Consider the following 125,684-nt stretch of genomic DNA (forward strand, 5'->3'; position numbering starts at 1 on the left):
CATTGAAACTGATTAGAAATTGATTAGCTAACTAAAAACACTGATTTGTCTTAATGTTTACAGGTTTTACTGCTGTTCATGAAGTTAGCATGTCTCTTATTTCTTTCTCATTTGAAACCACTTATAGATAAGATGCCCCTCCTGTCTGTCTCTCTGTCTGTTCCTGACGATATGATGTAATTCAAAAACAAAAGAGCGTTAGCTGCTAACAGCTGAGAGCTCACAAGGTGCACACACACACACAGAGACACACACACACACACATATGATAGCCCCTGTTAAAATAACAGAGCAGCAGCTGCTCAGGAGACTGGTCTCATTTAGCACCAATGAACACCTTCGACCCAGACCAATGAGTATTTGTGTGTGTGTGTGTGTGTGTGTGTGTGTGTGTGTGTGTGTGTGTGTGTGTGTGTGTTCGTAACTTCACGCTGTATCAGAAGACTGAGGCTGTCTGGAGTGAACAAGGTCCAGTCTGTCTCTCACTCACACACACACACACACACACACACACACGCACACACACACACACACACCTTAACAACCGTCCACCAGTTGTGGCAGTTGACAGTTTGGCATTGGACGTGTGTGTGTGTGTGTGTGTGTGTGTGTGTGTGTGTGTGTGTGTGTGTGTGTGTGTGTGTGTGTGTGTGTGTGTGTGTGCGTGTGTGTCGGGACCGATGGCATTTGTCCTCGCAGACATTTGCAGTGAACATTTGAGTCTCTGCACAGCATCCTCAGCATGTTCTGCACAGCGTCACACATTTGTACGCACATGTGTTGATACACTTAAAGCTACAGCAGCTTTTGGTCAGGTGACGAATGGTGACGAATGGTAGAGATGTTTTTCATACTGACTGTCACACTGATGCTGTGATGCTGGATGAACCTGTATTTGTATTGTACTGGTACATCAAGCCTCCAAAAATAAAAAAACAATACCAAACTCCTGTCTGTCACTTATGTAGAAGCATTACAGTGTTTTAAACTCAGTTTGTGTCTCAAAGTTTAGCTTCCTTTTAAGTTGTAACACTGAAAGATATATCTAGCTGTCGAAGGTAGCCCAAAAATATATAGGTATATTACTGTATTAATATCAGACAGTGCTGCTGTTAGTTATGCAGCTAAGTGGCCATATTTGCTGAGTCTGGCTGGACCTCAGGTCATCGGGGAGCAACGGAGCTCAGCTCAACTAGGCTCGGCTTCTTTGCTATCTTTATTCATCTTTTGGATGTTTTAAACTAAAATTCTGACCATAACTCACAAAAAGCCTCTTTAATCAGAGTGTGAACTTCAGGGCCTACCGTACGTGTATGTGTTCGCTTTCTGAGACCGTTCAATCACACAAACCTGTCCACTCGTTTCAACCTGATTCATCCCAGCTGCTGCTGATACCAGCTCCTGTGCACACTTGCTGTCATCTGCACATCTACTTGCAGAATTCAGCCCAGTCACTGAATTCACGTTGGCATTGTTTGTTTTACAAACTGAGGATATGTTGACACTTCATGTTTCTACACATTTACATTTTTTTTTTAGTTTTATGTTGTGACAGTGCTGTGATTATTAGAACACCACAAAGGCTGCTGGCCCAGAACCCAGTCCAGTCATTGCTGAATGTTCTCCAGGTGTAAGTGGCTGTGTGTCACTGGGCCAGAGCGCCTTCATACTAAAGATACTAAAATATGTTTCTTTACTAACACTTGATCGCGACATATCCTGCTGGTTTGAGGCCTTAAAGGTATATGACCGATTAAAAACTCAAACTTAAGATACTCTTGGTCCAGACCTAGCAACATAACACTTGAACCGCCTGGAACTATTCAACATTTTATTTTATCATATGTACAGGTGTAGAGTAACTGTCAGTGTCAAAAATAATCGTGAACTGTTTTATTGTAAATTCAAGTTTCTATTGTCACTCGGTTTTATTCCTAATAATGCTGACTTTGGAAATAATGAACCACGTGTTGGACTAAGCATCAAAAACACTGACAGTCAGCTTCAATGTGGAAAATAATCTTTTTATTATTGTCACAGGATGAATAGGATTCTGCAGATTCTCTGTCCTCCTGTTTTTCAATGCGATTTCCAAGCAGTGCGATAAAATAATGTATGGATTATGTTCCCAGGGATTTGATGAAAGGAAGTCTTTATTAACCAGATGCCCCAAAGGCTTGCTGGTCACTCTGCTGTTGCATCATGGTGAGCAGCTGGCACCAAATGGTGTGTGTGTGTGTGTGTGTGTGTGTGTGTGTGTGTGTGTGTGTGAGTGTGTGTGAGAGTGTGACACGTTGCCAGATTCCAGGAAACAGGAAACTGACTGGCGGGAAAATTACAGCAGCAGGGGGTCCAGTCTTTTGTCAAAACATAATCCAGTGGACGCTCTTAACACTCTGTTCACCCACCGGGCTTCCCCCTCCCTCCTCCTCCCCCAAACACACACACACACACACGCATGCACACACACACACACACACGCTTTTCCTTTGAACACAGTGTTTCTCCAGGAAGCATGGCCGGCTGCTGCTTCCCTCCTCAAGAATAAGCTGAGGGGAGAAATTCAGGGATTCCTTGGTAGTGCAATAAAGAATGAGTGGGATGAAACAGTGCTGTTCTGCATTACGTGTGTGTGTGTGTGTGTGTGTGTGTGTGTGTGTGTGTGTGTGTGTGTGTGTGCCACCCAGCCTGATTGAGATCAGGGTACGAGAGAAAAGGACCCGATGACCATGACTGTAAGGAGAAAGAGAACATGGTTGATGAGAGCGTTCATGTGTTTGTACTGCAGCAGTGGGTTTACAGCGGGGGTGTCAAGCTTACGGCCGCGAGGTTTAATAAAACTGCTATTTCAAATGTGTTCACTGGGAGTCACTGTTCATTCTGTTCAAAGGCACGTGTTTATTCATACGTGCTCGTTTGGTCCCTCTGTGGCACCCTCATTACCCAAAATGGCTTTGTCAAAAAAGAGAAATGTAGACACAGAGTGCAGAGTTTTCCACGCAATATGGACCTTTTCCTATTTATCTATGGAGGTCAGTGGGAAACCTGTGTGTTTGTTGTGTGAAAGAATATAATATTCGACGCTACTATGAGACTCATCATGCCAAAAAATATAACAGCTTGCAAGAACAACTGAGAAGAGACAGCAGTCTGTTTTTACCCGTAGGCCAGCTACCTTACTGCTCGTGAAATAGCAACATCATGAAAGCTGTACTGTGAGGGTGAGTTGCTGAAGGCAGCAGAGGTCGTGTACCCTGAGAAGCAACAGGTTTTTGCAAACATTAGTCTGGCAGATATGATTTTACATCTTTCGGCAGATTTGGACAGCCAACTTGAGATTAAATTTAGCTGTATGTGGCCCCTGACCTAAAATGAGTTTCAGTTTTCAGGTTTGTTAAAGGAGCACTCCACTGAATATCTGTCTTTTGAGTGTCAGACACTGAGGTCTTTGTCACATTACCAAGTTAAGTGTTCCCCTTTTATTTTGTCAGTTTCTGTGCTGTGCTTCCTGTATTTTATTTTGGTTCTCACAGTGCTGTCTCTGTTCCAGGTCCATCACCTCCCATCCCTGTGTCCTTCCCTCCTGTGTGATTACCTGCCTCGCCCTGATGTGTTTCACCTGTGTCTCATTGTCTCACCTCCTGTGTAAATAGTCTGTCTCCCCCACCTTCTGTGCCAGTTTGTCTTAGATTGTCTAGTGTTCCAGCTTGTTTTTTTCCCTGAGCTCCTAGTGTATCTTTCTGCTTTTTGACTTTTTGCCTGTTTTTCTCTGCCTCTGCCTGACCCTCTTGGATATTATTGCCTGTCTGGATTGATCACCTGTGTACCAAACTCCTTTTCTTTGATTAAACCCCTTCTCCTGCATTTTGGGTCCTCCCTCTGTACGTCCGTTACAGTCTTGATTTTTATCAGTATCAGTGCATTTCAACAATGAACATATTTTACATATTTTAAAGTGGGCTTACAACACAAACTGCTGTTATAGTGTAATCCCCTTTATCCATATGTATGTCCCAAACACACATTTTCATCAAACTGTGCAGACATGACATATACTTGTTGCTCTTCATGTCTCTAGCTGGCAACAACGTGGTCAGTTTTTCCTCTTAAAGTGACTAACAGATATTTAGTCATACCTACCAAGTGTGACTCAGACTCTGTGGTCCAACCTGGTTAGATGATTCAGACAAGTTTTTTCAACCTCCACGCTTTTCTTCTCTTCTCTCTTCTCAGACCCAAAAAAAAGATTGGTGATGATCTCAGTAGGCCAGCCCCCAGACAGCTCCCAAAAGGACAGGAAGTGAGAAAAGTGATTAACAGATAGCAGCATTACCTGAAGATTGAGAGTTCATTGAGGATCTTCCATTACTTAAAATAAGTGTTTGCTCTTCAGGCGAATCCTTTTTGTGCTTTTATACTGATGTGCTCCTAATTTCTGGTTTCTGTCTTTGATCCAAAAGAAGCAAAAAAGTAGAACAAAACTAGAACAAACAGCACTTAGTAGAGCAAATAACTCTGCCGAGGCTCAACAGTCCTTTTTAATTCACTAAAGCCTCATCCAGTATCAACCTGGATAGTCCTGTATCACTCCAAACTTTAAACCACCCGTAACTCATTGACCTTAATTTACATTCACCACATGTACTGTAGCATTCACATCAAATATAGTCATTCATAGATACCAGCCAACTAAACAAGCCTCATTCCCTCCATCAAGAGACAGGAAGCTGAGTTCAGACAGCTGAGACAGCCACACACATACTCAGAGAATATGAGATATGGTACGTAACTAATGTTTAATTTTGTATTGACTTCACACTCTAAAGCAATCCCCAGTGAAATAAGTGCAAAGCAGGATACAGTCCATGACCAACTGTGTCCGTCCAGTAACCAGAAACACAATCACACAGCACACACAGGAAATCTAGAGCCAATCCAGAGGACTGTCCAGTCAAGTGTTAGGTTTCGACCTCATCTTGATGCAGACAGTTACAGAAAGGCCAGAGTGTGGGTTCCCGCACGGGAGAGTGGGTTTTAATCTTTGGGAAATAGAACTGATAACATTTTTTTAAGTCTAAAGGTACAATAAGTTGAGAGGAAGCTGGCTTGATAGAGGGAACAAGGCCCGAGGCAAAGTGAAATATCCTCGTTGGGCAGCTTGCCGTGGCATGGTTGTTTGTGCAGAGTCAGGCTGCATAGTGATTTATCCACCTGTGTGTAACAGTCGCCAACTGCCTGGGGTCACCATTCATCTCTCAGCTTCAACGACATGTTCATTTCTCAACCGTAGTCACCATTAATCTCTATATCGTTTCACTTTAATCAGCCGTTTAAAACTGTTTCACTCCTATCAGGGCTGGAAATATTTTCTGGCAGCTCAGAAAAGGAGCCATAAATCACCTGTTTAAGAGCAGAGCGGGTCGCTGTGGTCCTGTGGGCTTTATTGGCACTAACAGAGTACTCAGAGTGTTGAAGTTTTTATTTCCTGGGTACAATAAGAGCAAAAACACTCACTGTCTTCAGCACAGGATGAACATAATTCATCAGCATTAAAAGGTTGTTACCAAACACTCTGCACTGTTTCTGATATCCACCAAAACACCAGAATAAATGTGACAAAGTGTGTTTGTGCAAACCATGTTTGTGTTGAATCTCTACAATTGTTAATGCTGAAACTTGTGGTCGGGTTAGGTTTAGGCATGAAACCAATTTATTAAAATCAGGAAAAGATTGTGTCTTGGCTAAAAATACCAGCTTCTGTTGCTACAAACATCAGATATTTTTCTCCATAGTTTTGTGCTTTTCAAACATTCATCACCTCTTACAGTGTAAGAATGCATCCACCTAAGTGTCTATAACCCAAAAAACAAGCTGGAGGGGAAAAGCTGGTGAACATTTGATGGCAACGGTCCTCATTCTCATCAATGGAGTTAGGAAAATAGGAGCGAAGTACCAGCATGACAAACAAATACAGCAGGTTACAACAATAGACCGCTGCTTTGTTAACAGGGTGCTTGGCGACTCATTCAGATCCACCCTGAAATGGAAATTACCTCTGAGAGCCAACGTCCATGACAAAAGGCAGGCCAGGAGGAGACGACGATGAATATTAAAAGCATGAATTGTTTTTATATAGGAAGTAAACAACTCATCGGCCCCATGTGGAACTACAGCGCTGCATGTAAGAGGAGCCATTCAGAGCAATTAGAGGTTATTTGAAGAACAATGTCCTTATGTACTCGTTGATGGAACTCAGTCGAGAACTTAAGACTGCAGATTGTTCTTTAGAATATAAATTTAAAAAAATGTTTCTGTTGAGTTCACATCATCCAAACTATAACTATCTGCACCAGTCGCAGATTATCAGAGACTAACTGAACATGTTGAATCAGCAGTGGAAGCTATTTGGTGAGTAAGAAATCACTCCGGCTATTCATCCAAGCAAGTCAGCGCTCACCAGTTTTTATAAGACATGTTCTTGGCTAGAAGGTTTCCTCTCTCACGGGCACAGAACGTAGAAGCTAGCTGACGATCGGTTTTAGTCTTTCTGTTGTGTTCACGTGCAGTTTCATGGCCGAAACACAGAAACAAAGCAACATATAGCCTCCGTCCATCGGCCTCCAGTTCCTTAATATCAGTTTGCGTTTAATTTCAAAATAACAACAGAAAATTAAAAGTTGAAGCCTCAGACACAAAGTTGAATATATTTTTTAACTCACTGCCACAACATAAGTTACCAAGAATCGTGCAATTATTAAATTAAGTAAGCGATGTACTTCCTGAATTCTGTTTTCAGTGATACTTTTACCAACAGTTCACTGCAGTGCAGCCATGTGAGCCTCCAGATGAGTTCTCATCCCTTATTAAGCCACAGAGGACAGTTAGATCAGATCCTGTGTGCTGGTATTGTCCATAATGCTTCTCTGTGGTCTATATGGGAACATATGGAGGAGCCTCTGGACAATGGAGCTCTTGTCATGCTGGCCTCAACAAAGAGGCCAAGACAGGCTCAGACAGGGGGCCGACAACCATGCTGGTGTGTGTGTGTGTGTGTGTGTGTGTGTGTGTGTGTGTGTGTGTGTGTGTGTGTGTGTGTGTGTGTGACAGAGAGAGAGAAAAGAGAGACGTGTGTTTTTGTGTATGCTGTGGTTTTGAGACTGTCCATGCATGTGACAGAGCAGACAGAAGCACACACTGTTTTTATACATCAAATTACTTCTCAGAATTACTTGATTAACTTTCCTGCACAAATGAGTTCAGCTTTATACTTAGAATGTACATCTTGTCATGTCGTTATTCTAAATTTGTTTTAATGTTGTTTGCGGATAATTTTCTCTTCCGTTTCTTTTCCGTCTGAAGGATGAATGGGGTGAAGTTAAACTGTAATATTTTGTGTCATAGATTATTTATCTCTGTTGTCAACATCCTGCAAACCACAAAACTTAACAACGTACTCGGCTCTGCTACTGTGTTGGACTGGCCTCCTCCCTCGTCTCCACCCAAACCACTGCCAACTGACAGAGCAAGTGGCATTTCCCAGCCAGAGGTCAAATAAACTACCAGATATCACATCTTTATGCAAATAGCGTCCTATAACAGTTGTGTTATGAGCTGAAGTGTGACAGGAGATGTTGTAACATGTTGGGTTTTGTTCTTCTCTGTAACTCATACAAGGGTTTCTCTCCATGCTGTGTTCCATGAAGATAAAGCATGTCTCTGCTTTATTTAGTGGAGCCTTTTAATGCAAAACATAAATGTAACATGACTTGTAAATTACTGTATGCATGGCTGTTCATGGAAAACCCTTTAGCACTGCTATATCTAACATTTGTGAGTTATTATGTGAATGAGACCATGAAGTTTAACGAGTGTATGAAAATATGATTGTAAATATCTTTCTTTTCTTTTGGAAAAAATACTAATGTTGCACAATATGGTCAAAAGATGATATTGCATCCCTTTGGACGGAGACATTTCAATTTCATTATGATTCACTCATTTTTGCATCACAGTTTTAATAGTCACCAAAACAAACCTATTAAAATCATGATGATGAGACATTTGCTGGGGACTGTACCAAACAAACGTGTTTTCTCTTTATCTGGAGGACAGGATGTCTCTGCCGCGCTACTTCACCATAATGCTGCTCACATGTTGACCTTTGTCAAAAAAGATGTTGCTTTTTCCTCTTGGATAATAATATAATGCACTTAGCCATGTTGCAATTAATCGGACAGCCCTAATAAAACACTCATCAAATGAGTGTCATAATAGCACTCAGTGGGTTCAATCCCCAGATATTAAGACATTTATTTGTATGATCACGTTGTGGGTTATTAGTGAAACCACTCAGGGAAACTGCAAATCACCAAAAGAAGAAGAAGAAGAAACAACAGAACAGGCACACAAACACACAAACACACATTCAGTTTATGTGTCACCACACCAGACCACAACAATAGAGGTGAGGGAGAGGAGGAGGCGACTCATCAATTTGCCAATCGATCAGGGAAAATAGCTACAAGATAATACAGGAAAAGGTTTGATGGACGAGCCGTACCATACCCTGCCGTTCATAAATAACTTGGTGAAAATGTAAAGCAGAAAGACAGAGAAACGAAAAAGAAAGATGGAGTGGCCTGTGGTGCAGGGTGGAACAAAAGCAAAAAGAGAGAAGGAAAGGAAAGACAGAGACATAACGACAGTCAGACTGTTACCAAACCAACCGACCACAGGGAGGAAACCACACTGGGGTACAGTTATTTAACCCTGAACACACACACACACACACACACACACACACACACCACAGTAACGTATCAATGAGGCACTCCGATAAGAAACATTTAACAGTTTGTCTTTGAGGCTGTAAGAACTGAGAGACAGTTCATCCTAAAAAGGCTGCAAACAGTCCAGAGTAACCTGTCTGAAAAAGTCTACATATTGTAGTTCTATGTGTTGCCTGTGATGTGTTATCGACTGCTTTTATATTTAAAATGATTGATTACAGTCAGTCTTCTGTCTTCGTTCTTCCTCATTTTACTGACACAAGCGCCCGAGGGCCTCACTGGAGGGAGGAAGGTCTGTTTTCAAATGTAGTCAAGTCGGCGTTAACGCAGTCCCGCCGCTCATCTTACTTGTTCTCCTTCTTTCACACACAAACACACTAAGACAAACATTACTTGTCATTGTACCATTTATATTGTTTCAGTTGTGCCAGCTGATCCCCACTGACAGCAAACAGTGCCGTGTTTACATTTCCTCTGTGGAGCCCCTGAACTCCTTGATGGGCTCAACACCCCAGATCACCCGACCACAACATTACCACTGTCTGAAACGTTCCCCCAGTGTCCATACAGAGACACAACGCGCAACACAAACAGCACATCAACAGTAGTGTTTGGGATGCATCATTGCTCCCACTGTACATGCTGTCAAATGGTACAATACACAACAACAAGTTCAAACAACACGTGGACTCTGAGATTCAGTGAGCGGTGCAACAAACAAGCAGAAGCGTCTGGACAGAGCAGTCCATCTGAAGGAAATACACCTGGTCTCATTTGAATTCCTCACTACTTCACTGTGTACCTGTGTGTCAGTTACTTTACATACAACTACAAAATGATGTACTTGTCTTCATTATCATGAAAATCTATCGACCTGCCTCAGGCTGAAGTGTTACCAGACTCAAAAAAGAGAAAAACTGAAGTGGACCCATTCAAACAGAGAGCAACATCTGACACTTGTCCGTCCTGCATGCTTTGATCCACCCTCACTCACCTGTATTTGCATGTCAACACAACAACAAGCTGTGAGAGGACATAACCTTGATGATGAAACATCACTGCTGAGGGAGTGGCTCACCCAATAGGCATGACTTGTTCTTATCTCTTGTAAATGTGAGGCCAAGAATATACAATATAAACTGAGATATAAGTGAATATTTTTATTCATTCAGAATCTTGAAAGGCAGAAATTGAAGTAAACAAACAGCAGGTAGTAACAAGAGACTCGGTTATCTTGTGCCGGCTGATCGAAACAACTTGTGTGTGCTTACATTTTGTTAATAATGACAACAGCAAGCCTGAAAACATCGTTCATAAGTAGTTCCTTGTCTTGGTTCCATTTTCCAAAGGAGAATTTCATGGAATAAACTATAACTGGTAAACAGTCAACCTATGAAAACATCTCTGACTCTGACAAGCAATCAAGAACTAAAGCTGAATTAACACTGGGTGGGGTCGACCCTGGACAGATCTTCAGGCTCACACTCTATTTACACCTGTAGGCATTTTGTAGTTTCCAGCAGGCAAGAGTTTGGAAATCCATTTAAAGCATTCCTCCTTCTTTTCAGCTCATGTGGATTAAAGTTTATTGCAGAAACTTTTATTGTTTTTGATAAGAACACATTTTATGATGAGTTGTTATTAGTTGAGCTGATGTTACTCGGAGCCATAATGAATCCTGTTAAAGTCCACATGACAAAACATTATTTTAATGAACAGTCAGTGGAGAGTTGAGAAAAAAACATCTGCAACGGAGACATTTCATAGTTAAAATTATATGGAAACATTTATGACACCTGTATTGTGAAGTTTCAAAGGAAGTCATTGTTGAAAAGTAAAACTCAGGTTGCAGTTTTTCTTCAGTGACTTAGAATCATTAATGCTGTCTCCATCAACAAGCCGAACAAATCTTCAGAATGAGTTCACAAGTTTGTGTTTTGTGACACGTCGACGTTGTTACCACATTTTATCTGGTGAAAAGAGGATGGACAGACATCTTCAACAACCGAGTATCACCTGATGAATCTTTACTCCTCGGATGGAGAGAATCTATAGTTAAACAGATATCGGATCTCGTTCCTGTAAACTTCAGCTGAGAACATTTGGAGGGAAATGAGCTGTGTGCATTGTCTCCGTATGTCAAATACACTTTTACACACTTACAACAACTTTGCTGCATTTGAACTGCACTAATGACAGTGAATGTATTTGGTATTAGCAGCACTTGTCATTATCTCCTTAGCTGTATCCATCCTACACAAAGTAAGAGGACTGGCTGCTGGAGGAAGAAGAATGCACCCAGAAGGATTTGGTGATGAATGGGTTGAAAAGTAGCTTCATTCAGCTCCCTCCCCGTCTTTCTGTGCCCACCCTGCCCCCCAGCACACCATTACAATGCAGGACCCCCTCCCCCAGCCCAACCCCCCAACACACACACACATTAGCACACATTAACACACACACTCCTTGCCCTGCCCCCTGGAGAACACAGGCAGGGGGGTGTGAATGGGTGGGTTTCCCCAACTATTTAAACAGATTCCAACAGATGGTCGAGGAACTTTCCTCCTGGGGTCACGTTGCTCTTTCTTCCCAAATCCTCGTCTGCTCTGCAACGGACCTGACCGCCTCCACATTTCTCTCCCTTCCCTCCCCAAAAACCTCTCTCAACTGCTGGAACAAGCAAAGGGATCTCCCCAGACAGACCGTTAACTCTTTCTCTGTCACCCCAAAGACGAGACGTTGTCTGGCCCTCCATCTTCCCTTCACTTCAGCAGTTTGTCCTCCCCAGCAGTCCTCCACTGTGGGATCAGACATCCAGCGTCTTAACCCAGCGGGGACGGTGAATCATGCCCTCCGACTTTCTGACGCCTTTCCTGGAACTGGATGAGGAGTTCTGCAAGGTGAGAGCAACAACTAACTTTTTAACTCTTATCTGTCACATCTACCTCTTTTGTGATCATCTTAAGCTCCTGTCTAAGATGCCTGTGCAGCGCTAAAAACTAAGAATGAGGTGGTGAAAAGTTATTTAAAAAACACATTGCCAAATTAACTTAGAGAAGTGTTTTTGTGCGGGTGCATCCTAAACTTATTTCAGGAAATGGATGTATTAATGATGTATTCATTTCAGTGTTTGGGGGAAAAAGAAGTTTGTAAGTTTCATATTCTTACAGCTCAGATCAGAGTTCAAACTTTAGTTTCCCAAAAATCAAATAATGTAGAGGCTCTGATGTAGAGGGGTTGTTTTAATAAGATTTCCTAAAGCATAGGGGTAAAAAAAATAACTTTTTAGAGTAGAAATGTATGTATTGTATGAGATTTGTCATTTGGTAAACTGTAATGTTTGTGTACATATATATATATATATATATATATATATATATATATATATATATATATATATATATATATATATATATATATATATATATATATATATATATCAACTCTGATGAAATACTAAATGTAATTGTATTTTTAGTGTTTTCACTTACTGTTTATGCAATCCAGCTTAAACACAAATGTTTTTTCTCTTTAATATGTATTTTTTATTTGATGTAACTAAGATAAAGCATAGTCCAACTTTTACAATGAATTTTTCCAGTTTGTTTTATCAGCCGTGTTGCTTCAGCTGCAGCTTTAAAATCTCCTTTCAGCTTGACTTGGCCCTGCCAGTCTCGCTCCAGTGCTCCAGGAATGCAGAGAGCTCACATCTATTCTTCTCCTCTCTCCTTTTGTGTGACAGAATTTCCGTGGCCTCGAGGCGACAGATGGCTCGCCTGCCGGCTCACAGCAGCAACGGCAGCAGCACCGTCTGAGAGTCCTGGGCTTCCAGCGTCGTCACTCTCTCTGCCCCGTCACCCTCCCCAACTCCAAGTTCAACAGCAGCAGCAGCAGCAGCTCTGAGGTGACCGACTCGGCCTGCTGGGGGCTCAACATGGCCTCCACCCCGCAGTGGAACAGGGATGCTCAACTTCCCCGCTCCACGCTCAGCCACATCCCCTTCAGAGTCGACCGCTCTGTCAGCATGATCGAGGGCAACATCAGCAGCCCTCAGGACAAAATGCCGAATGTATCCCCACCCGTGCTGCTCCCTCCACCGGGCCTCTGCATCAGCAACACCTCTCTCTCCTCAGCTGCTTCCCCCTCTGCTGCAAGACCCCCGGCCCCAGCCGCTCACATCTCCACCCGCTACAAGACCGAACTGTGTCGCACCTATGAGGAGAGTGGCACCTGCAAGTACGGCACCAAGTGCCAGTTTGCCCATGGCTATGATGAGCTCAGAGGTCTCAGCAGGCACCCGAAGTACAAGACGGAGCCATGCCGCACCTTCCACACGATAGGCTTCTGCCCGTACGGCGCCCGCTGCCACTTCATCCACAACGCCGATGAGGTCGACACTGGCAGCGCTCCCCAGAAACAGAAGATGAGGCCTCCCCTGCTGCGTCACAGCCTCAGCTTTGCAGGCTTCTCCTCCTCTCCACAGACTTTCCAACCAGTTGAGGAGCTGCAGCCTTCTTCCCTCCTCTTCACCCGGGCCTCCTCTGTCTCCCCTTCCCCACCTTCCACAGGGAGCCCAGAGCTCCTGTCTCCTCTCTTCCCTGAGCCGGGGCCCCTGAAGCATTGCCCCTATCCCTTTTCTGGCATAACCGACCTGACAGGAGACAGCAGTGATTCAGCCCTGCGTTTCTACGCTGTGACCGACTCTGTCAGCGCCAGGTGTCCCACCTCCAAAAGCCCAAACCTACCATACCAACTCCCCCAGCAGCTGCCCGTCGGCCTCAAAGCCCCTCCTGGGCTTCAGCGCTGCTCCTCAGCTGACTCCCTGTCTGAGGAAGGCTACACCTCCTCCTGCTCCCTCAGCTCTTCCTCCAGTGGCACAGAGTCACCAAGCTTTGAAGGCCGGCGCCTGCCCATCTTCAGCCGCCTGTCTGTTTCAGACGAGTAGGGAAGGGTTTTACCACAGGGCTGAATTTAATTAGGGATAGATGCTCTAATTGTTGAAGTCTATGTGACCGGGATCTGATGTTGGGTTTTTCTGTCCAGTCCAAAAACACGCAGTGTTGAGGCTCGTCTTCTCCTCACAGTATTGGGTCTAAATAAAGTAGAAACTCGATTACCAAAACTACACAGTTCAGATGAAGTCACAAAGGATTTAAACATTAGGTTTTCGGTTCCTCCCTGAATGCAGCTGGGTAAACGTACCTAACTTTGTGCATATTGCATTTCTCATCCAAGCAGTTGTAGCGCTGCTCAGTGTTCGTCCAGTTTTAGCTGACTTGTCCTTTTGATTTATTGTTATTTTTGTAAGGTTGTTATTTTATGCCATTGTTACTGCTGTATACTGTTGTATACCCATTTTTTAGAGAATACCTGGAGGGTGCGTCACTAAGCTGTTCCAGCTCAGTGGGAAGTTCTGTGTGAGAACTTCTTGTACCCTGATTTAAGATTAGAGCTGTTTGCCCTGTGTATGACTGGTGTGCTATCCACTTTTTTAACATAGCAGTGTTGTTTTTTTTACAGATTTGATTTCCTAATTTTTTTTCCTCCTTACAAACTGTTTCAGTGACGCCAGCCTGCAGCACTTCTCCAGTCATGTTCAGGGCTCTCTGTATGAATCCAGCCTCTTGTCCATGCGTAAGAGGGTTAACTGACTGTATGTCGTCACTGTATGATTGACTGATTGATTGATTGATTGGCTGTGTAGCTGTGGCGACTTGATTGTATTTGTCAGCCAATTTAACTGCCTGGCAAGGGTTCAGCTAAACTGCCTTAGCAACAAAAGATAGCACAAGTGTAGGCGACCCACTGACTCTCTAGTTACCAAAGTTGATGTTAGATTTCCCCTAACCTCCTAGTACTGATAACAAGTAGCCTAGCCTTTAGCAGCGACAGTTAATATACAATGTTATGATTATTGTTATCATAGCTTAACAACTTTCTAGACTTATTTATTGCTTTTCATATAATTTGGTTTTTTTTTGGTTGTTGTTTTTGTCGGTTTCATGTGATTGTTTTTATGCTTTTTTGAGAAATTATGCTTTACTTATGCATCCGTGATGTCCATCTGCTTTTCATGCTATCCAGTAGCTTTAAGAAGGCCCATGGAGAGGAGAGGGAAGGAGTAAGAAAAAACATTTTGGCATTCCACATGTATGTTGCCTTATTGGCTAAAAGGCCTGGCAGAAATCAAGACTTGCTGAATCTTCACATCACAGGCAGCTCAACAAGTCAGTCGGTACAAATGATGGCGAGACATCTTTTAAAATCACCACTTTCTGTTGCTGGTGTGAGTTTACAGTGAGTCTACTCTCCTCTCCGTTCAGCCTCGCACCTCTGACTGTAATAACCTTCCTCCAATGTTTAGTGCTGATATCTACGCAAAGCAAAGTGGTGGAGAAGGAGACGTTCACCTGACATTCATGGTGTCAGTGTGAGTTAGCAGTATGTGTACAACCATCAACCATCAGAAGATTATTTTGATGAAGAAGAGTGTTAATATGTGTGATTAATCTGAGTGTATGTCAGGACTGCTGTATTACTGCAATGTTGACTTTGTGCGTGAAAATTCCTACCTGTGTGTTATCTCCTTCTCCTGCGATGTAAACAAACAGGTAAAAAGGTGGCCGCTGTTTATAGTTTGATTTTTATCTATCAGAGTTGCCTTGATGACAATGTGTTTGTAGGTCCACCTCTGTTGCACGCTAGCTAGCTAGCTTGTTAAATCTCTGGGCGGCAGGAGAAATCAAACGAGTTCAAAAGAAAATCAGGCAAGTTTGTAATTGTTTGTTTTTTTGTCGTGAAATCGACCCAACCTGCCCCGACGAGTCCGGAGACGCTCGTCGCTTGTTGCTGCAGCTTATTGTTAGCTCGACTCGACAGCAAGCCGGTTTTGTTACTCTTGTTAACTTAAAGTCTTATTTATTTTGTTTTTCAAAGCAAAACCTATATTGTGTTGTTTGATATCGTGTTTCTGTTTTACATAATTTAAGTGCATTTATTGTTTACATTCCATTGGTTATGGTTGATATCCTAGCTCTTTATCTTAATATATTTGTCCATCTTTATTTCAAAATAAAAGTCTTTGAAAAATCAGAACTCTGCCATCTCGTACTTTACTACATTTTTGTTGCACTACATAATTTTGTTATATAGTGCAAAGGAGCTCTGCTGTTATTGGATTTAATAAAGAAGTTTTGAAGATTGAAGATGTTTTCCTGTAACTTAGATGATTTTTTACTCACGTATATTATGAAACAAAGACTAAAATAGCAACACGAATACACATAAGAAAGACCTCCAACACCTCACTTTAACATAATATTCAGCTCTTTCACTCTTCTCCCACATGTACAGCTCTACACTGAGATTTGCAGTATGTTTTCATAACCTAAAGATTAGTCTTCCTCACATCTTCCCTCTCTGCTCCCTAACATCTTTACAATAATGTTTTCTTAAGTCGTACATCATTATTCTGCAAGTTCACATATAAATGATCAGAACTCAGACACTGATGAGCTCAGCTAGAAGACGCAGTATAAATAAAGACTACTCCGGACAAAATCACTATATTCTCAGAGGAATTCCTTCAATCAGATCCCTTCTATGTTCAGTAAAAGTGCAAAAACGCTGACGATGTCGAGCAGGAAATCTTTACATACAACATGATGAAACAACACAAATGTTCATTTTTGGTGAAACGTTCCCACGAGCACCGCTTTAAAATTCTGCCAGTGCTTCTAGGACCTTTACGATCATCTGTGTCCCAGTGCCACACAAAAGGAACAAAGATTAACTCTTTCTCTTACTTGTGTTTAGGGAATCTCCCAGCCCTCCCCTCCATGTGTGCGTTCGTGTGTGTGTTTGTGTGTGTGTTGTGTGGGAAGAGGAGTGAGTTTTGTTGCAACTCGTCTGAACGGACCAATTTAGAGTGAGTGACACTGAGGAGAATGTTTGGGCAACAGATGCTCGAACAAAGACTTCCCAGCAGACAATGGGGCACAGAGATACTTGTGACTGATTTCCATCCATTCACACAAAGTGGAGCAGAAGTTGACGTCCTCCCCTCTGTGTGTGTGTGTGTGTGTGTGTGTGTGTGTGTGTGTGTGTGTGTGTGTCTGTGTGTGCGTGTGTGTGTGTAAAGATTTAGTGTGTAAATATTTAATTACAAATATATCTCCTGCATTCAAAATAACATTTATACAAAATAATATTATAACACAATATTAATATATAGACTCTGTGAAATATACTGAAAGTACTCCTGATGAAAAACAAACCCATTCAGAGTGTTTTTGTATAATTATTTTCATTAATGCATCAACATGTAAACAGCAGGTTAGTGTTAAAGGATACAGCATCTAAGGGTCTTGAGTGCTTAGCCAGCATTTTTTGTGTAATGTGAAAAATTCAAACAAATCAGTTCCCTCTGAAGCTTCGAGTCATCTTGCATTTCCCTTAATCTGTGTGTTGTGTGAACACAAAATGCTTTGCCAAGTTTGCTTTGCCCTGTGCCGCTGTATTCTAGCCCTCCAGGCTTGCTGTAGACAACACTGGGATGCTTGGAAAACAAAAATAGAACCTTGGACACTAACACGCTCGCAAGGACAAGGAGTCGTTTGGTCAGAGGAAGAAATGACTACTTTCTCAGACATGCAGTGACAGTCCACATCAAGAGAAACACAAAGGTTTCTGTTCATAAAAACAGTGAGGGGCTTCAAAATCCTCAGCCGTCTTGTTCCAAGTGAAAAATAATAAGATAAAAAGATCGAGCTCAGGAGGAAATAAAGTCTGTAGAAAAAGAGGCCTGAGGCTCTGTTAGGGCTGTGAACACTGTGAACTGAGCCCCTTCTATGTAGGATTAATTACTTTCATATGAAGATGGCAAAAGTAAACTATTAAATTAAATAACTATTATTCCCGTATATAAATAGACTTCTCATTTATGGCCTTGTTTGCTTATATAGGTCACACAGTGGCAGCAGTATTAAGTTTTGACTCTTTCATGACCAGAAGTTTTTTCTAGTACGAACAGCCTATAAAAGCACAAGCTGATCAGAGATTTCACCTGAGAAATAGAAGAATGAAAAGTGTTTTTCTTCAAATTCCAGCTCTTTGTTTGTATATGTGAATAAATCAGTAAGTTATTATTATTATTGTTACTATTTAACGTAACGTCATCCTGGACATACTGGAACTTACTTAGTGAAAATGATACGAAGCAAGAAGCTTTTGTATTTGTCTCTCAGAGAGAGTGTGTGTGTGTGTGTGTGTGTGTGTGTGTGTGTGTGTGTGTGTGTGTGTGCGTGTGTGTGTGTGTTGGCATTCAGCTGAGGGCAAGCTGAGGATTTCCCTCTGGTGAATGAATAACAGTAGAGTGAAGCAGGAGCAGACTTCCACAACCCCCATGGCTACTTACCATTCAGTACCCGTGGTGTAGTGTGTGTGTGTGTGTGTGTGTGTGTGTGTGTGTGTGTGTAAGACCTTAAAAAGGCCAAGGGCCATCCCTGCGCAGCCCCTCGACCCCTCCCTCCCTCCTGGTCATGCAGGCCTTTTGTGTGTCCCTGCTTTCCCTTTTCAGTCTAACATCTGTATGCTAATGCCGTTCAATGGGAATGGACTGGAATCATCTTGGGAGAGAGGGTGAGGGGCGGCTTCCCCATGTGTGTCTGCATGTGTGTGAGGGTGGAGGAGGCTGAAAGAAGTGATTTGGGAGAATTCAGCAGCAGGAAAGGGTTTGTGGCGGGCTTAGAGAGTGGAGAAGAGGAATTATTGATTAACGGGTCACTCGGGAGGGGACCAATGGGTTTGGAGCGATGTTGTAAAGGAGGTGTGTGCATAAGTGGCTGTGTGTGTGTGCGTGTGTGTGTGTGTGTGTGTGTGTGTGTGTGTGTGTGTGTGTGTGTGTGTGTGACTTACTTTTTCCTAATAAAAAACCCAACAAATAGAACAGCAGAGTTGTGTACTTGCCTCTTTTTAAGCCTCCAGCTGAGTTACAACCATGACATTTACAGGACAGTCAATTATTTGAATGTACTTTAGAATTTCATTGTAAGAATGAAGATATCCACATGATTTTGTGAACTGCTTTCGAAGCCAGTCATAATTTTTGGATGTTTTTAGAATCCCTGGATATATGAGTGATATTTTGGGATATGTGATGCTGGAGTTATACAGATTCCTTGAGCAAAGCAACTCTTTTGAACTCTTTTTGAACTCTTTTGAGTTGTAGATGTGCACAATGTGCTGGCTTCTCTGTGAGCACCAAGAAATTGCATCAAATTCCCTGGAAGAGAAAGGCAGTCTATTTTTAACTTTGTATAAAACAAGCTGAAGTTCAAGGTCCTCCCCACTGAAAACAACAAGTGAAACATGTCGGCGCTGTATGTGCACACACAGCTTCACGCTCCCCAGAGTGCCAACAAGATGTTCACTCAGTCGTCTCTCAGGCCGAGTGCCATGAGGCTGTGGAGTCCATCCTCAAATGTTCCTGTTTACTGGTGCTTTTTGTGTTGCTGTGTGCTGATTGTAGCCCTTGTGTCTCACTGTTTGCTGGTTGTCTGGTTGGACTTCCATCTGCTCTGTGCCACCTCCAGTCCCGGTGGGAATCTCCTGCCGCAGTGGAGCAGTAAAACACTCAGTGCTGCTTTGAAAAACTCTTGAATTAGTTCAAGATAAATGTTTGATTGTTGTTACGCAACACAGAGTTTATAATTACATTTCTGTTCCCCAAGCTGCACACAAAAAAATAAACAAACTAATGAGTGAAAAGTAATCATGTCAAAACAATGAACTATTCATGGAGGAGTGAGGCGGAAGACTTCAGGAGACTCACAACCTGAGGAAAGAAGATTTCCTTAATTTCAGAAAGTGGGTTGCTATAAGGGAATTTCTCCTGCTACCTGCCAGACTCTGCATGCGTTCCCAGCACACACAAATATATAACCTCAAACACAACATGGGTGAATCTAACGCCAGCAGTGAGTTTGTTGTCTTCATCATCACATAGTTTCTCACATTACAGAATGCTTTAAGATTAACCCTGAAGCTGAGCATCAGCAGAGTACAGAGGTAGAGAGGCGAGGCCATCTAGTGGAGCCTTAGTGAAATGCACCTGTGTGTGTTTGTGTGTGTGTGTGTGTGTGTGTGTGTGTGCGTGTGTGTGAGTGTGTGTATGTTTTCTGCCCACACAAAGTTCACATAATTTATGCAAAACACACATTCCCCTTATTGCTTCCACTCTCACTGCCTCCCACGAAAGATTAACCAAATATTTTAAAAAATACATGTGTTAAGCTTGTACAGTACAGTGCATTGTTAAAGATTAAACCTGTGGCCTTTTATAGAAGATCAGTGTCCAGTTTGGGCCTTTTTTCATGTTTCTGAAGTTTTGTTAGCAATTCCACCAAAGTTCTCTCTAAACTTTTGTGAAACTCTCACCAAAATTCAACCCTGGCTTTGTTTGCGAATGTATATGAGTCAAACCTTTGTGTAAAAGCATAATTACGATGAAAGAGGCACTTTTAAGATTTACTGTAGTTTCGTTTTGGGGTCAAACTCATTTTCAATGGGAGTGCTACGGGCACTTTTACGATAGCATCAAAATCTCTAACAGTAAGAAGTCTCGACACAACATGAAACTTTGCTGGTAGCATCACCAGGGTCTCTACACATGAACACCAGCGTTGAGAACATTGTTTGTGTACACAAAGTTTACTAAAAAGAAAGTTTTGAACAACTCACGTTAGCAGTAGCTTGTTCTGCTAGCCGCCGTCCTGCCAGTGGAGAAGTGTCGATCTCAGACTGCGACGTAATAAGAATGGGCCGAGCAGTAGCCGTATCGCCTCCAAGCGGGTCATAGTGACGTCTTGCGACTGCAGTCACACGTCTCGCTCCAAAATTACCTCACATCTGTGCAGGAAACACGAGAGAAAGACGTTCTTTGAAGTCAGTGTAGCTTCTCACTGAATCTCTTTAGTTTCTCTCATCCTGTTTGTTCTTTAAATGTCTGCTGTGTTCGACTGTTTCATCATCTTCTCTTTCAGGAGACGTGTTCAGTTACTGCTGCTGAAAACACGTTTCGTGTGACGCTGCTTCATAATAAAAGCTTTGAATGACTAAATAACATGGGGGGCTTTTTTGTGAAGGACTTATAGAAAATTAAACATGTTTGTAACTGAATAAGCGGAGCCAATTTGTTAGCGGTGATTCTTTATTGGTCCTGCAGGGATCGAGACAAGACATCATTGCTGTGACACGACCTTCAAGCAGGTAGCAAAGTGGAAATGCAAACTGAGTAGATCAAGGCACACACGTGATGGAAAACTGGCATAAGTGAGGAAAAACCTTTACACTCAAGTGCTGATATACATTTCTTTACTCTTTATACATCTGGTTGTGAAAGACACCTGTGACTAACGTTGGTCAAAGGTGTAGTCTGTCACTCCCTTCACGTATGACTCTGTTAATGAATTGTGACGTCTGTTTTGTTTCCATTATTTGTGTATCATTCATGGTAGATTAAATCACCTACAGCAAATCCTGTACTTTTCTTTTTGGCAAAATTGTGTTAGCCTTTGTATTTTACAATGTTACAATGGGAATGAAATGGGAGGAACGTGCACTTACACAAACAGAAGGAAATCTGTTGAAAATATTAGCTGAAATTACTGCCTCGGGTGGAATAACTGCCTCGTCCCTGACGCAAACAAAGCAATTATACACTTCCATCTGATGTTCGTGAGACCGAGTGTTCTCACTTCAAGACAAAAGTAAAAATCCACTGGGGAGCAGTTAACTTTCACCTCTGATTCAGGAAGAAGCAGAGGAGTCATTCACTCACTGTCATTACAAACATTAACAGACACACAGACATGAACAACTGTGGGGTTCTGTACTGCACTGTTCTGTTCAGTACTGTTCTGTTCTGTTTGGTACTGTTCTGTTCTGTTCTGTTCGGTACTGTTCTGTTCTGTTCGGTACTGTTCTGTTCTGTTCGGTACTGTTCTGTGGAGAGCCTGGCCACAATACTTACACTCTGGAGAGCGTAGCTCAGCTTAAAATATCTACAGCCTGTCCTGCTTCAACAAAGGAACCACTGTGGGTTAATGTCCGCAGAATTAGCAGGGAGTGTGGATGTGCCGAGTCAAAATGGAAAGCTTCCAAATACGGAGCAATGTTTGTGACTCGGAAGTGCTTTTGTGAGTTTCGCAACACTGTAAAAAGCGAAAGTAAAAATACTTCTCTCATCTTATTGCTGCAAACCCAAGTGGCTGCTGGGGAATATTAACTTCTTGCCTACCGCCCACCATATTTCCCCTAGTTCTCCTCTAGGTCTCTTCTTTTGAAAAATGTGAGGCATATCGGTGTCTTTGATAAAGTTTTTAGCACTGGGGCCCATATCTGACCATCTACAGTGGCTCTACCACGCAAGGAAGTGCATTGAATTATTAACTCATTTGATCTGGTAACCCATTCTGCTCCACTAAAGTTAATAAATGGCAATAAATCTCCTTATCACGTAAGATGATATTCTTATTATCTTGAGACTTTAAGATTTAAGAAGATTTTTTTTCAGATCTTTCCATTTTTAATCAGCTGTTATTCAGCCCTCACTGAAAAAAATAATAACTGTTTTAGCACTTTAGAACTTTAACCGGACAGAAACTGCATCTCTCAGAGTTGTAAATGTCATTGTGATGGATTCTGATGCTGACTGTGATGTGTTGATCATGGCATAGTCATCTCGAAACATACTGTAGGTGTGACTGGGACTGCTTTACACTGGTTTCAGTCTTACCTGAGATCACCTGTGGTGTTCCTCAGGGGTCCATTCTAGGCTCTTTAATGTGTTTTTTGAATATGTTACCACTAGGTTACCAATATTCCTTTCCATTTTTATGCTGTGATGATGCAGTTTTGTCTATGAATCCATCAGTTACTTCAGTCACTCTAGATGCCTCTCACATTGTCATCACATCAGTGTATTGTTCACAACTGAGCAACTTTTGGGTTTTGCAGCCGTTGTACTTTGCACACTGCATGGCTAATCAGTGAAAGAAGGTCACACATTTCAAGATCACACACTCTAGTCATGACACAGGAATGATGCGGTCTTTGCACTGTGTGCTGTGAAAAAAACTGGAGGGAAATAAATCCCAATAGGGGTGAGGAAATGGGTTAAAATGCACAAGCAGAAAGGATCATTTTTGAGCTGAGAATGTGAAACTGCTCGCTCGTATTGTGAGAAAAAGTTCCAGAACCACTGCAGTAAGTATGAATGTGGAAGACTCGTGACTGAGTGGAAGGGCTGTATCTCCTTGCTGACCGCTGAGAAAGTAAAGACTCAGCAGAAGGAAGTGGAAGAAGCTGCTCAGCCCGTCTCCACCAGGACCTTGATCTTTGGGCACGAGGACAGATAAAAGAATGTTCAAAATACAAATGAACTGGTGTCCACTCCAAAACACTTCCATGGGCATTAAACAAAGTGGATTCTAGCCTTCTACCCCTCAGCCCCAGACCCAGGTACTGGGTAATAATTCTAATTTTGGTTTTGTTCTCTCTTCCCAACAAGTCTAGTAAATATTGGTTTTCCTGACAGTTTTCGCTGCTCACATTTCCTGCTCTGTTGGTCTTCTGACTGATGAGGTTGCCAAGACCCAGCTGTCAACAATTACGCTACAAATTAAATGTTATATCTGAGGTAATGACTACCAAATCTTTATCATTTATTAGGAGAATTTATTCTCATGATAAACAAATGAGCCCGTTTGGGCATATCCTCACAGACTACAGCAAACAGGCAGGAAAACGCTCATCTCCCACATCTGACCTCTCCACCCGACCTTGATCTTGTTTATCAATGAAAGCATCCGGTTTCGTGTCAGCAATTGAACCCCTTGTCCTGAAAGAAAAAATATGACCCTGAAGACTTCCTCCTGTCCCTCAACGACATATGGACACACCTCCTTATCCTCCAGACACACAGGATGTTGATGTGCAGAGAGCTACAGAGGATGTCTGTGACGTACTTCCATACTCACAACACTTCCTTCATATCTGTCACACGTTCACATGTATGTGTGTAGACACAATATTCAGGCCGTTGTTTACAATGCCTGCTCATGTGCAGTATGTGTTTTGTGCACTCTCCACAATGTGCAGCTCCCATATCCCCAAGTATCCTTCAAAATACCCAGTGAGGTAACACAGATCAGCCTTTGTGCCACCTCTGTCCCCTCCACCTGCTAAATCAGCTGATATGCATTTAATATGAAAATGATATGCCACTTTCTGTACAGAGGTCAACCCTGGACACACATGTTTACTGCATTGCTAACATTGTATCCTGGAAACTGGGCTGTTACACTGTGGGTATTTTTGACTACAGTGTACTCATTCTATTGTGAGCATGACATCATTGGGAGCCGCACACACGTCACTAAACAATGAACTTTTCTGGTGAAGTGAGTTCAGCTGCGGCTGTCGGCCTGGAGCTGGTGATAAGGATTTATAAAGCTGTTTTGTATAATTCCTGTAGTTTTGGCATTAGGGCTGCTCGCTCTCAGGTGTAAGCTGAAGCTGGTTTACATGTAACAGAGAGGTGCTGAGTCTGAAAGTTACTAAATGACCAACAGCTCTTTGTATCGTATTCTATTTCTGAAAATGCAGTGACCAGGGCAAGAGGGCAGTTACATGTAATCAGGATAACATAATCAGAATCCAAACATGAGTAACTCATCAGCCTCGATTACATTTGAAAATTGTGTAATAAGATTACTGTTACATTGTCGAGGATCAGGGTTAGAGGGGGCGACTGCACATCCAGGTGCCAACAGCCAGCTGGTGCCCTTTTTATTTTTTCCACCCCTGCCCTCAAACATCCTGCATCTGGTACCTGTCACATGCAAGTATCAGTGCGTATTCAGCTACACTGTCAGCATAATTTACACTGTAAAATAGTAAACTGGGAATCATGCTGTGCATTGCAGGCTGTAATCTAAAGATGGAAATGTGGTCTACATGTGTCCTAAACTCAACCAGATAATCTCTGGCACATTGTCAGCAATACAATGTTATAAAAATGTGTTTAAACACACACTCTTCCTCTGCATTGTTTCAAGAATATTTGCGTCCAAATCCATTGTAAAAGGCTCAACACGCTTTAGTTCATATTCCAGACCTACAGGTGGGGCTTGAAATTCACAAGAAATGCATAGGAAGAGATGGAGCATGCACATAAAGCTTGCACACTGTATACAAACAGACAGTGGAAGAAGAAACCGAACACAACAAGAAGAAGACGATGTGGCATATGCGGTTGGTCATAATCCTTTTTCGCTCAGCGTAGTGGCAGAGGAACCCTGATAGGCTCAATATCTTCTGCAGCACCAACACAAGCATGTAGTCCGCCATTGTTGCTGTTGGTGTTGTTATGAGACGTCACGGGGTTCAGGGGTCGAGGGGCGGGGCCATGGCTTCATCCATACGCAAAATATGCAGATTCGCCATCCACACAAGAACGCAAGAATGTCTTCACGCTGAGACCAGGTTTCAAAAAAGTGCGTTAACAGGACCCATTTGGGAGAAACAGATTAACACTTGTGGTTTTGACTGTCTTGACACCATCTGAATACTTCCTCTTTAATTTAACTGCTCTCTGTGAAATAGACAGGGTAGACCACATGAGGGGGATGAGCACAAGTGTGCAGGGAGGGAGCTGATGAAGGTGATGCAGAGCAGGTGTGGAGTGAGGTGTCTGGACGACAACACATTCTGGCCTTTAATTCAACCTAGTTTAAATTTAACCTGTTCCTTCTTGTGTGAGTTAGGGAATGCAGACAATACGGGGCTCACAGCTCCAAGAGACCTTGGAGTCAGCATTTAGCTGTGTGGGTCAAAGGTTAGCAGGAGACAAGGCCACTATAGGGACTGAATTGGAGCCTGACTCCTGTTCCAGATGGAGGATGATATTTAAACAGACACATGTCCAGAAAAGGATAGAGGGCTCATCTAGGTAATTTTGGAGTACAAGCCCGAAGGAGGGACAGTAACAGATTTGGTCATTTATGGGAGATGGACCTTCAACCCATCACAGTAACCAACTAGGAGCAAGCAAGCTCTGCCCGAGGGACTTTAAGAAGGGTCTCACGAGTAGAGACGAGGGGGGTGGCACTTGGTAGAATTCCTAAGAGCTAAGGCGTAGGAGTTCCGATAGGGCAAGGAAGGCAGAAACGTTTGGCATTATTCTGCCCGAGATTGGTGAACATCAGATGTGGGGCCACACTCTGCTCGGATGCTCGGCTCAAGTCTGGTTTAATAAAGATTGCTCTATCATTCCACCCAGCCTTGCCTCCGCAGAATTTTTTATCAACATACTACACGCCGATATCTTTGAGGAAGACAGCCCAGAAACTACAGGAGGGACACAGGAGGGAAACAGAACAAAAGACAATATAAAAGCAAGAAAGCACACACAAGCAAAAAACAGAAATGACAGATCCATGATCATTTTTATTGATTCCTCAGGGAGCAAAATATAATAATCTGGTGTATTCAGGTGGCTGGTGTCTATGAGTGAGTACAGAAGGTGGACCGATGCTCTTATTGAGTGCCATTCTAGTTGGTCTGTCATCAAGGACTTCTTTCCTCTGAATGCCACTGAATTCAGGATTTCAACAGTAAGCTGTACAATCTGCTATGGAAACAGAGGAAAGCAGAACTGATACAGTAACCGCACCACACAGTTCACACCGCATCTGTTTTTTTATGTTTTCTGCAGAATCAGATAAGAAGCTGTAGCTGATACATGTAACCACCCTGCTGATTCTGCTTCCTTTTCTGTTCTTTCTTATTGTTGCACCTCAGTAAGTGTATACGCCCTGTGGCTGTCTGTATATGTTGTGTTTATGTGTTTATATCTGTGTGCGCTATTGTGTTCATGTTGTGTGTTAAAATATTACTGGCACATTTGGAGTATGGGGGGACGCAATTTCGATCCTCTGTGTAATTACTTGCACGAATTGCATGGTCTGATTGACAATAAAGTTAACTTTCACTTTGAACTTATACAACTGAATAATAATCTTTCTTAAATATATAAAATATGAAATCGTTGGGCGTCTGTAGCTCAGCGGGTGGAGCAGGTCGACTAGCTCCAGGCAGGGCTGAGCTGCATGAACCCCACATTGCTTATCAGTGAGGGCCCTGCGATGAGCTGGCGACGTTCCCCTGGCACGTAGTGCCCTCACAAATGTTGAGGAGCTGATTAGACTTCCTCTTCTGCGTCTTGCTGCAGTCTCTTCCGTGTGACAGCTGTGCACGAGATACGCAGGCACTCAGCTCTCAGCCTGGTGCAGATGCACATGTTCAGTGTGTGTGTGTGTGTGTGTGTGTGTGTGTGTGTGTGTGTGTGTGTGTGTGTGTGTGTGTGTGTGTCATAAACTGATCGGAGCTGAAGTGTCTCCGAGCGCAACTGCTCGCCAGCCAGATAAAACTCCGAGTGGGTTCGACCTCCGTAAAAATCGACTTTCGGGAAATAATTCATCCATGAAGCGGATCTGAGACATCACACACGTCACATGTGAGCAGAGTGAGAGAGGTGAGTCTGCTCCTCGTCTCCCAGCAGCGACTGAACGCTCAGGTATGTTTGCGAGCTCAGAATGATGTTTAAAGTTTGTGTGGCTGCAGGAATATTACAGAATGACTTTTCTTATCTCAATATTTATCATTTATGGAGTCTCTCTGTGTCGTCGTGGGCTCACATAACGTACAGATACTTTAATTTAAATAAGGCTGATGTGCGCGATAGAACAATGTCTAATATATGATTTAAAAAATATGAAGTCAGTAACTATTTTATAATATAATATATCAGTGAGCCACAAGTTCCGCAGCAGTGCTCTCAGAAAGAGAAAGTAACTGTCCGTTGCGCACTGTGACCTCTTACAATATCAAATATGTGGAGAGGAAATGAAAACTGCTGGTTTATTAACGATGATATTTGTAAACGCAGGTCATCGATCTGATTCTAGAACCACCGGCTGATACAAAAGGATTGTTTTTGGTATACTTTGTCTGATTTTTTTATATTTTAATGAGCGGCTGATGGGCGGATCATCTTTCATAGAGGGGAAAAAGAGTGTTTCCGCATGTTTTTACGATTGATTTCGTTCAGTGACGTCCATTTCGACACATGTAGTGGTCTACAAGGCGTTTTTAACACATGCGAATAAAACGAACACGGAAAGTAGAGATGTGACAAAAAGTGGTGAGTGGTATGAAGTCTCGAAGTGTTGGGGACATTAAAAAAAAAGACTCAGAGTAGAAAAACATCTTTGAAAAGGTTTCAATGTGCTGGTGAGGCCAAGAAATACAAAAATAAAGCACTGCACCTCTAAATGTTATTATTCTAAGCAGGAATTGTACAAATTTATCCGTATCAGTTTCAAATGATGAAAGTCAGTGTATTGTAGGGTGCAGTCGCCTGAACATGAAGACCAATCCTCCTTCAGGGGTAATAAAGTTGATCTTATCTTACACATTTAAATAGCCTGAATGATTTTCCTTTGTTAGTTCAGGGTCATGCCGTGTACTTTCGTTGTCGAGCCTCTTGAACCCAACCCTGAGTGTTCTTCTTTATATTTGCCTGCCTGTCAGATTGTGACCCAGTACCTGAGCCCCCCTGCCTCCCAGCACCTGCCTGTAAGTTCATTTATATGTAATTAAACAAGCTTCATCAAACACGACTTAATGACTGGATTATGATGCAGGGGGCATTTGTTTTGTTTACTATATTAACATTTTATTCTAAATGTATTTACTTCATATCACTTTTTTTTAGCAAAGCCTCCTGTTTGCATGTCATTTGAATGTTGAGTGACTGTGTGGTGTGTGGAGCAGTCAAATGTTTACTGATAAGTAATTCTGTTTTGTGGTTCTCTGTGATGATATGCAGTTATCAGGACTTCTTTGACATAGATGTGAAAATGAAGTCTGCTCTTATTGTTCATATTATTTAGAACTTTGCCCTTCCAGGTTTGTCCGCCTGTCAGCCTGACGGCAGCAGCAGCACTGAGGCATCATGTCTGCACTTCTACTCAAGAAGTTCAGATGGTTGAGGTATATCTGTCCTGTCGTCATCATCGTGACTCTTATCCTGCTGCTGTGGACCCTCAGGTCTAGGTAGGTGAAACGACTCGTCTGATCTGCAGCTGTATGACGATGATTCAGATATCTTGAGTATAAAAACTGTTGACAGTGCAGGTGGATGGAGACACAGTGTGACTTAAACAACCCAATTGTCAGGATGTTACCAATGTATGTTTCTGCAAACCAGATGTGACGAAACTTTGTTTCAGTTCTACTTGATGCTGTGACATTGCCGTCTATACAGTCTGGTTAGATCTAGGCACACAAAGCACAATTCGGGATTCAGGGAAAATATCAGTTTTGTCTTAAAGCACCTGGTTTTGTTGCCTCAAACGTTGCTGGAAATGTCCCTTCATCTTCTTCAAAATATCTAGTGGTTTAATGCTTACAAATGTTGAAATTCTATCTTGAACAGTGGTCTCTGGCTTGGCAGCCCTCCCAGCTAGCTTATTAGCAGTAATGAAACCAGCACTTCCTCCACATCCTGCAGGGTGTGGTGTCAACAGCAGCTACAAATCTTTTTATTCAATGTGGCTGAAGGGGTGATGCAAAATGGAAAGGAATATCTGTCATGTGCACCCATTACAAATTAATGTCTTCTCCTCTATGGAAGATATGAGTCTATACAACAAAAAGACAATAAGTCATAAATACAAAAACAGAAACATAACAGCGACACATGTTGTTAAAGCCTTTACAGCTTAGCGCACATGACTTCATCAAAAGCATGTTTCTTTGTCGGGGTTTGACTGTATCTGCATCCAAAGGCAAAGAGAGAGAAGTGTGTTGAGTGAGGGCTGTTAGTGTGGACACCAGTTTTAAGAAAAAAATACTAATCAAACAATCTTCAGAGTGCAATTATTAACAGTTTTACTGTCAAAAATCAGATGTAATAAAACTGAGTTGATTCAGTAGGAACTGGTGGCAAACCCAGTGTTGAGTGTTTTCCTCATCAACTTTCTTCCGCATTTGATTTGACACTTAAAACACCCTCCAGCTCGGAGCGCTGACTTTTGGCCCTACATTGAGCAACAATATCAGGTTTTGTACTTTTAGTATACACAACTGCTTTTTTGCATATTTGCTTTAAAATGTATTTAAAATGTTTTGTTAAGAAAAATGTTCTCATCAGAGAAATCCTTTGCTGTGCATGTGTAGGCCTTACCAGACCTTCCGGATCCCGGCTCACAGCAATCAGCCTCGGAATCCAGTGCGTCCACCAAAACCTGTACGCTGTGGTCCAGCACAAACAGGTAAATGAACCGCTGAATTGTGAATGCTGCTTGCTGTTTAAGATTTCAGGTCTGTTAGATATCTGGATTTCCTCTTCCTGTTGTCCTCAGCTGCTCTTCATTTATCTACTTTCCTTTTTCCTGTTTTTAAAGTCTCTCTAGTGGTCAATCTTGTTTAACCATCATGTCATTCACTGTTAGTGTGCTGTTACTACAGAAATGAAAGCGTCAAATACACATTTTAGATGAATTAGATGTGACACAACATTGTTCATGTTGTAATACTGTAAACACACTTCGTGATTGGTTCTTGGGAAGCCTCATGAACATGTTAAATAACATTTTGATCCTGCTGAGAATAATTCAGACCTGTGTACTAAAAATAACTGTTTATGCTCTACTGTTCTGCTACAGCAAATACATGCATATCATATACTGCAATGGAAATCTCATTGAAAGTTTCAAGTCATGAAGTCTGTCTATGTCTTCAAGCAGTGCACAAGATGTTTTTTTCTTTATCAGCATTATACTTAAACCATAGTCAAAGCACTTCTGCTGTCCAATCCAGGCTGCTTACAGTAAACACCTCCTACAAAAACTGCCCAGATCTTTTGCACTTTAAAAACACTGTCTCTTAAAATAATAAACCTGCCAAAGCCACCACACTAAGACCAGGGTTGTGGTAAATATCAACCTTTTGTTGTGGTATCACTTCAATTTGAACATTCTCTACTGCTGCTGTGGCATGTGGACAGAGAAGTGTGCTGCCACAGCCACCACCAAGCTCTTGTGCACCAATTCATTTAACATGTTTCACTTTCTCATCTCCTCCAGGATCGCAAGTTCCTCTTGTGGCAGTCAAGGAGACGAAAACAATTCTGGTATCAGCGTTTCAGGAGCACCGCACAGAAAAGAAGATGGTCAGTGAAGAGGGCAGGTGACCAACTGTAACAGGTTTTACCCCCCGTGGTGCAAAGTATGGCAAGTGGGTTGTGTGTTAACAGAGGCCTCTAAATATTAAATGAATGATGACCAAATACCTGCAAAACTAATGACATCCCACCAGCATCATCTGTGCTGTTTAGTGCTAATTAGATAATGTTAGCATTCAAATACACTGAACTGTAGATAGAAACCATTTGTGCTTATTAACATCAACATGTTGGGACTGTGGTCATATGCTGTGCATAAATTCAACTTTACATGTTGCATGGATCTGTTATAGAAAGCAAGAACGTTGGCATTGGATGTAATCTGGGGTTCTGCAGGATCGTTCAGTATTGATGCTCTTGTCTGGTGATAGTCTGTAACCCAATAATCAATCATGACAGTATTATTTGTATAGCATCCTTCGGTTTAGGACAAATGTTCACAGGTGAATGACAAACTATTTCAACACTTTCAGAATAAAATGTAGATTTTAAATGTACATGCGTCCCGTTGCGTTGTAATAAAGTCCTTACTTGTGTTTTCTGGTGCCAGGTTCGAGTCATTGCAGTGGTGCTGAGGAGCGAGACGGTAGCGTACCGTTGTGTTTTCTGTTGTATGGGGCAACAGCACATCTCTGAAGGGTTCAGAAATGTCCATGGTGATCACTTCGGCTTTGCATATGGGACTGCAGACATCATGTGTCCTCTTCCCTCCAGCTGTGACAGCCCATCTCATGTTACTGTGACCTCTGCAGCTGACTCTCAAGGTACTACAGGAAACTTTCTGCACGTAAGATCTTTAGCATCTTTAGCATGCTAGCAGCAGGGCTAGAGGGACGGAGGCCCAGACTGAAAAATCTTGGGGCACCATGAAACACATATACAGCGATATATAGACAGTGTCGGCAGTGTTTGATTCATACATCAGCATATATTCTCTGGTCATGAATTCATTTAGTTGTTTTTTTGTTGGATTGCAGCACACTGAACTTTTACAGTGAATGAATGTGGTTGTCTGTGTTTCTTCTCTGATCTGACGTAGAAAAACTTGACAAAGTGTATTTGGAGGTGAAGAACAAGAAGACAGAAAGTGAGTCCTTTCATTACAGCTTCACTGTCTGCATCTCCACCATGTTTGACTTCAACAACATGCTGCAGGTAACATCCGATTAAACTCATTTATACAGTCATTTTCAACTTTTGTTACTTCCTAAAAAGTCAAATTTGGGCATAAAAAGTAAAAGTAACCAAGACAGGAAGAAATGAGAAATGCTGAGGGACAAAATCAGACAGACTCAAAGAAACATATTTATATATAGGTTATTATTTTCCAACACGACTGTTGATAATCTTGTCAAATGGTTGTGGTGTGGTTAGGTTTAGGCACAAAAAGGACTTTATTAGTTTTAGGAAAAAACATTCTGCTTTTTGTTAAAATAAACTTTTCCTCTGTATTCATCTACACTGGAGCCTCCAGAAATCACACTGACCGGACTACTGTGTTTGTCAGGCTGTTTTTAATGCCTTGCATCTTTCATAGTGTATATTACTGTATATTACAGTACGCCCAGAGAAGTCTGCCTGTCATTGACTGTTGAACTGATATGCCTCTGGTGTTTGCACTGTAGCTGGTCCAGAGTTTTGAGACACTGCAGTTACTGGGCGTGGACAGAGTCGTCGTCTATAAGACCAGTAGCAGTCCTGAGACACAGCGCATACTGGACTACTACACACAGAAAGGTAAAGGTGGAGTATGATGGAGGTGGAATATGTTTTCTATGTATGAGTGTGACTGCACAACTGCAGCAGGGGTATTGTTATCCGTCCAACCATTAGACACACTTTCCCTTACACTGCCATTGTTTAAACAGCCACCCTTTTCCATGCACGACTTCCTTCCCTCTGCCCTTTTGAGAGGAGTTGCAGGATGTTAAGTCAAGAGGCTGTGCAAAAGTTCCACTGAACAAAAACAAGTACAGCCCGAACAGTGCAACCATAACCAATGTCCTGAAATCCCCTGTACTTAAACCGGATATGTGTGTGTACAGTGGGTGTATCAGAGCTTGGAAAAACCACTACCTGCTCCTACTGGGATTACTGGGACTGAACTTTACAGTAAATGTGCAGCTAAACCAACACTAGCAGCTCAAACACAAAACAGGCTCCACAGAGCTGCAGAGTTTCTGATAATTCTCTGTGGGTTCAATTCTCTTGTCAGTATAAAAGAGCCTTCCACTTTGCACATGTAGACACTGAAAAGAAAACAGAAGGATTAGTTTTGCAAACACATCGACCATGGAGGTTCCCATAGGAATAAATGGATTTTGTCTTGAATTGCACACAGAGCTATGTTGAAGTGAGGCGTAGAGGCTGCAGCATGTTCACCAGTTTAGAGACTTTATTTGAATGCGCATCAGCAGGATGTGGTCTGCTAAAATTAGCAGTAACTGAATTTAGTTCAGATGAAGCTGCTGTAGGAGAGTGACCTGATATCAGTGAGATAAAATCAGAATCAGCAGCGCGTCAGTCAGTGCTGCATCGTTCCTGTGAATCCTTCATGTGTACGAAGGCATTTTAATTCTGGTAGAAGAAGAATCTGGGATTGGCAGACTGAAACATCTTGACTGCCTCCATGTTCTTGTGATCTGATCCTTACATGTCTTCTCCTCAGGTTTGGTGGAGGTGATTCCTTGGACTCTGTCCAGATTTCTGAATATGTCTCGCAGCTGGCTGCCTGAACATGGTCCAGGTGAAATCCATTACTTCGGCCAGATTCCTGTTCTCCATGACTGTCTTTACAGATATATGTATCAGTCCAGATACGTGGCCCTGCATGATATTGACGAGCTCATTCTGCCCCAGTCAGTCGACAGGTAGCACTTCCTACAAGAAGTGTCTTTTTGTTATAAATGTACTTTTAGCTCAGCCAAATGATGCCTGGTGTCAAAAAACATTTCCGTATTGAGTTGTTACAGCACACTGACAGGATGAAATACAATCTTACTACTGAAAGTGAAAGTTTATTTATATAACATTATTAAGACACAAGGCAACTCAACTTGTATTAATTAACTGCTTATATACTGCTTATGCATTTAAACAGACGGCCTCTAAAACGCTTATCAATGCTTATTTGTAAAAATTCTTTTACCAGTTGGTCGGAGCTGTTGCCTCTGCTGGAAAATAAATATGACCGCCCGTGCTTCATGTTCGAGAACAACGTGTTCCCCAACACCGTCAAAGTGACTCATCTCAACTCCGACTGGCAGAAGGTGCCTGGGGTGAACATCCTGACTCACCTGTACCAAGAGCCAGTGAGCAGTGACTACAGCAACTTCAAGACCATCGTCAACCCTCGAGCCGTGTTTTCCCTGACCGTCCACGGGCTGCTGGACCCAGACACATTACAAGTCTGCTCCTGGGTGGAAAGAAATATAGCACGGATGTACCACACGAGGTAGACTCATGCACACCTGCTCCTGCAATGATTTGTCCTCTGATAAGACATTTATTTAATGCATTTGAAACATGCCACAGCACACCTTTGCTCCAGCCATCAGTTTGTTTACATGCAGCAGTCACCTGTCTACAGGTGTGTTAGAGGATACAGCTCTCCTATTCACACCATGTAAAAAAGTTATTAATTAATTGAGGGTTTTTTTTTTGTTTTTTTTAGTTTTTCAAGTTATGTTTACATCATCGTTCAATAATAACCTTATAATAATACCCCTTCTATCCAGATGTTAGTCATGTGTAATGTGGGTCTACTAATCTCTCAAATGCAAATCTACTAAAGTGGCTCCACTTCTCACTTTTTGTGAACATGCAGACATCCAAGACAACCCGAGCTGACTCAGAAGGAGCTGATTTATGACGACCGACTGCTGAAATACGGCGCCCGCTTCACACAGAGTGTCAATACCGTGCTCAGCGAATGTGGACTCCTACAAAAGGACGGCGTACAGTAGCATCTATTCATGTGTGTTAGTTCAAAAGTAAGAACCAATGGTTGAGGAGAAAAGCTAAGGAGAAACTGCACCAGATGGGCAACAGACTCAATTTGTTTTCTCTTTCTATTTTCAGTTTCTCTACTCGTGCACATCTTCAGATAGCTGAGAGTCCAATGAGAGCGATTTCTCTCACTGCCCCTGCTTCTACAAGCTCAACTGGCCAAAAGGCTGCCGACAAGGGCAGACTGGTGCCAACAGTGCAGGACACACGCAGTAACCAGGGTCCCAGACGCTCAGGTATAATATTTGCCATGTGTACCATCTCAGTGGAGAGGGGGGCTCGCTGCAGTCTTAACATGACATTTCTAATCAGCAACAATCAACAATATCTTGTTCCTCTGTGCTGCAGAGCTGCACCGCTGTCTGAAAAATGATTGAAAACACATCAAAAAGAATATGTTCTTAAATTAGTAAGTAGTAAAGTTCTTATTTTATCACAAACCACATTGTTTTTCTAAACCCAACCAAAGAGCTTTGTTGCTGATACGCTGCAACAGTCACATTGTTTTGAGTCATTTTGGAAGTGACTAGAAATCCAGTTGTTTAGGACTGAGGATGTGTTACCCGTCTCACAACATACACAGGGTGTGTTCTGTGTGGATGGTCATTGTGTGAGCTAGCTAACCACCTCAGTCATCCAACATGCAAACCAGCAGGTCAACTTCCAAGCTAATGGTAGGTAGCAGTGTTTAGCTATAAAGCAGACAACAGAGCTTTGTGACACTGTCAACACGTACGGCTACGTGAGAATATGTGGTCAGCTGACTTCATGTAAACTTCACTTGGGCACTGAAGATCTTCACTCTCCTGTGAAGTGCTGCCTTCTGTCGGAGCATCAAGTTTTATGTTTCATGTTAATATCATGTGAATGTTTTTGTGTTTTTGTCATATTTGTTTCATACTGTATGAATAACTTTCTTTGGTGGTTGATTTATACAAATCTTTGACATAATATAAAAGGTGGCTACAGTTCTGTAAATGAATTACTGCAGTTATCTCGGGGAGTCGATCTTCATATGTTTATAAATAATTCAGAACTTCTGTATTTCCAAGATAGAAACAGCTTCAATTGCACAACAGATGACAGAATATTTTGAATCTATGGCAGCACTGTTTAAAAACTTGAGCAACAATACCATTAAATTGCATCAACTTATCAAAAATACTTGAATTAACTCTAGATGACCATCTATTCATTAAAAGGATATTCCGGTGTAAATTTAATCCATGTTCTAACATGGAACAGCACCAAACTTCAGCAACATTAGAAACAGGGTGCTGTTCTGAGCATCATTTGTGGGTTTTTGATGGCGATTTATACTTGTGTTTTCCGCAAACTTTATCTCTCGAGGGAGGGTCCTACTCGGTGTCAAGGTGTGTTGGAACATGGATTAAACTTACACCAGAATATCCCTTTAAGTTATTTTGTACTGGCATTGTCTTTCTGAAGTGAATCCTGCTGTATTTAAAAAAAGTACTTTTTCAATAAATGAATTTGCACAATTTTACAGAGGTATTCTTTTCACTCTTTCACAGAACAATAAGTTTTTATAAAAAGTACATTTGATATCTAAGCGTATAGAAACTGGGCAGAAGTTGAGAGGAAACAGGAAAACCAGACAAAACTTTCAGCTGTTGTTCACATCATTTAACACATGAGCTGTTCATTTAGGGCCGGTGATGATGTTGACAAGGTAAGTGCTTTACAGTGGCATAACTGACATTAAAGGACAAAATAAAATGTGTTCAAAATGAATTAAAGTCCTAAAACCTCCAGGCTCAGTGGTCTTCTATGTTCAGAGCTTATCTGTAGAAGTAGCAGTTCTCCTGCAGGATGTTGTCTTGAGGGTCAAGTTTATTTCTATAGCACATTTAAAAACAACCAAAGTTGACCAAAGTGCTTCACAGGCTCAAGAATGAACAATTAACAAATAATTCGTCAAACAAACAGAGCACACAAAACACCAGTACGTGGAGGCGAGATGTCCAGACTTCACTTGGACTCCTATCGGTTGTTTTGGTTTGTCTCGCCTCTCGTCCTTGGCAGGAGGAACTGATGTGTGATGCACAGAGTAAAACATGTTGGAGTTGAACAATCTCACTTTCTGACTTGTTAAGGCAAAAATCCATCTGCTGGAAAATTATAAAATTATCAATAAAGTTCACAGATCGAGCGGCACATGTAGGAGAGAGGCAAATGTTTAGAGTGCTGATGGAACACGTGAAGGCAGAGAGAGCGAAAGAAAGACACGATGTGATGATACATGAACATTATTTATAGTTTATAACTATATAGTAAGTCATACAGCTTTCAATTTAATATAGAGAAACTGCAACATTAACACTAACATGGCTACGTCCAAATAATACAAATGAGAATGAATATCTCAACTTTTATACCTAAATGATGTGTTCTAACTCTTACCACTTGAAAGGAGTTTAATAATTTAATCCATATCTCTTTAATTTGCTTTATTATGAAAGTATGACACGTCGTTTGGTGTTATTACGTCTAACTTGGCAGATAAAGTTGATGTAGTTCCTCTTGTGAACCACTAGATGGCAGCAAACACTCATAACAAACTCTACAAGCATCAATGCAGACCGGCAGTCAGCTGTTAGCACTCACTTATATAGTTTTTATAATTGTTAATATTCACATTGGTAACAAATTGTTCTTTGAATTTAGTAACTCTGAGATCAATGATAACAACTAAACAATACGTGTTGCAGTACCACACTTTCACCACTGGGTGGGGCTGAACATTCAGCTCTCAATATTTATTATTTGTACTCACCACTTATATTTGAGAACTTGAGCTAAAAGTTACTTTGCAGAGTGTGTGTTGAGTCAGAAGCAAAATAGCAATTTATATATATTTGTATATGTATAGATTTTATATGTACATACATTTATTGCCAGAAAATTACTTTTGATACTTAGTTAGATTTACTATCAGATGGGGAAGATAGTTAAACTTATTTTTGAATTTCAAGATTTGCAATGATAATGAGGTAATGATACAAACTTTTCCATCAGTGAATAAACAAGCTGCTCTCAGAGGAAGAGAAGGTTTAGAAATCATTATGTTTATTGGGGCTGCAAATTATATAATTTCAGTATTGATACGCAATGTGTGCATTTGCAGTAGTCACATCGCAGGATGTGCAATGTTGCGTCAGGCAAATTAACTCTAAAATGTCATGCTACGACTTTTTCACTGCGTGATTCGAAAGGAAAATTCTTAACGTTCTCAGATGATAATTCCTGTTTTTTTTTCAATATTAATATATTAATATCATTTAATATCAAAAGCGGTCAACCCAAATGCACAAAAAAAGGAAAACTGTCTTGAGAGAGTTCATGTTACACAGCTGGCCAGCTGCTGCTTGGATGTTACAGTTGAAGCACACTGAACACGTCAGACTGCCCGGGTCGTCTTGGAGCCTTGTACTTTTTACTCTATTTATTTTGTGTGAATACTGCTAAAGTTTTGTTATACACTGTGCAATGACAATAAAAGGATTCTGATTCTGATTCCGATCGCAGGACAGTGTCAGAACCCTTCACACTTTACAGAAGCATGAATTTATCAGCCCAAACAATCGGCTCCATACAGTAAGTTGTAATCTGTGATCCAAATCTAACTCCTGCCCCCACTGGGAGAGTAAAACCCTCTAATGGGACGGCTGTTGACTAGTATTGAACCCATGGCCGATTGATTATGGGTAACTTTCCAGACAACCCAAATTACAACTGATAAGTGAGAGGCTTTTACTGTGCAGAGGAGGTCTGGAGGCAGGATGTTTCCAACGAGCAGTGTAGTTTTTTTATGGTCAACATGACTTACTGTGTGTGCGTGTGTGTGTGTGTGTGTGTGTGTGTGTGTGTGTGTGTGTGTGTGTGTGTGTGTGTGTGTGTGTGTGTGTCTAATTACAACCTCCCCTATGCTTTACCTCATCACCCCCCACTGACTCTCTCTCCAGCTGTAACAGGGATCAGTGGCAGTGAATGAGCAGCTTGCCGTGTCACCGTTAATACCAACAGGAGTGAAAGAGGGCGGGAGGAGAGAGGAGGAGGAGGAGGGAGTCATTCACCCTTCATACGCCTGTACACCTTCACATGAAAGGCTGAAGCTCCTAGACAGCTCCTAGAATTCAGCACTGGATATAAAGAGTGAACCAGTGAGCAAATAATCTGCAGACAGAGGCTGGAAAAGAGATAAATCCCTCCTGACAAGACGAGAGAGAAGAAAAAGAAAGAAGCCACCAGAGGGAGAAGTTCAAAGGTAGGAGGAAAGATAGAGATGAAGGTGTCACCCTGCTTCTTCAAGCTTCTTGCCAGTGTCTGAAGACTGAAATATCTCTCTGTCTTCTCCTGGTCTTCATCCTTCCATCCACAGAGGAGGACGTCAGTTAGAAGACCAGAACTGTAACGAAGGAGGGACGGAGAGAGAAACTGAAGAAGGAGAGACTGAGAAGAGTTCAGATCACGCAAAAGGGTAAGGACAGTCAGTCAGTGGGCTTAAAGACGCGTGGTGGCTTTGTGCATAATCTCCTTACTCTCCTTACTACTGTCTGTGTGTGTGTGTCTGTGTGTGTGTGTGTCTGTGAAGGTTTTAAAGGGCCATGTTGTATTTTTGCACCGTGGTCCAGTTAGAAGTTACAAGTTTCTCTGGAAATGTGCAGAAATGTGTCAACAACACAGGAAACTCACTCAGGACTGTTTACTGTTGGTGATTCATCGTTGTAGGTGTGCTGAGCAGCATCACCAGTCTGCAGCTTTAAAGTTATGACTGGCTTTTTTGATGGGTATCATATTCTGCACGGCTAATTATTCATGAATCACCTGCAGCCAGTTTGTGACTGAACTGCAGGTAAAACCGTTATTATGTACTGTACAACGCAGGTTCCCACTGAGGGTCGGTACATTTCTTCTCAACACAGTTGTATTTATTATTTTCTTTGGATTTTCCTCAAATTGTTTGCAACACTGGAGAGTTTATTCACAACTGACATGAAACAATATGTGAGGGAAAGAGCTGAACTGGTGCTATTTAAGAAAACGTAAATATAGAGGTCTGATTTTATTTTTTCATCCATCTGTGCTGCAGATGAAGTTTGACTCCTGGTCCCTCCCTGGGTACTCACAAAGCTTTTATACTCTTATCTTGATGAGTACGTCACGATTTCATTTTGTGAACTGGGTGTATCCGAGGTCATGTCAACATTTATATTTCAACACAATTCACTCATGTGAGCAAATTCTGGCTGACAACACAGCAAGATCAGTTACTTAAAGTAGAGTTATTTGTCTTCTTTTGCTTATTGAAGCCATCAAAACAAGCAGAAAACAGCCACTTTATACCTCAAGAGACAAAAGTCTGATAGCCCCTGCATTTTCAGCTGGGAGATGAATGCAAGCTGCAAGTTCACTACAAATCACATATGCAGCAACACAAGACGTGTAAACAGACTTTACACACACTTCTCTAAGACCTACTGCTTCCTTCTGTTTGCCCGTATTCCACAAAAAACAAAAAAACATCCAAACTGCATCTCTGACTGGAAATTGCGAGCGAGCAAACCTCTATGCACAGTGGAAGCCCTTCACCTGTCAATCTCTGTTGGGTTGCCTCAGAAAGTTGCCCATAGTCAATTCACTATGAGTCCTCGGTCGTCCCATTAGAGGTTCCACTCTGCCAGTCTGCCTCTCCCAGTGGGGGCTTGGTGATGACTCCCTCAGGCTCATCAGTCGGCCGTGAAGGGTGCAGCTTTATGAATGTCTTCTAAAAGAGACTGTCTGAAAATGTGGGCTGTTGACCTCTTTGTTAAAGTGGCTATAATCAATATTTTTTACTATAACAATGTATGAAATGACGAAGCGAAGGGTGTCTCTGGAGTCATCAGCTGAAGCTGCAGCTAGCCTCAGCTTTACAGAGTTGAGTTCAGCTCATTGTGAAGTTCTCTGACCCACAACTTCACTTGTTTCACTCTCATCACTCCTACAGACTGGTTTGAGTCACTGCACACAGCTGTTTTCAGAGAAAAACACTAAAAACTCATTGTTCTCTACCTGAAACCTCAAACTGTAGACAGACACAGGTAGAGACTTTGTTTTCAAACCATCTCTGTCTTTGTTTTATTCCTTCACTGCTTTGGTTTTCTGTTTCTTTCTTACATTTTGCTAATGTGTCTTAATGTACAGGTATAAAAAATCTGATATGTTTAGACCACACACACACACACACACGCACACACACACACTGCTGCACACAACCTTTGTTCCAGGTCTCTGCAGGGATAATTAGATGCTGAAATATTGATAGGGAGGGTGTGTGTGTGTGTGTGTGTTGGTGTGTGAGAGAAAGACAGAGATGTATTCTTGTATGTCATTGTTTACAATGTGTGTATTTCTGGTGTGTGGTAATTCTTTCAGGTCTTAGTATTTGATCATTTTTAGGACATTTCCTTCATTGGAGAGTCAACAGAGGTCAGTGAGGGAGAGAGAAAGTTAAATGCAGCAGGAGGTCTGAGCTGATATTAAATCCTCTTCTTGATTTACAGCCTGTTCATCGCGGTGCTCTGCAGCCTTCAGCTGCTTCAGACCACAAACTGTCTCTTTAAGACGATCAGCAATGTTGCAAAGGAGGAAATACAGGTGGTGTTTCCCCTCCGAACTACCTTTTCTCCCCATAATTAGCTTGTATATCTGTGCTTAGATCGCCAAGTTTAAACAGCAGAACAGCAGCTGACTGTAGCACCAGTTTGTGCCTCTCACACACGGTTGCTGGTTGTATTATCAATAGCCTTCACAAACACCTTCAGTCAAACAACATGTTCCATGATTGATATTCGTTCTTCTTCAGCAGAAGTTAACACGACACTTTGACCTGCTGGGAACGTGATACATGCAAAGATCAACAACACCAGCAGACATTGTTTGGATGGTAGTGTTGTGTTCCTGTCTGCTCGGATCCTTTCTTAGAAACCAGGAAATAATCATCATATATTTTCTATGGAAAAAGCAAATGTAAGTGTATTTGCTTTGTTTCTCTAACACGACATTTCATTAGCTATTTATTGGGTCGCAATATAATTGTGATCAGACGTTCTAAGATGAATCTTAAATGGACAAATCATTTTGGTCCCTCTTCTCTTCCCTTCATCTCATCTCATGTTTTGTAACACTTTTTATCGTGGCTGGCGTGTAAAAGAACATTAAATCACACCTGATATTTAAGCATTAGCACTGCCATCGTTGAAGTCGCGAGGGAACAGTTCCAGTGTCCGTCTTTAAAAGGAACCGTTAGAAAGGTTCCCAGCGAGCGAAGTGACCCCCTCCCCTCGTAAGAGTTTTGCTTACAAGGCCCCCTGAAAGGCAGCTGTCACTGCTGTCAGGTGTCATAGGTCAAATGCTCTAAATAAAGATGGATAATGAGACGGTGAATAATTTACTGTGGCTAATTCTCATGTACAAACATGTTGCCCACCTTAGTGAGGACTCTGATGACAGCAGGTACTGATTGAACTGGTCGTTTCTCCAAACTAGTTATTGTTCACATTTTTAATTGTTCATAAGAAAGACTAAGAATACTAAATACTCACAAAAATCAATGTAAATGCACTAAACTCTGCTGCAGTGCATCACAGAACCTAAAGGAGGATTTGAACCAGGACTCTGCTTTGTATCTCAGGTGAAACTCAAAGAGAGCTGAATGTCTAATGAGGTCGAGGTGTCACCGGCTGCCATGTGTCATAAAGTCAGAGGATCAAACTAAACCTTCATTAAGGGAGGCTGCATTATTTACTAGGGCTAATACCTTTACACACACACACATACACACACACATACACACACAAATATAGCAGCAATTAGATCTGTAGAGCTAACATGCACATGAGCAACTCTAAGTCTGACCTTAATAAATAACACATGCAAGGACACACAACTACCTGCTAACACACACACACGCAGACACATACACACACTAATGGACAACAACAAAAAGAGGTAATTAGGTTTGTTAAGTGTCGTGTGATGCGGAGTCAGTCACAGGTCACATGTGAGACTAGTTTGATCTGTAATGTGTCTTAATTAGTCCTGGATATTGAATTTAATGCAGCTAACTACAGACAGTTAACAGAATACATATTCATCTCTAAAAACTGTGCTTGCTGGACACAAACGCAACAATGCTGATGTCTAAATAAGCGACTGTTTGCTACATTTACAATAAAAGTTAAGAAAAGCAAATGTTCTTCAGTTGTCTGATGTTGTCAGTGATTAACTTGTGACATTCATATTATATCATGAAACTGAATCTGTTAACTTTCACCTGGTTAAATGAGCAAATTCTCCTTAAATTAAATTTAAAAACTTTTCATTAGCTAAAAAGAAATCACTAAACATTAGTAACAACTTCTGCCTCTGTAGTTGTTGCTGTATTGTTAGTACACAGTCAGTTTATTGGACACTGTGTATTTTTACTGCACACCATCAGTACATCGTTTGGACTGTGTTGTTACTGCACAATTCACATATATGGTAAACTGAGTTTTTCACCTTGTTTTTCCAGTGTACTGACCGCTGTTCACATTCACCTATTCACACACGTATGTGTGTGTGTGTGTGTGTTACCTGTAGTGTTTTATATGGATCCTATTAGCAGACTCGGCTCTGCTATTTAATTTAACCCCAACAGAATTTTAACAAGCAAGATTTTATGTGTCTGCAGCTCCTTTGATCGTGTTTAAAACTAAAACATTGCGTGTGTGTGTGTGTGTGTGTGTGTGTGTGTGTGTGTGTGTGTGTGTTATTCTCACATTGTGTGCCACTGGAGCTGATCAGCACACTGAGTCATCCCTATTGTCCTGTTTATTTTTTAATCACTCTTGTTTTAGTTGACAGATTTTCTGTTTTACTTGTTGCTGAACTTCATGTTAATGTGAAATAAATCCACCAAGTTTACTACTATAAAAAATTGCGCTCTGCGGCTGTAAATATATTTCTTTATCGTTCTCTGTGTCTTTCAGGGTCGACCGGTGACTGCTGATGTCCAAACATAAGGACAGGAACCAGAACCATGGTCATTCTACAGCAGGTAAACACACACAGCACACACACTCCAACAAGACAGAGAGCTGAACTTTTACAACAAAATATGAACTTTGCATTCTGTGTGTGTGTGTGCTTGTGTGTGTGAGTGTGTGAGTCTGCAGCTTTTGGCAGTGAAGGTGCAACACTCGTTAATGATCAGCTGCTCGTTAAGCTTCATTGTTTTCACTGAATCTTCTGTGTGTGTGTGTATGTGTGTGATTGTCAAGCGTGCACTGGCCCAAGTGTCGGTGTTTTTGATTCTCAGTTAATGCGTTGCTGAACTCATCAGCCTTTCTGATCGACTAATCAGCCCCGACAGCGTCCCCCCCCCCCCCCCCCCACCCCGCTGTGGAGGCCCAAATGGGACGAGCCAATAAAACAAACGAACACACACACACACACACACACACACACAGAGAGATCAGCCTTCACCCTTCTCTGTGGATTTTGTCTCATCACACACACTCTGACCTCCTTACCTCCATCCAACCTGTGCAGGTGAGATCAAACTGTGCTGGACAGGAAGTGTGTGTGACTTAAAACTCTATAACTGTATATAAAACTTCATACAGAAGAAGAAGAAAAATGATGGATGATATTTGAGCAAAAGAAGAACATTTTTATCACCAGTTTGAAGGAATTTCTGGATGTAACTGTTGAATTAACATTCAATGACCAGAAAAAAATTTTTTGGGATGTTCAATGTTTTCTGGCTCACGTGGAGTTTGGAGAAGTGGATCATTTTTTACAACATGACAGATTTTTGTCTGTAAGTTTTCTTTTCATTGGATTTTGCTTCTGCACTCAGGAGATACATCAGAACAAGAAGGAGGCATCCATGGTTTAGTTGGTTTAGTTTTTTTTTTACAGACCTGTTTACACTCAGAATGGTGTGCAGATCTTAAGTAGATGCGGTAACCATGACAATGAAAATGGACAGGAGGGGATCTGATTGGCCGCCGGCAGGCTGGGACATGAAAGCACGCCGCCTGAGCTACAGATGCACGACCCTCATCCAGGTAAACTCAGGCTTCATCCACAGAACAAGGTGCCTCACTAACGACTTTAACCGTGAGGTCAAACAAAAGTACCACTCTGCAGTGGATGTGCCCTTTATGTCTTTATCTTTGTAGGCACCATTTGTTAGGGTTCTGGTTCCCCTTCACTGTGAGAATATGAACAAATCTCAGAGTAAGCTCTGGGTCACAGACGGAGGAGTCGACTCAGGGATCAGCTCTGTGGATTCAGACAGAAAGTTCTGGTTCTGTCTTTGTTCACGTGTGGTTCGTCATTCTGTTGCATCAGGAATAGTTTTTATTATTCCTGGCTTAAATTCTAGTAGGTGATGGCTGTCAGTGATTTCTCAATTCTTTCCTGATATCAGAGGTTGTTATGTCTTTTTGGAGATGGGAAGCAAAGTGTAGTGGAAGGTTCTGGTCTCAGAAAGGTGAGAGACTTCATATCAGTTGGTGTTTATCTGTGATGTGTAGCTGTTGTTTTCTGTCTCTGCTGATTTCAGTGCAGCGTTTAATTCCACTGTGATGGAGAGCTGGTATTCATTCACTCGTCCATTCATGCAGCAGCTCGCTCACATTTACTGGTCAAACACAATGGGAACAATGTGTGTGTGTGTGTGTGTGTGTGTGTGTGTGTGTGTGTGTGTGTGTGTGTGTGTGTGTGTGTGTGTGTGTGTGTGTGTGTGTGTCTGTGTGTGTGTGTGAGTGGGAGAAGGGCTGAAGGAGAAACACAGTTTGGCTATATTGAGTGAAGCAAACCAAGTTGCTTTATGTCTTCAATTGCAGTCAAGCACTCCTGCTGGTGAGTTTCATCAGCACCAGCAGAGGGCGCACCTACACCTGAAGCCCACCTCCCACCTGAGATAATCAAGATGATAATGAGGGTAACAAGATGAAGCTGCAGCTGTAGATTTATACTGAACATGAGCCTTTAGTGAAGCTAAATCAAACCAGTCTAGAATGAAGTATTATTTTATTTGTATAAATGATCCGCAAACATTTTTTTGACCAATATTTACTAGAATTATAAAATGATAATAATATTCTCAGTATGCTTGCTGTCTCCACTTGTTGTGTCCTCTTGTGGAAGCACAACAGAGACAAAATGTTAATGTTGATTGTCCACTGAAGCAGAGAGGAGAGCCGGTCCATCTGTCTCTGTTTTTATAGACAAGTTAATTCAGAGACAAATACCAGAACAATTACCTTGTCACTATATCTCCCCCCTGACCTTTGATTTATCTGAATGATCCATCTAAATGCAAATGAGGTGAGATGGAAGTGGCTTTATAAATCACATAGACTTTTAATAGCTGATCCCCTAATTAAAATGCTCCACTCTGTAGTAATTGGATTAATCTGAGTTTCAGTGGAGTTTCAGCATCCTGTGATGGTCTAAATGTTCCTTTTGAGGCTAGAAAATATCAGGATACGCACACTGCGTAACTGGTGATGAGACATATGATCACCAGCAGAGGGCAGACCCACACCTGAAGAAGACCTCCCACCTGCAGACAGACACTGAGCAGTCTTCAGTGTGAGCTGTGGTCTGCAGTGCACACCTACAGACCCTGGAGGGAGCCTGTGTGACGTGAAGTACACCAGGTACACAGTGAAGGTAACAAGATAGTAACAAGGCTGCAGTGGGCTGAAATTACAGTCTTACAAACAACATGAGCTGTAAATCAAACAGTGCATGATCACACATCTTTCGAAATAATAAACAGTTCAAATCAACAGTTATAATTAATATTTTACAGGTCACATGATTTTGACTCTTGAAGTTAATCGTTTTGGTTTCTTAGAGCTCTATTTAGAGTAGATGGAGCAGTTTTAGAGCATCCCAGTCACCAGATAACATTTCGCCATTTATGTGTCTTCAAATCATGGATATGTTGACTCTGTGCTGTAACTTTTCATTTCTTAAAATGGTGTTTATAGTCTGGTTATGTTTAGGCACAAAATCCACGTGGTTTGGGTTTGGAAAAAATCATTTGGTTTAAAATACCTGTTTTTATCACCAATGAATCACCAATATTTGTGGATTGAAAACATAAATCTAGCCAACATTTTATTCTAGCTGCTGAGCTGTTTAGAGTCTTTGTTGTCATACACAGTCTACGCAGGGGAAAAAATCTCTATATACAGGCGGTGGTGCATTTTCCACTTTATTTAGAGGAAACAGAAGAAAAGAAAGAGCTGCAAAAACTCAACTATGAGTGAGTCCCAACAGCTTCTTCCTCTGCGTGTCGTTACCTCTCCACACTGCAGTGACATTAGCAGGCGTAAGTGAATACCCGGCTCATGTCTGGCCTGAATTATTTACCTGAAGAAAGAGATGATGAGAACACACACACACACACACACACACACACACACACACTCATCCACCGCAGGCAGCATGGACGTTACATCACTGCTGTCCTGCTCACACCACACCAGCACCGTGGCTGGTCTCAGTCACGTTTGTCCAAAGCCCAGAGTGTGTGTGAGATAACAGGCCTGCTTGTAGCCATAGCAAACATCCTGTCCTGTGTATCAGATAGAGCTACTGGAAATATGTAATTAGAGGTCTAAGAGTTACAATAAAGACCAGAGAGATTATTCATTAAGCTGTTTTATGGACTTCCATATGAGACGCTGTTCTACTCAGTTACATCCAAGAGGCAAATATTGCACTTTTTGCTCCACTAGATTTGTCTCTTAGCTTTAGTTTCTAACAACTATTATATTGGAACTTGTCATATCAAACATATATAAATCCAAACTACTCACCACGACTCCACTGGGTTCTCTGACGATCAGTGGCGGCCGTGTCCGCTTGCTGTGGTGTCTGGTTAGTTGACCCGAGGGCTTCATCGATCTGTAAATGACTTCTGTAAAAAGCCTCTAAATGCCTGTGAGTTAAATCCACTCTTTGTCGATGTGAGACTGACGGTTGTGGTGGGAGAACGCTGCCATTAAAAAGAGGCATTAAGAGGAGAATCTGGGTCAGCCAGTCAGCAGTGACACATACACATACGTTTATATTTCCCTCCCATTTCTGTCCTTCACTATTGTTGTTTAACAATGTCACAACTTCATGGCGTTGCTTCATGTTGCCAAACCACAATAATCCTTCATTTTAAACTAACTTTTAAATATATTTTTATGCCAGTGGGCAAAAATCATTGTTGGTTTTGGTCTTTTCCTGGGATGTTTGTGTGTCCTCAGCCTTTTGTGTAACAATGTGTAACATTTTAGAATAATTCTGATGAAAAATGTTTTTGTGTTTCACAGTTACGCTTCATAACTAAACCCTTGTTTGTTTGGTCATTTCTAGATAAGTAACAAACTAAAGGTCAGTGAAAAAGCAATTCATCATCAGAGTTGCCTTCGTTAGTTGATCACTTACAAATCCTCATCTCAATTATGTGCTGTAGAAGACACCTCTCTGATAAGAAGTGAGGACGTGTGGATGATGATGACACAAATACAAGTAAAAGAGATAAACTGACGAGGAGACGAGAGGACAGACACCAAACAGATCCTCTCTGCTAAATTATTCAAAACGTGGTTTCTGATAGTTTGCCGTTTGTGTGTGTGTGTGTGTGTGTGTGTGTGTGTGTGTGTGTGTGTGTCTGACAGGTGCTTGGTGGTGTAATGTTCAGGCAGCTCAGTTTGCCAGACAGAGTATTTACTTAATTAAACTGACATGTGTGTAACACACACTCAAACAGCAATTCATCACACTCTTGTGCAACACACACATAAGAAACTGAAGCTAAATGCTAAGAGCAGCATGCTATCAACCCAACAACACCAGCACACTAATGTTAAGCAGGTATAATGTTTAGCATGTTTAGCGCAGTAGCACGCTCACATTTGCAATAAAAACACAGCACAGCCGAGGCTGAGTTGTGTTTTTCACCACAGTAACTTGAGCCTTCTTCATTTACAACATTTAACTCTGAGGAACACAAGGTTTCTGTCTTTTTGTCTTCCTTAAATCACTTTGTTTTTGATAATTCCTTATTGTAAATAATGCTTCAATAATCGTGAAGTAATGAGTAGTAGGACGTATCACTAGGGTTTGCTCAAAAATATCAATTAAGAATAGTTTTTTTGAGTAATTATTAATTGTTACAAGTTGATCAGGAGTGAGAATCAGTCATTACCTGATGATTCATCAGTCTTTTCTCTGCTAACTCGTCATTCTCTACTATAGAGTCCTCAATTCAGAAACTGCTCATCAATCATGCATTAATGCTCAAGTCATTCATAAGTCACTCATCACTTGAACTACTCACATTGTTGTGTACATTATTATAAAGTGTTCACATTATTATCAGTATAAGTGGTGCTCTATATTTGTCCTTTGTGTTTCTCAGTTGGTAACAAACCTTCATAACCTGCAGTATTTACGTTGTAGTGAGAGCCTGTAGCTGCTCTCAGGAAATCCAACACCATACGACACACCTGAGGAGGAAGTGTCTTCTTGTTGCCACGGGCGACGGGGGAGGTTGTGGAGGGCTGGGTTAACAAAGTGTCAGTGTGATAGAGAGAGAGAAGGACAGAGAGCAGGAGGATTGTCCCAAAATGTAACTGCAGTGGAAACTTCAGAGTGATCTGAGAAGAGATTTTTAAAAGTGGAAGAGAATCATACAGAGAGGCGGAGCTGAAGGTGACAAACCAGGACGATCGGACCTGTTAGACTCAGAGATGTCGGATATTGGACCTGTTTTTTCTTGACATCTCTTAAAAGACATTAAACTTTTTTTGATGAACCCACTGAAGAGAACCAGAGCTGACACATGACTGTGATGAACTGAACCTGTTGAACCATGAAGAGTCCAGTGTTTTTATGACAGCTGCTGTTTATGTGGGAATTATACAAACATCAGAAAGATTCACTCACCTGCCCACCTGAACCTGTGGATAGTTAATCCATCCCTGGGTGAAGTACAGGACTGCTGGATATAACTGTCAGGCTGTGTGTGAGTTTGTAGCGTCCACGTGAAGATGTACAAGCGTCGGGACTACGTGGAGCTCTATGAGAAGGATCTGGCAAAATGGGCGCTGCTACGCAACGTCAACACTGTGATGAAACCCACCACACTGTTGCCGGTACACATAGTGTGTGTGTGTGTGTGTGTGTGTGTGTGTGTGTGTGTGTGTGTGTGAGAGAGAGAGAGAGAGTGTGTCATATGCCTGACTGGGTGTTAGTATAACGATGCATGAATCACATGAATGTGGTTTCAAATCATAATTGTATATCTCAAGACTGTGTTTAAGTGTTTCGCCTTTGTGTGTGTGTGTGTGTGTGTGTGTGTGTGTGTGTGTGTGTGTGTGTGTGACATCCTCAGTGGAGTAGAGACAGTCTTCAGTTAACTGACTCTACCCTGAGAAAATCTTTTTGAGATTTGGGGAAGATGCTTGTTTGTTTATTTAACAAATATCACTGAGATTATTAATATCACTCTCACGTGTTCATTAAATATGAGGCTGTGGCCAGAAGTCGAATAACGTAGCTTAGCATAAAGATCGCACACAGAGATGAACAGGTCCATACAGCATCTAGATGTTCAGGCATTTTTCCAAAAACCACGGTGGTGGTTTGCAGCCTGACAGCCACAACTTTGATGCAGATGCTTGTTTTCCTGTAGCCTGCAGGTGGGAGCCAGCATGGATCTGACTTGGTGCTCTAATGTTCCTTTGGATTGGGATCTGGGCAATCTGGAGGAAATGTTGACGTCTTGAGCTCTTTGTCATGTTCCTGAGCAGTTTTTGTGGTGTCAGAGGGCATATTATCCTGCTGGGGAGCCAGTGACGTCCAGGAGAGACGACTGTTGAAATGTGTGGTGTGTTGGTGGTTTCAGGATCCAAAGTTTCCCAGCAGAACATTACATCGTAAAAAGACAATCAGTGTTATTCACCACATCGTTTCTGGACAAAAAAACACAGATGACTGTGCTGCTGACAAACAGGAGTTGTGTATTCAGCCTTAATTTATCCGGTTCTGGTAAAATATTGATGGAGGTGTTTTTGTTCATCCAAAGAAAGAGAACAGCTGAACACATCATACACTGACGCTGTGTATTTAGTCATTATTGTTGGAAGATTTTAGATGAATTATGGTCTTGGATCACAGACGGACAGATGAGAAGTGGACTGAGATTCAGGAACAGCTCTGAAGGGATTTGATGCCTGATGCTGGTCCCAGTCCCTCTCATTCACAGAGCTAAGCATCAGATTGAACTCGGTGTCCTCGAGACTCGAACCCTCCACCTGTCTGGAGGGAAACATGTTGCGTCCAGTGTGTTTTTATCTGTTTCTCTGCACTAACCTTCTTTCTTCTCCTACATAATGTCTGTCTGCTGGTTAGATGTTCCACCTGTTCACCTCGACAAATTCCTGGTACACATTTTGTTGTTTTATCTTGTGTTGGACCGTCTGCCCGCAGCAGGAGATCATCCGGGCTTCATTTCACCTTTTTCAAACTGCACCAGTTATAACAATTCATTCACAAACCCAGCTGAGTGTTAATGTAACAGCTTCAGTAAACATGAAGTCTGACCCGGGTTAAAAGAGTTCACATGTTCAGGCTGCATGATGTCTGGTCCAGGTGCAGTGTGAAAAAGGTTCTGATTCAATCATTTAATCAAAGTAACATGGGAACCAATCATCAATCAGTCACATGTAAGGAGAAACTGTAATGAAGGCCTGGTTCCTCTCTGGTTCTGATTGTCTTCATTCACGTTCTGATTCCAAAGTTTGATTCTTTTTATGAATGGATTGATCTAAACCATGATTCTGATCCCACTCCCAGTCCTGGTTTTGGTTTAATTCTGGATTTCTTTCCAGGGCGACTATGTCTGGTTGGACTTAAAGACCGGTCGGGAGTTTGAGGTTCCAGTCGGCGCCGTGGTCAAACTCTGTGACTCGGGTCAGATCCAGGTGTTGGACGATGAAGGAAATGTAAGTCCTGAAACACTGTGTCGTCATTAAAGGTCCTTTATGTTGCTGTGAGAATATCTGAAGCTCAGAGCTCCAGTAAACGCTGTGTGGTTCTGACTCTCCTCCTCCAGGAGCACTGGATCTCCCCCCAGAATGCCACCAACATTAAGCCAATGCATCCCACCTCCATCCACGGTGTGGAGGACATGATCCGGCTGGGAGACCTCAATGAAGCCGGCATCCTCCGAAACCTGCTCATCAGATACAGAGAGAAGCTCATTTATGTGAGTTTCACTGCAGTAATACTGTAGTTACACTGCAGCTGCACACTGATACTGACGAACAGCTCTGTGCAACTCGTGTGTGTGTGTGTGTGTGAACACCAGCAACTTATTATGTTTTATTAACAAGCTGTGTGGAAAAACTGCAGGATTTCTAATTGTTCAATGGTTCCTCAAACGTACGTCCTGCTACAAATACTGTTTCCCTCTTCAAACACTACTACAGCTTTTCAAACCTTTGCCCAGTCCCTCAGTGTTATCTGACGTCTGCTCTGGCTGATTTTCTGCTCTACACCTCAACATCTTGTCTCTGTATCCTCTCTCCTGCTCTCCTTACTGTCCTTCTTCCTCCTTTTCTTGTTTCCCCCTGAAGACAAACTGTGGTGGCAGGGTAAGTCAGCGCCTGCACGTCAAGCATGGCTGCAGAGAAATCCAACCTCAGACGAACTGATGAGCTTCATACATGTATTTAATGCATCACCTGCACGGCTTCAAGACTCCAGCATGCAGTATATTTCCTATCCAGTGATAAGCTGCATGTACAGTATGTTGCATGTTGCAAAACATGTTAAATGAATACAGTTTATTTTATTCTGCTCTGTAGAAACTTCGCCTGTCTGCACTACAGACTCAGAAACAACAGTATGTCATAACTCAGAGCTTAAACTATTTCGAAGAACAGAGAATCCACATCACTCTTCTGGCAAACAGGTTAAAAGTCTTGAACAAACTAAATTTCATCATTTACTGTCGATGTTTTTTTAAGAAGGGGTCTTTAACCTCTTCACCAGGAGGAGGGATGTCTTGGAGTTTTCTTTTTTGGACTTCCCAACCAAACATCATCACAAACACTTATTTTTTTCTTTCTTCGACTGAGTGGACCCGGAGGAGAAAGGAGCGACTGTTCTTAAGCTTTCTGGAGCTCTGCAGGTGTCACGTACCTGCAGGACGAGTCAGAAGCTTCATGTATCTGATTCGCTCTGACTCAGCAGTAACAAAGCTCAGCGGCGCTGCAGTCTGGCTGCGTGTTGATTTGTTTCCAACATGGCCGTCTCTTCTCCCGTGGTGAACACTGATACGTTCTTATTGTCATCCTTCACCATCTGAGTTACAGGACCGGTGTCACCTCAGGTACCCTCCACCTGCCCCGGCCCACTGCGACGCTGCCATGAGAGCAGACAGCCCAGAATATCTGGAGGGTTTGATTTTATGGGTGGTGTGATTATTATTCCAAAAGAGTCATTTAAAAAATGGATATAAGTGTCCAAAACAGATGGCCATCATTGTAGGAATCCAATTTGAAAAAAAAAGATACATTTCTGGTATTTAATCACACCAGAAAAACAGATAAACACTGTTGTGTTTTGTTGCAGCTGACTGAATCTAACTTGTAGCCCTGGATCCAGTTTGTGTACCTCCAGAAAACAGCAGCGCTAATAATCAGCATCACATCGGCCTTGAAAAGTTTTGAAAGTCTCCTCCTCTGTGTGCAGACGTACACCGGCTCCATCCTGGTGGCCGTCAACCCTTACCAGCTGCTGCCCATCTACACAGCCGACCAGATCCGCCTCTACACCAACAAGAAGATCGGTGAGATGCCGCCGCACATCTTCGCCATCGCCGACAACTGTTACTTCAACATGCAGAGGAACAACCGGGACCAGTGTTGTATCATCAGGTAGGAAAGAGTCCAGACGGCAAAGCTCCAGGATGTGACAACAAGCTCAGACCTTTAATTTGTGTGTGTGTGTGTGTGTGTGTGTGTGTGTGTGTGTGTGTGTGTGTGTGTGTGTGTGCGTGTCACAGCGGTGAGTCTGGTGCAGGGAAGACGGAGAGCACCAAACTGATCCTTCAGTTCCTGGCAGCCATCAGTGGTCAACACTCCTGGATAGAACAGCAGGTCCTGGAGGCCAACCCAATACTGGAAGGTAGGAGCACACACACACACACACACACACACACACACACACACACACACACACACACACACACACACACACACACACACCATTGTCCATCTGACATCATCTCTATCTCTGGTGTTGCTTCTCTTCCAGCTTTTGGCAACGCAAAAACGATCCGCAATGATAATTCGTCCCGTTTTGGGAAATACATCGACATCCATTTCAACAAGCGCGGAGCCATCGAGGGAGCCAAGATCGAGCAGTACCTGCTGGAGAAGTCCAGGGTCTGTCGACAGGTGAGGCTGGATACCTGCCCCAACACTAAACTCTTCAGCGATTACTTGTGACTGCTGCTGTAACACGTTAATGTTTCACCTTCTGTCTGCAGGCGCATGACGAGAGGAACTACCACGTCTTCTACTGCATGCTGAAGGGGATGACTGCAGACGAGAAGAAGAAACTGGGGCTGAGCAAAGCCACCGACTACACCTACCTGACCATCGTGAGCACCGTTCCCCCTCACATTCATGTAGACTGTGTCAGACACCTGAGTAGAAACACTGAGGGAGCAGCTTTTTGATGGTGCAGCAGGTGATGTTAGAGGAAAGACAGATCGTCAGGAGGGACAAACTGCTGCTGATGTCAAACTGCATGCAGATAGTTTTGGGGCTTAAACAGTTGAAAGTGAAAAATCCATCACGGCCACGTTTGTGTTTCTCTGCAGGGAAACTGTACAGTGTGTGACGGCCGAGACGACCTGAAGGAGTACTCCAACATCCGCTCTGCGATGAAGGTACTGATGAAACGTCATCAGTCAGTAGCTCCGTTAAGACTTTAACTGCAGACGCATCACTTCAGTGGCTCATATGCTCTGTAAAGTTTTCCTGTGCTCTGTTCTGCAGGTTCTGATGTTCACAGACAAAGAGAACTGGGAGATTTCTAAGCTGCTGGCTGCGATTCTACACATGGGAAACCTCAGATATGAAGGTGAAGTGAAATAAAACAATCTCGGTGAATTAATTCAGACATTTTACAGTTTGGAGCTGAACTGAACACCTGCAGACTCAACAAGAAATGCAATATATGTACAAGCTTTGTAGTTTTGTTTATTTTTTACTCTGTTGCGTACTCCAGTATTTTTGTATTTTTATTTGCGTTTCATATTTGTATGCACACTCTTGACCTTTGACCCTGCAGCTCGTACCTACGACAACCTGGATGCCTGTGAAGTCGTCCGCAGCCCTCATCTCACAACTGCTGCTACACTGCTGGAGGTGACACACACACACACACACACACACACACACACACACACACACACACACAGGACAGCTCCACTTTACATTTTACAATTATAACTTTTGTTTACTGTCTCTCTCAAAAGCAGTGTAGAACACCTTTTCAGTGACCTGATATTGTGTTTTTCGTGTCAGCGTGACTTGTTGAAGATGATGTGAACTGTGTGTGTGTGTGTGTGTGTGTGTGTGTGTGTGTTCAGGTGGACGGTAAAGATCTGATGAACTGTCTGACCAGTCGCACTCTGATCACGAGAGGAGAGACTGTCTCCACCCCGCTGAGCATGGAACAGGCTCTGGATGTTCGGGACGCTTTCGTGAAGGTACAGTAACACTTCGCTAAAGCAGCTGAGATAAAACTCCCCAAGCGTGTAACCTCAAGGTTTAATGTGTGTGTGTGTGTGTGTGTGTGTGTGTGTGTGTGTGTGTGTGTGCAGGGAATTTACGGCCGTTTGTTCGTGTGGATCGTTGAGAAGATCAACGCAGCCATTTACAAGCCGGCGTCTTCACACCCCAAAGTCCTCAGACGCTCCATCGGACTGCTGGACATCTTCGGCTTTGAGAACTTCACGGTCAACAGGTACAACACACACACACACACACACACACACACACACACAAGCTGAACTCTTCCCTGTAGCTGCTCGGCCTCATAGGAGCACACGGCTGTAGATAATAAACCTCCCTCCCTCCTGCAGCTTCGAGCAGCTGTGCATCAACTTCGCCAACGAGAACCTGCAGCAGTTCTTCGTGCGTCACGTCTTCAAGCTGGAGCAGGAGGAGTACAACCTGGAGCACATCAACTGGCAGCACATCGAGTTCACCGACAACCAGGACGCTCTGGACATGATCGCCATCAAACCCATGAACATCATCTCGCTCATCGACGAGGAGAGCAAGTTCCCCAAGGTACACACACACACACACACACACATACAGACACACACACACTCTGATGGTGAGGTCTGAAACTGATCACCCATCATCATCATCCAGCACCTGCTCAGTGAGCGAGCAGGCAGGCGGTGGTCATGGTCAGTTCCTGATGAAAACAAGTAGAAGTGGAAACCATTTTTGTGTTGTTTCCTCCTGCAGGGCACCGACACCACGATGCTGAACAAGCTGAACTTTCAGCACAAAGTCAACACAAACTACATCCCGCCGAAAAACAACCACGAGACTCAGTTCGGCATCCAACACTTCGCCGGAGTCGTTTACTACGAAACACGAGGTCAGCGTCGCTTCACACACCAGAAACAGACCGAACGAACACGTCGAAGGTGATTAATGTGTTTCCTTCTGCGTGTGTGTGTGTGTGTGTGTGTGTGTCCTGCAGGCTTCCTGGAGAAGAACAGAGACACTCTGTATGGTGACATCATTCAGCTGGTTCACTCCTCCAAGAACAAGTTCATCAAACAAATCTTCCAGGCGGATGTCGCCATGGTAACACACACGCACGCACACACACACACACACACACATCTACTGCCACAGTTCATGTTCAGTTAAATTTTGGCTCACCTGATGAATTCAGCGACACTGACAGAAAGGTTTTGTGACTCAGGTGACTTCACCTGTTCACCGTTTCTTCTTCTGCATGTTTCTCAGTGATGCCCGGCTCAGCGCTAACATCACCGTCTGCTCTGTCTTCCCTCTGTGTCTGTGTTTGTGGTCTTTGCATGTGTGTGTGCTGCTTCTTGCCAGTTTCTGTGTGGTTACTCTCCTGGTAGCTCAGTAGGTCTCCCTGCCAGAACTCTTCCCAAGGTAAAAATGAAAAGCTTACATCTCAGACACTCTTCATCTCTTCTTCTCTTCTTCTCTTCTTCTCTTCCTCTCTTCTGCTTTCTCAACTTGAGTTACAACAGAACATTTTGCTTTCAGCCTTGTGAAACCCTGAATCCTTTTTTTAAAATTTTATTTCACAATGGAAATGTTACGGAGCATCGGTCTGACTAAAAAAAAAAAAAATTACAAAGGTTGTGTTTGCTTCAGGGAATTTTATTGGTAGTGCAATGGTTCATTTTAATTAATCATAAAGTGCAAGTGAGTTTTAAAGACTACCTGAACATAACAGAAATGAATCAATAATATAAATACGTGTAATAATTATATACAACACTAGAAGACTTAGTATTTAATAACGGTGTCATCAGTCTTCTGGTGTAGAGATCAGCCGCTGTGCAGCAAACTGACCTTACTGTATAGAATCATGAGTGTTTGCTGCCCTCTAGTGGCCACAGCGCGGAACTACATCAAGTTAATGAGTCAAGTTAGAAATAATACCATGAGAACGAACATTGATACTTCCGGTCGGTGCTTTCAAAATAAATCCATGGCCCGGCTCAAAGCCTCGGTATTTATGTAACAGCGGTGATATGGTCTTGTCATCCTTCGTTGGACTAAACATGGTGTCTATAAACACACCACTCTTAATCATTTTTAATGTTTGAAAGATGTGTTTTAATGTTAATGTGTTTTAAAGATGTGTTTTAATGTTAATGTTAAATTACAGAGTGCACATCTGTCAACATAAACAATCTATGTAACCGCCTCACCGCGGCCCGATAACAAGCTAACCTCCTCAGCTAGCAGGAAACTTTAGCGCCGTTGACTGAAAAACGGCGGATGAAAAGAGTCGGAATTTTAATTTATCATGTTATAAGTCTCAAAAATGCACAAGTGAGACGTTACATTTTCACAGTACTAAACCAGACGGTCCTGGCTGTCATTACGTGAAGCTAACGTTAGCACAACCAGCTACGGTCTGACGTTATTAGCAGTGTGTAATCTTTATTATAACTGATCAACTATGCAGTGGTTATTTAAGAATATATCGACAGTTTTGAGGCTTTATTTTAACACTGATGAGTAATAACTTACAAATGTACCGCTAGCTTACGAAATATATGGTATCAGTAAGTAAATACAACTAGCTTGCTGACACTGAAGTATTAGCTAGCTTGGTCTTTTTTCCAAACTGACACATTTAACATTAATCTTAGGGAAGTTTCCAACAACTGGTTCCAGGCTGCTGCTTGCTACGGCTTGTTAAGACGACGAAACATGCAAAATATGATAAAATACCGTTTGAGATAGTATTATCATGGATTTATTTTGAAATCACTTACCGGAAGTTCGCTTACAGTGTCGTAATGTTATCCTGTCTAACTTGACGAACCATATTGGTGTAGTTTCCCACTGTGGCCACAAGAGGGCAGTGAATACTCGTAATTCCACCGGGAATCATGTCAGCGGTCAGCTTCACCTTCATACATGCAGATTAGCCTATTTCTATATTTATTTGTTTTGTTTGTGTTTGTTTCCTCTGAATAAAATCGTGTGATTAAAACATATCAGACGTGTCAGGAGATGAAAAGAAGGCCATGTTTCATTTTACAGAATCTCCACATCAGAAAAGTGTATAAACAATCTTTTTATACGATATCTTTTACTAATAATGACGTTTCTGGTGACATTTTACACATTCATGTGATTCAAGATTATTAACACCGTGAATTGATTTCAGTGCTGTAGTTCCTACTGTGACCACTGGAGGGCAGTAAAGCGCCAGATCATCAGTGAAAAGACCACACACAACGACATACAATCGTTTCCGGTGAAGGTTTTCAAAATAAGATCGATAAGTGCGGTTGATGGAACATGCAAACGTCCTGTACAGTTGACGTTACACTTTGAGAATCAACACTTAATAATAAAATGATTCTTGACAAAATCTCTTTGGGGTCAGGTTGAGGTTGGGCACCATATAGATGACAGGCTGGGGCCAGTTTAAGTTAATCAGGTCACAGACTTTACCGATAACAGAATGCGGTGTAACACCAGCACCTTCAATTTGAAGTAGAGGTTCTCTGAGATTAAGCTAACTAACTAGCTAGCTAGCGGTCGTCTGATAGAGCTGCTGTTAGTCAGTAAAACGATTCAGCACGCAAGTTAACCACTATTTAAACCTGAAATATTGTTGTATGTTGCTTCATGTGTCAGAGAGAAACAGAGAAACAGGGTGGAAATAAGGCAGCTTTGATAACGCACGAAGTTAACGTTAGCTAACATTAGCTCGCTGAGCATAACGTCACGTCATCTCGTGACGTCATCTCGTGAGCTCCTGGTAAGTTGAGCTCATTTCCAACAAATCAGATGTTTGTTTTTTTCTCGAAAACATTTGAACTATAAAATCGGTTTCTGACACTACTGTGATGTAGGTGTGCTGTTTGTTTTCCCCAGTAATGTTTAATTAGTGGTATTTTAACTTATTTTCTTGGTTAATCTATCAGTTGTTTTGTTTATTGATGATTTCATTGTGATAAAAGCCTCAAACCTTTTGATTTGACCTCACAGACCTTCAGTTTATTCAAATGAATGAAGATAGAAAATAATAAATTAACAAATCTAAAGATCCCACAAGCTTGAACCTGCAAACTGCAACAATTTGTGAGTTTTCTATGGAATAACTAAATACACTTCTGGAAATTGGGGAGAAATATTGGGATATTTTACTTTTTGAATATCCAGTCACATGCATATCAGAAATCAGAGTACTTTATTAATCCTGGGGGGAAATTGTTTAATATATGCACCCAATATTCCATAATTCATTTTGAGTGATTGCAGCTTCTTCCTCGTGATGTTTGCTGCTCTGTCGACACTTTTTAAACATTTATCTGTGAACCTGCACCGTCAGCCACACACAGACTTTTTATATCCAGAGACACAGAGAAAGGAAAAAGGTTAGTGTGAGAGCTCAGGAAGAGAAAAAAGAGTTCTCATTGTTTCTGACCCTGACACTTTCTATGTTGTCTCACAATGTGTGTGTGTGTGTGTGTGTGTGTGTGTGTGTGTGTGTGTGTGTGTGTGTGTGTGTGTGTGTGTGTGTGCAGGGCGCAGAGACCAGGAAGCGTTCGCCCACTCTGAGCAGTCAGTTTAAGAGATCTCTGGAGCTGCTGATGAGAACTCTGAGCGTCTGTCAGCCGTTCTTCGTCCGCTGCATCAAACCCAACGAGTTCAAGAAGCCCATGGTGAGTTTCTGACCACCACTTACATCACATGAGTTTACTCTTTAGAGATTTAATTGCCAAGCAGTGCAACAGGGAGCAAAACTACTTGGTTACTAGTTGACTGACTCTACAAGTGTAAGTGTAAACACATCTTAAACGAGGGAGCTCATTTTTTTAGTAACTCATATCAGTTATAGAGCGAAGACATTTCATCTCTCAGTTCATGTCGTGTGTCGTGGTAAACTGGGAGGTCAGGACGTCACAGTGTGCAGAGTTGAAGCTCACTAACAGAAACATGAAGGGCTCAAAAAATGATCAACTTAATCTGATGAACGTTTTTACTGAAGCTGTTGAAATTATTTCTCTCCACACTTTCTGCTGTTCTTGTTGTTTTGCCAAATCCTGTAGACAGATGGACAAATTATTATGTTTTCAAGTACAAGATGAACATACATGTTTTATTTTTAAGGACATTTTGGGGGAATTAAGTGAGTTTGTAATATCACTAAGAAGAAAAACAAATCCATATAAAGTTAAACTTGCTCTTTATTTTGACAGTAATATCCTCCTCCATTAAAAATGAAACCTTGGTTGTAAATACTGGTTCTTTCAGCCTTTTCTCTTTGATTCATCAAATAGTTTTGAACTGAAGACAAATGTACCACAAACAATAACTTCTGTGAACATTGTGCCTTACTAATAATACAAACTACAAAGTTCATGTGAAGAGGTATTGAAACAAAAACCAGAGACTGTTGATCATCTTATTAAACGTGTTCGGGTGGTCAGTACTAAGATGTATAGAAAATTGAACTTAATAAAAACGGAAAGTAAAGAAACTATCACCCACCGGTCAGATTTGAACTTTTAATGGAATCAGTTTGAAACAAGGACCTTTAATCGTCTCACCTGCATCATGCAAAACCCTGTTTTTTAAAGATCATTTCAACAAGTGATCAAACCCCATTTTGAATTCCTGCGGTATCACCTGACTTTGGAGGATGTAACGAGACCTGAACAGAAACTTAAGTGACGGCTGTCGTGTGTGTGTCTGCAGCTGTTTGACAGGGAGCTCTGTGTGCGTCAGCTGAGGTACTCTGGTATGATGGAGACCATTCGGATCCGCCGTGCAGGATATCCCATCCGCTACACCTTCGTGGAGTTCGTCGATCGCTACCGGGTGCTCATGCCTGGAGTCAAACCAGCCTACAAACAGGTAGAGTGGAAGTACACCTGTTGCATTGTGGATTGTTTTTAGCTTAAATGTTGCTAAGCTAACAAGTTTCTTCAAGTTTGAAGTGAGTCTTTAAAAGTTAGTCAGACGTAAAAGGTGCTTTGTGAGCAGAGTTAAGTTTCTGAGGATTCAATTGTCAAGTTTTGTTGCCAAAGATGAAATAAATTCATGATCAGTGAAAACAAGTCTAATCAGACAACACCAAACTTGTGACACTTTGTTTGGTCAGCATGCAGTTTTTCCCACAATCCATCAGCTGTCTGTTGTTCTTGGATTCCTACATGTTATGGTTTCCTCCCTCTCTCTGCTGCTTCGGGCGTCCTGTAGTGGTGCAACAACAGCATCCCATCAGCTGACCAATCAATAAAGACATTTAATCAGCAGGTTGTTTCCATCCAGTAAAAAAAGGAGGGAATGAAGCTCCTCCATGATGGTGGAGGGAGAACAGGGAGGACGGAGGACCAGATGAAGCCAGCGGGAAGAAAAGCATCTTGTTTTAAAGTGAATGTCTCTCTGTCTCCCATCAGGAGGACCTGAGGGGAACCTGTCAGAGGATTGCTGAGGCCGTGCTGGGCAGAGACGATGACTGGCAGATGGGAAAGACCAAGATCTTCCTAAAGGTACTCCTGCATTAAAGGGCCATTCTGTTCAATCGTAGTGATGCGTTGAACAAAAAGAGGAAACATCAGTATGACTTCTAATATCTCCTCTGGCCCCAGAACAGCCTGAATTCTCAGTGTCATGGATTCAACATGGTGCTGTGAACATTTCTGAGAGACTTTTCTCTGACATGACAGTTACTGTTCAACACATCGTACAGAACAGGAGCTTCAGCTGCAGATGACTGTTAATGAACTAGTTCATCCCAGTAGTGAGGCGCTGCTGTGATTGTTCCCAGTTCACATGTCTGCTGACGGAAAGAAAAGACTGTGTTTTGTTTTCCAAGTGTGTGTGTGTGTGTGTGTGTGTGTGTGTGTGTGTGTGTGTGTGTGTGTGTGTGTGTCCAATAGAGAGTCAAACGAAGAGAGAATAACTAAAGGTTTTTCTTTCCCCTCGGTTGTCTGTGTGTGTATTTACAGTAGTTGTGTGTATGTGTGTGTTTTGGTTTCCTGCCCAGTGAGGGCAGATATTGTCCAGAGGTCAAAGGTCACTGGTAAGGCACATCCGGTAGCTGGTTGCCATGGCGACACTGTCACTTCTCTCCCCAGAGGTTCAGTGAAAATATCAGCTGATGACAGCTGAGTCTCTGTTTGTTTTCACAGTGTGTTGAAACTTTGTCTTTTGTTTATATTCTGATTGAGTGACGGACAACATCTGCTATTATTCTACTATTTCGTTCAGTTGAACTCGGATCTGAAAGCTGAAACAGAGCCATCAATCAGCGCCGGCTGTTGGTTTTGTAGTTGAAAGTAGAGTCTGTCTTTCTGTCAGGTAGGAAACAACTAGAGAGTGATGGAGTCCTGCCTTTTATAAATGTAGCTGTAGTTAAAGACTTCAGGCTGGTCTCCATCAGGCCTCACTGCTCGGCTGGTCAGGAAGCTAAACAGGAAGTTAAAACGTGCAGCGGGGTGACGGCAGGCCAGCACCCACACTTCCCTGACAGGACGGATGGACAGATCACAGGACGAAGAGACGGAAGAAGAAGTTTAAGGGACTTGTGTTCTTTCATGTGTCACGTTAGCAAAATGGAAAGCTGCCACATTAAATCTGTGTTCACTGTGTCTTCACTTCAGAATGACAAACAAAGTTCATGTCGACATGTTGTGAAGGCAGATAGATAATCACATGCTGGCCGAGCTGTCGGTCAGTCCAATAAAACATCTCAGCAACTACTGGACAGATTTATTGTGATATTTTGGACAGGCTTTAGACTTTGGTGATCTCCTGACTGGTCCTCAGCCTCAGCTGTACTTTATACCTTTCAACATTTCCAAACAGAAACAACCAGAAATCAACCCGAGCTTTGTGTGTGTGTGTGTCTTGTTTTGCTGCGCAGGATCACCACGACATGCTGCTGGAGATCGAGAGAGACAAGGCCATCACAGACAAGGTCATCCTCATCCAGAAGGTGGTTCGAGGTTTCAAGGACAGGTTGGCCTTAAACATCTGATTCCAGTCTTTCAGATTCAGGAAAACTGACATTTTCAAACAGACAAGGTTTTTTCCTCTGATTTTTCACTTCCTGTCATCAGATCGAACTTCCTGAAGATGAGGAAGTCGGCTGTGTTGATCCAGAAGACGTGGAGAGGGTATCAGTGTAGGAAGAACTACGGAGCTGTAAGGAACCTGGTTAATTTGACCGTGCAGATGAACATTCAGATCAAAGTCAAACATTTGCTTTTATATCAGCATGATTGTAATTCATCATGTATTATTTGTCTGCCTCCCTTCAGATGCGAGCAGGCTTCTCCCGCCTTCAGGCTCTGGTTCGGTCCAGGAAGTTGTGTGCGTCGTATCATGTGGCCCGTCAGCGAATCACCTGCTTCCAGGGTCGCTGTCGGGGCTTCTTGGTGCGCCGAGCGTTCAGGCACCGACTGTGGGCCGTCATCACCGTGCAGGCCTACACCAGAGGAATGATCGCTCGCCGGCTGTACAAGAGGCTGAAGGGAGAGGTAGAGACACACACAGACACACCAAGTACTGAACTTTTGTGCAATTTTGAGGTACTTGTTATTTATTTGATGCCTTCTATTCTTTGATTCTATTTAATTTGGTTGAGCCTGAGCTGTTTTTGGACTCCCGTCTCTTCCTTTCAGTACCGCAGGCGTCTGGAGGCTGAGAAGATGCGTCTGGCTGAAGAAGCCAAACTGAGGAATCAGATGTCTGCAAAGAAAGCGAAGGCCGAGGCCGAACGCAAACACCAGGTGGGAGTTCAACACAACACTCAGTTTGTCATTTTAAAACAAACTAATCTCTAAATCAAGTAGAAATTATCTTGAATTTCTTTTATTTGATGTGTTTCTTGTTGTTTAAATACATGTTTATATTATATATATATATATATATATATATATATATATATATATATATATATATATATATATATATATATATATATATAAACTACATCTTATAAGAGGTGATTTTTCTCAGATACACCTACAGTTATGATAAATACTTTTCAGTCCTCCACCCAGTGATTCCACCAGGGTGATTGTTTGTTATCCCTCCTCCTGTTCTGCTGCTGAGGGAAAAACCAGCGTGATTTTATTTTTTTTATTTTCTAGGAACGTCTTGCCCAGCTGGCGAAAGAGGACGCTGAGCGTGAGAAGAAGGAGAAGGAGGAGGTTCGCAGGAAGAAGGAGATGGTGGAGCAGATGGAGAAGGCCCGTCTGGAGCCCGTCAACGACTCCGACATGGTGGACAAGATGTTTGGCTTCCTGGGGACGACGGGCTCTTTGCCAGGCCAGGAGGGACAAGCCCCCGCTGGCTTTGAGGTGAGCTGAAAAAAAAAGATTGAATAAACAATTTTCTTCGAATGTTAGAGCCACAACGTACGCCATGTTTGGTTACAAGTTCTCATTCTACAGCGAGGGGTTTATTTTGGTTTGTTTTTGTGAGACTTTTGTTATGTTGGTATGATGCAGGTGTCTGACGAGAAGGAGGAAAAAAGAAATTGTTAGATGTTATTAGAAAGTGATCCAGTGTAAAGGTTTCCCACCTTGTCTCCTTCGCAGGACCTGGAGAGGACCCATCAGGAGCTGGAGGAGGAGGATCTGGACGAGGCTCTTCCTCTGCCTGAGGACGATGACGAGGAGGATTTATCAGAGTACAAGTTTGCCAAGTTTGCTGCCACCTACTTCCAGGGCACCTCCACTCATACGTACGTCCGCCGGCCTCTCAAACAGCCTCTGCTGTTCCACGACGACGAGGGAGACCAGCTGGTAGGACACCTTTGACATCCGAGCCCAGTTTGACAAGTTGCTCATATCTGGCTGCCAAGAACCAAAATTATTTGGTTTAAAAGTATTTTGAGAAGCCTTAAAAAGCATTAAATGTAAGTGTGTACTACTTGCAGACGCCCTGATGGATATTTATTTTGTGCTCCGATCAAGGCTGCTCTGGCGGTTTGGATCACTGTGCTGAGGTTCATGGGAGATCTGCCAGAACCAAAGTACCACACAGCCATCAGTGACGGAAGTGAAAAGATCCCCGTCATGACCAAAATCTACGAGACGCTGGGAAAGAAGACCTACAAGAGAGAACTGCAGGCGCTGCAGGGGGAGGGGGAGGTAAGGACGAGGGTGGGGAGGGATGAGATTTATATAGTCTGAGCAAATTTAGTTTATTTTACATCTCTGATTAGTCTTTGAGCTGTTTCCTTCCTGTCCTGCCGGCAGACGCCTCACTCAGACAGCATCAAGAAGAACAGCGTCCGACACAAGCTGGTGTCCCTCACCCTGAAGAAGAAATCCAAGATCACTGAGGAGGTGAGAGACAGAGGAGGCGTATAAATGCTGACTGCCTCTCTGATCTGTTTCATAATGCAGAACTAGAGAAGTTACTGTGCGATGCGTTCCAGGTCACCAAACGCCTTAACGATGGTGAGTACAGTCTCCACGGCAACAGCATGCTGGAGGACCGGCCCACATCCAACCTGGAGAAACTTCACTTCATCATCGGCAACGGGATCCTGAGACCAGCACTGAGGTGCGCACACACACACACACACACACACACACACACACACACGGGAGCTTTAGTTTCCTAAACAAGTGTTAATCCAACCTTTGTAATCTGGTGTGTGTGTGTTAGGGATGAGATCTACTGTCAGATCTGTAAGCAGCTGAGTCAGAACCCGTCTAAGAGTTCTCATGCTCGGGGATGGATCCTCATCTCTCTGTGTGTCGGCTGCTTCGCTCCGTCAGACAAGTTCGTCAAGGTCAGAACATCCAGACTTCTTTTTGTTTTAAATACACAGAGGGAAGAATCTACATTTATAGATGGCAGGATGAGTTTAAGGAAGTTTCTGTTTTTTTGTGAAAGATGTGTACATTTGTATAAAACCTGATCATACAGTACATATTAAGTGTCACTTGTTAGTAAAGAACTTAGTTTTTTTGTTGTAGTTTACTTTTTGAACATGTGAAATTTAAATCTGTTTTATTAACTTTCAGTATCTGAGGAACTTCATCAGCAGCGGACCGCCGGGCTACGCTCCGTACTGTGAAGAGAGACTGAGACGGACATTTGTCAACGGGACGAGAACTCAACCTCCGTCCTGGCTGGAGCTGCAGGTACACACACACACACACACACACAGATGTGATCACAGGTTTCTTTCTGAAAACTGATGCACTACATTTTCAGTCCTTCTCACCTGAAATTCAAAAACCATTTGGTGCCCAGAAACAGTTGATTTGACAACCAGCCTTTGAAAACCAACTGACTAATGCCCTGAAATTTACATCCAGGCCACCAAGTCGAAGAAGCCGATCATGCTGCCGGTGACGTTCATGGACGGCACAACCAAAACACTGCTGACGGACTCGGCCACCACAGCCAAGGAGCTCTGTAGTGCATTGTCTGATAAAGTCAACCTGCGGGACCGATTCGGCTTCTCTCTCTATATCGCTCTGTTTGACAAGGTACGCACACATACCTTCACTCTGAGGAATGATGTTGTGCTGAGCTCTTCTGCTGAGGGGGATCGTTGCAGTCATCGTAGTAACAGAAGTAACCATAATTGTTTCTCCTCCTGCAGGTTTCCTCTTTAGGCAGCGGGAATGATCACGTGATGGACGCTGTTTCGCAGTGCGAGCAGTATGCGAAGGAGCAGGGAGCTCAGGAGAGGAACGCCCCCTGGAGGCTGTTCTTCAGGAAGGAGATCTTCACACCGTGGCACTCCCCTGCTGAGGACCAGGTCGCCACCAACCTCATCTACCAGCAAACCGTCAGGGGGGTCAAGTTTGGAGAATACCGCTGCGACAGGGTGTGTTTTTCTTTTTAGGCTTTTAGTTTAAAGGAATAATTTGAGGCTGTGGTCTTGTTGGCTCCTTCGGGCCGGGACCTCCAGCATGTCCTGGGGCGGTTTGCAGCCGAGTGTGAAGCGGCTGGGATGAGAATCAGCACCTCCAAATCCGAGGCCATGGTTCTCGACCGGAAAAGGGTGGCTTGTCCCCTCCAGGTTGGGGGAGAGCTACTGCCTCAGGTGGAGGAGTTTAAGTATCTTGGGGTCTTGTTCACGAGTGAGGGAAGGCTGGAGCGTGAGATTGACAGGCGGATCGGTGCGGCGGCTGCAGTAATGCGGTCGTTAGTCTGGGTGTCCCTGCTCAGACAGCTGCCCCCGCGACCCGGTACCGGATAAAGCGGAAGAAGATGGATGGATGGATGGATGGAATAATTTGAAATTTTTCTTTCCCCTTTATTGGAAGAACACAAGTCCAAAATCACTTCGAGTATTTATCTGTGTGTCCTCAGGATGACCTGGCAGAACTGGCCTCTCAGCAGTATTATGTCGACTACGGTTCAGAGATCCTCCTGGAGCGCCTGCTGAGCCTCATCCCCTCCTACATCCCCGACAGAGAGATCAGCACCTCCAGGACGGTGGAGAAATGGGCTCATTTCATCATGGCGGCACACAAAAAGGTGCTCATCCATGGGACAAATCTTTTTTAATGTCCTTCCAAATAATTTATGTGGAGGGGTCCAGAACCCTGATGGTATTTTAATGATCTGAACAGGTTTTGATTAGCTTTGAATCATCAGGGCAATTGCTATTAAAAAAAAGAGAACAATTTGAATCTGCATAGACACTGACGGTAGGAAACACCATCTGCAGGGGATCTACACCCAGAAGAGGTTTGACACCCAGAAGGTGAAGGAGGAAGTGGTGGACTTCGCTCGCCACAAGTGGCCTCTTCTCTTCTCTCGTTTTTACGAAGCCTTCAAGTTCTCAGGTGAGCATCTACAACATCGTTCAGCAGTCATCAGGTGCCAGGTGTTTTTCTTTTTACACTAAGGAAGGTGAATCTTTCAGGTTTAAAGTTTTCCTTCTTTTGCCTCTAAGGTCCCAGTCTACCTAAAAATGACCTGATTGTCGCCGTCAACTGGACAGGAGTTTATTTTGTGGACGAGCAGGAGCAGGTCCTCTTAGAACTCTCCTTCCCAGAAATCACTGCAGTATCCAGCAGCAGGTGAGGCAGGTGTTATCACTTTACAGTTAAAGTCTGACACTGGTATCACTACCTGTTTTTTATTTCATTCCTTCATCCATGTTTCTATCTGTCCATTATTGCATGTTTCCATTGCTATTCCTATTATTTTAGTTTTACTGATCAGCCAGCCTCTCTGAGCTCATCCTCCCTTTCATCTCCCAAGAAAAACAACTTTTATACAGTTATTTCAACAAGTCAAGTGTCAAAGCTCCTTACAGCTGTGTGACTTAAAACTCTGTCTGTCTGGAGCGAAGAAGGAAGTGACTTGACGTTGGTTAAGGTTAAAGGGACTTCAGCATCATGTTTTAAAGAAATTAAATAGTTATTTTAAGCCAAACTATGATCTTTTTCTATCCTCAGCTTAAGTAAGGTACAGTTAGGTGTGGAAGGCACTTACACAAACAAAGAGAAGGAAGTCATATCAGAAAATGCTTTTGTGGAAAGACAGCTGGCTATCCATGGATGTACTGTAGTTGTCTAATTTGGCGGACTTGTTGGTCTTTCAGGGGAGGAAAGTTGCAGAGTCAGAGTTTCACTCTGGCGACCATCAAAGGAGAGGAGTACACCTTCACTTCAAACAACGCCGAGGACATTCGCGACCTGGTGGTGACTTTTCTAGAAGGCCTGAGGAAGAGGTCAAAGTTTGTTGTCGCCCTGCAGGACAACGCCATCCCCAGTAAGTCCTGAAACCGTTATTTAAAACATTTTTTAAAATGTTTTTCTTTCATTAAAATCCCCAAAATGTCTACGTTGAAGTTGAGACCACAGCAAAGTGTGAATGTGGGGGAAAGAACTTCTGGTTCTCTGACGTCATTTGGTATTTACAATATTAATGAGGTAATTCTGCAATCTGAATAAGCGAGCTGTTTTCTGAGAACACTGGTCCAGCATTAACAACGAGTAAAACAGTGTGATACTGTGCAGTTTTATTCAGTTTGTTCAGTCAGACTGCAAAGTCATCTTTCATTCTGATAAAAAAATCTTCCTCAGAAGAACATACAGAAGAGCACCTTTAAGTCAAATGCACATAAGTTCCTGCAGTTTAAATGGTAAAGACAAGAAATACAAGTAATGACTGTTGCTTTTTATTATAAGTAGTCCGGTCACCACCAACAAACCCTCACATTACATTAGTGATGTACAAACGACCTGAGGTAATGCGTGTCCTGGTGTGGGGGAAACTTTAGCTCCTGCTAGAAACCATGCAGCTTATGATTCTGTGACGGTTCATCACAAATGACTCCATCAGCCCAAGGCCCTCCCCTGTCCACAGAGGTGGTCCACCTTCTGGACTCCTCAGCGCCGTTGGAGATGCATTCATAGCCATAAAATACTCGATTCTCAGCAGGACATTGAGGGTTCTCTGAGGAATTGCAGACTGGAGTCGGTGTAGAAGGAAGGCTAACAGTCTTTTGGCTTGATCTGGAGCTCTTACCAAGATTAGGCGTGTACACTGACAGCGTTTTCTTGTGCCAGTCCAGCTCTTCCTCATGGACAGAGGGGGAACATGGAAACTTGTACCAAGCTTTGTAATCCTCCTTTGTTGTAGTCGTCGCCTGAAAGGGCTTCTTGCTTTTCTCACTCCTTTGCATAGACGGCAGGACCGGTTTGGTGCGCGGGCATTCGTGTGCCGTGTAAAATGTATTTTCCAGAGACATGGTCTTAAATTGTTCAAAGAATTCCTCGCTTGTGCCATACATCTGCTTGTTTACATCCAGAGTCCCCTTTGGCCTCATGGACACTGCAGGCTCGATGGTCAGACCTTTGTTGGGCTTCTCCCTGTGAAACCTGGGCTGCACTGGATGGCTCACATAAGCACTTCGGTAGCTTGTTATGCTTTCAATTGGTTCTGGTTCTTTCACTTGCGGGACCACTGTAGAGTTGGCTGAACCATTAAAATGACCTTTCTTGGAGTCACTATCAGGGACAATTAATCCTTGGTTGGGTTTCAAGCTGTCATGCATCTTGTACGGCTGGCGCTTGTTTACGTTCCATGCGGGGAAATCGTCTGAAAACAACAGACAGGGTGTATTTAAATCATGATGTACAGTATCTATTTGTTGCTTTGTCGGAGCCTACAGAGCTTCACATTGCTTACTTTGGTACACTGACTTGTAGTCGTCCACCTTTGCTACAAAGGACACAGGATTGTGTGGAGCGCTCTTGCATCTCCGGTGGCTTTTGGGTGACGCAGGTGGCTGTGGGGGCTGTGGTGGGTTTTTCACCCACATCTTCTTCACATAGTAGGATCTGAAACACAGTTTAATGATGTAAAATTAAACACTTTAAAAATATTTTTAAAGCCCTGAAGCCGTTTTTCAAATCCTAGTTTTCTAATCTAATTTTGAACAATTTGACTAAAAACATTTGAGTTCATATCAGGAGGAAATCAACAATCTACTGCTCAACAGCAACAATCAGCAACACCAAGGAGTTGATTGTTGATTTTAGAAAGAAGGCGGCGAACACACACTCCTGTCTACATCAGTGGAGCAGGTTAACAGTTTAAGGTTCCTGGGAATTGACCTCACAGTGAACCTGTCACTGACACTGCACATCACCATCAAAAAAACTTATAAATAAATAAATAAAGCCCAGAAAAGGCTGTAATACCTAAGGAAACTTAGGAAGGCTAAATTTCAGTTTCAAGATCTCATCTTGAGCGATCGAAAGCATCCTGACTGGAAACATCACAAACTGACTTGGTTTGCGCTCAGACCAGAACCAGAAGCTTCTGCAGTGGGTGAATAAAACCACCCAAAACATCACTGATACAGAGCATCAGTGACATCAGGAAAGTGATATGTATGCACAGAGCCCGAAGGATACTTAAAGACAGTTTGTTCAGCCTGCTGACATCTGATAAGACATACAGAAGTTTCCACTGCTGTATCACCAGTCAGCCCAGCAGCTTCTTTGTTCAGGCTGTGAGACTCCTGAACTCATTCTTAATGCTCCACCATGAAGAAAAAGAATATATACATATATACTGTGCAGACTCAATCAACTACAGTGTGCCTTTACTTTATGCAGCCCTGTGACTTAGAATGATGATGAAATGAACCTTCAAAAAAGTTTAAGCAACTTTTGTTATGGCATATGTATTAAGACGTGTCCAGTCGGACAAAACAAAAATAATCTGTAGACTTTACCTTAAACCAGTTACAGCGGTATTTGTCCCCTTGAGTGGATGGTATGGATTTTTCTGGATTGAGGTTGTGACCACAGCCATGTGGTAACATGGGGGACGGAACCTCTCCTGGTACTCTGTCATCATCGAGTCCCGTGTCTGGGCTCTCTGCGGGAGCTTCCTGGTCATCGAGGACATTGTAAAACACTTTAAACAACAAGGCAGTTGTGCTTTGGCCATCATAACGCATATAAAGGCATTAGAAGTCCTTTAAAAAGGCTCAAAAACAGTACAAAGTTAAAAATGCATATTTAAAGGACCAATATGTAAGAATTTATACGCCAAACAAATAGGGGGCAGCACATCAGCTGAGTCGGCCCAGCCTGGTGTCATATACTACTGGACCATCACGTCTTCAGGTACAAAGTGGCTAAAGGCTAACTGGTGTGAATGCTAACTCAAAAAAATATCCCCACAAAACAAGACATACACTTTTTTGACATAAATCAAAAAAGTTCTTTCTTCTCATTCTGGTGCTAATTGTAGTATATGTTTTTAAAATTAAGACATAAAGCACCTTTTACATTTTTCTTCAAACAACCTGAAAACACGTTTCTGCTGACGTAAAAACAAACACACCCTGCAGACTGCAGCTCAGATCATTCCACATAAGATAATGCAAAACAAAAAAAACAAAAAAGCTTGTATTTTATGTTTATTTTTAAAAAAAGACCAACCAAAATCGCTAGCTAATAGATGAAACATGATAAATAGCTGACCTCACCTCATAGATGTGGCTTGTTGGTTGCAGTGTTGCTGTGTATTCTACTGCCTCACAGTTTCGGGGGGTTTACTCATCCAGCGGTGCGCTTTTTAGATGTCCTGAGGTTCAGAGTGGTTGCAGTCTGCTCTCTGTCTCCTGTGTGCAGGCCTACAAATTATGAATTATTGACCGGAGGAACACAGACTGTGTGTTGAACGCAGCACGCAGCAGCTGAGAGCTTCTAAAAATAAACACCAGTGGATGACTCTGATGCAGGCCGGTTGTCATGGCGAGAGGATGCACTTTTTTGGCACGTAAAGAGGGTAGTAAGCCCTGCTGTAGTCATGTTACATAAAGTGGAGCAGCCATTTTTGAAAGATACAAAGTCCTTAATGTGGCCCCCTTTTTAAAATCACATGGCATTAGTTGAGATTAAGATTTTTTTCTGTTTTAATGTCATTTTTAATCTGCTGAATATGCAGTGGTCCCAGGACTCTAAAGACAAGGAAGGTCTCACGTTTCTTGTGGGTTGCGATCTGCTCATCTCCATACGATAAAACAGTGATTAATACATATACATTTTTATAAATTGTTACATAGACGGCCTTTAAATAGACATGGAAGACAAAAGTAGAAACCATCCTTTCACTTCCACAGCTGGGGAAGGGTCCACGTTCCTGAGCTTCCTGAAGGGGGACCTGATCCTGTTGGACCAGGACACAGGAGAGCAGGTCCTCAACTCTGGTTGGGCACACGGTGTCAACGAACGAACCAATCAGAGAGGAGATTTCCCAGCCGACTGTGTCTACGTCCTGCCAACCATGACCCGACCTCAGCAAGACATAGTGGTGAGAGTAAAAAAGATTTTATGACTTGAACTTCTGTTCTTTGTCAGGAGACTCGTTTTTACGGCACTGACTTCCTCTGGTTGCCTTTAATGGAGAGGAAGCTGTTTGATGTTACTGGCAGCGCTGACACACAGCCCAGTCTGCAGGAATGTATATTTAGCTTTTTTAATGTGAAAACGTATTTTTAGTTGAAGTCAAATGGGCCACAATTAAACCAAAAGTTCAGCATTTTCCAAAAACAAATTGAGCAGAAAACCAAAACTATCTATGTAATTATTAGAGATGTTAATGTTTAATGATTGATTGATGTTAAGATTTTATCCAATTAAAATGTCTTAATCAACAATCTGAGGCAGGCACAAATACAATGAAAAGATATTAAACAATAACAGATTACAGATAATTTTACTTTTCAAATATATCCAAATAAAACACAAATAACTGAGATGAAAATGTATTATAAATACATTAAATACAAGTAATTTTGTCATTAAAAAATAATTTAAAAAAGACGTTTGACACAAACTGATTACGACATTTTAGATTTAGTTGCCTCAGTATGTGCTGTTGCCGGGACAACAGGCGGGAGCTCCACAATTTAAAAGTCATTGTTTTGTGTTCTTTCATTTAAAATTCGATTCACTGTATGTTCAATTTAGCTGTTCTTTTATAACTCTGACTCTTTACATCAAACATACATCATGTGGTTAAAACCGTTTGATAAAGGAAACATGTCCAACATATTTCATAATCGATTGTTACAGCAGACGAAGCTCAATTAAAGAAATTACTTAAAATTTGCACCCTTAATAAAAGCAAAAAACAAAATCCATTGTTCACATGGACAAATACTTATTTACTTTATCTTTATAGGATATACTGAAAATACTCATTTTCTGCCTGATCAACATCTTTTACATTAACCAGCTCACAGAAAACTTTAAAGTGATATGTTATAGTTTGAGAGTCTGATTTCCATGATTCCATTTATTTCCTCTCTAACATTAAATGTCAACTTTAGACCTTTAGGGTCCATGTAAACATATCAAAGAGAACATTTCTCAGAGATACAAAGAGCCAACATGGTGCTCAAAACAGTCTATAAATATTATATATACTATAAAATTTAAAATATACTACTTATTTTTTAATGGAATAAAATAGAAATTGAATTTTTTAAAAGTTCATCTATAGGGTGCTGTGAGTCTTTGGACAGCCTTTGTCACTCTGAACAAAAGTATCCATCACATGAATGTAATGTAATCTGATGTACAGTAATATTACCCATCAGGCTCTGGTAACCATGACGCCGGATCAGCGCCAGGAGTCGGTTCGTGTTTCGCAGGTCGTCATGCCAGAGACGGACGGCCGGGTGAAACCCTACACTCTGGAGGAGTTCTCCTACGACTACTTCAGGTACACGCTAGGATTGAAAACAAATCAGGCACATGTACTATAGACAGTCTGTGTTCTTCCTTTACCTTCAAGTCAGTTCACAGGCATAATATCAGCTGACTCACTGACTCATTAACTGTAGTAATATCACTGCTGGCCCACAGTTCAGACATGAAAACTCACATTACAAACAAACAGTGAGGGCCCTGCAACACAAAACACCACCTTTGGTTTTAACTGTGTATATTTTTACTATATTGTTTGTATTCTAAGAATTGTTTATTGGTATATAGCTTTTTCTTGTTTTCCACATCAAAGACACATTTCCACTGCTCTGACCTGACTTCACTGATTCACTTTCTTTTAGGCCTCCTCCCAAACACACCCTGAGCAGAGTGATGGTCACTAAGAATCGTGGGAAAGACAAGATGTGGAGCTGCACCAGAGAGCCGCTGAAGCAGCCGCTGCTGAAGAAGGTTGTCAGCCACGAGGAGCTGGCTCAGGACGCCTGCATGTCCTTCATAGATATCCTTTGAACAGGAAGGGAGTATCCAAACTGGACTGTCAATAAATGTTTATATTCTGGACCCTCAAAGCTGATGAATATACATGATAATCAAACAGACACTTTCCGTCTCAAAGCCCCATTCATTCTGAGTGTTCAAGCTCATCAAGTTGTTTGATTCCTTGACGTTTTCTCACCTATGATGAAGTACATGGGTGACTACCCATCTAAAAGGACACGTTCAGTCAACGAGCTGACGGACCAGATCTTTGAAGGGGCGCTGAAGGCCGAACCTCTAAAAGACGAGATCTACTGTCAGATCATCAAACAGCTCACCGACAACCACGTCAAGTGTGTAAACTCGCACCATGATCACTCTCATCAGTGTACTTTAGTGTGTATAATAATATTTCTATCTAACTAAATATTTTAAAGTGGGTATTGTGTGGATTGAGCAAAGGGAATTTAAACACAGAAAGATGATGTTCCACATGTTTATCATTTAGTCATCGCTGTCGCTGCAGTCGGAGCAGATATTTCTACGCAGAAGCTGAACATGAGTTTTGTGCCACTGCAGGTACAGTGAGGAGAAAGGCTGGGAGCTGCTGTGGTTGTGCACTGGTCTGTATCCTCCCAGTAACGTCCTGCTGCCGCACATCCAGCGATTCCTCCAGTCCAAGAAACACCACCCGCTGTCTGGAGACTGCATGCAGAGGCTGCACAAAAGTCTACGGTGAGACTGAACCCTGAAGTATTAAATGTTTATAACATCAGATTACTCAGAGTTCATATGTGCCTCACATCTAGTTAAAAGTTCTTGTATAAAAAAACAAGCGTTATAAATATGTACTGGACTTATTTATCTATTTTTTCATTACTTTAACAGTCCTGTGTAACTTTGGAAAATAGTCAAGCTCATGAATCGTTTGTCAGTGACTTGTTCCACTTAAAACACATTTATACTTATTTAAACTTGGAAGTTTTAAGAATTAAGCATTTTGTTTTCCTCTGATCTTTAACTCTAATCTGGACTGACCATTGATTCCACTTCCTTTTTGCAACTGTTGTCATGGTAACAGTAATGGATCCAGGAAGTATCCCCCTCATTTGGTGGAAGTAGAGGCCATCCAACATAAGACAACTCAGATCTTCCACAAAGTCTACTTCCCTGACGACACAGATGAGGTATGAAAAACACGTGTAAATGTCATCTTGTCAACAAAGAAGTGTCTTTTCAAAGTTTTTGCTTCGTTTGTCTCTCTGCAGGCATTTGAGGTGGAGTCCAGCACCAAAGCGAAGGATTTCTGCCAGAACATCTCAACCAGACTGCTGCTCAAATCTCCTGAAGGATTCAGCCTCTTTGTCAAGATCTCAGACAAGGTAAGCTGTCAAGATTTTTTTTTATATGCAAAACAAACTGTTAGAAATCTGCCACTGTTTTTAAATCAGGTTGGTCCAGGTCACGAAGTGAAAATAACGTGAGGAGGAGATGTTAGGTGGGATTAAACATCAATTTTACAGCGTTAGATCTTCCTTCATATTTCTCCCCAAAGATTTCATTCTTAAGTTTCTGACAAAAAACAGATTTGTCAATAAGAAGATATCCTGCATTTACTGTAGAGCCGTAGTGAAACGTTTTATATACTTTCTTGATTGGCTTGCAATGAGACAATATATCTGATTCTGTTTCTCTCTGCAGGTGATCAGCGTGCCGGAGGGAGATTTCTTCTTTGACTTTGTCCGACATCTTACTGACTGGATCAAGAAATCTCGACCAGCTAAAGACGGTTCGTACACACAGCTGTCTCACATCTGTGGCATCACAAAATAATTTCATGTCAAGTTCTGGTTTGAATTTTGGAAGATTTGTGAAAGTCCAAAATATAAATGAGAGATTCTCATCTCAGCAGATTTAATTTAACTGTATCATCATTTTGGAGAATGTAGTTTTGGTGCTGTTGAACTTTATCACATCACACAGTGAGTTGTCTCTGTTATTTAGGGTTGAAGCTGAACAAGCCTGCACTGAAACTAATACAACTAATATTAATATTTGACCCTGCAGGAATCGTCCCCTCTCTGACCTATCAGGTGTTCTTCATGAAGAAGTTGTGGACCAACACAGTTCCAGGGAAGGACTCCTTCGCTGACTCCATCTTTCACTACTACCAGGTTGGTCTATTTACACTCTGCGGTTTTGCTTGATTTTAATTTGCAGAGATTTTGTCTGCTGCTACTTGCTTCCAACAGATTTATAATCATCATTTGTATTTTATTTCATTCTAGTATTGTGCCTTTGTCTATATATTGGCAACTCTCCTTTACTCTCATTCTCATCTTTTAATTAGGAGCTGCCTAAATACCTGCGCGGGTACCACAAGTGTTCACGAGAAGAAGTGTTCCAACTTGCAGCTCTCATCTACCGAGTCAAGTTTGAGGATGACAAATCTCACTTCCCTATGATACCCAAAATGCTTCGAGAGCTGGTTCCCCAGGATCTGATCCGTCAGATGTCACCAGATGACTGGAAAAGGGTAATAACCTGCAAAACTCTGCTAACAAGCTGTGTTTTCTGCAGTCATATTGAAATTGAATATTAAATATGTTAGTTACTTTCACCATGCTTCATCCCTAGTCAACTTTTATGTGTAAACTTATGAATTATTCACATTTTTATATATATTCTTTTAAGTATGATCAGGACAGGAAATAAACTAATTGTTCCTCAAGTAACACATGTATTAATAAAGGAAAATATCCTAAGGAAGAGGTGTCAGATATTCAGTACTGGATGTTATAATGTACAGTCATGAAACTGAAAATTAAAGTTTTGATCAGGTTTCTTTATTTTTGTGATTCCAGTCTGTGGTTGCATACTTCAACAAGCAGGCTGGTAAATCAAGGGAGGAGTCCAAACTGATGTTCCTGAAGATCATCTACAAATGGCCGACATTTGGCTCTGCCTTTTTTGAGGTCAAGGTAAACACACCTGAGCGTTTCACTTCCTGTCTGTAGCTCTGAATGGGTGATTTTGTCTGAGTTGGGTGACATGTTTTCCTAACGTCCCATGGGAAATCCACACAGGAAGTGTTTTTAAGTCTGTCACGCACCATCTCACATAACAAATGTGTTATCAAATGGAACAATGCACCTGTGATGCGTCTCACTACGAGACCTCTTGCGTTTTTATGCTCTGTCTTTTCTTCTTTCTCTCTGGCATATTCAGTGAAGCATAATCTCCACAGGAAGCTGTTAAAATCAAACCTGGTTTAATTTTAGGCATTATTCAAGGGGAATAAGATTAATCAACCAAATAAAAACAACTTGTTTGTTATTTTAGTATCTTCCTCATGAGAGAGGAAATATCAGGCAGCTGTTGGCCTGTCAGCCCCTCAGGAGCTGCTACTGACAGGACAGGTGCCTCTGAGAACAGTTAGAGTGGTCAGCTGGTGTAGATTGAAAGGACTGGATGTTTCAGCAGTGTCACTCAACAAAGTTAAGAATATGGAGGGAGATGTGCAGAGAAGTTATGTGAGGAGATAAAGAAACACAAGAGGTCCTTGCTGCCCAAGTTTAATCTGAGGTGGAAATAATTATCATCAGATTTGCAGGGAGAGATCACAGCTCTACATGTAAAAGTGATAATATATGATACATGATCAATAGATATGTTGTTGTCACATAACATTAACCCATCTGTTACCTTTAGCAAACTACAGAGCCCAACTTCCCAGAGATCCTGCTGATCGCCATCAACAAACATGGAGTCAGTCTCATCGACCCAAAGACGAAGGTTTGTGTTTGTATAAATAACTATTGTTCCCCTCCTCACCTGTCGGATGTGTTTTTAATGGTTAGTTTGGACTTTACCGTGTACACGTGAATGAGCAAACACATTCACCTTCTAACATGCATTAAACACTTGAGTAGGCATCCTAGCCTGTCAGTCAGAGTCCCTGACGACAGCTGAAGTGTTCATCTGTGTGTGTGTTTGTTCAGGACATCCTGACCACCCATCCCTTCACCAAGATCTCCAACTGGAGCAGTGGGAACACCTACTTCCACATCACCATCGGCAACCTGGTCAGAGGAAGCAAACTGCTGTGTGAGACCTCACTGGTGGGTGGCAGCAACACACACAATTCTCAAATGAAAGAAGTTCTCACAATAATAACTGAGATCTAAATGATAGCAGGGCCACAGGTTGCAGGAACAAATGCTTAGGTAAAAACAACTGAATACCTGTTGTCTACTACAGTGGCTCACATGATCGATACGTTTAAAAACAGATCGAAACAGAATGCAACCATTTTCAAATGAACTTTATTTACCGACAACAGTTTTTACAAATTGTTCCTGGGTCTACGTAGAAATCTCACTCCTAGGCACCATCCACCCGAACACACCTGATTTTGTTTTCATGTGTTTTTGTGTATGCGTGCACACCTGCAGGGCTACAAGATGGACGACCTGCTGACCTCCTACATCAGTCAGATGCTCACCACCATGAACAAGCAGCGCTCCGGGCGGGGCCACAGCAAGTGAACTTCTTACTGGCAGGAGGCCGCTGAGCTCATCCAGCTCTTGCGCCCTATTGGCCAGCACTGCAGCTGGGGGCGGACCTTTGCCCACCAGCTGTGGAGGATGAGCCGCAGTCCTTCTGCTAGCTCCGATGGGTCAAAGCTCACCTGGGAAAGTTCGGCTGCCAGCAGCGACAACCCCGGCGAAGGCCCCAGCAACCGCTACACCTACAGCTACGACTTGGACGAGGACGAGCCGTCCAGTGAGGATGACTATCTTTAAAACCTCCAGACACTTCGTCCAACAGGGTATCTGCCTGGTTTGGTTCCCGATTCAACAATCAGACCTGCACGTACAGAAACACAGTGTTCAGTCAGAGCTGCTGTCAAGTTCATTTATGATCCAGATTGAACCGAGGCGCAGCAACCAAGAGGCAGCCGGTGTTCACTGCCTTAATGTTGGACATTTATAAGGACTTTGATACCTAAATGTTGAAATGTTCCTGTGACGTCATTAAACATTAACAGTAACTTTTTTTCAGCTGTCATCAGCCTCATACATCCTGAAAACTTCAAGTGGACTACAGTAGCTAGAAAGCTCATTGTCTCATAATGGGCAAGTTAATTTGTTCATCAATCCATCCATATTATGTCACTTATCTGTGTTCAGGTCACATTAATTGATTAATTATATTACTATGAATAATTTTGAAGTACTGACAAAAAAAAAACATGCTCCTAATATATCATTACATGCCTTTTTTTATCCATCTCTTACTTGTATGATTATGGAAAAAATGTTATATTTCATACTTTTTGGTATTAAAAAAAGGTCTTCTGAGTCAATGTTGCATGCAGTTGATCCCACATTACCATACTGATGATAGCATTCAGCTGAAAACACAGCTTAGACAGGTTGTTGAGCTGAGTCAGACAAGTTTAAAACATTAAACAAATGAACTAAAATGATGAACAGAATGTGAAAAAATAAGAAGAAACCCAAGACATCCATGTACTGTGTTGCAGAGATATCTACTGAAGTCGTCATGCTAACCAGCTGTATTTTTAAATACCAACAAAATCAAAATATTATAGAAAGAAAAGCTTGATATTTTGTAGGTTTGGCTGTAATTTTCTCAAAAAAAAACAGGTCAGTAGTCTCTAAGGTTGTTTATTTCTTCTCGACAGAATACTGTTGCTGTTTTAAGAGTCAACTGTTTCACCACTTTGAATAATATCCTTGAGGTTCTTTCTTGTTTGGTTTAGAAAGATGTCCGTCTATTTCTCTGGCCTTGGATCATAACTGAAGTGGCATGAAGGGACCTTGTCTAATTTATTTAAAACTCTACTGTTGCCGTGTGACACACTACAGACGGACCTGTCGTGTGTTTTGGGTTTCAGCCCACATGTATGATTTTTATGGCCTATTCTATATGTTTTTGTTTTTTAATACTGAATTAATGGTTTATGTTTACACCTCTTTTCTTCAATGTTGTAGATTAGTTTTAGTTTTACATTTAATGCCTTGATTGTTTCTTTATTTCTGTTGAGACTGCATTACCCAGCATTCCTTTGGAGTGCAGCTGTTATGGGGATTTTGTAACCTTCCTGTAGTTTGACAACATACATGTTGAGACTTTTCCTCTGCATCTGGACCTGCGTCAAACTACAAGTGATAAACGATCAAATACAAAATACATTAGTTAATGATTAATGTTTCAGAAGACCATTTCTGATACCTGGTCTGTAATTCTGTTGTCAGTTCAAACAAAATTTGACAAGCCCTTAATCATCTAACCTGCACTGGTTCTGTCTTGTTTGTATAATTTCTGGTATTTTAACAGTGCCAACCATTCCATTTGATACCTTAATGTTGCTGAGTTTGTGTTTTTTCTTTGTGAACAAATCCAAATGTGTATTTTTTTGTTGTTGTATTGTCGGTGGAGTTTATTAATTGTTTTGTTTATGACTGTAATTTAGTCAAACCGACTTCCTGAACTGATTTCATTGTCTGTGTAATGTGTGCTCTTACTTTTGTATTAAATGTTAGATACATTTGTTTTAACTTGACTGATATAAATAAATTAATAACTCATGTAGTTCACAGTGTACCTATCGTGTTATTTATTTATAGCATGGTGGCAGGATACTGTCGCTGCTGCAAAATGTTCTTTCTTTAGTGTACTGTAATATTTTTATGCTGAAGGACTTGTTAAGTTTGTTTGTGCCAAAAGAAATTTCTCTTTTTTCATGTGTGAAACAGAGTGAAAAGAAATTTTTCATGAGCTTTTTTTTCTCTCTGATGATCCAAGTAAAAAAAAAAAAAAAAAAAAATCACACAAATTTCTTTTTCCATGCTTGGAACCGAGTGGGGGAAAAAAAACCACTAACCCTTCACAAGAAAAGAAAATAATAATCGCACTTTTTAGTCACCTAGAAAAAAACTGAAACAAAATTTTAAAAAAAAAAATGTCACCTAAAACAATTTCACTAGTTTTTATATTTTCAACACTTTTTTCACCTTAAAAACAATCACTTTTTATAATTTCTTTTCAACACTTGTTTCTTACGTCATCATAATAAAAAAAATCCCTCATTTTCAACACTTGTTTTTATTTTCACCTGAAACAATTCACTGGTGTTTTGTGGTCAAGAAAAATAAAAAATAAAAAAAAAAATAAATTCACTTGAAACAAAATTTACTCTTGTTTTGATCAGCCTAGAAAAAAATCACTACAACACTTTTTCACCTGAAAAAAATGTACTTTTTTTTTTTTATTTCTTATGTCATCAGAAGAAAAATTCACTCGTTATTTCCATCCATGGAACCAAATGAAAAAAGACACATTTTTTTCATTTGTGGAACCGAGTGAAAAAAAAAAACTTCACAAGAAAAAAAAATGTAGCAAGAATATTAATATAAAATGTTTCATGTTTCAAAAAAGCCAAAAAGCCAAAACCCCAGTATCACTCAGGCTCTAGTCAAAAGTACAGTAATTCTCTCTAAAAAAGTTGTAGAAATGAAGTATAAAGAAGCAGAAAATGGAAATACTCAGGTAAAGTACAAGTACTTGAGTTAATGATTTAGTTGCTTTCCATCACTGCCTGACATCAAACTTACTCAGGCTTTGCAAAACATCTCCCTCTCACTCTCAGCTCCGACTGGCAGTAGGTGCTCTTTAAAAAAGAAAATGATGATGGTGAACCAGCACAGACAGAGCTCCCGACAACCAAACCTTTTTTCTAACGTTTTAATACCAGATGACAGTAGCATTTACAAACAGAGAAAAGTTACAGTACAAAAAAAGGAAACCAAAGACTGGGAATGCTTTTTTAAAATAAAATAAAAATAGCCGTTGAGTACAGCACAAGATGTAAAATGCTACAGAGATTAAACCATTTGAAGAATGGCATCTGGACTATACTATGATACCCATATAATACTACTCTATTATACCTTAGCTTATTTTTCCTCAGCAACAAGTGCTGCAGTGCATTATTCAGACAGTGTTGAGCTTTTGTACACCTTCAGATTTCAGATGACACTCATTATTTCAGTGTGATTTTTTGGTAAGATCTAATTGTAAGAGATCAAAAGTTTGACTTTCTCTTCACATTATGTTGAAAGTATAACAGCATCTAACAGGACCACAGCGTCCTCCTCCAACAGATACCAAACCATTCCAGATCTGAAACAAAGCTCTGATATGGAGATAATTCCATTACATGAGCACTGACCTCCAACATGTCCTGTAAATATTCATATCTACAGAGAACTGTTGTCAACATCAGGACAGCACAGCAGGTACATTGTGTTAATGATGACTGGGTCAGAAATGAAAGAGTGAAGTCTGAAGTGAAGGTGGAGGAGCTGAGTCTGTGGCCTGATGATGTGCGTTTGGTGTCAAAAACATCCAGTTCCTCTGAGTATTGTCTGAGTTTTTTCCTCTAAATCTTTATGGTTTGACCACATTACTTCAAGTTTTTTTGCATTATCTTAACTGATATAACATGCAGAGCAGCATGCACGAGAAAACAATGTAATATTGACACAACTTAACTGTTTGTTAAGATGTTTGTAGCACAATCTAAAGATTTAAAAGCAAAACAGAGACTTAAATCAGAAGAGAAACGGCAGCACTCCAGAGGTCAGAAACAGAAACATAATCATGTGATGAAGCACGACTGCAGCCCACAATTCTTGTATTGTCAATTAATCTGATGAATTATTCTCAATTAACTGATTCGTCATTTTGTCTATTCAATGTTTAAAAAAAAAACTGAAAATAGTGAAAATAGATCATTTTGACTTTTTTTGATTAATTTAAAATGACTCAGTGGCCTTTAAATAAACGCTGCTGTTCACCAGATTTTATTGTTTTTGATCTGTGAGATGCTGCCATTTTATCCGTTTGTGTTTTAGGAAATAAATAAGTTTCTATGAATGTTATTTTGTTTTCAAGTAAAAACTTGTCAGCACTTGAATCATAGAAATCTCTTTACAGACTCCATTGCCGTCTACTCCAGCTGAGTTCAACACTAACGAGATAGATTTTTGGTGGGGTATCACTTTCAGAAAGCATCCATTAAATAAACGCTGAATAAATTCATCACATGCAAGGCTCGAAATGCATTTCCAAAGGAACTCGCTTCAAATGAATGGCCTTACAGTGAGAAACATCATAATCAATAGAATAAATATGGCTGTTTGTGCAGCGATTGATAAAGCTTTACTGTTTATCCTACACAACAGATCAGCTACTATATTCTCAACAGGAACACAAATACAGTTAAAGAAAGTGCTAGCCACTTATTCATATTACAATACAGTACAGTACATTAAGTTGCTTTGTTGCATTTGCAGTCTTAGACAGTCGTGATTCTGCAGTGACTTCAGTCCTATAAGCAATGTTTCATTCTGACCTCAGGACGGAGGAATGCACTGACCACAGTCTCATTCAGAGGTCTCGTGTTGCACTAAAGTTTTTTTTAAGACAAAATAAATAATCCAGAAACTTCTGATAGCAGCCAAACATTCACCTGTCTTCAAACATCCACCTCAGTCAGACAGACCTCAACCAGGCTGGTGTGAGTCCAACATGAAACCGGACACAAAAGTCCTAAACTTGAAAAGTTCAGTATTAAGACTACAGCTAAAACGACTCCGAATGGGAGATAAAATCTTAAATGAAAGGCTGGTTGAGTAAAATGTAATGAGCAGCCCAATGGCAACCATGTTGGATTTATTCATTGACGATTTGTCGGAAACTATTGCAACATTTTATAAATTAATTCCTGTATGTTTGCTTTGCTGGATGGATACATTTTTGTAATTCTAAACACTGAAAAGAAAACTATAGTCTTTTTTCTTTTTAATGGCACTTACTGCAGCTCGTCCTGCTTCATCTCCAACACCATCGCCCTCAGAAACCCAAGGCCTCCAACCTCATGGATTTCACACCTGAAAAGTCGAGACAAGACACTCCGGATTTCAGATCTAAAATCAGTTTCAGTCAGAACGACATTGTACAGACGGACTACTAAGTCATTCTTGCAGAAAGTACTGTGTGCGTATATGAGGAGAAAGCAGAAGCTGTAATCACCGCCTCTGGTTTCTCAAAAGCATCTTTATCTTTATTCTGAGCAGCTGACACCAACGTTTGGCACAAACCTGTAGCCAAACAGACTCCTGGCCAAAACATTCCTCTTATGCTTTTGAGAAACATGGCTCCACATGATAATACATTCACTTTAGTACAAAACATAAATAGTAACTAACAATTCCTTCTCAAACCTCAGGTTTACATTCAGTCTGTCAGTCCAACAGTTCACACAACACATCCAACAACTCACAGAGATTAAATCTTAAGACATGGTTTAAGGTTTGGTCTAATGCACCTGATATCTGTACAGCTGAAAATGAAAAAGTAAAGCTCCTACTGAAGATGATCAAAGTCCATTTTTAGCAGCGTCCAGATGTCTTTTCATCACCGTCAGTTTTCACTCAGAGCTTCAACTTCACTCTTTTGGTTTTTATCGACTAGAAACACGAGACGGAAAGAGTGAAAATAGAAAGTGTATGTTCATTCGTTCCTTGTTTCTTCTGTGAGGTTTCATTTCGTTCACGTCTTGTGTTGTTGAGCTCAGCTGGTGGAGTTGAATGATGAACATGTTTTTCGAACATGTCAGCCTCTGGGCCAGTGTGTAACTGTCCTCACTGCCCGGGCGTTTTAATGGCATCTATGAAATAGCAGTATGAAAATGAACGCTGGCGGTCCTGGGCTCGTCTCCAGAGTCTCTCAGCTCCGTCCCTGATGGCAGATCAGTGAATGAGGTTTGGTTCAGCGGTTCAGTTTCTGCAGGCACTCGGCCCACAGACTGAGAGGATGAGAGAGGAAGTGGAGAAAGAAGAGAGTGTGTTGTCTCTGACTTTACCTCACTTTGGTCACTTTGTCCTGATTCTTATATATTCCCCAAATCTGCTCTTTTCTTCTTCTCTTATTAGGAGAATTCATTATTTTTATTCTTCAATTTCAAGATATTTTCTCAATCTGCTTCTCAGTATGAGTGACACACAATGTCAGCAAAGGACAAAAACAGATTTGGTTATTTTTGCATGAGTGATTGACACGTCTGGGTTCCTCTGAACTTTTCTCTCTCTCTCTCTCTTATGTGTGTTTTTTCCATCTCTCATTATCTGTATGTCTCTATCTCGCCTCTCTCTAGCTTCATCTCTCTCTGTGTCCCTCCCAGTCACTCCTCCGTGATGGTGGGCAGGTGAGGGTTACTGGGTGAACTGGGCGTGCTCCGTAGGTCAGGCCGGACGTTGACGCTGGAGATGGACCACACATCACTCAGCTCTGCAAAACCAGAGGCAAAGGCCAAACAGTTTAGTGTTTATTCCTCCACCTGATAAGAAGCATTATGGGTAATATAAGGGCCGTACTGAAGGCAGGGGGTGCAGGGTGAGGATAGGAAGGTGGCTAAACATTGGCTACGTGAGTATTGAAAGTACACATTAATATAACCAGGAATAAGACAGCCATGCATCTAGAAATGCAAAGATGAGATTAACAACATGGTGCCTGATGCAGGGACACGTACATAGTGATGAGGACTTATTTCAAGGCTTTGTATGCATATCGATGTCATACGAGTGGTTTCAGGATGTTTGGCACCCAAAAGTTCATGATACTCACACTATTTTTCAAGACTTTTTGTTAAGAAAGATAAACTTCAGAGATGAACACCACTTCTGTGTTTTACAAAGTGTAAATGAAATCTCTAGCAGTAAAAAGCTAATGTTGCTAATGTTAAACCATGTGACATCCTGTTCACATGACATAAAAATCACCACCAATAAACATTTAATGTCACCAACAACGTCATATAACAATTGTGGGACATTCAATGATGAAGAACAAAGCATGTTATTATCTTAAGCCTGTGTAAACGATAGACCTTATTTCAGGCACTCAACCAAAAAATTAGAGAACTGATTTCTGGGTTTTAGGACTCATTACTACAGGACTCTAGTTGTGGTTGGTGCAGGATTTACAATATATGAAGGTTTTATCATGTTTTTGACACCACCTGCAGCTCTTCACGGACACAAACAACCTATAGGTATATAACCTATACTGCAGCCAGCCACCAGAGGGCGATCAAGATGTTTTGTTCTTTATATTAAGTCAGTGGTTTACAGATAAGATGTTACTATATTGACAAAATCTTATCTTCTCTGATTATAGCTGCTATATAGTTGAAGTAAAGAGTGCAGGTGTTTCTGGAGCTTTTGTCCATCTCTGGGTTTATGATATTATTTCTGTGATTTTAAGATGCATGCATCACACATCAGTACATGACCTCTTTATTTTTCACATTTTGAGAATTGTTTTTGCTGTTGCTTGCCAGGTGAAGCTTAATCCCCCCAGTTATTTCAATCACAGAAAACTCTTCACGCTGTCTAAACGCTTTATGGAGAGTTAATGCTAGTTTTCTACAGGAAACAGAGAAGGGTGACAGTTCACACAGGGTTCAGGGTTCATACAAGGTTCCTGAGGGACTGACATGCAGGGCTGACATGCAGGGGGTCATGGGTTGAAGACCAAGGGGAGGGAGACGAGGGATCCAGCAGGGGGTTCAGAGTGGACGGGGCTCCAACGAACACAGATGATGTCTGAAGAGTCTGACACACACAACACAACCAGCAGGATGTCACTGCATGCAAATATAGTAAACATCAAACAATGTGGAGCCACACAACATATTAACGAATACTGTGACATTTTGGGAATGTTTGTTAGGATCCATATCAACTACGTTGAGACTTGTATTAGCAACTTTTTACAAGTTTCCAGCTTCACACAGTTTCACAAGTGAACCAAGTGATTCTGAGATTTGTTGGTGATGAGACAGGACAAATCAACATCACTTAAGCCCTGCTGAAAAGTGTTTTTCCTCTTTTAATGAAGACCAGAAACTCCATTTAACCACACCCAAACTCTGTGCTGATCAACAGGGATGTATTTGATTTGGATACTAACATCAAGAGAAGACAACAAAACAAGTGTATTTTCCAAACTGTCAAGAGTATTTAAAAAAACAATCTGGCCAAGACATTCTCTGTGAGTCCAGATATATTACATGTACATTAAATCATTACATTTGTTGATTCTAAACAAAATGTAATAAATGCATAGATAAGTTACATTATTCAGTTTTCAGGCTTCTTTATTCTTGTTTCCATTTTCTCTTTATTTTCAGGAACATTGTTAAATAGAACTATAAAGGACCCTTAACATTTTGGTAGGTTGTCTAGTTCGTGACAACGGCCTTTCCTCTAATTGTTAAAATGACTTTTGTCGTTCTCTCACTTAAGCAGTGAGATGACGTATCCTACGCTCACCAGAGTCAACACAGCTAATATCTAACAGGATGGAGACGAGCATTAAATGAAGTGGAAATGAAACAGGAGCTTTGACACAGCGTGAAGAGAAGAAAATGTTCTCGCACCTGTCCTGAACTTGCTGTAAGGTCCATTCTCATGAGTCTGACGGCTGCCAGACCAGAAGGGCAGGCCTCTCTCTCTCCACCTGTGACACACACACACACACACACACACACACACACACACCAGACAGAGAGATCAGAGCAGCAGATGACAACCAGGTGTGTTTCTAGGTGTACCAGAGTGCTTTGAGATAGTCACATGAACACACACTGCTTTGATGTTTACACCACGCATGTATAAGTGTGTGTGAGGGGTCCAGGTGAATGTCGATAAAGCCCAGTATTAAAAGGAGAAGAGAGGGACTGATGATGAAAGAAATTATGCTGAACAACAACTGAAGTGAAAATAAAACCACAGAGGCGGACAAACATCCCGTCCTTTGTGGTGAAGGGCCTCATCTGGCCCAGAGGAGGCGATGACCCTCTCTGACATTCACACGCTCACTCTATCATAACCTCAGTCTGAGGGCCTCGTTAGGCTCAAAAACAACATGTATAGTTGTTCCTAACAGACTGAAAGGAGGTAGAAAAAACAGCAACCATAGAGGAAAGATATGACAATCATTTAAAAAACTGAGAAAACAGTGTGTTAGATTCGTCTGTACACATGAAAAGTGACAGAAAAAAATGTGTAAAGAAAAATAGAAAAATTATTTTTGTTAACCACATCAAGCCTCTAATCCCAGGGACCCTGACCTGAGCGACTGCTGTGTGTGGTTTGAGTGTCACACAGCTCCCACAATTGAAAAAGTCTGGGGGAGAAGGGATTTATCATCACTGCAGTTAAGCTAGTGCAAGTACTTAAATGAGTAAATAAGTTGCAGGTTGAAAAATAAATCAGCATTTTAGCATTTTCGAGTTGTCTCCACTCTCTCTTTGAAATAACTGAAGTCTTTAGTCTTGAGCTGTGTTTCAACCCAAAATACCCCAAAGTTCTGGTGGAGGGAAACACTTTTCAAGGCTCTGAAAGGTTCCTTCAGCCACATTCACAGAGGAACAGTCACATCAATCTGTTGATGAAACTGAGATTATGAAAAACGACAGCTGGTTTTATTTATCAGTAAAGCACACAAACTGTGCAACAACAATAGCGTCATAAAAAGAAACATTTCCCAGTCCAGCTGGATTTCATCCTCAGCACAAATACTCAATAAGAACTGGACTTCACCGTCAGTCGATCTGCAGACTGACATCTCACACTTAATATGAATAAAACCTCATCAGCAGCCAGGATGACTCAGTCCTGCACAGCTTCGCCACCCCAACACCAGACGTTATCGTTACCAAAGGAGAATAATTATAAGAGCAGTGTGTGTGTGTGTGTGTGTGTGTGTGTGTGTGTGTGTGTGTGTGTCTACGCACCAATGGAATATGAAAACTGCAGTGATGAGGAAGGCAGACACAGCATCAGTCAGAATCCACATCAAACTGTATTCCTCTGGAGTCTGGAGAGAGGCGGAGATAAGAGGAGTTGATTACATCTGCTGATAAAAGAGCTCCACAGATTTGTTGGAACAGAGGACAGAAGAGTGTGAACATGAATATCATCATTTCATTAAGTGACATCAAAGAATTGGGCTCGGACTTGAACACTTGTATTAAAAATATATCAAACTTCTTTTATACAGACATGTAGGTGGTGAGAGAGAAGGTTTATGTAACCAGAAGGTCACAGACTCAATCTTCAAACACCCACGACACCTGCTGAAGAGATTTTCAGGCTGATAGGGAACCTCCTACACGCCGCAAGTCAAAGTGGATAAGAGCACATTTAAAATGTCTAAAATATAACAGCACATGTCTGGAGACATGCTGACAAACATCCTGAGGCCAAAAACAGCTCGTGTGTTGCCAAGCCAGGGGTGCGTGTCTCTGTAATTCACAAAGTAAAGGTATCTCTACGGCCTGGTCCACACGCACACAGGTACATGTGAAAACAGGTTGTTTTCTGTTTAATTGTTTGTTTTTTAAATATCTACATTCAGACAAACCAAAATAAATACTCAGACTGTTTACTACAGAAAAAAACCCTGAACGAGGCAGCGGAGTGGGCTGCTCTTCACAGAAGCTTCTTTAGATACACAAAATATTGTGAGCCGCTTCGTTGATCTTTCCTTTCCATCATTGTATTGTCAGCATCCATTTTTGACTTTCTAAATGTAACGTCAGACAATATAACATCCATTCCATCACTGCACAAACTCAAATACTCCAATATCATGACATATAAATTAGGACTCAGTAATGTGTCTTACTGCATATGTGATTATAATAATTAACTTTTTAAACCACATTCTGACGGCAGCCAGTTAGAAAAGATTCAGTCAGTTCACAGACGAGTCAAAAATATCCAGAAAGACTGTAGATGATGGTTTGTACTATTTGGACAGTGTGAAATACATTTTTGTATTACAGCTTCACAACACTCTTTAAAACCTTATTTGTTTGACATTTTATTAAGTGCACATGCAATAATTACCAACTGTAATCAATTAAGATCATTTCATGGCCATCAATGAATTATCCAACTTGAATTCATCATGACAGGACCTTCGTTCTATCTGATAATCAGAGTTGGATCTGCTCACCATTAGGAAGAGCGGCTTGTCGATGTTGGACAGGATGTGGATGGAGTTGGTGGTTACGGACTGAGCTCCAGCACACCAGGCCAGAGCGTAGAGCCACGGCTGGCTGATCACGTACAGGTTTGTACTGATGTTCTCTGACTGGTACTTACTGTAGAGACAGAGGGAGGGAGAAAGTAAAACACTAAGTTGTTTAAATAATCCAGGAGGGACACATTTAATCTCCTTAGTCACCTGTAAACTCACTCACCAATGAATCTATACACAACAGAAAGAAAACACATAACTGTATTGGACATTCAACACAAATGATGGGAAAAGCCCACAGCCCACACACACCATTTACACCTTGTTCACCTGGATGTTCAACTTTAGAGTGAGCAAACAAAAAGGCAGACAGTGATACGCCTCCGGTTAAGAATTAAATATCTATTATGTACCATGACAGCGCCAAAAGTGTGTTAGTCATTTGTGATTAATAACTGTGGGTGTGACAAGTCCAGCTGATCTGCTGATATCAAGGCAGAGTGCAGCACACCAGGACAGACTGACAAGAACATTAATAACTTAATGTATTATAATTGCTGAATGTCATTTGTGGTACAGAACATTTCACAAAGTTTATAAAGTTTCCCCTGACTCATAAGAACTCAAATTAATCGTGGCCAGGATTCGCTCTGGTGGACACAGATGCAATTTTCTACGAGGATAATGAGAATGTATTAAAGTACCAAGTGTACATGCAGGCAAGATCAGATCATTTGTTATCAGGGATAATATGTCAAGATACAAATCCTGCTTTAATACCAAGTATAAACAGGGTGGAGTGGAAAGAGCTCCACTTCCTCAAAAAGGTGCACAAAATATACCGACAGAGAAGAATGTCATACATGCGAATGTCCAGAAATCCCTACAAAACAAGGACGACCACGTCATGTAGGTTTACTCTTACTATAGCCAAAGACAAAACACAGAAGGACCAAAAGGATGTAAATTAACATTGGCTATAATCTGACAACATTCATGCCAGCAAGGCTGATTTGACTGGACTTCAGAGAAAGGAAAGAGACTGGAGGAGTAGGAGGCGGACAGAAGGTAGGAGGAGAGAAGGAAGACAAACTGCAAGATGGCTGATGGTTACAGGAGGGAGGGGAGGAGGGAGGGTTTGAATTAGAAACGAATGAAATGATGGAGAGAGTGAACGAGGAAGAGAGTGACACACACACATACACACACACATACACAGAGTCCCTGACTGCCTGTTGGGATGAAAGTGTCCTTTGAAAGTCTAATGATCATCTGCTGAGATAAACAGACCGAGAGAGAGAGAGAGAGAGCTGAGACGAAATCTTTGCCAGGTTATACAACCTCGAGTTGTATAATCTCCAAGAGTTGTATAATCTCATTATTATTTCTGGTTGCGACATCAAACTAAGGGTCAGTTCAAACAGTGCACTTGTGTCTTATTAAATAGTTGCTGAAAAGGTCTGAAGTACCAGCGTCACACTCTATCAGCCCTTAAATACACTCTCCAACTGCATAACTCACCCTGGATGTTATTGAAACTCTTAACATTTAAAGCACCATTTAAAAGGGGCAGTAAGCTACTCTAGACAGCTGAACAAAGCAGTGAGCAACATAAAAAATACGGTTTTGCACTGAAATCGACTGAAATACTGCAGCTTCTGTATTTTCTTCTCCTCTTTAAACTTTAATGAATCACTGTCTGCTGCTGCAATAAAAAAGTTATGGATATGAACACGTAACATCGACCCCCTTTAAATCATCATCTTAAAATAATAACAATGTTCTCAATTAGGCTTGACGGGTAGAAAGATCATATATCAAATATATACTGCATGAACTGAATTGTATATGCAAGTCTTGAATCATACTCAGCCCTAGTTTTGATATATTAAAGCTTGTCCATTAGAGACAGAGCAGATATTTTCTTCCCTTCTAACATCAGTAGATACTCTGCAGATTAACCATAAAATAACCATATAAACTTTGACTACCCACTGATTATAGTAATCACACAAACAAAGTCTAATGAGCAACTTTTACCACAATTTTACGGCACAATGTTCCAATATGACTCATCCCACCAGGCCTCTCTGGGCAGTGACACATACGGTGCAATCAAAGCTGTTATTTCCATGTTTCAATGAGATATTACAGTAGCAGTGAATCAGCAGCAGCATGAGGAAACTATTTCAGTGGACTGTGTGAGATCTGTTAAAAAACATCACTGTGTGAGTCACTCAACCATCTTTCAAGCCCTGTTCTTTCCACATTGTTCTCCCACAGCTTCTGTTTATGCACAAGTACGTCCCACTCGTTTCTCTTCCACCACTTCTCAGCCTCTCATACCCTCTTCTCCTCTAAACCACCTCCTCTCCAACCCGTCTGTACCTCCTGCACCGCTCCCCCCCGATTACTGAAGAAATTCCTCCTAAGTTTTAATTTCCTCTGCTCCTCAGTCTCTCCTCTTCTTCTCTCCTGACTCCCGCCATGAACTTCTCACCCACCTGCCCTTGAACTCCCTCTCTCCCTCCCTCCTCCGTCCTCTCACTTCCCTGAGGCTGTTCTACAAGCACCAAAATGGAGGCACTGAGGACTCGGTGGCCATCTGTACCTTGAGTTACATAACTTCACACGCACAGACAGAAAGTACAGACCAGACTGCTTCATTAGGTGGATGGAAATGATTTCATAACTGTGCCTGAATGTACTGCATGTTTATATAAATCATTTTCACTGTTTTATCAGGCTTTGGTTCAGAGATGCAAAGACCCACATTTAAATTAGCTTTTATAAAATGATCTTTGAATCATTCCACAAATGTAGTTTTACTATGACATGGTTGTTCTGTGGTGCAAAATTGGGAGCGCTTGTCTCCTCATTTGTTTCAAGAGAACTTTGTTGTATATTGTGTTGATTATTGTCTTTTTGCAGCAGGAAAAACATCTGGACAAATCTGGTGAAAATCTGTCAATAACAATGAGCCTTAAAGTTAAAATGTGTCCACTAAAAACTACATAAAACTGCATAAAATCGTATTTACTAAATGATTGTGCGTGTGTGTGTACCTGATCTGCTGCTGTGACATGGTGCTGTAGTGCAGGTTCAGTCTGGTGATGTGGCCGTCTGTCAGTTCCTTAATAGAGGCCTTTTCTCCAGATGTCTGCTGCAGCTGTGGGTCCACAGCCTGGACCAGCTCCCTGTCCTCAGATGGCAGCCACAGCACCTACACACATTAAAAAAACACACACAAACACAATAAACACATAAACAAACACAAACACACATCAATCAAATGCACAAAATACATTGTCACCACTGGCAACAATAAGAGAGATCAGAAGACGTCTCCATCAAGTATTGTAGCTAATTTAGGCACATTGTACTGGTTCAAATTCAGATTCTTTTGTTCTCTATTGTTTTTTGCCACCTCTCCAACCAAGTGTTGCAGAATAGTGAAAAATGCTTTGTGTCCAGTGGCAGAGTGAGGCGTCTTCTCTCTAGCAGATCACATCACGTCATTTTCAGTAGTCAGAACATCCCACGAAACTTTCACTCACATCATTTAATAATTTAACACAAAGACCCCTCTGGAATTTAGAATTTTGAGAAAAATGGTCCCAGATACATCTTTAATCAAAATTGGCCATGATACAAATTCATTTCTAAAATGTACTCGATACTGCTGAATGAGGGCCCAAATGCAGGTTTGCTTTAATTTAGAGCAAGATATGAACAACTGATGAATAGCTCTGCTCCGACACGTCAGCAGGTCTTTAACTGATTTCCAAATTAAATTAATGCAAATCACTTTAAGTGTGGCCAGAAAAGGCGTAACGGCGCCACTGAAATTTGATTCTCCTCAAATCATGAGTTACTCTGGGGCTATAGAATTAAAACTGACTTGCCATTCAACGTAATAACCTGTCCATCCACCCGGTACACTAACCTGTGAGGAGTTGATGTGGGCTTGCACCACCTGCAGAGTGATGTTGATGTATGACTGATGGTAGGGATGTCCGTATGGTGGCCTGCGCAGATCAAAAATCACTAGTCTGCCACTTCGAGCCGCTACCTCCAGGAACTGGGCTAGTGAGGGAACAGACTGGTTCTGGGCCTGGGAGCAGTCTGCCTCTGACAGGGATGACACGGTACCAAATGGATCCCTCTGTAAGAGACCGTGTGTTCAGTCATTCATAGGGAAAAATCCAGATTTAGCAGAGTATATTTAAAATATTTATAAACAAAACAAAAAGAGGGAGAGAATGAAAGAAGAAGACAGAGAGCGTCAGAGAAACAAAGACAAGAGAGGAAACTCAAGCAGAGGAATGAGACATTGATTTTCTGCTAAGAGGAGGTGCTGAGAGAGAAAGAGGGAAGGCAGGGAGACCTACAGCTGAGTAATCCATCCCAAACAGCAGAAAATCGGATTAAAAAAACAAATCATTAATAGAAAAATACTATAAAAATTGGACCGATGTCCAGCAGTGTTTGGAGTTAAAAACACTAGAGTCTAACTGTTAATATTTGTTTGGAAGGACCCATTTGTCTCGTCATAAATTAGTTTATTCTGACAATTTCCAGGAAATATTTACAATCTATTTTAAAAGAAGAGGAATGATCCTGTTTTTCAGACCTCAAGATACACTAGCTTAAATGTTTTCATGTTTTCAAGTCTTTAGGTTACAGTTTCTGTCATTCAGCCTCCAGTTTGAATTTCACACTTCAGCGATGAAATGATATTGCATTTTTTTGAGTATGTGTGTGCATTAGCCTCACCGATAAGAACCAGTTGCCAGCGTTCAGCTGCTGCAGCTCTGCCCAGGTGAAGTTGGAGGCATCGTGGTGTGTTCGATTTGGAAAAACCTCTGCGACATTAGTGGTTCTCCTCAGAGTGGAGTCATGCATCAGGAAGGGAACGCCGTCATAGCTACAGAGAAAGAGACGGAATATTAAAAAGGCGTCAGCATGAGGAATCAGGATGTTGGCGAGGTGAGCGAGTGCAGGACACAAAAATGAGCGTTAAGTCGTGACAGGTGAATGTGAATGAGAGGAAATGAAGAGAGAATGATTCAAGTCACCAATAAGAACTTCATTCTCCAAATCTCTGCTCACACCTCTGCTAGTGTGATCATATTCAGTCACCCCAGCGATCTCAGTGAGATCAGCCCGTCATCTTAATTAATCACACGATTCATATCAGTTATGTATATGCCCATAAAAACAAATGCGTAGACACCCACACAGAGTAATGAAGTGCCTCACAAAACCCTTGACAGTTTAATTACACAGAAAGTGCCCAGCAGCCACAATCATTCATGCAGACCACACGCACCTCAGTTTTACACATCCTGCCAGAACCAGCAGGCTCACCGGGGTCACTAGCTGCATGGGATTAAAGCTAACCCGCTAACGCTGAGTCATGCCATGTAGCTAATCCCCCTGTTTTTAGGCTGTGAATGAGCGTGCTCACCCAGCAGCCGCGGGCTAATGAGAGGGCTAACGGCTAACTGGATTAGCATGGCAGTAATCACCTTAGCGCTGAGGGTAGCACGCTAGCATCTGATCTGTACAATTAGCATCAAGGCACAGACTCAGCATCACTTCACAGTTGACTGAACATCTTGTGATCCTTCGTGTTATTAAATGCTTAATGATTTGAAAATTTTACTTTTGGTGAAATATAATTGGGTCTCCTTGAAACAACAGCAGAGAGCAGTTGCCCACCAAGTGTCACTCACTGCTAAATGCCAAACCAATTTCAAGTTTTAAATTTCTGTAATCTCACTTTGACTGTATGTCAGATGTCTTTTCCTGCTATTAGCTGTTTGGCTTTTAAAATGTAAGTTGTTCAAAGAGGCCATGAATTTTATGTCATCATCTTTCAAAACAAAAAAGTTATATTAATTTGAGTAAACTAACTAGCAGCGTTATCAAAGTCATGACATTTTGATGTGAGTGGCCGTGGTATAAACAGGCAATGCACTCGACAAACCACTGGCACCTTGTGGAGTTTTCAGCGTTTCAAACCAAAATGAGAAAAAAAAAATGGGGAGTTGCTTCAAATTACAGGCTGACTACTCCCTGCAAGAATCCATCTTGCAATGCTTCGCGTTCTGCTGGGTCCTCAAGAAGCGTAGATGCCTTTTGTTCATTAGTATTTATTACGACAAGCCTACATGTTCTACAGACACATAGACTCACACTCAGGCAAGAGTCGTTAATACCTGATGGTGACGTCGGTCTCCAGTCCCTCTCCTCCAGCTTCCACTGCCTTCTCAAACGACATCACAGTATTCTCTGGAGCCAGCTACACACACACACACACACACACACACACTGTCAACATCACCAGATCTCAGCAGTGAAGTTGATGACTGAAATATCTTCATGACCAGTTCCATCTTACCATGGGGGCTCCTCTGTGTCCGATGAGTTTCGGGAAAGGTCCCAGGGTTCCTGCCTCTTTGATGCAGGGTGAGTACATCCCCAGAGGAACCAGGTAGAGAGTGAACAGCACGGACAGGTACAGACCCAGGACAGCCACCTGACGCACTGGAGACAACAACACAAAGATACAGAAATGAGCATTGATTCAAAATAGGTAAAATAAATCATTGTTCACTTATTGTGTGTTTTTAACAATGTTTTCATTTTAAAGGAAGCAATGAATATAAAAACCGCCATAAATAAAACTTAAAAATTGTGTTCTACTCAATCGAACAAAATGTTGATAACTTGGTAAACCACTAAGCATCTTATACTGAGGGTCAGGTAGCTCCTGTTTGGGAACCACTCCTCTAACAGTCCACTAACAACACATTTGTGGTCCTGGTCTACAAATGCAGACAACAACTTGTCAGAATGTGATTTAATCAGGATTAAATACTGTAAATCGTTCCTGATAGGATCACCATGGGGGTCTGGTGCTGAAACGCAGCCATATGGGCAACAAGCAGAGTGACAGCTGTCTGGTTAGGAGACAAATCTTACTGGAAGGTTCAAGTTGTCCTGAACAAAACGACTGGTATCGGTATGAATTTTGAAAGCTTGTTTAATTATTCTCTGCCCTCATTCTTTTTCACCTGTAACCACACCCAACAGTGATATGATGGTGTAAAAAAAATGGTGTTCAAAAAAAAAAAAGTAAAAAAACGAATCCATCAACTCTTCCCTGACACATCAAGAGTTACATTACGCTTGGCAGCAGATAAGGGGAGCAACCGCTTATCTGCTGCCAGGAGAGACCCCCACCATGACTCAGCATCACTTTACCCACTGAATCACCATGGCAACCAGGGACAGTACCCATGGAGACCAAAGAGAGAAGAAAGGCGAAGAGAGACGTAGAGGTCAAAGCCGATCAGCGGAGAGGAAACGGCAGCAAGACACAGTGACCGCGAGAGAATAGAAAAAAAAACAGACAGCAGCAAAAGAGGCAGAAAGAGTAAAAGAGGACGTCAGAATGATCAAGAGACCAGAAAAAAACTAGAGTGAAAGAAAGAAGGTAGTAACCATCAGAGAGACGAAGACAAGAGAGCAAAATGAGACATTGATTTTCTGTTAAGAGGAAGTGCATGAGGCAAAAGCAGGAGGGCAGGGAGATCTACAGCAGTGTAATTCATGCCAGACAAGTGCGTCACTCTGCTGAGGGGGTACGCTTGATGTCAGAATATCTTTATTCCCAGCGGGCGGGGCAGCTCAGTCATTTCAACAAGGTCCTCCCTTTCAGTTACTGCAGTTTCGTCTAAGAGATCGGTCGTGCTTTTCACTAGATTTCTATTCCTCTGTGTCTCTGTCACCATAAGATAAAGGGCCTGGGTAGTGCTGGACAGAGGAAAAGATAAATTATTAAACTGATCAGTTAAAAGTACTCTGCAAGGGAGAGTACTAATCATTTTTCTATCATATACCAACTGTTTACATGTTGTTCTTCAGGATGAAACTCAATGCCAGTAAAGGCTGGCATTAAAATATCAACATCCTGCCAATATGTACATTTCTGCTAATATGATCTGCAAATAAGATGACTCTTCAGTTATGCAAATGTGATGTGAACTGTCTTACTATGAAGATAAACGCTCGTCAGCGTGCTCACCTCTCTTGTTCATGCGAAAGAAGTGCAAAGCTATTGGCCAGGCGAGAATCACCATGAGTGAGACTGCAGCCACATGGAGGAAAGGTGCCGTCACCTAAAGACAAGTGATCGGTAAAAGAGTAAGCACAGGCTCAAACATTTCACTCGAACATAAAACAGAAATGATAACTTTTATAAACATGATATAAATAGTCCCAGGATTGACTGCCTGGTCTGTCAGCGTGGACGAACCTGCAGCGAGAGGAGGAGAGTCTTCCATTCTTTGCTCCAGAGATCCGACAGGATGGCCGTGGCTGTGACGGAGAACGCCAACGTCACCACGATGCCAGTCTGACAAAAAACACAGGAGAGAAGTGAAAACACAACTTATGACAACTTATAGCAAGTGGAAGCACAAAAAGACAGAGCTGTGTGGCAGTGTTTGTGTTTATGTACTGTGTGGTTTACCTTGTGGCTCCAGTGGAGGTACAGCCTCTGACCCTCAGACAGCAGACACAACGCCAGAACCTGAACAGTGATCAGATACTTGTTAAATAATACAAAATAAGGCTTCTTCAAAGGACATTTAAGGCATTTGCTTATTTGAAATTACTGCTTCGCAACACGTTAACTAAGTAGAACTCAAACATTTGTTTTTTTGAACCCTTGTGTTTTAAAAAATCACAACACATTTACCCTCTAACCTTGTAACTTTTCTTTCGAAGCTGAGAGTAAACTTTAGTTGCAATGTTTGTTCAACTGATCGTCAACAATTCTGCCAATAACTGATTAATTGCTTTGAGTAGCTTTTAAGGGAAAACAAGTCAAAATTCTGACTTCAGGTTTCTGGTTTCTTGTCCTCTCTATGTCAGTAAACTGAGTATCTTTTGGTTGTGGACAAAACAAGATTTAAGGACATCATCTTGGGTTTTGGGAAACACTGATTTACATTTTCCACCATTTTGCGGGACACTTTATTGACAAAACTAATCGATTAATCAAGAAAATGATTACTTAACAATTTAAATTCTCATTCACTGAAAGCCTGAAGTAAAGTCTGTTGATGCAGATTCCTCCCTTTCTTCCCTTGTGTCCGTTTTTCCAAATTATATAAAAACTGTTGCATGATAATTGTCAACTAAGGCAAGTGGACAACCTCCAAAATGTCACGCAAAGTGCTGAGAGTGCTAATGTGCACTTGCCACTAATGAAACACTTTGTTTTCAAAGCACTCTTGTTCGGGGAGAAAACTAAAGTGACGTCAAGTTGGGCCCCATCAGGTGCTGCCTGACACCAACACAGGCGGTGAGGTCAAGAGTTTTGTTTGACAATACTACAGTCACTGTAACAGCAATGGAGTGTATACTCAGACCTCTGAGTATACTAGAGGTGTGATTGTTTTTTTTGCTTCTTTTTGATTGACATGATTGTAAACTTTATCATTCTGTACAGGCCAGGAATCACATCAGCTTGCATACCAGCAGTAGAGCGATATATGTGAAGAGAGAAGCAGCAACAACCAACAGGACCAGAGACCAGGGAAACCAGAACCCCAGAGTCCCAAAGTTGAACCTGAAGAGGCGGAAGAACAACTGTCAGCAGCTAACATGAACCAGGTGTGAATGATGGCTTTGTTTCCCTCATACATTCATTCATGGTCATTTGTTTAAAAAATACAACTAAGCTTAACCCCGTCATGACGACAACAGACGCCCTGCAAATCACAACAAACATGCCAACATGTTACCGACAGGATGTGCCGTGTGTGACCCACCAGTCAAAGTCGTTGTAGTCGTTCTGAGCTTCACTCCAGAAATACAGGAACAAAAAACTCAGGAAGAAGGTGAGGATCAGGAGGCCAAAACTGCCACACTCCACCTGGATCACACACACATTGTTTGACTGATTAACTACTTCTTAAAAGTGCACTTTAATCAAATTGGTTTGGGTCCTTATAAACAAAGCATAAAGCTTAATGAGCCTGAATTTGTGATGATTAGAGATTTAATGTGAAGAATTATGTTCCCCACTTTGGCAGGATTTTATAGTCATAAATGGAGGGAAAAGAGAAACTTCCTGATGCAACAATGCAACACAATCTGGCAGATAAGGAGGAACAAGTGCATATGGAAGCAGTATATTTAGATACGAGCTGACAGAGTATATATGTGCTGATATTTTTCAGAGAAAAGCAGGAACTGACTGTTGGAGTCAGCAGGATGGACGGAGAAAAACTGTCTTGGGAATCAATACTCTCTGCACGATCAGCAAACTAACCAAACTCAACTTACTGCTTATGGAGGGTGTGTGTGTGTGTGTGTGTGTGTGTGTGTGTGTGTGTGTGTGTGTGTGTGTGTTTACCTTGCTGCAGCAGCACTCTCCCGGCTGCGCCCGCGCTCTTTGGTATCGTCTCCATTGGCAACCGTAGAGGCCGGCCAGGCAGGAGACAAACGGCTGGTGTTCATACCTGGTACAGTCAAATGAACGGTGAGGCAAACATCAGTTAATGAGTGGAGCATTCATCTCATCTGATTAAACTGAAACCTATACCAAAAACATTATCACATAATGAAAAAGCAGAAAGAGACTCAGATTTGGTCCATTTTAAGAGAGTGAAAGAGATTTTGAAGATAAGGTTTCTGAGAGAGATGAGATGAGAGGTGTAGTACAATAAAGACCTAATCATTTTGGAAGCTCTGAACTCTTCAAATTTAAATCTTTCACCTCTCCTTACGCTTTTTAATCTGTGACGTGCAAAACAATCAGGAAGCTTCAGAGTTTAGCAGGTGCTAAACAAATCCAAACAGAATCTCTGACATTAAACACTTTGGGACTGTAGAACGGGTCGGACAACATCCCAGCCAAGCGTCAGCATTGAACGAGTTGGGAATAAGACATTTCTCACAAATAGGATCTTTAAGTCTGACGTGTGAATCAAGTTGGTGTCGGAAAGGGTTGAGATTCAATAATCAGATTTGATACTGGATTCAGTTTAAATACAATGCTACCAAACCCCACACCCAACGCTGTGTTTAATATTCATGCAGTAGTTACACCGATATCACAAAAATAAAAAAAATACCCCTCTTTATACGATGCATTCAGATCATCTCTGTACAGAAAGAAGCACTGTGACTCAGCCTCCTGAGCAAACACAGACAGCAGGCTGCCACAAGTCAGAACAAGCTGTTCTCCACGAAAAGATTATACAGAAAAGTTTATAGATCATCCTGAAACAACACAACGCTGTTTGGAAAGAGATGTTGCTGCTGAGTTTTTCTTTTGGCCTTCAGGTGCATACAAAAAAAGGAAAATAATGACTGCTAATTATCTCCATAGTCACTGCAACAGTTTCCACAGCAACCAATAATGTAAGTTAATCATTATGTCATTTATTATTTTAGTTCACAATGCCTTTAAATGGCATTCGAGATAAATTAGTCTATACGCCTATGGACTGAAATATGTCAGAGGTGATGATGACAGTGAGTGTGTTGTTCTGTACCTTTGCAGCAGCTGCCGCCGCACCACCTTTAGCTTCCCCAGCTTCAGTCTGGTCACGGGCATACAATCACCCACAGCCCGGCATCACAGAGAAAGACAGAGCGAGAGGAAGAGAGAGAGGGAGGGAGGAAGAGGAGGATGAAGTAGAGTCCAGAGAGAGAGCGAGAGAGGACGGAGGAAAAAAGAGGCAGGAGCGTCAGCCTCCGCACCACCTTCACCTGGAAGGAGAGAAGAAAGTTTGAATCAATTTAAAATGTATTTATAGGAAAACTAGACTCAGCAGGAGAGAGTGTGTGTGTGTGTGTGTGTGTGTGTGTGTGTGTGTGTGTGTGTGTGTGTGTGTGTGGCAGTGGAGGCCTAGTTTTATCCCCGAGGCCGCTTTTACTAACCCAGAACATACAGATACTCTCACAGAAATACACACTGACCTATATCTGATATAACCTGTGGTGTCTGCTCAGGTGACTTATGCTGTTGCACACACACACACGCACACACACAATACCTGCCTTATATGGTCCGTGTGTTTATGCTAATCTATCGTCCCATATCCTCTGTCTGACCCTTGATTGACTCCAGTAATACTATAATTAGACCTGTCAGTGAGGAAACTCCCAAACAAGTCTGCCAGCCAAACAGCCAATTATCCAACCGGCAGCAAAGTCCTGGACTCTGAACTGAACCTACAACAATTGGCTGATTAATCAATTAGTCAACTGACAGAATATCAGCAACATTTCATGCTTGAGTAATTGTTTTAATACTGTCATATTGTAAACTGAACATCATGAGGTTAAGATTACTGGCTGGACAAAACAAGCATATTAGATGTGGGCTTTTGGAAATTACAGTGTACTCAATTTATAGTTTCTGACATTTTACAGACCAAGTGATTAATTAATTTCTAACAAAATAAATGACAGATTAATCAGTAACATTAGCGACAATTAGTTTCCACCTTACACCACAAAAACTTCTCTGCTGCTCACAGACGACATCCAACATGAAAAACTCATCTAACTGTTAAAGTTTGTTTTCTGATCGCTCAAACGAAGACCACAAGCCAAAAGGTGTTTGGTCCTCACAACAGAAGTGTTGCTGGAGTCAAAGCCTGAAGGAAAAATCGACGTTATACAGAGAAAACGGATGGCACACACAGGAGGTCCAGCTCCTCAGGTCGAGACTCTGCTGTCCACTTACATCAGGAGGAGAAAAATCATTCCTCTGAGGACAACAACGTGAACATCTTGTCCAGAGAAGACAGACGGGTTGAAAGAGGAATAAAAGAATCCACTGGAACGACCATCTTTGAACAGCTGAGGGCGACTAAGACAAAACCTTATCACCCACCCAGAAAGCAGTACTGATTCCCTCCCCAGACAGCTTAACAACCATTTACACCTGGGGTCACCTGGTCCTAGCAACCAACATGAAGGCAGTTTGAGTCAGCGACCCATAAGTGGCCCCAACGACCCTGTAAGGACACTCCCTCAGCGATCTGAAGAATCCTTGTGGATGAGATGTGAAACACGTCCAGTTACCTACAAGACAACTATCAGAGTTACCATGACCTGGATGACTGAGAACCTTCATCAACATATATCGATCATATTTTTATTGATTTACTTCACACAGAGACATTTATAGGTATCAATAGCTTTGTTTTCTTCAAGCTTTCCATGTAAAACCTCAACAACAGCAGCAGCAGTGGGGTTTAAAAATGATAGTTATGCAACAGCTCTACATCCAGTGGCCTACTGCACCAAATACCACAGCCAGACGACAGTCAACATTTGTCAAAGCAGACTAATCAATCAGAGCTGTCAGCTTACAGCCTTGGTTTGGTTTACCTGTCACATCAAGGACTAATATTAAGTTTGTAATAATATAGTGTTAGATCCTGAGTTTTACACCTGTCCAGGAGGCACTCAACCAGCTCTCTGTTTAAAGGGTTAAATCCCTAAACCTACAAGAGGTTGTTTATAAACTGGGAATTTAATTAGGGATTTCTTAAGCTGGTGGTGAGGAGACTCGCCTAGCTTCCAAACGTCTACCCTGCTTCCTCTGGTTTGGCACCTGACATCAACGGACCGTCAGAGTCAGATACGGCCACCAGCCACGGCCGTTATCGCAGCTCTCCTCTAAATGATCTGTGCACCTGGTCTGGTGGTAGGTTGGATTGTAAGGGCTTTTGGTAAATCCTAAGGGACCGTTTCAATTTGGTAAGCTAGAGTAACCTATAAGAACCTTTAAGATAACACCTAACTGTTACTTCCATCAGAGAGACATAAAGGCTCTGTGAACAAAAGTACTCTTAATTCTTTGGTCTGTTTCTGCTGAAGATGTCTTGAAGTCCTTTCTGTGATGTTTAGGCTGTGCACATCTCAGGTGTTTCTTCAAGGCTTGAGTGAGTGGAAGAACGACGTGCTTCTTGGTTTATATACTCTCTTGCTTGCGGACACTGGCTTGGTTTTATGTCCTTATCACGACATTTCCTCAGACATCTCTCCGTTCAATGGCTAATAGTCACTTGATGCCCGCTAATGATTTTCATACTTCAATACTAAATCAAAAATCATTAGATCCAGAATGACAGACGGAGCCTTGAGTTTAACACTTCCTCTTTTCACACACACAGTGTTGCATCACTTCCTCTCAAATTTCTCCTCCAGCACAACCTTGAAAAAATGATTTAACATTCCTTTCATTACACATTCCGTCACTGTAATTATGACAAACACAATGCAGCAGGCAGAGCTTTTATATATTTCAGAAACATTTCAGGACTATCTATAATGTCCATTTCTTGTATTTGTGTCTGGCAGGAGTGTATGAAGCTTTCCTGACACTCTCTCCGTGTGTGGGTGCATACTGGTATTTATATTAGACAGGAGTAAATGGATCTCAACTATTTTGACAACAGTACTACAGTACATACAATCGAGAGAAAACTTCAACAACCACAAGGTTGTTAAACTTTTAATTTTGCTAAGTTCTAATGTTATCTGAAAAAACCTGAACAGTTAGCAAATCCTCACATCTGAGAAGTGATGATTCTTGGCACTTTTTTCTTACTAAGTGATTTAAAACAGTTCATTATCAAAATTGTTGCCAATTATATTAAGGCTGATTGAAAAATCAAAGATTAGATCTCCACAGAGCAGACGCAGCAAACCACTGAGCTTCCTTGTTCCTGTAGTTGTGCTACATCCTGATGTGGTCCAGACCCAGATAGGTGGCCTAAATCGGCTTAATGTAGGTCCAGCAGCAGCTTTTAACAGTGTGCTGGAGTTGAGAACAAAGAGGTCAGCTTAACGGCTTAACACACACTCTCCATTATAAAAACTGTCTCGTCCAGAGTGAGAACTGGTTTGGTGAAAAGATACAGGATGTGTTGTTTCCATACCGAGAAGAAGATTAGTGGGTGTGTGTGCATGTGTGTGACTAACAGGATACAGTTGTATGGGTGAACCTGCTGTGACAGATGGTAAATACACTGTTGTGTTGATCCCAAACACACGGACTGTGTTGCTCCAGCACAGCAGGACTGAATAATAGATACTGATGTCTGTTGCTTCATGTCGTTTGTCTTTTCAAATCAGCAACCACCCGACTGTAAGTCTGAAATTCACTGTTTGGATCACCTTACAAAAAACAAACAAACTGTACACCAATACAGCTGATTTATTTTCTCTCTCTCTAGCTCAAATTATTGAAGTAATAAGTGAAGGCTTAATCAAAACAAAACAAAGTTGTTAGCAGTGGGATGATTCGATGTTTGATTTAAATAGTTATGCCATCGTTAGACTCACACATCTGGAGTTGTAAAATCAACAGATCATTGATTTTATGTCCTGACATTTACATTTTACAATTCCTCTTTTAGAAGATAGGGGTATTTTTACAGGAACACTTTGACTTGATCCTGGTGGCTTTTTGCAGGCTGGAGTCAGACCGGTTCAAGTAATATTCACCAAATATAAAGAAAATACAGGGGTTCAACAATAAACAACAAAATATAGAAAGTTTGGTTTTCTCGAGTGTCCGGAGTGAACCCTCTTAACAAAACAAATCAATAAAGGAACTCTGAAAACTAAACTAAATCCAACATGTCTGACACTCTGGTAACAGTCAGTGGATCGTCTTCACGCACACATGATCAGTGTCTGGAAGTGCAGCTGCAGGTTATCAATAAGTCATCTCTGACGTGTTGTTTTTCTCTTCCTACGACCAGCTCAAAGTGACGGAGAAGGAGAAAAATGTACTGGTGGAATCATCAAGCCTGCTTTTCATTTCAGTGATTGAAACTGAAAGCTCATTTCCATCCAATTTGGATGTAGAATCGTGACAACCCCAGTGAGCAGCATGGGATCATGGCAGTCTTCAGTGTTACACGAACACCGCTGCATGACTCAGGCAGTAAAGATTCCACTTCATTCTTGTTTGTGATTAGTTAGATTCAGCTTCTTCCTTTCTCGCTCTCTGACGCATCATCTTTTACTGAAAGTTATAGCGAATAGTGGACGAAATGAAATGCACCTGTACCCTGACTACAATTACACATTTTTACGGGTTTGATCAATGTTGGAAACATCTAGGATAATGTTCGTACAAAAAATCATCAACATGTATGACAGTATCAGTCATATTATCAGCCTGCTGGGATTGTTCACCATCTTTTATTCACCAGTGAAGACTCATGAGAGTATTTTATAAAGAGGAGTTTAAATTTAAGAACAGGATGATTTATCTAATGACTAATTATGTTTGCAATCATTAAGTCTGTACCATTATCACTGAAACTGACAGCACCACTACAATACTGCTCTTTACTGTAGGTTAGTTTGAATATGGTTTGATCCAAATCCACCATATAGTACTTTCTGCTCTCATCAATTACATTTGTGTCTATTATGGTATATAATCATCCATTATTTCATTTTAATTAAACTCTCCGATGGAATGTAATTCAAATTAACCATATTCTATTCTAATATAGTCAGTACAATACACTGTTGTTCCATTTAGTTCTGATTTGTTTTGTGTCTGAAGTCAGCCACCAGACCACCAGACCACCAGACCACCAGACCACCGGACCACCAGACCACCAGACCACCAGACCACCAGACCACCAGACCACCGGACCACCGGACCACCGGACCACCGGACCACCGGACCGATCCACCCAACCAAGTCATCAGACAGCTGCCATGGCAACTGTGACATCAGATCTGTTGTTATTACTGCAGTAAAAGATGAGGGGAGGTGGAGTGAACAAGAAAGAACCAGATGGAGTAATAAAAGAGGGAGACTGAAGAAGAAAATGGCAGAGTGAAAACATGAGAGAGACATTACCATCAAAAAGCTGTTAGGCACTAGACACAAAACCAGTCACATCTGCAGGGTGAGATACAGAGAGTCCTCTTCACACTATCGCATGTCCCAGACACTCTCATAATGAATACTGCATTTTAAAATGAGCATACGGCAGCATAATGGTACAAGAGACACTCTGCACCTGCATTCTGACATTCAAGTGACACGCGAGACAACTGAATTCTCTTAAGAGGAAAACTTTACAGACACATTCAAATTGTTTTATTCAACCAGCAAACTAAAACCTCAAGATGATCTATTGATTATGATGAATGACAAGGAAAATCATCTCCTCTAAACACTGAAGGAGCTGAAACCAGCGCTTGGCATTTCATTTTTAAGAAAGTGCTTTCTTAAGTGCCTTGGATATTTATTACTGAACTTTCGTGCTCTCTCAATTTCTGAGCATTTTGGAATAACAGTCTTTATTTTATTTACTTGTATTTTTAAACACAGTGCATTGTTCACATGGATAAACATGAATTCACTTACAAGCTTCCATCAAAGTCTTTATGGTCTACCTGCTCCTTCTGATCATTTGATAAGTAGAGCACATCATGATCTGACCTCAGACCTGACTTTGAATCCTGACAGCTGTTTCATCACTGGGCAGGTGTATGGACCCGTCATCTGAGGTCAGTTCAGTCTGAACCTGGTATATCTAATGCTCACTTCCTCACTGAAGCTCAACCTCACCACATCTCTTGTTTCAGCTTCTTAAATGTGAACATCTTACGGTTTCTTTCCTCCTCTGTGATATCTATTCTAATAACTAATATCTTTGGGTTGTAGACAAAACAGGACACTTGAGGATGTCATCTTGTGCTTTCAGACACACTAATCAACATATTTCCCCATTTACTGACACAAGCAACTAACAAGTTAATCGAGAAACACATAATTATCTGTAGTACTCAAGTATCTCTCAACCCATCAGCTGCCATGTTTCTGTTTTTCCTACGTTTTACGTTCAGTGCTTTATAAACTATGCAGGTTGAGGCATCAAGACAGCAGTGACGCACTTGAAGGACTCGCTGAGCTCCTGAGTTGAAAAGAATAAAAAATGTCTTCAATCTAATCGGAGGAAATTTCTGAACCCCTGCTGTCCATGAAGTGAGGACTCAGAGAGAGATAGCACAGAGAGGAAGGAGGGAAGGCAGGAGAGGAGAAATAGAGGAGAAAGTGCCTGAAATAAGAAGGTGGGCAGATTAAAATGTGTTCTGCTACAGATCCTCTCTTATTTATCCCCTCTTATGTCTTTTCACTCTCTCAACTAATTGTCAGACTCTCAGTTTTCCTTCCATCCGCTGTCTCCCTCCCGTCCATCTGTCCATGTTCCTCTTCCTCTCTGGCCAGTTCCTTAGCAGCTTGACATCAAACTACATGACTGGACAGCACTTTATTTAGCCAGCACTTTACAAAGAGAGCCAAAGTCAGGTAAGGTCAGCACCCCGATTCTCTTCTATTTTCATGTGAGAGTGAATATATGGGACACTTTTTTGTCGCGTTTTTTTTGGTTTGTATTGGTCGCTGTCTTGCAGCAGTTATTGTTCTAAGTGTGATAGAATATGGTAACAACTATTGCAGCAGGTTTGTGTCCTGCAGCTGTATTTCACTACTGCTGTGGGTGTACTGTAGGCTCTGAGTGACATAACATATGATTCAAATCTTTAAAAAAAAGGCCTAAAATCAATTCAGACAGGATATGCAGTAGCCTACGCTATAAGTGATTACCTAACCAAGATTGAAGGTTTAGATATTCTATTTTCTTTCAGTGAAGAAACGATTAAATAACGGTTTCATGAACGAGAAAAGAAAATACGCTAGAATGGCATTCAGTAGTGTGCATACCTCTGTCAAAGGCCAGGAGGGTCTTTCTGTCCCTTGACCCAGACCTGCATATGATGTACAGATCATGAAACACTTTGAGGCAAATGTAAGTTTTTGAACTGTATATAAAAAAAGAAAAGCCTCAATTTGACTCGACAACTAGTGATGTGGAGAAAAAAACAGAACGACCCCTGACATCACTCTGCAGTGACCTCTGCCGAAGAAACACACAAAACAAACTTCAACCCTGATTCCATTATTTCTCTTTGAAAGTATACACTCATTATGAATGTGATGCTAATAACATAGCAAAGAAGAAAAACCACAATTTTCCCGCTGCTGCAACACGCTGGTCTGACTGACAGTGAAGGAAATCTAAGAAATGATCGATCATTTGACATTTCCTGATGCATCTCATCTGACGGACAGCTTAGTAACTAAATGGCACTTTGTAAGTATGCCTAAGTGTGTAACTTTTGCTGAGGGAAACAGCAACTCTGCTCTAAAACTAGTTTGGTGAACTGTATCTCAGAAGAGGCGTTCTGCCTCTGCTGTAATAAACTGTGGTAAACTCTGCATGAAAGACAGACTGACACTTACATATACACCCACATTAACAACTACGCAAACACACAGTGCACGTGAAACATAATGCAGAACATCAGGACCTTGAAACTGTGAGCCAACAGCTGTAACCACTAAACCACTGCAGCACCACAGGAGCAACGTGACGCAGGTAAGTCGGTGTTTGACACAGAGTCAGACAGGCAGCACTGATCTGATCGCAGTGTGGGGATTCACTGACATGAACACAGACAGAAGGAGACGATCGAAACCCTGCAACGTGCCACAAACAGTAAAGAAACATGGTGGTAAGGTTATCATCATGATGCCCTTGACAGCAGCTCCAGTGCCTGTGATCGCTTCATTTGACCTGAAACACGGATGGATTAAAGGAGGAGAATGTCTTCTCCCACAAGCACAGTGAGGTGTTCGGTAACATCATCAAACAATAAAACTGGGGGTGTCACGATTTCAGTTTTAGATCAAACATCGATCAAAATGAGGCTTCAATTTCCACAACAGAAATCAAAAAAATCTATGCTGGCCATCTCTGTCATGTTTTGGTACCGTTTATCTTTGTAGATTTAACTCTGCTTCTCTCCGTTGCTGTTGGAGTTTAACACACTCGGAGGGAGTTCATAAACTCTGAAATCTACATTCCTTTGTACCGTAAAGGGTATGTGCACTGACGGGGGCGTCATGGTGAGTTCAATGTAAAATGTAAATGCAAGTCACCAAGGCATTTAAGTCACAAAAGCAAAACATCTTTCAAATCGAACTGTGACCTTAAAATCAAACGACAAATCGAATTGTGGATTTGTAGAATCACGACACCCAAAAATACAACTAATCTTTTATACTAAAACTAAGAACAGGGGCAGATGGATTTTAGGTTTCAGTGTTTTTTGTGTCAGATAAAATAATTTAAAAATGCAAAACCTCGGCTCTGATGCACAGTTCTATCTCTGTCTGTGGTCTCACTATATGTCCCGCCCACGGCTATCTTACTGAGGACACACCAGGAGTAATAACCTATCAACACTGAATGATCTGAATCTGCAAAGAAACTAGTAACTAAAGCTATCAAATAAATGCAGAGGAGTGGGAGCATAAAGTAGCAGAAAATGAAGCACTGTACTTAAAATTCAGTGCTTTCTAGATACATTCCATCACTGGTCAATATTAATTCTGACGCTTCCAATACAGCTTGTTACTAAACATCAGTTATGAGTCTCTGTGATTACAGATCAAAACCATGGAATAAACATCAGTCGGTCCCTTTAATCCCTGTTACAGAAAACAGATTACGAATACAAGACAAAACAAAATCAAGGCCAGCAGAACTCAAAGTACGTCATCGTTCACAACAATGAACAGAGTGCAGAATAATCACTGATTGACACTTACATATTAAAAAGAGTGACAGGGTGCAACGTAGGTCTAAATGTCCTGCTACTGACCCAGGAAAAGAAGAAAAGGGGTGTTCTTCATGACTGCTCCAGTTTCCAGAAGCCTTGTTCCAGTTTTCCGAAAGGACTGATTGTTGTGAAAGTGTTCAGTGAACAAAGTCTGCCTTTCTCCTCTGCTGAGACCAAGGACCTGACAGTATTTAGGTCAAATACAAAAAAAGGAATTCATCAATGAGGGCTCCAACAATCAGTGTGTCAACCGATATCTGTCTATCCGGCTGACTCCAGAGATTTAATGACTTATTAGGACGACCTGTAATAGATGATACCTGGACTCAGTTTGGAGAATGACGTGCTTCTCTGGGGGCAGTCTAACTTTAGCCAGGTGATATGGTTGCTGAAGCCATCACATCAGCACTTCATGAATAGGCGAATCTGTCTAATCCTTGTAGCCTTCCGGCAGGAAAGCACACTACAACCACAAGTGGTGCCAGGGAATAGATTTAAAAGGTTCCTCCAGGTAATTAGGAGCACTGAGGTCACACAGTGGCTCAACAAACTGTTTGACTACAGCAGAAGTCACAATAAAGTCTGAACGGTAGCTAACTTTAAAAAAAAAAGTGTCCATCACAGGCTTTTTTGAGGATGTTGAATCTTGATCCTACTGTAAGAGCCAGTTTATGTTTTAACACTAGAAGCAGCTTTCTGACGTCAAACAGCCCACTTAGCTGTTCAAAGACCGCAATGCACCAACTCTAGACTGGATTCACCACATGGACAACCACAAACCAATAATAAGTCAGGTTTCATCAAAAAGAAAGCCTGCTATGGCCCTGCTAAATGGCTAAAGTATAAACCTCAGAGAAGCGGTAGAGGAGCTGTCTTACATCTTCATCCCCGGGTGATGTGGGAGACTGAGGCAGCTGGATGAGAGCAGGTTAGTAACCCATCATATTTCACTCTCTGCTCGGCTCCAGTACATCTGACAGGATCACTGCCTGCCTTTTGTCCCCGCCAAGAATGCAATTATGACCCAACAGGACTGAGTACAAACACTGCACCTATTCACACGGATCGCTACAGCATCCAGGGAGACAAGAGGCTGATGCAGAACCAGACAACCAAGACAGTCTGACACAGTCTTCTTCTGAAACCAGAAAGTAGAAAAAAAGGTGCTCCTTGTCACAAATCCCTCAAGCATCATGATGAGTGTTTTCTCCAGTACTTAAGTCATCTATAGATTGTAGTTGTGCATCCATGGTAACAATGCAAACAGGAACAATAATCAGGTAACCCAGGAGGACAGTTTCTGGTGCAGATTTGCAAAAATGTGAAGAAAGAAAAGGGGCGACATCCTTACAGACCTGGGATTTGTAAAAAATAAAAATATCTACAAAATGATGCATTAACTGTAATCTCACAGATAAACATATTAGAATTTAAAACTACATCTAAATACATCCGACCTCAAAAAGTGGAATCTGAGTGTGCATATTTGTGGGAGTCCATTTTGGATGCTCGTCAAATAAGAAAGGACTCCATTATTTCCAGAAGGATCCTGATAGTGGCCACACAATGAAGACCCACATCATGCAAGCTCATAAAACAAGTGTGGGACACCCTCACACACATTTATATCTGAACAAACAACTCAAACAATATTAAATTACCAGACTGTACACACCAGCTGGTGAGGTGCAAAGCTGTGAAAACAGAGACTCCGTTTCGAACTACCAGTGTCAACCAGGACAGACACAAAACAACAAACCAATCCTCTCCAGCCACAATAATTGTAATGGATATAAATGAATTTCATAAAAAACTTTATCAGGTTTAAAAATATTACTTGAGGCGTTTTCAACTGACAATAGATGCAAAACTGAACTGACAGAGCTGAAATACATGAGAGCAGAAACGTGCACGTGTGTCTGATGGAAAGAGAGATGTCTATTTAATTTAATTGGCCCACGTGGAATAAATTACTGTGAGTGACAGTGGTAATGTGTGTTCATGTGGCTGTTTGTTTGCATGTGAGTAATGCTATGACAATAGCCCATATCTAATGTGTTTATCTCAGGCTCACTCCCACTGCAGTCGTGTCAGGGAGAGAAGAAGAGGAATAACAACACTGTTCAAACAACACAGAGTTAATCGAGAAAACAGGATTAACTTAGAGAAAAAAGAGAGAAAAAAAAACATGTTTTCTGTCAGTTTGCTGCCAAGTGGCACTTTTACAACTTGGTCTGTAGTCAGGTTTTCTTGTGGCAGTGACAGGAGCAGCTTGTTACAGTCGGGACACTGCTCTGAATCCCCAGATAGCTTGTGGAGTGCCCTTTAAAGCAGGCACTTAATCCCTGCTGCTCCTGTGGAGCTGCACGACTGTGGTTTCAGGATGTGATTATGCACAAGATTAAATTAAACTTTAATGATTCCCTTGGGTATGGGTATTAGATGTATGAGAGCTCATCAGGTTTTTTGCTCTGCATTTGAAATGACACGAGCGACTGTAGATGTAAATAAAACAATGAGTGACTGTGGTCCCATCATGCAGCCCGGCAGCAGATCCTGGGGCTGAATATGATTCGTTCTTAGACAGGGAGAGGGCAATGAAAAAAAAAGCAATCACAGAGCTGAATACTGAATAGACAATGCTGGAGGCTGCCTGTACAGTGCGAAGTGTGTCAGAGAGTCTGGTGTGTGTTGAAAGTTCATCTGTGTTTCAGTGTAAAACGTGACGCAGCAAATCACACAACATCACAGAAGAAGACAAAATGAATGTGCTGACGATGGAGAGGCAAAAGATACAGAGAGAGAGAGACAGAGAGCAGGGAGACAGTACACATGAGACAAAGCAGCCCTCTGTGTCCAGACCAATCAGCTGTTTGCTGTCCAAACACATCACACCATAGCAAACAATAACAACAACAACAACAGCACATCAACACAACATCTGCCCGGCATGTGTTCATCTCTTCTATACAACATGTGACTCTTCACAACTCTTAACACAATATGTAAACTCAGTATGAGCTAGAAAGCTTTAATTCAAATAACAAATCTCAGACAGTCCTATTCACCTGGGACTAGTATGTACAGACGTCTAGTCATTTATATTATTTGGTGATTATTTGATGTCGTATCTGATCTTTATCCCATGCAAATCTGCATCTCTGTGTGTTTTCTGTTGTCAGACAACTGAACAAGTATGATATTTGATAGTGGCTCATAACGTTAACGTTGAACAGCAGTTTATAGCTGTGCTGTGAGATCGGCTGTATTGATGTCTAAAAGTGATGATGGAGAAGGTTAGGAGAGGTTGTTATATTCACGTGCAGCATCTGTTACTAGAGCTGAATAAGATGAATATGTGTATTTATGCTGCAACAAATGTCGCAGATAATGGTGACACTCAAGCAAATTCCAGTACTCGACTTTAAGGCAACGATTTTGATTATTCTTGTATGAGTAGATCGGCTCCAATTATCTGTTATCAGTGTGCTGGATTACTAATAATCAGTGTTGACCCTGAAAAAAAACATACCAATCGACCTTTAGCTAAAATTTAGAAAAATGTTGCTCATTGTTTCCCGAAGCCCAACATGATGTCCTCAAATGTTTATTGAAACAAATATTTACATTTAAGGATCTGCAATCTGACAATCTTAGTCAAAATAGTTAATCAATTATCAAAGAAGTTGCTGGTTAATTCAAATTTTGACAACTAGTACAGACCTCACTTATCGCGTGCAAAGTCCTTAATAACAACCACATAGTTTAGTTTCTGGTAAGTTGCCATGACGCTGACACATAGAATCTCCTGTTATCATGTTCTGTTTGTGAAGTAAGTTGCAAATTAGCACCAGGAATCATACTGTTAGACATTAAAGTAACCGACAACAACCTGAACTCTTCTGGGAATAAATGCATGACTGTGTTATCAGAGTAAGGTTACTTCTACACAGACATCTACACTCGAGTTTTCTCGTTGGATCCAGCCACATTCAGAGATACTACAGATTGGCCACTGTTACCGCCTGGCATCCACTTCTCAACATCCACCCAAAGAGCATTAATGACAGCCTGTCATGTGCTAATGAGATACGGCACTGAGCCTTTGAAATCCAACTAAAAACAAAACTCACTCAAAAAACCTGAACACTTTTCACAGTGATTCCTCAGCAACAAATCACTTGTCTTCTTCAGGCATCAGCAGAGACCGCACACGTTATGAAGAAGCATGTATCAGCACTGATGCTAATGAGTCGTGGCAGATTAATGTCAAGCTCACCAACATATTGATTTATTCATTAAACTGCTCGTTACATGTTGTCATCATCACAGCCTCGGTGCAAAGGAAATAACCCACATCAGAGGACAATTTAATTGCTTTTTTACAGCCAGACTGGGATCTCTGTCAGCCTGTGGGAATATTCATTCGCGGTAATAAAGCCAATTTAATTAACTTGTGCAGAAAAATTTAAATAAGGCTTAGTAAGCACCTTATAAAAACATGCACAAGCTCACTGGAATTCAGATTCTGAGAACTAATTCCAACTGTATGACTCAAAATCTGCATATAATTGGTGCCGTATTAAGATTTGTTTACTTTGATTTCTTACCAGTTTGTCCTCTGGGAGAAACAAGTCACACATTAAATGAAACACACATGTAGACATGATGGTAGCTAAAATGTCGGGTTGGTTTAGAAGGAGGTCAGTTAGATTCACCTGGCTATAAGTATCCTGCCATCTTATCCCGACCATGGTTCCTTATTCACCATCATAAAAGACAAAGATGTTTTGATACGTCTGCTTGAAAAAAGTCTAAAACGATTAACAACTAATCAAAATAGTTGACAAGCTTATTGTGACCAACTAATCACTTAAATGGCTAATCGTCGTCTCGCGCTTTTAGGACAAACAATCAACTCAAGCTGAAGAGTCAGAAGACAAAACAACGCAACAATAAAACCAAAGCTGTGCAACTTCTGCTAAACAACAAATCCAACAAAATGAAAACTCCATCTCACAAGGATCCGGCTAAACTCTGCTGATTCGTATGATCAGCTGAGGAGTCACCTATTCAAACAGGTGCAGCTTTTATAACCCCAAGACTTTTACAGGGAAAAACAAAAAGACGACAGACTTCTAGAAGAATGTCAGATGATCGTACAAATGACAGATACTGTGTTATCACATACATAATTGATGGTTTAACTTGTTTGTTCTGTGTTTCTGCTCCTCTTTCTGATTGCCATGCTGACACCTCTGTCCACATCTGGACTGTGCTGTACCCTTAAATGACGGAGCAGCACTGACGTCATGCAGAATCACAGAGCGGCTCAGCAGAAGGTGAACACCAGTTTCTCTCTGACCAGTTGAGAAGAGATCTAATGTGAAGAGCTTTGACGGGAGCTGTTGCATCACAACGCTCTCTGCTCCGAGTGTTTACATGCTGTCTGCTCCAGTTCTATGGGTCAGATCGGTACCACTCTGTGTGTGTGTGTCTGTGTGTGTGTGTGTTTCTATATAATCCAACTGCAGCAGATTTTTTTAGGCAGCCTCTAACACACAATGCCAGTGACGATGCTCCTCATTTCAAACACCTGAACTATGTGACAACAACAATCAATCAATAAAGAACCTTTAAAACAGCAAGAATTGGGGGATTTAAGAGGATCACCAGCAGAACTGGGTTGCAAATCCAAGATGAATCATTTCAGAAATACTTTGGACATCTGAATCTGTGGTTTAAGTGTCGTCTCTGTGCCTATTCACTTCCGTTAGTTGTGACTCGTTTGTTTCATCTGTCAGTTCATTTGTGATTGGCAGCTTAGGCAGACAGCAGGACTGAGATCATACAGCAGATAGTGTCACACTGATTCTGATTAGCATGTCAGCGCCGTCGTGCTTCAGGCTTAATGAAGCCTTTAAAAGCGGGAAAAGACAAAACATCTGCCACATCAAAACATAATAATATATGCTACCTTTCTGAGCACTTCTTTAAAATTAATTTCCACTTCTACGCTTTTTCTGTAGCTGTGTCAGTTCAAGCAGGCAAGCCAAGCTGAGACAGTGATGATGTCTGATGACGTCGTAGGTAAACAAACTGTCGTATCTGCAGTATAACTGTGGGAATCGGTCCGGATGTCAAGGTGGATTTCAGATTCTGACTTCCGCTCCACATGGGGATGATAACAACAGGAGCGCATCTTGTCTCACCCCATTAACATCCAATTGTTCTTCACAGAGCTGTAGGTCTATGAGCTGACCTTGGCAGGGTTATAAATGCATAAATGTGAATCTGATGCTCTGCCACATGACTTGAACCTTGAAAGTGATCCTGTCAGTGTGTAGTGTTTTGATTTGCACTGACTGTAGGGACAACAGTGAGGCAGCCGGACAGAACGACGGTTCAACGTTCAGTCGGTGGTTAAAGCAAACAACCGCAGGAACGCAATCAATCACCACGTCTCCCCACATCAAGCATCTGCACAGGAAACGCTGTACGAGCTGAACACTGACAGTATCATTCACACTACGACACGACGTTAGACGCTGCTGCAGCTTCTGTCGTAGGAGAGAGACTCAAAGAGCTCTCAACAAGCAAAACAGACTGAAACTGAAAAAGGAAAGACGTGTTTGGTGACCAGCCCTGATTAAATAAAATGTGCATTAAAGGGGAAATTCAAACACAGAAATATTTAATATTTACAATATTAATGAGGTAATACTGAAATATTTATGTTTTTTTTCTGTGAATAAACAAGCTGGTCCCCAGAATTCTGTCTACAAAGGTGGCAGGGTCCGCCACACATATAAAACAAAGCAAAGCAATATGAAAATGTGTCCTACTTTAAGGTCAGTTTGTTAATTAAGTCATGAAAACAAAACTCTCCTTTAATATTGACAATAACTATAATCTTACTCTGAATGAAGGCAAATATAAGAGAATATAACTATATAAAATAGAGGCTTAAACTCGACCTGTAAATCGATCTTCCCTCAGTTGTTTCACGTTGTACTGTCATGTGCAGCCTCACATCAACTTGCTTCTCAGTAGTTTGAGTAAAAACAGGTCAATATTAAGTCGTATTGAGCTCTAACGAGATACTGAGAGTGTTGACAATATTTCAATTAAGCGACCAAATGTACAAGAAATGTCTTTAAATGAAAACTAAATCCTGGCGGACGAGAGAGAAGAAGATAAATGCGTGTCGTCCTCGAACATATCGAGACGCCAACAAATACCGGATGGCTGACTGGATTTCTCATTTAACAACATTTTAGTTCTCCACGCAACACAAACTCATATTCAGGCTCCACTTCACGTGTAAAAGGTCGCTCAGGTGATGCAGAATCATTCTGTAGGAGACAAATGAACGTGTTCTCACCTGACAGACGTGTTCGCTGCTCGCCGGTCCGTCAACTCTGCCTCGTCCTCAGCTCGGTGAACGCTGTGAAGCACGAGCCCTCCGCTGCTGCAGCAGTCTCGTGCGGCGGTGCAGCCTCTCGAGCTCCGTGTGTGTGTGCGTGTGTGTGTGTGTGAGAGAGGACACGGGGATGTACAGTACCAGCACGCGCTCTGACTGGGTGAGGAGGGGGGAGAACTGCAGGCACGAGGCAGCCGCGAGGGGCTCTCCGACCAACCTGTTGCTTACGTCAGCACAACGCAGTTACATTCAAATGACCCAACAGAGAAAAATAACATTATTATTATTATTATTATTATTATTAACAATATGAAACATGCGGAAGAGACATCCAAACTTTCATTTAGTTATTTATTTTAAATTTATTTCAATTTATTTATAGGATTGCTAGAAGATGGAGCCTATCTGATATTCAGAGGGGGACCAAGATATAATATGTTTATCCATTTTTTTTACTCTGCTTTATTTATAATCATTATTGTTGTTGTTTTTGTTGTTGTTATATTTTTGTATTATTATTATTATTTAGTCATAACAATTCACCATATCTGCGGTAGAGTCTCAAAGAAACATATTTTTCACACACCTGTACTCATCCTCCATGTTCTGTCAGAACCAAATCAAGTTATGAAACTATAAACAGTTATGAGCAAAGATTATTTTAACTTTTTTTTATCATATTTATAATAAATATTCAGGCACTGCACCCACTGTGTGGTAGAATTTGTATTAATTTTAAAAACCATAATAAGTAATAATGCATCTTTATTCAACACAATTCAAACCTGTAAATAGTTTTGTGCTTAAAGTGGCTGCAATGACTTTCATTGTTGTTGATTCTGGCGCCCCCTGTGGACAAAAGTGGTACACACACACTTTATATCTTGATGTGGCTACAGTTTTAATTTCATGTCTCATCCAACCAGGATATGTTGAAGTCTGACCCAGTGACAGACATTAAGAACGACTATAATATCTCTCTACCGTAGAAATAGCCAAGCTTCTCACTGGTGCTGGAAATTAAATTAAGACTCTTTCATAATCAGATAAAAGTTTGTTGCGGTACTTTTAACAGAAAATATAACAATATATGCAGATTGTTTGTGTTGGATAAGCTTCTGACGGTATGGCTACAAAGAAATCCCCAAATATGCAAAGAGTGCTCACTGTTCCTGAAACACTGTAGATTCAGATGGTCATCCCTTTATCGTTGACCTTCATTATTTTTTTACAATCAATCAAACACAATCAACAACACTCCTCGTCACATGCTGGTTTCTCAGTAAGTTCAGGATGTCCTGTTATTGCCTCTTTATAAATTCTCTTGAGAAGAAGGAACCCCAATAGTTTCATCCCATAAACTGACATATACAACTGTTCTGTTGTATACCTAAAATCCAAATCTGTTTGTTTTTGAAGAGAAACTACAGTACGTCTGTGTATTTTCTCTATTCAACAATCCTGTTATGTAACGGTGACCCCTTCCTATGCACCACACAGCATAAAAACAGGATTTAATCACAGGCAGAACAGCAAAGTTGTGCGTAATGATTGAGCAAACACCATTAAGAGGGTCTGTTGGTGAATCAGTGCGTGTTTACATCAGTGGAGAGTGGTAGTAAATCCATTACAGTCGGCAGAACAGTGGTAAATCTGCTGACAACAGAGTTCAAAACACACTTAAATGTCAGGCTACAGCTGTTATTACATCACCACATCCAGGCCTGATCCAAAATTTAATCTCTCTTTACAAACTCAACTTATCTGTAACGCTAAGCTTTGTTCGAGAGGGCACGAACATCCAAACAAACACTCTGAGGACAGGCATTAACCCAGCTGTGGAGAGATGATAAGTATTTTACTGGAGGAAAGATTCTCCACTTGTGAGTGGATGGAGCAACTTTAAAACAAGACTGAATAATGAGCTATTTAAATAATTTAAATCCAGACGACTTTGCATTAACTGGTATGAAACAGCATATCTAAACACGGGGACATAAGTGAAGCCTGTGTTTGTTGTAAACATTACTCCAGTCATACGCTGGTAGTGTCGGTCATTATTCCTCCTGGCTGTTGATACTGCAACATTAAACTCAACTGTTTCACTGTAGAAAACAACAGAACGCTGGATCATCGTTTAAACAACTGTCAGATTAAATAATTAGAAACATATTTAACTATCAAATATTGGAAAGGGTCTATTTAACTGGCATTGGTTCAAGCAAAGATTAAAAGACAGTTGTTTTATTTTCAGATGTGCAACAAATTAAATGGAAATATTTAGTTCAAATATAGAACAAAGAAGTGAACAAGGGAAACTCACCGTGTGTGTATAAAGTGTTTTCCTTCTAATAATACAGGTCAGTTTTGTGATTGTTCCAGAACCTGAACCACATTGTCTTGCTGCCTATAAATAACCACACCTGAGCCAAACTGTGATGGCGAACATCCAACTGAGAAAAGCTGGCACCGAACATTTTGCAGACGTGTGCCGTGTGAATGCACTGATTGCTTTTTCTTCAACAGTGGTCGGGAGGCTCTGTCGCAAACCTACTCTTCACTGTACAGTATAATGTTAAATAAGAAGATGAGTTTAGTTTTTACATAAAATGTTAGAATAGTTTCTAGAAAACAAGCTTCAGGGGAGCTTTGACGTAACACAGCTACTGTTTTCAAGGTCAGCAACAAACTTTGAGGCCAACATGGAGGAGAAGTTCTCACGATGGGCAGCGTGATTGGTCAGTTCGTATGACGTCCCAACCTGATGTCATCCCACACTGAGAAGTTCTTTACAGGCTCAAGAATAGCTAAAAAATAACTGGGCAAACTCTATCTGCTAAAGAAGATTACACAATACCACAGAAAGCTCCAGAACAGCTTCTAAATGGACCTTGTTGTGACACTGTTTCGTCGCCTGCCGTGTCTGAAGGCAGGAATGAACGTGGGAGCTCAAGCTGTTCACTGTTTCCTTGAATGAGACACAAAGCTGCTCCGCGTGAGCAGCTCCGAGCCCTCCAGCAGCAGACTGTGGTTGAACTGGTCAGCTCCCAGTTGTGAATGTGAGTAACTGTTTTCATGTGAAGCAGGGCACTGCTGGAAATGAACACTCACGCTGCTAAATTTCCCCGGATCCATAAGAGGTTAAAAGAGTGAGACACCGACAGTCCGGTCCTGTCAAGTGATTCAGAATAAAGAATAATAAAAACCTCCTTTGGTTTCAGGTCAAGAGCATCAATCTGCAGCACACACACACACACACACACACACACACACACACACACACACACACACACACACACACACACACACACACACACAGTATAGATACACATAGACTCAGCCTGTACACACACTAGGGTGTGCACACAGATAACACACACACACACACACACACAGTTGCTGGGGTCCCCACTCGCAGCTTATGCAACTCCTACGCAGATCGTTGCCATGGCGACTCGGTGCACCTTTACTCATAATGCGTTGAATCTGGTCAACATGGCACGGGTCGCCACGGTAACAGAACCATTACAGCAGCAACCTGTGCTCAAGGGGACACACACACACACACACACACACACACACACACACACACAGGAAACAGTTTTATTACAGCACAGGAGTGATGATGGTCAGTAAAAGATATTTGTTCCCCTGAGCAAACAATTAGTGACCGAGAGGACTTTGAACAGGACGGTTCTGGATGTTGAGCATAATAATTATCCGTCATGAGCACGTCTCTAACATCACACTGGTGACAGCAGACAGTATTCGCTCTCAGGTGTTTGTTGCTGACTACAATGAAATGCATCCCAGCTGCTCTCAGCAGGAAATACCTGTCAGCTTACATTTTAATCAGACTTTGGTTCTAATTATTTTGGTTACAGGAATACATACTGCATCCAGACACACTGCTGCCAGAGAGAAAGTGTTTCTGCCACACAGGATGCGTTACAGCTGCATGCTGAAAACATGTGACGCTGTTTAAAACATGAATCTAACAGAATTTGAAGATTAGCCAATCCTTGTTGACATATAGGCTACTCAAGTGAAAACTGGATAGAGACATTATAAGAAATGTTCTCCTCATTATTTGTTATTCTGGTTTCGATGCCAGCAACACGTTTCAAACAAGTCAGGACAGAAAAGTCCTTCTGAGAGTGAAAATGGTTAAAGCTGCTGGAACTGATAACAACCCTGGCCATGTACTAAAAACATGCTATTGTTGTCTCTGACACTTTCAATGTACAACTGTCTCTTTCAAGACAGCAACCATCCCTCCTGTACCTAACAGGCTGGCCGTGTCTACTCTTCCTACCTCCCTGAGAAACTGATTCTCCAGCACATCAAAAACAACATCTCTGCCAGCCTGGATCCTCATCAGTATGCTTTCAGAACCAACAGATCCACAGAGGATGCAATAACCACTGCCCTTCACTCAGACTTCACACAGCTGGAGAGTAAAAAACAAAAGGTACATTCTGGCCAATTCAAAATATCCCTGGATCCAGAAGCTGGAGTGCCCTCATCATGCGTGCGGCCACACAGCCAGATGAGTTAAATAGATTTGATCTCCTCGACAAAGACTCAGCTGTGAAGTCTTCTCTGCCTTCAGAGGACAAGCAACTAAAAACTCCTGCTGAGAGTGAATATAAATAACGCTGCTGGATCAAATAACATAACTGGCTGTGTACTAAAAACATGTACCCATCAGCTAGCTGATGTTATTTCTGACATGTGCGACATCTCACTCTCACTGTAGACTTCTACAACACAGTGAAAGCAACATCCCTGCCAGCCTTGAGCCTCATCATTTTGCATTCAGAACCAGCAGATCCACAGAGAATGCCACTATCCACTGTCGTCTGCTCAGTCCTCACACACCTGCAGGATAAGACCAGCTACATCAGAATGTCTGTTGATTTTAGCTCATTTTAACACTTAGAGGTGATAGTATCATGATTGGGTGAGAAAGGGATATTCTTGAAAAGCTCAGTCGTTCACAAGAAAGGACGAGGCGAGGTTCACCACTTTGTGAAACACGTGATTGTATGAAAGATATCACTACACGGGCTCAGGAACACTTTGTAAACCTGCTGTCAGAAATTCATTAGAACAAGAAAATTACAGCTGTCTTCAAGGACATGTTTCATTGCTTACACCTGCAACCCAAGGGCTCATTTCAGGCCTCGCTGTGGTAAATAACGGAAATGAATCCTCCAGCTTCTGATCTCTGAACATTTCAGACATTGTGCTGATGCTCCCGATCACAGTGAGTCAGCCTGTAGTGGAAGTTATGTCATGCTCCATCATGTAACATTCCTCTTGCTCTCGACCCCTTCGGATGAAATAAGGCTTCATTCTGAACACAGAAGAAAAAGGACGAGGCGGCCTGAAAACTTCTCTCAGCGCACCGCCCACTCCTCCATGTCTCTTTCATCCACAGGTTCAAATGGAAAATGAAATCTCTTTGTATCTGCGTGTTTAATATTCTCTGCACATTTTTCTTCCCTGTTGAAGCTCTTTCCTCCTCTTTCCTCACTCCCTCTCTCACAGTCGTGCAGGGTGATGAACAGCCTATTAGGATCCCTGCTGGCTGCATGAGAGCATTGAGAGACTGTACTGTGTACTGTATGAACACTTAGCAGCACTCTGCACTCTGCTGCAACAAAT

General features: G+C 41.7%; 5 protein-coding genes and 1 long non-coding RNA gene across 15 annotated transcripts; 3 read left to right on the plus strand and 3 right to left on the minus strand.

Moving 5' to 3' along the window:
- Nucleotides 1-11,265: 11,265 nt before the first annotated feature.
- LOC119030495 (mRNA decay activator protein ZFP36L1) lies at nucleotides 11,266-15,875 on the plus strand. Its single transcript, XM_037118138.1, has 2 exons — nucleotides 11,266-11,689; nucleotides 12,532-15,875. Exons 1-2 carry the CDS (start codon nucleotides 11,636-11,638, stop codon nucleotides 13,732-13,734), a joined length of 1,257 nt encoding a protein of 418 aa, XP_036974033.1. The 5' UTR covers nucleotides 11,266-11,635; the 3' UTR covers nucleotides 13,735-15,875.
- A 2,895-nt stretch (nucleotides 15,876-18,770) lies between these two features.
- LOC119030497 lies at nucleotides 18,771-21,627 on the minus strand. Of its 2 annotated transcripts, none has more exons than XR_005078298.1 (3): nucleotides 21,414-21,627; nucleotides 20,529-20,696; nucleotides 18,771-19,397 (listed from the first exon to the last, which is right to left on the minus strand). It is a non-coding gene; the product is annotated as an uncharacterized LOC119030497 (long non-coding RNA). The 2 variants fall into 2 exon arrangements; XR_005078299.1 differs by having other exon boundaries at nucleotides 18,771-19,428.
- Nucleotides 21,628-27,103: 5,476 nt separating this feature from the next.
- Nucleotides 27,104-36,613, plus strand: si:zfos-464b6.2. 6 transcript variants are annotated; one of them, XM_037084097.1, is made up of 12 exons: nucleotides 27,104-27,426; nucleotides 28,443-28,487; nucleotides 28,821-28,967; nucleotides 30,093-30,187; nucleotides 31,001-31,086; nucleotides 31,649-31,862; nucleotides 32,138-32,253; nucleotides 32,724-32,835; nucleotides 33,767-33,956; nucleotides 34,250-34,552; nucleotides 34,925-35,090; nucleotides 35,179-36,613. In XM_037084097.1, exons 3-11 carry the CDS (start codon nucleotides 28,867-28,869, stop codon nucleotides 35,061-35,063), a joined length of 1,356 nt encoding a protein of 451 aa, XP_036939992.1. In that variant the 5' UTR covers nucleotides 27,104-27,426; nucleotides 28,443-28,487; nucleotides 28,821-28,866; the 3' UTR covers nucleotides 35,064-35,090; nucleotides 35,179-36,613. The 6 variants fall into 6 exon arrangements, with proteins under 6 accessions (XP_036939992.1, XP_036939985.1, XP_036939967.1 ...); XM_037084090.1 differs by having other exon boundaries at nucleotides 27,105-27,426; nucleotides 33,767-33,968; nucleotides 34,925-35,074; XM_037084072.1 differs by having other exon boundaries at nucleotides 27,106-27,426; nucleotides 28,805-28,967; nucleotides 33,767-33,968.
- Nucleotides 36,614-46,287: 9,674 nt separating this feature from the next.
- Nucleotides 46,288-82,300, plus strand: myo7aa (myosin VIIAa). The gene is made up of 50 exons (XM_037076704.1): nucleotides 46,288-46,839; nucleotides 52,065-52,178; nucleotides 52,289-52,441; nucleotides 53,932-54,116; nucleotides 54,245-54,366; nucleotides 54,496-54,638; nucleotides 54,731-54,844; nucleotides 55,067-55,135; nucleotides 55,245-55,329; nucleotides 55,540-55,616; nucleotides 55,841-55,960; nucleotides 56,075-56,217; nucleotides 56,336-56,546; nucleotides 56,733-56,868; nucleotides 56,974-57,080; nucleotides 57,342-57,401; nucleotides 60,533-60,670; nucleotides 61,707-61,865; nucleotides 62,411-62,503; nucleotides 63,880-63,974; nucleotides 64,076-64,160; nucleotides 64,277-64,495; nucleotides 64,640-64,747; nucleotides 65,111-65,320; nucleotides 65,561-65,767; nucleotides 65,939-66,115; nucleotides 66,224-66,313; nucleotides 66,406-66,533; nucleotides 66,639-66,765; nucleotides 67,001-67,120; nucleotides 67,298-67,471; nucleotides 67,588-67,815; nucleotides 68,304-68,471; nucleotides 68,665-68,782; nucleotides 68,893-69,019; nucleotides 69,547-69,716; nucleotides 73,591-73,781; nucleotides 75,073-75,197; nucleotides 75,544-75,701; nucleotides 75,879-76,032; nucleotides 76,259-76,414; nucleotides 76,761-76,866; nucleotides 76,948-77,061; nucleotides 77,381-77,468; nucleotides 77,747-77,853; nucleotides 78,030-78,215; nucleotides 78,544-78,660; nucleotides 79,391-79,474; nucleotides 79,681-79,800; nucleotides 80,134-82,300. Exons 3-50 carry the CDS (start codon nucleotides 52,331-52,333, stop codon nucleotides 80,224-80,226), a joined length of 6,423 nt encoding a protein of 2,140 aa, XP_036932599.1. The 5' UTR covers nucleotides 46,288-46,839; nucleotides 52,065-52,178; nucleotides 52,289-52,330; the 3' UTR covers nucleotides 80,227-82,300.
- LOC119007213 (stabilizer of axonemal microtubules 1-like) lies at nucleotides 70,104-73,202 on the minus strand. Of its 2 annotated transcripts, none has more exons than XM_037076727.1 (4): nucleotides 72,950-73,202; nucleotides 72,193-72,351; nucleotides 71,139-71,290; nucleotides 70,104-71,048 (listed from the first exon to the last, which is right to left on the minus strand). In XM_037076727.1, exons 2-4 carry the CDS (start codon nucleotides 72,315-72,317, stop codon nucleotides 70,234-70,236), a joined length of 1,092 nt encoding a protein of 363 aa, XP_036932622.1. In that variant the 5' UTR covers nucleotides 72,318-72,351; nucleotides 72,950-73,202; the 3' UTR covers nucleotides 70,104-70,233. The 2 variants fall into 2 exon arrangements, with proteins under 2 accessions (XP_036932622.1, XP_036932613.1); XM_037076718.1 differs by having other exon boundaries at nucleotides 72,955-73,200.
- Nucleotides 82,301-83,437: 1,137 nt separating the features above from the next.
- On the minus strand, nucleotides 83,438-120,727 carry gdpd4a (glycerophosphodiester phosphodiesterase domain containing 4a). 3 transcript variants are annotated; one of them, XM_037087213.1, is made up of 18 exons: nucleotides 119,976-120,727; nucleotides 103,405-103,621; nucleotides 102,261-102,366; nucleotides 101,674-101,777; nucleotides 101,378-101,471; nucleotides 100,368-100,427; nucleotides 100,152-100,250; nucleotides 99,921-100,014; nucleotides 98,232-98,377; nucleotides 98,050-98,132; nucleotides 96,602-96,752; nucleotides 95,772-95,990; nucleotides 94,891-95,048; nucleotides 91,802-91,949; nucleotides 90,576-90,658; nucleotides 89,217-89,296; nucleotides 88,252-88,389; nucleotides 83,438-87,061 (listed from the first exon to the last, which is right to left on the minus strand). In XM_037087213.1, the coding sequence occupies exons 2-17, from the start codon at nucleotides 103,464-103,466 to the stop codon at nucleotides 88,295-88,297; spliced, it is 1,782 nt and encodes a 593-aa protein (XP_036943108.1). In that variant the 5' UTR covers nucleotides 103,467-103,621; nucleotides 119,976-120,727; the 3' UTR covers nucleotides 83,438-87,061; nucleotides 88,252-88,294. The 3 variants fall into 3 exon arrangements, with proteins under 3 accessions (XP_036943108.1, XP_036943100.1, XP_036943092.1); XM_037087205.1 differs by having other exon boundaries at nucleotides 88,272-88,389; nucleotides 119,976-120,726; XM_037087197.1 differs by lacking the exon at nucleotides 88,252-88,389 and having other exon boundaries at nucleotides 119,976-120,726.
- Nucleotides 120,728-125,684: the final 4,957 nt, after the last annotated feature.

This window comes from Acanthopagrus latus, chromosome 2 (assembly GCF_904848185.1).
Source record: "Acanthopagrus latus isolate v.2019 chromosome 2, fAcaLat1.1, whole genome shotgun sequence".
NCBI classification, from domain to species: domain Eukaryota; kingdom Metazoa; phylum Chordata; class Actinopteri; order Spariformes; family Sparidae; genus Acanthopagrus; species Acanthopagrus latus.

Bases quoted from the DNA above. Each gene is read 5' to 3' on its own strand.
- LOC119030495 (XM_037118138.1), top strand. From the start codon at position 11,636: ATGCCCTCCGACTTTCTGACGCCTTTCCTGGAACTGGATGAGGAGTTC. The intron at 11,690-12,531 runs GTGAGAGCAACA...TTTGTGTGACAG, and splicing joins TGGATGAGGAGTTCTGCAAG to AATTTCCGTGGCCTCGAGGC.
- si:zfos-464b6.2 (XM_037084090.1), top strand. From the start codon at position 28,867: ATGTCTGCACTTCTACTCAAGAAGTTCAGATGGTTGAGGTATATCTGT. The intron at 28,968-30,092 runs GTAGGTGAAACG...GTGCATGTGTAG, and splicing joins CTGTGGACCCTCAGGTCTAG to GCCTTACCAGACCTTCCGGA. The intron at 32,836-33,766 runs GTAAAGGTGGAG...TCTTCTCCTCAG, and splicing joins GGACTACTACACACAGAAAG to GTTTGGTGGAGGTGATTCCT.
- myo7aa (XM_037076704.1), top strand. From the start codon at position 52,331: ATGCATCCCACCTCCATCCACGGTGTGGAGGACATGATCCGGCTGGGA. The intron at 67,472-67,587 runs GTACGCACACAT...CTCCTCCTGCAG, and splicing joins ATATCGCTCTGTTTGACAAG to GTTTCCTCTTTAGGCAGCGG. The intron at 73,782-75,072 runs GTGAGAGTAAAA...ATTACCCATCAG, and splicing joins GACCTCAGCAAGACATAGTG to GCTCTGGTAACCATGACGCC.
- LOC119007213 (XM_037076718.1), bottom strand. The intron at 71,291-72,192 runs GTAAAGTCTACA...ACTGTGTTTCAG, and splicing joins ACCGCTGTAACTGGTTTAAG to ATCCTACTATGTGAAGAAGA. The intron at 71,049-71,138 runs GTAAGCAATGTG...TGTTGTTTTCAG, and splicing joins CTACAAGTCAGTGTACCAAA to ACGATTTCCCCGCATGGAAC.
- gdpd4a (XM_037087197.1), bottom strand. From the start codon at position 103,466: ATGCCCGTGACCAGACTGAAGCTGGGGAAGCTAAAGGTGGTGCGGCGG. The intron at 102,367-103,404 runs GTACAGAACAAC...TGACTGTACCAG, and splicing joins CGGCGGCAGCTGCTGCAAAG to GTATGAACACCAGCCGTTTG. The intron at 95,991-96,601 runs GTGAGGCTAATG...GGTCTCTTACAG, and splicing joins CTGGCAACTGGTTCTTATCG to AGGGATCCATTTGGTACCGT.